Source organism: Diceros bicornis, chromosome 38 (assembly GCF_020826845.1).
Source record: "Diceros bicornis minor isolate mBicDic1 chromosome 38, mDicBic1.mat.cur, whole genome shotgun sequence".
Taxonomy (NCBI): Eukaryota; Metazoa; Chordata; class Mammalia; order Perissodactyla; family Rhinocerotidae; genus Diceros; species Diceros bicornis.
The window spans coordinates 13,903,780-14,047,958 of record NC_080777.1 but is presented as its reverse complement, the minus strand read 5'-3'; positions in this window follow the sequence as shown (position 1 = coordinate 14,047,958).

The following is a 144,179-nucleotide window of genomic DNA, read 5'->3' as shown; positions in this document are numbered from 1 at the left end:
ATTGTTCATCAGAGCCATAGTTGATATAACTCAAGAAATTGGCATGGAGGCCTCGTGGGTGAATCTGGTGGTTGGCCTCTATGTTGTCACTTTTCAACATGTTCTACACATAAGTAAGAGGCATCAAGAGTCCTGCCACCCTGTAAAATTGTGTAGGTTGTGCCCTGCATAAGAGAGCCTGGCCTGGAAGCTGAAATATGGCCTGTACTCAAGGAACCCACCTGGCATCCACCTGGCAGAAGGGTACTTTTTTTTTTACTATTATTATACCACAGGTGCTAGATGAGCTAGCTGGGGGCTTGGCCATCAGTAAACTCACCTTTGAATACAACAAATTCAGAGAAACATAAAACAGGTCAAGAAACTTATTGCCAAAAATCTTCCTTTGGGAAAAGAGTAATAAGTGACTTTGAAAGAGTCATAGAGACTTTATCTAATGATTGAATACAGAGTTGATGAGCGTTACCATTTTCTATCATAGGTGGCATTAAATTACCATCACCTGCTGTGCAAGAATAGTAGCTTTTACTATGTGATAGCAGCAAAAATTATTACTGAATCAGTATCTGTAGATTTCCTCCTCCTCAACTTCTCCTTCCCTTCACTTCCTTAGGGTTTCCATCTCGTTTCTTACATCACCCTTCTGTTCTTGCATGCTGTCTACTTTATCCATTAGAGCCCTTAGCGTATTAATCATAGCTGTTTCAAATGCCTCATCTGATAATTCCAGCATCCCTGCCATGCCTGACTCTGATGCTTGTTCTCCCTCCTCAAATTGTGTTTTTTGCCTTTTGGTATGCCTGGTAATTTTTTCCTCATAGCCAGACATAACGTACTAGGTAAAAGGAACTGCTGTACATAGGCATTAGTAATGAGGTGGTGAGGTGTGGAGGAAGCAATCTGTAGACCTATGACTAGGTCTCAGTCTTTTAGTGAGCCTGTTCCTCTGGACTGTGAACTTCACAGGAGTTTCTCAGTTTTTTTCTCCCCTCTTAGTTGGGGCAGGACGGCTACAGTGGGCTGGAGTTGGGTATTTCCCTTCCCCCAGGTCAGCTAGGTTCTGATAGTACCCCAGCAGATTAGACTCTGGTTAACTAGTTTCCCCTGAGGACAGACCTTATTAAGAAGGACAGAGTGCTCTGGAGTATTTCAGAATGGTTCCTTTTCCCCTCTCCCCTACAGGACGTACTAAGAGATTTTTCTCTGGTATTTACTATGGAGCTCCTGCAGGTAAATCTCACAGTATCATGGTGAACAATACCCTATGACTGGATCCTCCTGGAGTTTTTAACTCTTAGAGTTGTTCTCACTGAGCCTCCAGCAATTCATCAATTCCCATTCAGGTTTTTGGTTCCCGCGGTGGTTTCTGCTTGTGAGTCTCTGCTCTGGGAAGCCAAGACTCCCCATATTTGCCCGTCCGCCTCTCCAACCTTCAGGGCAATGGTGTGCCCTGTGTCCTCTTCTCTCTTATGGATTCAAGAAGAGTTGTTGATTTTTCAGTATGTTCAGCTTTTTACTTCTTCTCAGGATGCAGCGGCAACTTTCAAGCTTCTTACATGTGGAACCAGAAACTGGAACTCTCCATCCACTTTCTTAAAGGGAAGGATTCTAGATCGCAATGGTATCTTTTGAGCTCTTGGTCACACTGAAATCTGGTTAACAGACTGATTTTTCAGATAGTCAGTTAGAGGCAGAACAGAAATTTTATTCTCCGGCACCCAGACTCAGAGGAGCAGAAACAGTGAGTAGAGAGGATTATTTGAATAAGAAAAACTCTGGTAGATGTTTTTAGCTGCCACTATGAGTATGGAACTTTGAAGAAAGGGAAATATATCCAGAGACTATTTCTAGGAAGCTTTCCTCACATCATTCAGAGTAAAACCCCTGCCTCATACCGTTTGAGAAAAACTATAGGAAAAAATCAACATTATTCCTCAAGGTTTCTTTGAAATGACTCCATGCAAGAAGAAAGTTATGTGAGGACCCAGTAATTTATTATAGTTGTTCCTCTTTAGACTTTGGAGCCAATAAAAAGACATTCCAGTATTGAGTACTTGTCATCATGACATTTGCGGATAGCAAGCTTGGAAATATGAAAACTCAACTGCACAGATTAAATCATTTGAGGCAAAAAAATTAAAGTTCTTGAAACAATGTTTTGGTGAATATAGTGAGTTGGGTTAATTTTAAAATCAAGCCACCAAAAGAAAAAAAAAAAAAGAACTGACATGTAGTAGAGACGGGCTTTCCAACCATAAAACAAAAACCATAAAGGAAAACAATGTATTTGAGAAAAAAAGTTAAAACTCTCTTTATATTAAAAACACAATAAGTACCATAATGAGGATGCAATATTCGTGAAATACATGGTAGACAAAGGGTTACTATCCTTATTTCATTAAAAAAAAGTTCTTTTACATCAACAGGAAAGAGAGGAGTACATAATTGAAGAAATAGTCAAGGGACACAAAGAAGCAAGTTACAAAAGAAAAATAAACATCTGAGTTTATGTTCAAGTTTACCAGCATCACACAATGAGTTCCATTTTTGGCTATCAAATTGGCAAAGGTTGAAAACCAGAATGAACTCTCTGTAATGGTAAGATTATGGGAAAGCAGGCGCTCTTGTACACAGCCAGTTGAACAGTATTTCTATGTAGCAGATACCACAGTGAATAAGAAAGACAGACTCATTCTCCACGGAACTCTAGGTCTATGGGGAAAACATTACAGAAATAGGCATTAAGTAGTCAAAGCACTTGAAGGCTTTAAGTGTTGCTGCAGAGTAGGACACACACATTATTCCACTCCTCACCTAACCCTGTGGTGTGGACATGGGCTAGCATGGCTGGAATCCAAACTTTTTGGGGTGCATGTGATGTATAAAGTACAGTTCAGTGTGAAGATGCAATGTTTACATAGTAGGACTTCTCTTTAGAATGTCCTCAGCGGTGGGGTCCAGGCCAGGGCCAGGGAAGGAAGCCCTTTTTCTCTTAGTCAACATTAAAAATAAACAAAGAAACAAATAAGGATAAGACTATTTCCGCTTCTTATAAGAAAAGGAAACTGTAAATATTTATAATTTAATGTAAAGGTTGAACTGACACATTGAATGTTTTAATTCTGGCATCCCCAGCCAGTACTTTTCTTTAAAAATGGCTTTCCTGCCACCCTCTGTTATTAGCAATTCCCTCATCTCATGCATAAGGGAATTTTCCTCCCTGCGAGGGTCTCCAAGCATTTCCAGAAATGCTTGAATGGCACTTAAATGGTTTCCAGGCCTTAGGGGTCTTTATTTCTAAGTTAGTTCAAGAGCATATCCTGGGATGTTTATTGTACTCTGGAAAATGACTCTGTCAAATGCAGAGGGATAGAAGGTCCCTGCCCTGCGTTCTGTTTTCTTCAGAAATTGTGTCGTGAAAGAGTTGTCGGCCGTGGTAACTGTCAAACTCGATTTCTGCCATCTGCAAAACTGAAGTGGGAAGATTTTCCTTTGTGGTATTTCAATCATTCTTTCTGATCAGTGATTAAACTCTGTAAGAACTTACAATTATTATAGCCCTTCTATCTCCTCTTCAGGTCTGAAATTGAAGTAAAGAGCTGTCTAGAAATTAATGTAGAACCTTCAGGATTTCTTCCTTTAAGGTACTTAGGTACTTTCCCACGGCTTGGGAAAAATTTGATGAACTCAACAAGGGTGGGTGTATTAGCAAATATAGTCTTCCAGGATGAAAACAAAAGGGATAATATTTGTAAATAACTTTAAACTGTCTGTCTACCTATTGACCCTGTAACTCTAACTCTGAAATTCATCCTAAGAAAATGATTAAAGAGATACTCAAGATGTACAAACATGACCCTCTCAGCATTGTTTGTAATAGTAAAATTTTAAACTAAAATACCATACAACAGCCTGAAAATTATTTAATAAAAGATGACTAGGAAATAACATTTTTGTTTTCTAAGACTTTTCTGAAAGAGAGAAATGTTCTGGGCATATTTTAAATGAAACTTAGTTTATAAAACAATACATTTACTATATCCAAATATTTTAAAAATGTATGTAAGGATGAAAATGACCAAAAGTGCATACATTAAAATGTTAATGGTAACTTTCCCTGAGTGGTAAAATTATAGATATTTTGGCTTATATTTTGTAATTTTCTATACGTTATAAATTTTTTATAGGAATAATTGGGAAAAATGGATAATTGTTTTAAGCATTCTTTTTTTCAGATTTACATGTATGATTTTATTTCTCAAAACAATGAAGTATATAAATTATAAAGATTTTTCTTTTTATGACCATGAGTTATCAGGAAATAATTGTTAAAATTTCACTCTTTCCAAAAAAATACCTTTATTTTCTTGGTAGAAAATTGCAGCCTGACTCTAGTAGTTCCCGTTATTTTCATTTAGGGAAGATAAAAGAGTAGAATTACATTCCAGAACTATAAGAAAAAATCCGCATTTTAGTGTTTAAGTAAGTTAGTCCCAGGTATGGTTTTGTGATGCCCTGTCTTGTTATTTGCAGTGAATATTTCTGGCATTATTTCATATATTTCAAAGAATTATCAAAATCTGTGTGCCATCTTTTGCCTCACCCACTCTTTAATCTTTCATATGTAATCTGACGAAAGTTCTCCCTGGTGCCACTTTCCAAAATGATATGGTTATTTTAAATAATTTTTTTAGAATATTTAAACTACATTTTAAAATTTAAGTTATTTTTAATTGCAAAAGCAGTTCCGGATCAGTGTGGGAAAGTTAGAAAATACAGGTAAACCCAAAGAGGCAAAGATCAAATCTAATAATCCCATAACCCTAAAGATCACTCTAAATCTCGTGGTATATGTTTTCTCAGGCCTTTTCACATGCACAGATTTTCACATACATGTCACACATGCAAACACTTATTTTTATAAAAACAGGATTAAATTATACATACATTTTTGTTGTTCAGTCTTTTCACTCAACAATATATGGTGAACATTTTTCCAAGTCAATAAAAATATATTTACAATATGATTTTGAAGTATAAAACATATTCAATTGTATAATGTTTCTCGTTCATTTAATTAATCCTATAATGGTAAAGTTTAAATTGTTTCTAATAGTTACCATCATAAAGAGCACTGCAAGGAACACCCTTGTAGTTAAATTAGAATGTCATCTTGATTAAGCTACATTAATTTTATAAATGTTTAGAAATACAGTCCTGATGCTAACAAAGTTACCAAAGAATATTAACATTTGTCTCCTCTCCATGTGATGTACATTTCAAATCAATGTTTCTGTACTATATGATCCAGCTATCCCACTACCAGGTATTTACCTGAAGAACACAAAATCAACAATACAAAGAGATCTATGCACCCCTGTGTACATTGCAGTATTATCCACAATAGCCAAGATGTGGAAGTAACCCAAATGCCCATCAACGGATGAATGGATAAAGAAGATGTGGTGTGTGTGTGTGTGTGGGTATATATATATGTAATGGAATACTACTCAACCATAAAAAAGACAAAATTGTGCCATTGCAACAAGATGGATGAAGCTTGAGACTATTATGCTAAGCGAAATAAGCCAGATAGAGAAAAACAAACACCATATGATTTCACTCATGTGGAAGATAAAGAAACACATGGATAAGGAGAACAGATTAGTGGTTTCCAGGAGGAAGAGGGTGGGGGGAGGGCAAAACGGGTAAAGGGGCACATATGTATGATGATGGATAAAAACTAGATAGCCTATACTGAAGCTGATACATAATAAAGTACACCTGAAATGTACATAATGTTATAAGCCAATATGACCTCAATAAAATAATTTTTTAAAAATCAGTATCTTAAATGCGAGAAATGTGTGAATCTCTTTTAAAGGAAAACAGTTCTGCAGAACCGAATTTGAATTTAAATTATTTTTATCAAGTGCTTCCTTAATACATACAAACATGAAGTAGGTATAAATTACTGGTGCTAAAGTGCCACACAGCTATAAATCAAAACAAACTTATATAAGTAAAACTTCAGGACTAATACAATCCAAATGAACAGTTATTTAATATATCAAACAGTGTTGCTTTGCTGAAATTAAATTCCATGGCACAGGTTACCTTCTTACCTGAAAGACTGTGAGTGTCCTGGGATGGCTCTGTTCTCCCCACACTTGCTCAGCTTGAAGTACTGAAAACATCCAATACTACAGGTTACTTTAACATTGCTTAGCCTTCATTTGCTAGTGACCCATCATCTGAGAGCTGGTAGCCACTCATTCCCCCACCTCCATTAGCTCAACAATAAAGTAGCCCAGCTTGGCTTGAATGCCATCATAATCCTAAAGATAAATGCAAGTGTAGGCACTCAATTCATGAGAAGGTCAGATAATCCAGGATACAGTAATTTTTTTTTTTTTAGGATATCACTCAAACAAAATGTAAAATTTTCAAGTTTTTACAGGGAACTACCCAAAACCCAAGAATACTCTGGTGATAAAAGCAAAGAAATTGGGTATCATTGATTCCCAGTAGATTTCCTCCACCTTCTTGTGTGGAGGAGAAACTTTTGATTTTCCTCAAAGAGGAGGGAATGTTGCAGACTACTGGAGACCAGGAGAAGTGTGTGTCATCCTGAATATGTGAGGCATAGTATACATTTGGGCACGTTAAAGGGCTTGACAAAATTCTGGAGGAAGAGTTTCCCAGTGGTTACCTGCACAACAGGATTTGGGGACAACTAGATTGAGCATATTATCCGGATTCTGAGTCGTACTATTTTGTACTTTGGGATACGTTACTTAAACTCTTCCTAGCCTAGCTCTCTTCGTTTGAAACTACAAATATACTAACACCTTTTGGGGTTGTTGAGACAATCAAATGAAATTTTATGTGTAAAGGAATTGTCATATAGTATAAGATCCAAATGCCTTGCTATGGCCTGTGAGTCGCTGTCTCTCTGATACCCTCTCCACCCATTGCTTTTATAATTTATGCTGAAACTCATTCAACTCTTTGAACGTTCTGAGCTCCCTTCTGCCTCAAGAACTTCACATGGGCTGCTCTCTTTTCCCCCAGCCATTCTTCCACCAGAATTCACAGGACATACTCCTTTCTATCTCTCCAGTCTCTGCTCAGACATCACTGCTGCCCCAAATAGTCCCTTTCTCTCACCCAAAGAGTCCTCCTCCCTTTAACTCTGCTTTATTTTGTCCCATAGAAGTCACTACTTCCTGAAGTTACATTATGCGTTTATTTTCTTATTTGTCCCTTGCCTGTCTCCCCATTGGTTGCATGTAAGTGTCCTGACAGTAGAAACTTTGTTTCCTACCATATCTCCAGCCAGTGGAAAACAGTGTTTTCCCAAAGAGAGCACTCGATGTTTGTTATTACCTATGAAGTAAGGCCTAGCATCTTTCAGAAGATTGGGATCTACTATTTCACCACCTAGATCCAGAAAATATAAATCTTCCATATGGGCTATTATAAGATAAATTAATGTCAACTACTAAACTCCTCTCATATGTTTAGCCCTGTGATAAGAGCCCTGAAGAATGGAAAAAATATATCTCAAGTAGCTCTAGCATGGAACACTTAAGATATTATAAGCCAATATAACTTATTACCATACGCAAAACTCAAGAATTTTTCATTTAAATTATACAAATAAAAAGAATATAAATAACAAGTGGAAAGAAAAACTTGTAAAAAATTAAAATACAGCCATAATGACTGTTTGATGTCTTGCGTCTATTTGTTTTTGTAGGTATTCATACTTGTAAGGATAAGATAGCTTTTAAAAATGATCCCCAATTTCAGTGACTTACCTCAATAATAGTTTAATAGGGAGCCCTGTTTCATACAGTCATTCAGGGACAAAGTTTCCTTACATCTTGAGGCTCTGCCCTCTTCTATACTCTAGGATTCCTCTCCATTCAGCCAGTAAGTGAGCAAAGAAAGCAAGGACTGCATGTTTTATATGGATGAGACTTGAAACTGCTGTGTTTCACTTCTGCTCATATTCTTTTGCTGGAACCCATCATGTGTCCATACCTAATGCCAGGGAGCCTGGAAACTAGAGTCTAGCTGCATGACTGAAAAAGAGAATAACATAGATTCAGTGGGCAATACAATCTCTGCCACAGCATTAAAAATAGTTATAATATTCTTTAATAATATTATTTAATTGAAACTACTAATCTGGAGATACATTCTGCCTGAAGGAGGTTCCTGTCACACCAGAGATAAATGTGTCAAATCACCAGATTATTTCCATAATAAGATAAAGAACATGCAATGAAGTTGCTTTAGTTTAATCTCTATCCGGGTACAACAATGAAAGGCGTTACCATGCTGTATGCTGTCTCAACAGATTCATTTTTGTGGTTGTTCAGTTATTTGTGATGTTGAGTTACAAATTGTTATTATAACTCCTGTGACGACAGTATGTTATGGCTGGTGACAGTCTTATAGGTTGATCTATCTGTCCTTTTAAATATTACTCCCCCTGTTTTAAGCATTCATTTTCACTCATAGCATAGTTAAGATGGACTACACCTTTAGGACAATTTTCAAAATGTCCAGGAGCAATCTATTTTCTGAATCCTTGTATATCTGATGATATTTTTCTATTGCTTTCACATAGGAAAGACTAATCGGCAGTGAATAAAATGCTTGTATCACAAAATTTCCCCCTCGAAAATTGTAAATATGGCAGAAAAGTTGAAAGCCAGACTGATTTTTTTGTTTCTTCATGCTGTCTTATATTTTTACCCAAATAACATGCAAATTATTTTTATTAATTTTGCCAAAAATGTGTTGAGGCTTTTGAATTCCATAAATAAACTTTTTTTAGCTTCACAAAATCTTCTTTAATTATGTTATTTCTTCAGTTTCGGTTATTTTCATTTCTTGTCCTGGAAAACCCATAACCCTTCTATTAGACACCTGTTCTCTCTTCATCATATCTCTCATATTCTCTTTCACCTCTTGTTCCTTTTCCTTTGTATTCTTGGAAAGCTTCTCAGGTTGATTTGATCCCTGATTTCATGGAACTGTGGAAAATAAAGACATGAAAGGAGTATTAAAAATACAATGGAGTATGAATTATGATAGAATTCTATATAATATTTTGTGCAACCAGAACTGCAGGAGTATTTAATTCTTCCTGAAGTGTAAGTCTGGGAAGAATTCAGAAAGGAGGCACATGTGGCAGAGATCTGGAAGGATGAGGAGATTTTCATCATGTGCACAAAGAAAGAACATATTTAAGGGCATGATCTGTCATTGCATAATGTGATGTTTTCAAGGCCAGAGAGAGGTTCAGTGGGATTGAAGCATAAACTATGTAGAGAGGGGCAGTGGGGAAGGAAGCTGGAGTGTGTCTTGAGGCCAGAGCATGATCCAGATTGTGATCGTTAGGTGTGGTGGGGTTGGAGCAAGGCAGTGGGTGAAAAGAATAGAGGAGAGAAGAGTCTAGCATTCCAGCTTAGAAAACTGGTTAGATGTTTTCTACATTAATTAAGAGATATAAAGATAGAGGAGCATACTTGCTGGAAGATAATTGATTTAGTTTTAAAATATTAGGTTTAAATGTCTGTAAGACATTTGGGTCACAATGTCATTATGCGTCTAGAACTATGACCTTGACTAAGAGAAATGGGGACAGGGGATAGAGATTTCAGACGATATGTGGTAGTTACATCTCAGTATTTGAGATTACCCAGAGTAAGCCTTTAGAGCAAGAGAAGAACCAGTGTTGGACCACTGGTCCAGTTAATCAAGAATAACTATTTAATTCATGGAAGTCAAAAAAGAGAATTTTAGGAAGGAGAAAGTAATCAGTGGCGCAGAGTGATCAAGTACGATGAAGATAAAAAAATGTCATTTTCCAACTTGACAATTAGAGATTATTGAGGCCAGGATGAGAGCAGCTACAGCATCAACAGCTTCTGATGTTGGCAGAAGCCAGAGTGCTTTGGGCAAAGCAGTGAAGGGAGGCGAGGAAGAGAAGGCAATGAAGCTCTTCCTTAGCAATAACAAGGCCCATCACCTCTTCCTGATGTACCAGGTCACAACTCCAAACATTTAGCATTTTTACTTCCAGCAAAGTGTTTGCATAGGGCCACTTTCATTTTCTGTTGATGAACCATGATGCTGCCTAAGAGAGAACGAAGCTGTCAATTTCCCCAGGTCCATTCATACATACAAACTCCTGCCTGGATATCATGTTATACATAGAGCTAGAATTAGAGCACAGAAGCACAATGATGTGTTTCAAATAGAGTACCTAACATTTTAGAAAAACACCAATAGAGACTATTTTGCAAACTACTGTATGTAAGTACGAACTAATACTATAGCAAGTCGTGGAGTCCCCTTAGGGTCATGACACCCACAGACCATTCTGCTGCCCTCATTCTGTCCCCATATTTGCACTCTTCACCCTCATCTCTTTGTCCTGTCTCAGTGCTCTGTCCAAACTCTACTAGGTTTATTCTAGCACTCAGCAAAGGACTCAGAGTTCTTAAGAGCTACTGACCCACCAGAGATGCAGAGGTACCAACCTAAATCAAGCTACAAAACTTTTCTTCCAAGCTCTTCTCCCCATCAGCTCTCCATCCTCCAATATAATCCATAGAGATTTTTCACACCCTGTTGTTTTCAAGACCTTTCCCTATTACTTGTAGTTGTAGAGATATCAGTCTCAAGTATAAAAATGCTCTACTCCTTCCTGTGAGCCCTCTCGCCATGAATTATAATCCACAGCTCAGGTAACTGCTCTAAAAGAAAGATATTGGCTTCCACTTATTCTATTTTTTTATTTCTTTTTACATCCTTTAATTCTTACTACAATGTAATAATGCTCACTGAGAAAACTGGAAAATACAAGAAAGCATAATGAGGAAAAAATTCTATAGTAATTCTACAAAGCAGAAAACTATAAATTAATATTTTTATTTTGGTGTGGGGATTTCAAATTTGGCCTTTAGTCTTCAAATATTACACACAGAGAAAAATACACATATAATTTTAGTTAGCTTTTTAAAATAAAAAGCATATGCATGCATGAAGTACCAACTATACAAAAGGTTATACATTGAAAGTAAACCTTTCCCCAATCCTGTTTCCCAGAGGCAACCACTGTTAGCAGTTTTTTCTGAATCCTTCCAAAATGTCCCTTGGCATATAGAAGTATGCAAGTTGTACAAATATATTCACTTTTTTAAAAAAATTTTTTGTTTATTGCAGTAACATTGGTTTATAACATTGTATAAATTTCAGGTGTACATCATTATACTTCTATTTCTGCGTAGATTACATCATGTTCACCACCCAAATACTAATTACAACCCATCACCACACACTTGTGCTGAATTATCCCTTTCGCCCTCCTCCCTCCCCCCTTCCCCACTGGTAACCACCAATCCAATCTCTGTCTCTATGTGTTTGTTTGTTGTTGTTATTATCTACTACTTAATGAGGGAAATCATACAGTATTTGACCTTCTCCCTCTGACTTATTTCACTTTGCATAATACCTCAATGTCCATCCATGTTGTCACAAATGGCTGGATTTCATCGTTTCTTATGGCTGAGTAGTATTCCATTGTGTAAGTGTAAAGATACATGCACCCCTGTGTTCACTGCAGCATTATTCACAACAGCCAAGACTTGGAAGCAACCTATGTGCCCATCAAGGTACGAATGGGTAAAGAAGATGTGGTATATATTCACTTTTAAATAAGCTTAGTATCATAATGTTCATACAGATTTATCCTGACTTTTCACTTAGCTTTTTAATTTCTCTTAAATCTGTTCAGAGAAAATGACATTGATTGCATATTATTGATTCATTCATCCAGCAAATATTTATTGACCATCTACTATGTAACAGGCATTGTTCTCAGCACTTGGGGTATTACAGTGAACAAGACAGAAAAAATTCCTATCTCAGTAACAGGAATCTCCGATTGTACTTTTAGGCTGTTTCCAACACTCCACATTATAACTATGAATCTTTGTGTGTCCATAATTATTTCCTTAGGACATACTTCTAGAAATGCTTTTATTGCATAAACAGTGTAAACATTGGTAAGGCTTTTTGACAAAAAGGACAAATTACCTTCCAAAGGTTTATATAATTTATATCACACACTACGAATAAATAGGCATGACTGTTTCAACACTCCCTGACAATCAGTGTCTTCCTCTCTTCCCATTAAGACAAAATTCACCCTGGACCAAGCTAGCAAAATAAAAGTACACAAGTTTATTTCAGATATGTAACCAAAAAACAAAAAAAGTCTTCGTTTTCAGCCTCAGTACATTTGTATTCAATGTGGGAAATTCAACTAACTCAATAATCATTTCTAAAGAGTATCCCTAAAAACTTCAGATAGTCCTTAAATACAAAAATTTCATTAAAAAATACTACAAATAAAATAAGAAGAAGAAGGAAACAAAATATCTTGGCCAAAATTAAGTCATTCTTATATTTTGGGAAAACTAGAAACCTGCCTGCCTCATACAGGCAGTGATTCATTAATACTAATTGGTGCTTTTTTTCCATGCAAAGGAGAAAAGTGTTTCAGATCCTAATCATTCCTCATTACAGTAACAGCAGGCCGGATTCAATCTGCTACTCAACTTTTCAGTTACGGAATCAGTTGACCCATAATTAAAAGACATTTAGGTCTTAGAGGGAAGGAAAAACAATTCCTAATGACAAACAGATAGCAGCGGTTTAAATCCTGCCCGCCTCGCCTCCGTCCGCCCACCTCTGCGATCTTGCTATCAACTTGACTCAATTCTGTTCAGGGCGATGGAAAGACTGTTCCTTCTCCACTCTAAATTTAAAGTATAAAAATGAATATTTGGCATTCAGAATTACAGAAATATCCAAATATGTTATTCTGGAATTACACTTCTCTCTTTATATTTAATATTAATTTTTTCTTGAATATAAAGTTAAAGCATATTTATATTCGAGTTTTTGAAAAATATAACGATGTAGAAAGAAGTTAAAAATCTTGCCATAAAAGATAACCACTATTAGCAGTCCTGTGTGTTTCCTTTCACTCTTTTCTCTATATTTACTTTTATTTTTAGTAACATACACATCATTCTGTTGATGGGTAGAAAATCGAGCAGAGACAGGGCTGAGACTTGATAAGCAGGCAGGCTCTGCAGTCAGACTGCGTAGGATAGGATCCAGATTCTGTCTCTTTCTACATGTGTGCGTTGGGGTAAGTTACTTAACCTCTCTGAACTTCACTTTCTTCATTTGCAAAATGGTGATAAAAATAGCACATATCTCATGAGGTAATCTTGGAGACTAAATTAGATAAATAAGTATCTGGCATGTAATAAGTATTTAATAAATGTCAGCTATAGTAAATCTTTTTAATCTGACTTTTCCCATTTAAGCTTATATCATTATCATTGTCTCTGTAGTTAAAAAGTGTCAAAAATCTCCCTTGAAATAGCTCTATGATATTCTGTTACATGGGTCGTGGGTGTACTATGTTGCAGAATTACTTTAATATAGTTTCCATCTTTCACCATTATAAACAGTACTGTGGTGACCTCCATTTGTTATTATCTCTGGTTATTTCTAAGGAGACATATGTAGATTTTGAAATACTGAGTCAAAAGGATTAAATTTTCAAAGATCCTTGACACATAGTCCTCCAGTGCCTCTCGAAAGTGTGTCAGATTTCCCTCCCTCTGGCAGGGCGGGGCAGTCTCTGGTTAACCATATGCTTACCAACACTGGTTACTACCATATTTTAAAAATCTGTATTGATCAGATATGTGAAAAAATGAACCTGACTCTTCATACACTTGGAAATTATTTTATTAAAGAAGCTGAACATCTTAAATCACTTTCAAGTCTATTTCTACTGCTTATTTTGTGAATCACCAATTCATGTTTTTTGCCCATTTTGGAGGGGAGTATTAAGTTTTATATTATTGATTGGTAAGGGAAATTTATTTAGCAAGCATATTTCTATTCCTGAATTAAACATTATAAATATTTCAGTGCTTTTTGTCTTTACACTTTGATTTTGGTCTTTTTGAGATCCTGAGTTTTAAATTTTCAGGTAGCTAAAACTTGCCGTTTTTTCCTTCATGATTTCTTCGCATTTTTCATGGTTTGTGTGTAGACCGTCTTTTTCATCAAACTTTTTTAACCACTTGTCAAAAACAATCAACACAAATCAGTGCGTGCTGATTTGTAGCTCAGGTAACAAGTATAACAATAAAGAAATTCTCATTTTAATACAAAGAAGAAAGTACACATTTTTGCTAGTAAGTGGATACTCACCAAGACTGATCCAGGATTTCTTTGGTCATGTTATATCTTCATGATATATACTAGTCACGGCAGCCAATTTGAGCAAACTACACCAATTACCAAAGATGAATTTCTTTGCAGACATTCTCTTTTGAGAACTTTTAGAACAAAGAGAGCTAGTGACCCATATTTATTTTTCTAATAATGCTGGGGATGAAGTTGATAAATATGTGACCTAGAATAGATCATGAGTGAAAGAATGGCCTAGACTGAAAACAAAAGTCTGTGTGAGGACCCACAGATTTGTTGTAACTTCATGGAATGAGGCGTTCATTGTAAAGTACTTTGAGGCCTCACAAGAACTCAGTGGGGAGAAGGACTCTGGCTGACGGACTTGTGAAGTCTGTCCCAGGGGTGTGAGGTAAGGGAGTGATGTGTGTGTAAAATCTACGTCTTCTCATTGGTTCCTCTGAGTGTCCGTTTTATTTCCATGGCTTTATAAAGAAAGTTGTTTTGCTTTGTTTTATTTTTAATGAACTCATGTTTTAAAATATCCTGGCCCCAAACAAACAAACGAACAAAAGTTTCTCCCTGAGCTACCATCCTCTCCTACCAGCATCAGAGTACTCAAGATATGCCGTGTAGAGAGGAACGCGTTTCACGAAGCATCCTTCTGGATTCTTTTCAGGTCTCATTAAAACTCCTTTACTTGGAGAGTTAAACTCGGTCAAACTGGCAAATGCAGTTTCTCAATTGACTTTAGTAGCTGTTTAAGAGGTTGTTAGATTATAGATCGTATGTCAAAATGATGCTATATGAGTCTAGGTCGCATTTTCTTAAAACATAGTTATGGACACATCCCTGGGGGTGAAGGAGAGTCAGAAAGAAATAGCTTGGTGTTGGAAGGAGCCTTGAAATCACCAAGTCCGGGTACCCGGGTGATGCTGAGGCCATCTTTACAATACTTCCACCAGGTAATGGCCCCAATGAGGCTTGAATCCCACCATTCTGTGGGAGCTCTCATGCTGTCAGAGAGCATGCATTTAATGAGCACCTGTCAATTTTCAGGTATTATGCTAGCCTGTTTACACAGCAACCCTGCAAGGGTGATTTTTTTCCCTATTTACAGATAGGAAAATCTGCACGGAGGGGTTAACATGATGAGCCAGGATTTGAAATCAGATGTATATGACTTTTTTCTGTGATGTCCTAACTCCTGGCCTTAGCACAAACCCAAACTTCAATATTTATGAAATAAAGAAGAGACTTCACTATTTGTTTAAGTATGTTGTTTAATAAATCAAAAGCAATTTCATTAATTTGGAGAAACTGAAGGGTAAATCCATAGTGCTTCATAAAAAATATCAATTTTCCCCCCAAAGCTCAGAATGTGTCTCTATTTTACTCCCAATCCACTCATTCGATCTGTTAACATTGCTGCCAAATTGGTCTTAATTAGCTTACGTTAATGACTAGCCTCGATTAATCTGAATTGCTATATTGACTGCCTATATAAAAGCTGCTAAAAGATTTGAAAAGCATTTTAACTTTTAAATAAGTGAAACATCTCTCACTCACCTCAGTCCTAGTCCTTGAATTACTTAAGATGGAAAACTCTATAAAGACACAAAAAAATTCAGTTTCTTAATGTTTCTTTGCAAACTAGAATTTAAATCCTATTCTTCCCAGGTTAGCTGATAAACCCATTCTACAACATGCCCACATGGTTTGTCCCTTTATTTTATATTTTCTAAAATACTGTACTGTGGCCCACAGCTAGATACTAGATATTAGCACAAGCAAATTGGGTAGCTAGACTTATAAATACCAGTTCACACCTGAGACCGATCATTAGTAGTTAGCAAATGAAGATTTCCTACCATTGATGTAGGGCAGGATTTGCCAAGTTTAGAACCCACTCACACTTTGTTGGTTTCAAGTTCTGAACCAAACTACAGTCGTCGGGTTTATATGAGTGTTTTCTACAATTGGCAAAATAGAACTTTCTGTTTCTAAGAAAATCAGCAATAAAAATCTTCTTGGACATTTAAATTGCTTTACAAAACATTTTGATGAGTTAAGTATAAATGAAAAAGAAACATAAGGCTTACATTTCCCTTAAACACACAGGGGATTGTAAATAAAGAGAAAACATTCATGGAAATATGTTTGGGAATGTGCTCAAACTTTGAAAAATAGTTAGGGACATCTGATGAGCCCAAGTGCAGCTGGGTCTTGCTCATCCATGACTCTTTTTTAAAGGTAATGAATTATAAATAAAAACATATATTAATAATTCACATAAGGGATGATAGCAATGGAAGAGAAAATCCCTCTGCATTAGTCATCCAGCTGGAAAAATTCTAAGACAGGCTTGAAAAAATAAAACATGAGAAAACTGAAAAGTTTCATCTCTCACATAACACAGTTGCTTTCCCTACAAAGCACAACAGAATTACAAAACCCAGATGATTAAAGTATTGAGGATTAACTGAGTATCAGGTATGACTGTCAAATTGAATTGGTTCCTATTCTCAAGTGGTCCCATCTGAACACTAGAACTTTTCCCATTGGAATATATGAGTGATTACACACATACACACATTTGTATCTAGACTTTAAAACCTTTAGGGAATATACCGTTAAAAACTCTCAAAATATACCTGCATCACTAAAAATAGCAATAAAGAAAACGATGTTTGGACCTTATCCTGGATGTTCTCCTACTTGAGTCAATGCAGGATTCATGCTTTCATATAACTGTAGGCTTGATAAGTTACAATGAAATCTTTGATCAAAAGATCACATCAGGGACTCTTAAATCAGGATTTCAGGTCCGTAGATTGCAGGCCTTTGAAGTAACCTGCACTTTTGCGAGATCTCGAAGGGAATTCAGTGAATTAGCATTACCAAATATCATGTACAAAGGCTAGTTCAGGTTTCCTTCCTAAAATAAACCACAGCCTTGCTAATTGGCACTAATACAGCTCATTCTCTCTTGTGTTCACTAATTTGATGTATAATTATCGTACGCTTACTATGACTGCTCAGCACAATACAAGCTAGGCACTAAAGAAATACAGAGTATGCTCCCGGGGGTATAATAAAAACAAGCATTTGGTCTTTGTCCCCAGTTTTTGGCACAGAGCTTCTAAAACCCTTGGAATATCCTGAGAGAGAGGATTGTCTTTTGTCATTCATAATGAGCTTCTTTCTACCCCACCTAAGTTTATGCTGACAAGGTGTCTCTTGGTGGGCTCTTAGTTTCCAGGGAGGGGCTGGCCACTCTGGAAATGATACCAAGTGTCCCAATAGAAGGTTGGAACTTTCAGCCTCACTCCCTGACCTCCAGAGAGGGAAAGAGGGCTGGAGATGTAGCTTAATCACGTGGACAATGATTTAATCAACCATGCCTATGTAATGAACCCCCAGATAAAAACTGAAACAATGAGGTTCCAGGAGCTTCCAGGGTGGTAGGCATATCAATGTGCTGGGAGGGTGGCATGCCCAGAGGGGCAGGGAAGCTCTGTAGCCAGCTTACCCAGCTCCATCTTCCATTGGCTATATCTTTTATAATAAAACTGTAATTATAAGTATAGTGCTTTCAGTGAGTTCCGGGAGTGATTCTAGAGAATTAACAAACCAGAAAAGGAGTCATGGGATCCCCCGAACTTGTAGTCAAGACAGTTGGTCAGAATTACAAGTAGGCTGAGGACCCAGGACTTCTAGCTGGCATCTCGGATGGGGACAGTCTTGTGGGACTGAGCTCCCTAAGCTGTGGGGTCTATGCTAACTCCAGGTTGTTATATATAATGTAGTAGTATTGTTAGAATTGAACTGATTTGTTGGACATGAAATTGCTGTTGGAATATACCCCAGAGAGTTTCCAGCTTAGTGGAGGAGACTGCTAGATGAAATGAATTTTTTGTTTTGAAAATCACAACTTGCCAAAATAGTCGCCAGCTGAGACAAAAAGTGTAAACAATCTTAAACAATTATGAGAGATGCACAAGAAGGAGTAAAGAAGCACAGGCCCCAGAAGGTTTCACAGGGAAATTCTATCTAACCTTTAAAGAACAGAAAATCTCAATTCTATTTAAACCATTCCAGAGGATAGAAAAAGAGACAAAACTTCTAAATTCATAAAATAAATAGAACATTGATTCCAAAAATATGACAAAGTTTGCACTAAAAAAAAAAACTATAAACCAATCTCATGTGTGAATATCAATGCGAAAATCTTAAATAAAATATCAGCTAACAGCAACAAGTAACACATCAAAAATAACACACCATTGGGGGCTGACCCGCTGGCATAGTGCTTATGTTTGCACTCCGCTTCCGCGGCCTGGGGTTTGCAGGTTGCGATTTCATGTGTGGACGTATGCACTGCTTATCAAGCCACGCTGTGGCAGCATCCCATATACAAAATAGACTAAGATGGGCACAGATGTTAGTTCAGAGCTAATCTTCCTCAGCAAAAACAAAAGGATTGGCAATGGATGTTAGCTCAGAGCCAGTCTTCCTCACAAAAAAAAATAATAATAATAAAATAACACATCATATGCAAGAAGGGTTCACTCCGGAAATACTAGGATGATTTGAAATAAGAAAATCCATTAATGTAATCTATTATATTAATAGAGAGAGAGATCACATCCTCAAATGGAGAAAAGGCATTTGACAAAAATACAATACTCATTTATGTTAAAAAAACATTTAATTATTTATATATGTATATATATCAATGCAAGATACATAATGAGTTTAACATGAACACTCATGTTAAAAACATTCAATTATAGGGCTGGCCCCGTGGCTTAGCCGTTAAGTGCTCGTGCTCCGCTACTGGCGGCCTGGGTTCGGATTCCGGGCATGCACCAACGCACCACTTCTCCAGCCATGCTGAGGCCGCGTCCCACACACAGCAACTAGAAGTATGTGCAACTATGACATACAACTATCTACTGGGGCTTTGGGGGGAAAAAAAAAGGAGGAGGATTGGAAATAGATGTTAGCTCAGAGCCGGTCATCCTCAGCAAAAAGAGGAGGATTAGCATGGATGTTAGCTCAGGGCTGACCTTCCTCACAAAAAAAAAAAACAAAAAACATTCAATTATATATAAATGTAATATATAACATATATATACACACACACACAGAAGATATATGAGTTTAACATGAATGAGTTAATTCGTGTGTCTGTGTGTATTTCAGCCCAAAAGACAGCATCTTATTTAATATTGAAAAAGTAGAGCCTTTCCCAAGAAAGTCAGGAAAAGATAGGGGTGTCTATTATATTTATTTCTATTTAATATTATGTAGATGTAATAGCCAAAGCAAATAGGCAAAACAAAGCAGTTAGAAGCATAAGGATTGGAAAAGAAGAGATAAAATTATCCTAGTTCCAGGTGACATGATTGTATATCTGGAAAACCTGAGAGAATCAATTGAAAACTAACACAAACAAAATAATCTAGTAAATCAGAGTCAGAAAATTACAAAAATCAATAGCCTTCATATATTAAAATATAACCATGAAAGAAGATATAATGGAAGGGAAGCCCCATGTCTAATAGTAAAAATTTTAAAAAATAAGATATGTAGGCATAAGCTTAACAAGAAACATTGAAACTTTATGTAAGTAATACCTTATAAAACATTCTGAGTAACATGAAGTAGACTTGAAGAAATGGAAGGGTTAAATATGTTCTCATATGATAATACTTAACATCATAAAGATAAAGTTCTTCCTAAATTAATTTATAAATTTAACATAGTCTTAATAAACAGACCATCAGTTTTTCTTTCTTGGAGCTAGACAAATAAAATATAAAGTTCATTAGAAAGAATTTAAAAAAAGCAAGAATAGCTAAGAAATCCCTGAAAAAGAAAAGCAAGAAATGAAGATCAGCCCAACCAAATATTAAAGCATACCATAAAGCCTCTATAGTTAAAATAGTGTGGTAGGCTGGCCCAGTGGCATAACGGTTCAATTGGCATGCTCTGCTTTGGCAGCCCAGGGCTCACAGGTTCAGATCCCGCCAGTGGATGTACACACCACTTATCAAGCCATGCTGTGGCAGGCGTCCCACATATAAAATAGAGGAAGACGGGCACAAATGTTAGCCCAGGGCCAATATTCCTCAGCAAAAAGAGGAGGATTGGCAACAGATGTTAGCTCAGGGCTAATCTTCCTCACCAAAAAAAAAAAAAAAAAAGTGTGGTATTGGCACATGAATACACAGATAGACCAAGGTAACAGAAAGAACAGTACATTGATACAATTGCACATACAAGATTATTATACAATAAAGGCAGCATTACAAATCACTGATGGTGATTAGGGTGGGCCCTAATGTACCTGGTGTCTTTACAGGAAGAGAAGAAACACACATAGAGATACACATAGAGATACATGTTGCCGTGTGACAACAGAGGCAGAGACTGAAGTGATACGTATACTAGCCAAGGAAAACCACGGATTGCTGGAATACCAGGGGCTGAGAGAAGGGCATAAAATGGAAACAGTATGGCCTGGCCCTTTTGATGCCTTAATTTCAGACTTCTAGCCTGCAGAACTGTGAGAGAAAAATTTCTCTTGTTTCTAAACCACTCAGTTTGTGGTAATATTTGTTACAGTACCCCTAGGAAACTAATACAGGTTTTATTTAAATTGCTATTTTTTCTTCCTTAAATATGTGAAATAAGACATCAGCAAAGTAATCTGGGCCTGAAATTTTCTCTGTAGGAAAGTTTTAAACTATAAATTCAATTTTTAGAAGAGATATACAGATATTCTTCTGTTTATTCACCAGTGAGCTTTGGTACTTTGTCCGTCTTTCCAAGTCATTGAATTTATTGACCTAAAATTGTTCACGCTATTTCCTTATTATTCTTTTAATGTCTGTAGGCTCCATAATGTTGTCTTATCCTTCATTACTCATATTAGTAATTTATGTTTTCTCTTTTCGTTTTCTTGATCAAACTTCCTAAAGGTTTACCAAATTTATTTACTTTTGCAAAGAACAAACTTTTGGCTTATTGTCTATCTCTATTATTTGTTTTCTAGTTCATTGATATCTTCTCTTTCTATTTCCTTCCTTCTACTTACTCTGAGTTTAATTTGCTCCTCATTTTCTAGCTTCATAATTTGGAAGCTTATATTATTGATTTTAAACCTTTCTTTTTTGCAAACATACACACTTACACCTATCAATTTCCTTGTAAGCAATGTTTTGCAAATATTCCTATATTTTTATCATTCAGTTCAAAAAAAATTTTTAACTTCCTTAACTGTTTCTTCTTTGGTCTGTAGAATGTTTAGAAATATGTTGCTTAATTTGAAAATATTTGGAGATTTTCTTTATATCTTTTTGTTATTAATTTCCCATTCAATTCTATTGTGATCAGAGAACTCACTCTCTATGATTTAAATCCTTTGAAGTTTATTGAGACATTTTACACTTGCATGTGGTCTCTCTTGGTGAATGTTGCATGTGCAGTAGTGTTTGGAATTGTCAATTGGTTGATAATATTGCTCAAATTTCCTATATCCCTATCGTGTTTTTTTTTTTTCCTTCCCATTCTATTAGAGAGAGTAAGGTACTGTTCTCAGTAGAGAGAGGGATGCTAAAACTTTTTATTGATATAATTGATTTGTCAAATTCTCCCTTTAGATATGTCAATTTTTGCTTCATATATTTTCAGTTTTGATTTTTTTATGTTCCCAGTTAGGATTGGAATAATTTTTTGATGAGTTGACACTTTCAATATTATGAAATGACTCTCTTTATCTTTGATAATACTTGTGTCTTAAAATCTCTGTTTTTGGGTTTTTTACTATGTTTTTACTTTCAAACTATATGTGTCTTTATAAATAAATATATGTCTTTATGTCTCTCGTAGATAGCAGATAGTGGGATATAGCTTCTATATCCAGTCTGAAAATCTCTACTTTTTAATTGTAGTACTTACTCATTTACATTTAATATAGTTATTGATACGATTGTGGTTAAGTTTACATATTGCCATTGGTTTTCCATTTCTCTCTTCTTTATTCCTTTTTTTCTTTTCTCTTTTTAGGTTAATCAAGCATCTTTTAGAATCCCATTTTTCTGCTCTATTGACTTTTTAGATATATCTCTGTGTTTTATATTTTCATTTGTTTTTCTAGGGAAAGAAACATGCAGACACAACTTATCACAGTCTGCCTAGTATTAATATTGTACTATTTTGCACATACTTAAAAAACATTAGAACAATAAAACTCCATTTAAAACCCTCTTTGCTCTCTTTATGTTGTTGTCATATATTTTACTAGTATACTTAAATATAGGGACAGAAATGTATAAATATATGAACATACATATAAATATATATATTTATCTATCTGTTTATATATGCATTAGCAATACATTGTTATCATTTCTGCATTAAACAGCCAATTGACTTTTAAGGAATTTAATAAAAGAAAAAATAGTTTTTTCAAAGAAAGTACTCATATTTTCGTTTTCCAGTATTCATTTTTTCTTGTAGATTCATCTGATATAATTTCCGTTTATCCTAAAACTTCCTTTTAGTACTTTTTCTAGTACAGGCCTGCAACAATTCTCCAACCTTGTTGTTATCGTTTTTTTAATCCAAAGATGGCTTTAACTTACCTTCAGTTTAGAAAGGTATTTTTTGATTGATGTAGAATTCCACATTGATGGGTTTTTTTTCTTTTGATAGCTTAAAAATTTTGTTCCATTTTCTTCTGACTTGCATTGTTTCTTATGAGAGATCAGCCATTCTCGTTATCGTTGTTCCCCTGTATGTAGTAGGTAACTAACACAATCTCTGTCTACTTTCAAGAATTTAAAAAAATTCTTATTTTTTTTTTTAATGTTTGCTTTTTAGCAGTTTGACTATGATTTGCCTAGGTAGGATATTTTTATATTTCTCCTGCTTGGTGGTTGCTTTTCTTCCTGGTTTTGTGGTTTGCTGATTTTCGTCAAATCTGGAAAATTTTCTCCTAATATTTCTCCCTACATTCTTTCTGCCCTATTTTCTACCTCCTCTACTTCTAGGACTCCAATCATGTGTTTTTTAGATCACTTGATGCTGTTGTACAGGTCATGAAGTGCTATTCATTTGCAGATTTTGTTTCTTTATACTTCAGTTGGATGATTTATATTTAAATGTCTTTAAGTTGACTGATGCTTTCTTCTACAAGTTCATACATATTTTTAGTTCTATGATTTCCATAGAATTTCTATATCTCTACTGAAATTACCCATCTCTTTACTCATTTTATTCATTTTTCCCTTAGATTCTTTAACAAAGCTACAATAGTTATTTTAAACACCTTGTCATCTAATTTCAACATCTATTGATCATTTTCCTCTTTATTATTCATTACATTTTCTGCTTCTTCACATGTCTATTAATTTTGTGTGTGTGTGTGAGGAAGATCAGCCCTGAGCTAACGTCCAATGCCAATCCTCCTCTTTTTCCTGAGAAAGATCAGCCCTGGGCTAACATCCGTGCCCATCTTCCTCTACTTTTTATGGGACACCGTCACAGCATGGCTTGACAAGCAGTACGTTGGTGCACGCCCAGGATCCGAACCTGGGAACCTCGGGCCAGCGAAGCAGAATGCACGCATTTAACTGCTGCACCACAGGGCTGGCCCCTCTATTAATTTTTTATTGTATAGTAAGTGTACCTTACTTTTTACAGACTCTGGATGCTTTAAGCATTCTATGACGAATGTTAAGTTTTATTTTCCTGCTTAAATTACTGGTGTGTCATCTTAATTCTGAAGAAGCTTGTTTTACTTTCTGAAAGGGAGTGTCTATTTCAATATTTCTCTTACTCTTAGGACGAATCCTAAAAGTGAACATCATTCTTATCCCTAATGCATAACTCTTTGTGAAAGCGTGAGGTGCCTTCCAAGTTTCTCTCACTTGGAGGGACTTGAATGCAAAACCCTTTCCACTGTTGTAGGCAACCACTGGAGGCTCTGCCCACCCCTTCCAATCTTCCCGGTGTTGTTTCTGCTCTCAGCTTCTTGGAGTCTTACACTGTGCACTCACTGTTCAGGGGTCAAGACAAAACTTTGAGGAAATTCACTTGTAGATTTTTGAGTCTCTCACCTTTATGGATCCCCCTTTGTAAGGATTTCCTTCCTCAGTTCCCAGATATTCTGGAAGCCCCTAATTCTAATCTCTGACTAGTCAGCCAATAAGAATGCCACTTTCTTGTCAAGCTCTATCCCTCATACACAGCACAGACTGGGAGTGTCCTCAACGTGAACCTCACCCAGCATGACTCCCTTCCTTCGAGTTCCTGCTTTCTTGAGTCATTTTCCCATGCCTACGAAGAATTACTTTTCTTTTATTTCATTTTGTTTTGTGCAGATAATTGTTGTCATCAAGATTAGTTTGATATAAGCTCCTCGACCATTACCAGAAGCTTGAAATCCTCTTTTGATCCTTATCTTTATAGTGCCTACTATGATGCTTGGTACATACTAGATGTTAGTAAATGAACAAATGAATGAAGAGAGGAATATACACAAATGTTCGGAGGAATACCTACATGGAATATGACATACACTTTCTACTTTTAGCCATTTATTTTTCTGTTCAAGTAAGAAAATATAGAATGTTAAAATATAGAATGAGAGGAAGATGGGCATGGACGTTAGCCCAGGGCCAGTCTTCCTCAGCAAAAATAAATAAATAAATAAAGAGGAGGATTGGCAGATGGAATTAATTTGTATTTGAAAGTGTAGTGTTTTATGATTAATTTACAACTTTATGTAAACTGACAAATGTCAGTCTGCTTCATTAGCCTATGATAATCACACATAGAATATATTCATATAAATTTTAAAAGTAATTTTTTGGCTAAAACTCATGTCACCTAAAAGAAGGGTTAATGTTCTACTATGTTTAAATGATTCCAGTGAGACTTAGCTTTTTGAACAAATTGCAAACTATACAGCCAAACCCAAAACAACATTAAACTTTTCCTGTGATTACAATTGTGACCCATATAAAATATATCAGTCTTTGCTGATAAGTAAGCGGAATGTGAATTACTCATATGTTTAAGCTAGGACTTACTGTTGCTTCTTTTATGCAGTAAGTATGACAGATTTGCTGCCATGGAGTGTTGTTAATAATTGTATATACAGATTAAGTGCTTGCTGTGTTTTATTTGAAACATAATGTATTTTACTCTTGAGAGTACTGTATTGACTTACTACAACAGATACATTAAATGGATAAAATAAATATTAATATAATTTACAAGTTACTATATCCATTTGACAGCTATTTTTGGATTTGACCATTTTTGAGGATGTGTAAATGCCCATTGAACCATACCATATTGAGAACTTGGGGAGAGAAAGTGACGAACCTGTTTATAAAAACTCTGTTACAGTTTTTGAATTAAAATGTTTCCCAAAATGTAATGATCTGTGGTGAAAGATATAATTTCTCTCAGAAAGGATTTTGTCAACTGGTAAAATTGTGGGATGCCAGGGGCAACCTCAACTTCTAAATGATGTGCCATTTAAGTTACGTTTCAGATAACACTTACAATCTATAAATAACTGTTGAACGAGGGAATGCTTATTTCTTTAAATACAGTGGAAAATTAGTTCCTTTTCCTGAGGCTATAAAGAATATCTATTAGTGTGGAAATCAATTGTTGTGATGTATATTTTCTTCTTATTTCTGTTCAGTGATGTACTGCTAATTTAGTCAACATAAGAAAAACTGCATTTGTCTTTTCCTTTTTGGAAGTTTCTTCCTTTTATTTGGTAAGAGGAAGAGGGAGAGTCACTAGGAAGATAGAGAACTGAGTGCCTGAAAAAAACTGGTAAATACAGTGTCTTGCTAGGGGATCTGTGTAGAACACTAAAAGCTTTCTAACACATATGTCATGTATATTATATAATCAAATTTATAAGATCTGAAATCTTAGATTTGTGTAAGAGAGACTGGAATGGATGTTTCTAATGTCTGGATGGAAAAAAAACAAAAAGTTATGATTGACAAATTGATGATACTAAAATAAATATGAAATAACTGAAGGCTGCTCAAAATGCTCAGAAATCATGTTGTTATATACAGTTGCAACTCTTCTATTTTGACTGCTCATTAGATTTCTATTTTTTCCCGTTTCTTAAATTTTTGTTTTTTTGGGCTTTTCATTCTGTTTTGCTTTTTAGCTCCTATCATCCAAGAAAATAATCTGTCAACACATTTGTTTAACATGAGATAAAGGAAAATAGACTTCAGTGACCACATGACAAGAAATACAGATTTTGCAAAAATAGTTTGGAAGCGTACCTGAACGAATGGACTACAGCCTTCAACAATCAAAAGAGCAAATCCTGGGAAGGGGAGAATCTGATTACAGAGTTACCACATCATAATATTTAAATACCCAGTTTCCAACAAAAAAATCACAAAACATACAAATAAACAAAAAGTATAGTCCATTCAAAGGAACAAAATAATGGCCAGAAACCATCCCTAAGGAAGCCCAGATTTATCAAACTATCTAGACAGACACTTTAACTGTTATCAATATGCTCAGAGAACTGAAGGAAATAATGAGCAAAGAAGGAAGGGAAATCTGAAAAATGATGTATGAGCAAAGTGTGGATATTAAGAAAAGATAGAAAGTATATTAAGGAACCAGACAAATTCTGGAGCTGAGAAGTACAGTAATTGAAATGAAAAGTCCACTAGAGGAATTCAACAAAAGAGTTGAGCAGACAGAAGGAAAAATCAGCAAACTTGAAGATAAGACAATTAAAATTACAGTCATGTGTCACTTAGTGACAGGGATACATTCTGAGAAATGCGTCATCAGGAGATTTTGTGTCATGGGAGCATCATAGAATGTACTTACACAAACCTAGATGGTATAGCCTACTATACACCTAGGATATATGGCATAGCCTATTGCTCCTATGCTAAAAACCTGTACAACATGTTACTGTACTGAATAGTGTAGGCAACAGTAACACAATGGTAAGTATTTGTGTATCTAAAAATAGAAAAGGTATAGTAAAAATACAGTTTAAAGAAATGGTACACCTGTAGAGGGCACTTACCATGAATGGAGCTTGCAGGACTGGAAGTTACTCTGGGTGAGTCAGCGAGTGAGTGGTGAGTGAATGTGAGGGCCTAGGACATTACTGTACACTACTGTAGACTTTATAAGCACTGTACACTTAGGCTACACTAAATTTATAAAAAATATTTTTCTTCCTTTAATGATGTTAACCTTAGCTTACTGTAACTTAACCTTATAAAATTTCTATTTTTTTTAACTTTTTGATTCTTTTTTAATACACTAAGCTTAAAACACGAATGTACAGCTGTACAAAAATATTTTCTTTCTTTATATCCTTATTCTATAAGGTTTTTTCTAAATTTCTTTATTATTTTTTACTTTTCATATTTTTTTTGTTATAAACTAAGACACAAATGCACACATCAACCTAGTCCTACACAGGGTCAGGATCATCAATATCACTGTCTTCCACCCTCGTATCTTCTGCCACTGGAAGGTTTTCAGGGGCAGTAACACGCATGGAGTTGTCATTTCTGCCTACGAGTTTCTGCTCCAGTCAACTGTGATTCTCTGTATTCTCTTGTCTGTCTCTCCAAGTTTGGGGGCAGCAATTTGCCCTGTGACCTCACTTCTCTAAGATATCCAAGCAGAATGGATGATTTTTAAGTTTGTTTAGCTTTTTATTTGTTAGGATAGAAAGGCGACTTCCAAGATCCTCACATGTTAGACTGGAAACTCGAGTAATAATCCTTCATATAAAACTCTTCTCAGCATTGAGCTAGTTTTCATTTTGTGCAAATTTTCTAGATCAAGTCTTTTCCTACACTCATTGCCTGGTTTTCACAAAAAAATGTAATTACTAACATTTACTGTTATCTGAATTTCTGCTCTCTTCCAAATTATTTTTTTTATGGAATTTTAGCCCTGTCCCCACCTTAACCCTCCGGATGGGATATGCTTGAATTAGTGTCTTCCCGATTGTTCTCTGACAGGTGAGTCCTGAGGCCGAGGAGGTAAGGAGGAGGTACTCTGGTTGGCTGAAAACTGGTGCCTCAAAAGAGAAATTGTTGCCCAGTTTTCTGTGTAGTATAAACCTTAGGCCCTTTGTGGAAACATTATACAAAATGAATATCATCCTAAAGCCTTATAAGAATATACATGAACATTATTTATCAGAAAGGAGAAGAAACATTTTTTTTTAATACTCACCATTATCAATGGGATTTAAGAAGACATGATATCATGAAAGAGGAAAAGAAATTCCATCAGGAGAAAATAAGATGCCAGCAAGAAGATGTTGGAGGGGGAACACTGTCCCCTTCTGAAGGACCTTTCACGCCTGGCAATTAAAACTGTTCCTTGCAAAATAGCATGAAAGGAGTCTTCTGGCAAACAGACATTTCTCTCAGATCCTAGAAATAAATTGATGGCCAGTCCAAGTGTTTGGTATTGAGGAATTTTCATTTTTTAACTGTCTGCATAAGTATTTTAGTGGGAATTTGGGGGAGGCTGAGTTAGGGCCTGCTGGCCAGTTGACTTTGTATCCATAAACTTTCTCTTTCAGTTCTGAACAGTATCTTCAGGCAAAAGTCAACGTTTTTTTCTAGTGCGGAACATGGATCAGAGTCCAAAAGTTTCAGAGTCAATGGTACTTGACCTCTAGCCTCCTCCTTGACACCATTATTGTCTACTAAAGCCAGATCAGGACCTGACTCCGCAAATTCTAACAACTTGGATAATTAAGAATTGATATCTTTTTCTATTTGGGTTAATGGGAAAAGCCCTGAGGAGGAGGAACTTTTGGCCAGCTACATTGGATCTTGTATTATTGTATCTATGAAATTGGAATAGTAGAACCCTTGCCATACTTATTGTCAAGGGTGTTGTGAGCACAAACTAAGATACTAATCAGTCTGGAAAAAAACAGTGAAACACAAAGTATTTTTCTCTGGAACCTAGAATTTGGTGTTAAAGTCAATTCTCAGAAGATGCTTAGCCTATGATCTGACAGTCCCAGATTAAGTGATTTGGTAAACAATCACACGTCAAAAATAAACAAGATGTCGGGCAACATTTTTCTTCTCGTAAATCTAAGTAATTGAAATATTAAAATTCTGATCACTGAATGAGAAAAATACATGCTGAATTAACTTTGTACTCTCACTAATGAGAAAAAAAAAATTAAGCCCAAATGAAATTGTTGGTTTTTTTCTTTAAAAAAAACAAAAACAACATTTTTCTCTAATATTGACGGTATTTTCCCACTACTTAAATAATAGGTGCTTATTTCTCGGATCTGGCTTTGCTTGTTTTGTGAATTTAATTATTGCAGGACACCCTGTGAGAAGAGGAGTGCAGCACGAGGATTATCAGACCAAAGCACTCAGTTTGAAAGCCCACTTCTTACATAACTGCCTTGGATGGGGAACAGCTGCCAATATCAGTGAAAATGACATCTGAAGTCTCTGAATAGGGTTTATTGTTCTCACACCTGTGATTTCATAACTTATTTGGTCGAATTGGGTAAGACTAGCTATTTTGACTTCTTTTCATCTTTAATTTCTTATAATTATGTCCACGCTTTGACTCCCAACAAATATTTTTAAGGTATGAGTAAATTCAACTATTCTTGTTGCCCTCAAAGAAACTAAGGTACTAAAAATTCACACACATTCTCAAAAAGCCTTCCTTTATTAATTTTTTTCTGACCTTTTCAGAAAACAGAATGAGTTTTCAGGAGTACTACCTATTATCAAAATGGAAACCTCAGTTTCAAGCATTTATTTTATTTCCACAATCACTTCTTTACCCATGATTTATTCAATAATCAAGTTAGATGTTCAAGAAAGAAGATAACAAATATTTCCAAATTAAGATTTTAATATAAGATGAAATTTTGTCAAGGTAATATAATAATTTACTGACAAACTATGACTGAGATTTTGAGTGTGAATCATTCTTTAGCCTCTTAATCATCTGCAACCACCACTTCTAAATTTAAGACAAGTTTAACTTTCAAACATATAACTATATTCCTCATCTTTCTTTTTTTCCTTCTGATTTTCTCCTTGAGAATCTGGTCATAACATGTAGACTACATCCCGTAGTTTTCTCTTGAATGGATTCTTCCATCTTTCTGTTTTCCTGGTTTGGTTTTTAAAGTAAGACTTAGAACATTTTTTAGGTGGCAAATTATGTTTTAGATCTTAACTGGTTTTTCCTATATACCAGGATTTTCTTTCAAAACCTACTTTTACGTTTTTTACTTTGTTTCTATTGGTTTTGTTTTGTTCCTATTTGTGTGTGTATGTGTAGTAGGGAAAGTGTCTGAATAGGGTTTGTTTCCCCCTAGTAGGGAAAAGAAAAAGAGACGTGAAGTTAAAATGCATGGTTACGGGCCGGCCCCATGGCTTAGTGGTTAAGTGCACGTGCTCTGCTGCTGGCGGCCCGGGTTCGGATCCCAGGCGCACACAGATGCACTGCTTCTCCGGCCATGCTGAGGCCGTGTCCCACATACAGCAACTAGAAGGATGTGCAACTGTGACATACAACTATCTACCAGGGCTTTGGGGGAAAAATAAATAAATAAAATTATTAAAAAAAAATGCATGGTTATGAAGGCTCAGTTTATAAGGATGTAGAGAGAGGGGGATTATTAATCAGGAGGGATGATATGCCCCCATTTTTTGTAAGGAGGACTGTAGACCCTCATATTTTTAAAACTAAAGAAGTCTAATGTTACCTAGCTAGGAAGTGGTGGGGACAGGATTTAAATCGCAGTTGTCAAAATAGTTGAGACCTTGCTGTGGTACCTCCAGTTTGGAGGAGCAAGGGTGAATAAATAATACTGATTTTTCTTTTAATGAAACGAGCCCAATGGTGTGTTTGCCTCTTTCTCTGGGCTCAGATGTGATAGCTTTTCAGAGTGTAAGCCAATTGCCTTCTTGGTTATGAGGTAAATATTTTCTTGACTCCCATCCAATCCTTCTCATTGGAAATGAACATCCCTAGACCTGGGCTGAGTGTGAAGGTAAAATCACTGGGGATGATGATGTGTACAAAATCACAACCCCAGAGTTGAGAACATCAGAGGCCTGTCCAGGGATGAAAATCGTCTGTCAACAATAAGGCTATTTGGAATCTAACTGTTTTCCCTGGATCTGTAAAATTATTACAATGACACCTATCTCAGTGAAAAGGAAAATAAAATGTTAAATACTGAGTGGAAAATCTGAAGAAATAAAATAAGCAAGTCTTCTGATCTGGTTTCTTTATATTGTATCAAGGCTACTAGAGAAAGAAAAATGACTACTGTTCCTCCAATAGAATGTGGAAGCTTGAGAGTTTGGGTGCAATGAAAGTGACAATGAACATTCTCTCCAAGACTGATGAATGCCGATTTGAGAAGGAAACATAAGCAACATTTTGAAAAATTCAAGAAAATAATACGAACGTATAAAGAATCTAGTGGTCCTCTTACATTTTTGAATATTTTAAAAAGTATTTATACATTATTTATTTGACAACAACACTTTACAAAGAGAATTGAATGAAGCTTCTATTCTCTGTACCTGAAACATAAATGACACAGATAAACTATGAGAGACCATGAACACAGGAATTATCTTGGAAAAATATGAACAAAATAATGTAGAATATTAAAAAGTCCAGTTATTATATTGCAACATCTCTTTGTGCAAAATCTATCCATTGGCTCCTCTTCATAGTGGAAAGGAGTTGAAACTTCATGTCTTCAAAGGAATCCCTCTCTTGGTTTGCAACTATTCCATTTTTCAATCCACAAATAGTTCTTTTAATGTTTGTGCCCAAATTAGAGTAACCCTTATTATTTTTTTCTATGATCTTATCATGCTAAGGATATGCAACATATCCTCTTGGTGAAAAGATACTACACCTAAACAAAACCAGAACTTATTAACAGCCTAGCAATTTAATTTCATTTCCTCCCCTATCCCAAAAGTTATAGTTATAAAATTGAAAAGTTCTCTCACTGAATAAGTTTTCCTTCTAGTCACTGTTTACTTTGCACATAACCAGGAAAAGATTGTTGGCTGCAATTCTTGTGGTGTTATTAAAATATTTCTTTAACGTCCCCAGCTAATATAGTGTATATGAATAGATGACTAAGACAGAAGCTGAATTTTCATATTGTGCTTTATCACGTGGTATACAGGGATTCAAAATTTGGCAAGATTTAGTAAACAATGCCCCCACTACAAGAGAGTGAGAGTTTTGGTTCTCTTTACCTCCCCATACACAATTTCTCCACTGTTCCACGTTTAATTAAATTTCCTCATTCAAGTTCATGTTTGTTCCAAGCCATAGAATTCCAGTTATAATTCATATATTTTGGTAGGAAAAGAGAAGAGAGCTCATGATCTACAAGAATATTTTCCATCAACTATATTTGTCAACAGGAAAAGACGCTATTGAATAATACTTAAATATTCATTAATCTGACTCTGAAAATCTAACTTGTTCCTACTGAAACTCTTAGAAACTAAAGTTCTAAGTCATTATTCATTTCTTTGTCTCAGTCTACACCTTTAAGAGATTCCAAAATATTTCTGAAGTATGACTTAGAAAATTCATGTGGGAATTAGTCACTGGAGGCTTTTAATCATGTCAAACTGTTATGCTTCAGTGAATAAGATAAGTCTTGAACAAGTATCTAAAATTTTGCTTCTGAGCTAAAAGTAAATCTTACAATAATTTTCCATCACTGGCTCTCAAATTTTACAGTCTTTGAGTTGAGAAAATAAAGGTGTTTCTGAAAACTTAAAGCAAACACAGAGAACTCCAGGGAATACCTTGGGATGTAAGAATTTGTTTCTTGTGATAATTCTAGATAAACTTTCAATAATTGTGCCTGACTTGTAACCTATAAATGTAGATCTTTACCTAATGCTACCTATGGACTTCACTGATTTAGAATTTAGTTCACCCATTGTATTCATGAGGAGAAAAAAGAGGGTATTTTAACAAGCTAGGCTCTTATAAATTTTGTGTATGTAAAGGGAATTCCTGTTTAGCAGTGGTATATCTTACTCATAAAAAGAAAAATTTTGTACATTCATTCAACAAATGCCAGACAGTAGCTGAACCGCACAATTTTCATAGAAATGCCCCGTACAGAGCTTACCTTCTGACAGGGGAATGGGGCCATACAACCAGCCAATAAACCAATAAATAACTTAATTATACAAGTTAAAAATTCTCTGAGGGAACCTACAGGATTCTGATGTAAAAAATAATGAGGAAGAGGAGGAGGACCCATTTATATTGAGTGATCAGTGATTGCCTCTCTGGTGAGGTGACCACAGGCTATGACTTGGAAGATGAAGTGTCAGCCATGTGAAAAGCTTGGACAGGAGTGTTTTAGGTAGAGAAAACTGTTTATTCAGACCTTGAGATAGGAAAGAGCTTGGCATGTTCAAGCAATCAAGAAACATTAAAAACATTTGGAGGAACATGATGAGCTACAGGTTAAGTGTTAAAAGAATTTGTTAATAGCTAGTCAAAGGCTCTCTTGTAAGGATGGTATGTTGAATTCATGTTTTGACTCACTTCCTTCACCCCAAATACAAAGCAATAGTCAATGAAATAGAAAAAAAATAGGAGAAAAAAAAAAACATAGTGTGGCTCAAAGAAAAGATAAATAGCTTCATGGACTAGAAATGTTGGTGAGATTGGATGAACCCACATAAATGGTGGACTCCAAGTGTGGAAGTTGGAAATGATGACTAAGAATTTGGTTCTGTGGAGTAAAGGAGACTCACTCAAAAGTCTATGTACAAGGCAGGACCCCAAAATAAGGCTTATTACTATATCAAGGAACTGAGTTATGTTCCTCATATCATGAGAAGAGGACTAAAACAAAAGGTGCTGACCACTGCCTGAGTCTACAGCTTTTAATAATTTGCATATCTAAGCGAGTAGAGGATACACAAAGCATCCTGCCCAGGAAATGAACAGTGCCCCACTGACCAGGTAACTGAATTTATAATATACTCAATGTCACAAGGGAGAAGTCCTGAACTGCCTTTATATTACTTAGTTTGGACTTGGAGCACAAGGAGTAGAGAGAAGGTAACCACAAGGTTGCCAACAGAACACTCAGAGAAAGAGAACACAAGACATTGCACATAAGAATAAATCTGCAAACTAAAAATCCAAAACTCTCAAAGAAATGAAAAAAATTTCAAGTAAAATGAGCATCTAAAATCAATAATTAATATTTCACTTCAGATGAAGCTGATTTTATAGAAATTGTGAAAGAATTAGAGATAAATTGATTAGCATGCTCAAAAACATGAAAGAAAGAATAATTTCTATATAGAAGGAGCAAATATTTAGCAAGCAGCAAAAGTAGAATAGAAGCAAAAACTAGGAAAAAATAAAAACAATCAATATGAGATTTTTTTTAACAGAATTTATTTTTTAGAGCAGTTTAGGTTCACAGCAAAAAAATCATCATCATCATTCAAAGTCCACAGTTTACATTAGGGTTCACGCTTGGAGTTTTGCATTCTATGGGTTTGACAAATTTATAATGACATGTATCTACTTTATAATATCGTGCGGAGTAGTTTCACTGCCGTAAAAATCTTCTGTGTTCCGCCTATGCGTCTCTTTCCCACTGCCAACCATTCACAACCACAGATCTTTTTATTTCTCCATAGTTTTGCCTTTTCCAGACTATCATATAGTTGGAATCATATAGCACATAGCCTTCTCAGAATGGCTTCATTCACTAAGTAATATGATTTTAAGGTTCCTCAATGTCTTTTCATGGCCTGATAGTTCATTTCTTTTTAGCGCTGAATAATATTCCATTGTCTAAATGCACCACAGTTTGTTTATCCATTCATCTACTGAAGGACATCTTGGCTGCTTCCAAGTTTGGCAATTGTGACTGAAACTGCTATAAACATCCATAGGCAGGTTTTTGTGCAGGCATGTTTTAAACTCTTTGGGTAAATGCCAATGAGCACAATTGCTGGTAGTACAGTAAAAGTATGTTTAGTTTCATAAGAAACCACCAAACTATCCTCCAAATGCTGTACCATTTTGCATTCCTACCAGCAATGAATGAGAGCTCCTGTTCTCACCACCATTTAGTGTTGTCAGTATTCTGGATTTTAGCCATTCTAATAGGTACGTAGTCATATCTCATTGCTGTTTTAACTTGCATTTACCTAATGACTAATGGTACGGAGCATTTTTTTCATGTGCTTATTTGCCTATCTGTCTATCATCTATGATAATGTGTCTGTTTAGGTCTTTGGCCCATTTTTTAATCATGTTTTTCGTTTTCTTATTGTTGACTTGTAAGAGTTCTTTGTATAATTTGGATAATAGTCATTTATCAGATATATCTTTTACAAATATATTTTTCCACCCTACAGCTTGCCTTCTTGTTCTCTTGACAGTATCTTTTGCAGAGCAAAAGTTTTAAGTTTTAATGAAGCATAGCTATTCAATTAGTTTTTTCCAGGATCATACATTTGGTGGTGTATCTAAAAAGTTATCACCATACTCTAGGTCATCTAGATTTTCTCCTATGTTATCATCTAGGAGTTTTATACTTTTGAATTTTACATTTAGGTCTATGATCCATTTTGAGTTAGTTTTTGTGAAGGGTGTAAGGTGAGTGCCTAGATCATTTTTTTGAATGTGTATGTCCAACTTCCGCAGCACCGTTTATTGAAAAGAGTGCCTATTATCCATTGTTGCCTTTATTTCTTTGTCAGATATCAGTTGACGATATTTCTGTGAGTCTATTTCTGTGCTCTCTATTCTGTTCCATTGACCTATTTGTCTATTCTCTCACCAATACCATACTGTCTTGATTGCTGTAGCTTTATAGTAAGTCTTGTCTTCCAACTATTCCGCTCTTTCGATATTGTGTTGGCTGTTCTGGGTCTTTTGCCTCTCCATATAAACTTAAGAATCAGTTTATTGATAAAAACAAAATAACTTGCTGAGGTTTTGAGTGGGATTGCATTAAATCTATAGATCAATTTGGAAGAACGGTCACCTTAAAGATACTGAGTCTTCCTATCCATGAACCTGGACACATATGATATTTTGAGTTATAATCATTAAAATTAAAAAGAGACACTTCTGGTTTCTGGTTCGGGATGTAAGAATTTTGGAAGTCACCGCTCCATCCTACCAACACGTAAAAAGCTAAACAAATTGAAAAATCAACAACTTATCTTAGATCCCTCAGAGAAATGAGGTCACAGGACAAACCACTGCCCCCAAAATTGGAGAGACAGATAGGTAAATACAGAAAATCACAACTGACCTAAGCAGAAACTAACAAGCAAAAAACTCTATGGGAACCAGTTCTGGGCTAGAAAAATCTGAATTATAATTGATTAATGTCTGAAAGTTCAGTGTGTACATGTCTGAAAGATAAAAACTCCAAGGTTACCTGGCCATAAGGGGACCCTCATACTTTTTGGAGTTTTACCTCTGAGAGCTCAACTAGGTTTTTACAACAAATATTGGAGAAAAATCCCCTTAGACTACAGGTATGAGGAGAGGAACAATAACCATTTTGAAATACGCCAGAGCATTCTGTTCTTCATAACAAGGTCTGTGCTCAAGTGAAATCATTTTATCAGAGCCTAACTTACTTGGGGTTTTCAGAGCCTAACCAACCTGGGGGAAGGGAAATAACTAACTCCAGCCTGCTCTACCCTTCCACGTGGGGGTAGGGAAGTACTCAACTCCAGGTTCCTCTAGTTTTCCAAGGGGAAGGGAAATACCTGAATCCTTCCCATTCTAGCCATTTTGTCCAACAAGCATGGTGGTACTGAAAAGCACTGGAAAAGTACACAGTCCAGAGACATAGGATCATCAAAACTGAAACTTAATCATAGGACTATAGAACTTCCCATTCCTCCACAACTTATTACCATATTACTAAAGGCATATTTACTGCAGTCCTTTTTACCCAACATATCATATCCAGCTATAAGAAAAAATTATAAGGCATACAAAAAGGCAAAATACACCATTTGAAAAGACAGATAAAACATCAGAAACAGGCTTAAGTGTGGAGGGATGTTGGAATTATCAGATCAAGAATTTAAAATTACTATGATTAATATGCTAAGGGCTACTGGCATATTGTCTGCTAAAGGAAAAAGTAGATGAGATACTGGAACAGATAGGTAATGTAAGAAGAAAGATGGAAATACTAAGAAAGAATCAAAAAGAAATGTTAGAGATCAAAAACACTATAACAGAAATGAAGAATGACTTTGATGGGTTCATTTGTAGAGAAGACATAGACATGGAAAGAATCTGTGAGGATATGTCAATAGAAACTTTCAAAGCTGCAAAGCAAAGAGAAAAAGATTGAAAAAAAATGGTACAATATCTAAGAACTATGGGACAACTAAAAAGATGCATCATATACATAAGAGGAATACCAGTAGGAGAATAAAGAGAAAAAGGAACAGAAAGAAATATTTGAAGCAAGAATGACTGAGAATTTCCCCCAAATTTATGTCAGACATCAAACCACAGATATGGGAAAATCAGAGAATCTCAAGCATAACAAATGCCCAATAAAAAAAACCCATACCTAGGCATTCATATTCAAAGTGGAGAAAATCAACGATAAAGGAAAAAATCTTAGAGGATGCCATTGGACAAAAACACTTGAATATAGAAGAGCAAAGATCTGAATTACATCTGACTTTTCCTCAGAAACCATGCAAGCAAGAGAGTGCAGTGAAATATTTAAGTGTTGGGAGAAAAAATCATGAATCTAGAATTCTGTGCTCTGAAAAATTATCCTTCAAAAGAGGAAGATAAATAAAGACTTTCTAAAAAAATTGAGGAAATATTGCCAGTAGACCTGCCTTAAAAGAAAAGTTAAAAGAACTTGTTCAGAGAGAAGGATAATGATATAGGTCATAAACTCATATCTACATAAAGAAAGGAAGAGCATTAAAGAAAGAATAAGTGTAGATAAAATAAAAACTTCATTTTTTAAGTTCTTAATTGATCTATAGATAACAGTTTCTTATTCTTAATTGATGTAGAAGATAACAATGTGTTCAAATAATAATAGCACAAATGTTTTCATTATGTATGCTTCTGTATTATAATCATGATTATGCTTTTGTGTTATATGCGTGATTGTAACTCATGTATAAGTGAAATGAATGAAAGCAATGACATAAGGAACAGATGGGAGGAATTAGGAATATTTTGTTATTATAAGATACTTATACTACTGGTGAAGTGATAAAGCGCTGTTTGAAAGTGGACTTGGATTAGTTATAAATATATATTGCAAACTCTAGGGAAATCACTAAAAAGAGTAACAGGGAAATATAACTGATATGTTAAGAAAGGAGAGAAAATAGAATAATGTAAAAGGCTCAATTAAAACTGCAAAAGGCAGACAAAGAGCAAAAGACAAAATAGAAAGAACAAAGTCAATTAATAGAAAACGATAACAAATATTGTAGATATTAATCCAAATATATCAATTATCACTTTAAATGTCATGGGATAAATACACCAATTAAAAGACAGATATTGTCAGAATGGATCAAAAAACAAGACCCACTTATATGTTGTCTACAAGAAACTCACTTTAAATATAAAGACACATATAGATTAATACTAAAGGAATGGTGACAGATATACCACACTAACACTAAACAAAAGAAATCTGAAATAGTTGTATTAATTTCAGATAGAGCAGTCTTCAGAACAAGGAAAATTAACAGGGAAAAAAAGGAGTATTACATAATGAAAAAGGGGAGAATCAACTAGATATAAGGACATCTATAGACTACTTCATCCAATGACAACAGAATAAACATTGTTTTCAAGCTCACATGGTATATTAATCAAGATAGACCACATTCTGGGATATAAAACACCTTAACAAATTTAAAAGAATAGAAGTCATACAAAGTCTGCTCTCAGACCACAATAGAATTAAACTAGAACTCAGTAATAGAAAGATAGCTAGAAAATCACAAACTACTTAGAGATTTAAAAACGTACATCTAAATAACACATGGGTCATGGAAGAAATCGCAAAAGAATTTTAAAAGTTTTGAATTAGATGAAAATAAAAATACAACTTATTGACATTTGTGGGATGCAGTAAAAGCAGTGTTTAGAGGAAAATTTGTAGCAATGTGCGCATATATTGGAAAAGAAGAAAGACTGAAAATCAATAACCTAAGCTTCTACCTTGGAAATGAGAAAGAGAAGAGCAAATTAAATCCAAAGTAAGCAGAAGAAAAGAAATAATAAAAATTAGAGCAGAAATCCATATATTTAAAAGAAGAAATCAATAGAAAATATCAACAAAACCAAAGGCTCATTCTTCAAATAGATCAATAAAACTGATAAGCCTCTAGCCCAGATAATTAAGAAAAAAAGAGAGAAGACGCAAATTACTATCAGAAATGTAAAAAAGGAATATCACTAAAGATCTCATGAACGTTAAAAGGTTAATAAAGGAAGACTGTGAACAATTCTATGCCTGCAAATTGATAACTTAGATCAAATGGACCAATTCCTTGAAAAAGACAATCTAACAAAACTCACAAAAGAAGAAATAGACAATCTGAATAGGCTTATATCTATTAAAGGAATGGAATAAAAAATTAATAACCTTCCAAAGCAGAAAGAACCCAGCCCCCATAGGTTAATTGGTGAATTCTATGAAACATTTAAGGAAGACATACCAATTCTCTACAATCTCTTCCAGAACGTAACAGCAGAGAGAACACTTCTTAATTTATTTTATGAGTCCAGCTTTACCCTAATAACAAAATCAACAAAGACATTACAAGAAAAGGAAACTGCAGATCAACATCTCATGAACATGATGCGAAAATCGTCAATAAAATATTAGCAAATTGGATCAACAGGCGAGATACTAAACAGGACACAATTAAAGAGAAATCTGTTAAATTAGAAGTGATGAATTCACCTAGAAACAAACACAGAAAACAAAGAAAATAACTAAATAAATAAATACTCCATGCATAAACCTTGAAGAGACGTGAATCAATACATTGTGGCACTCTAAAATTCACATAATAGAAACTACAGAGAAAGAAAATGTAAATAATGAAGGAGAAGCAATATTCAAAGTAGTAATAACAGATCCAGTCCCACAGACTCGGATTTTCAAATTAACTTGTAGTGAGTACCTCTTAAACATCCATCAAATAATCACCAGAAGATAAAAACTCTAAATACAAAAATATATATACATATAAAAATAAATACTTACATGTAAATATAAATATATAGACACACACACACACACACGTATATACACATACATAGGCATTGGGAAAGATAGCTTGGAATAAATGAACATTCTGAAGGAATAAAAGATTTCAAAAGGGGACATTAGTGAAAGTGGTCGAGTAAGGACCTCCCAAAGTTGGGCACTCCATAAAAGTAATGAAAAAACTGGGAAAATTGTCAAAATTAACTTTTTCGGATTTCTGAAAATTGACCAGGTACAAACCTGGCAGCGTTTAGTGAAGAAAATTGGCTAAATCTCAGTAAGAGCAGCAAGCTTTGTCGCTTTTTAACTAACTCCACTCCCATTCCTGCTCCTCAGCTCAGCTGTAACTTTGAACATAATAGCATGTATTCTCAGTAACTAAGGGAGCAGAAAGAGCTGGAGCCCTTTTAAAGCCTCCTTCCCAAAGAAGAGAATTATTTGGCCCATCTGGTGTTTCCCTGGATGACCCCAGTCGAAAGATTTGTCTTTATCTGACCTCCCTCAAAATCACGCAGGGCTTCTCCCTGAGAAGCATTTGCCAAATGTTTTACCATCACAATTGCTTGAGGCAATAGATAACAGTTGGAGAAGACTACAGACTAACCAAAAAGCTTAAAAGCTTAGCTATGATATGTCCATAGGGACTTTGAAAAGTTCTGACACATTCCTGGGAATCTAGCAGACCATATATGTGTGTAGGGATTCTCAGTAAAAACCTAAGACCCTACTCTCTTACCTCCAATTGACCTTAAGTCTCTGCATAAAGGAAGTGGTGGCTAAAGCAGAGTTGTAAACTGCCTAGCTGAGTGTAGAAGACATGCCCCAGCATGCACACAGAGCCCCTTAGCAAAGACTGCAAGATGTATTGGTTCCAGGCAATTAATAAAATCTCTGTGTAATCATTAGTTGATGATTAAGCTAACTCAGAAGATATTACAGTGTCCACACATAAAAAAAATACATACTTTATAGATTTACTTCAGAAAAGTCACAAAACAAAACAACAACAACTAAAGAAATAGCAACAACAGACTCTGAGCAATGCAGAGAATCTGATTTCCAGAGTTGACACATTATATAATTTGAAATATCCAGTTTTCAACAAAAAATTATGAGACATGCAAAATAAAACATTATGATCCAGAGACAGGTTAAAAAAAGAGGCAATCCTTAGAAACCACACCTGAGGAAGCCCAGATGCTTGACTTATTAAACAAAGACTTTGTCAGTAATTTTAATTATATTTAAAGAGCCAGTGGAAACAATTTCTAAAGATTACAGAAAATATGATAATGATATGTCATTAAATAGAGAATATCAGTAGAGAGATGGAAATTATAAAAAGAAATAAAATAGAAATTTTGGAGTTGAAAAGTATGATATACTAGAATTAAAATTTACTAGAAGGCCTCAACAGCAAATTTGATCATGCAGAAGGAAGAATTAGTGAACTTGAGAATAGGTCAATTTAAATTATCTAGTATGAGGAGGAAAAAAAAGAAAGAAACAGAGAAGAGAAAATGGAAAATGAGCAGAGCCTCAGAAACCTATGGAACACCATCAAGTGTACCAAAATATGCATAATATGAATCCCAGAAGAAGAGGAGAGAGAGAGAAAGTGGCAAGAAAATATTTGAGGAAATAATGGCCAAAAATTTCCCAAATTTGATAAAAACAAACATTATTCTACACAGTCAAGAAGCTCAACAAATTCCAAGCAGGATAAACGGAAAGAAATCCACTCCTAGACATATCATAATCAAATTGTTGAAAGAAAACACAGAATCCTGCAAGCAGCAAGTAATCCATTACATACAAAGAATCTCCAATAAAATGAACAACTGATTTTGCTTCCAAAACCATGGAGGGCAGAAGGCAGTGAGATGACATATTCAAAGTGCTGAAAGAAAAAATTGTCAACAATGAATTCTGTATCCAGCAAAACTATAATTCAAAAAGGGAGGAGAAATTAAGACTTCCCAGATAAACAAAATCTGAGAGAGTATGTCATTAGCAATCTTGCCCTACAAGAAATACTGAAGGAGGTCCATCAGACTTAAATGAAAGGACGCTAAATGGTAACTCAAAACCACATGAAGACCTAAAAGGCACAAGTAAATGTAACTACATAGATAAATGTAAAAAAGTATAAATATATTTTTGTTTGTAACTCTTTTTTTTTCTATTTGATTTAAAGACTGGATAATGCAATAATTAAATATCTAAGTTGATGGACACACAATCTATAAAGATGTGACTTGTAAAAATAACAGCATAAGGGGGAACAAAGTTATATAGAAGCAACAATTTTTATACTGTATTAGTTTGCTAGGACTGCTGTAACAAAATACCACAGACTGGGTGATTTAAACAACAGATATTTATTTTCTTACAGGTCTGGAGTCTAGAAGTCCAAGACCAAGGTGTCAGCAGGAATGATTTCTTCTGAGGCCTTTCTCCTTTGCTTGTAAATCACCATCTTCTCCCTGTGTCTTTATATGGCCCTCCCTCAATACATCTCTGTGTCTAAATTTCCTTTTCTTATAAGGAAATAATCATATTGGATTAGGGCCCACCCTAATAACCTCATTTTAACCTAGTTACCTCTTTAAAGACCTTATTTCCAAATATAGTCACATTCCAAGGTACTGGGGCTTAGGACATCAACACATGAATTTTGTGGGGACACAAATCAGCTCACAACATATACTGTTGAATTTATGTTGGTATTAATCCAAACTAGATCATTATAAATTAAGATGTTAATGTAATTCCTAGGGCAACTACTAAGAAAATAATTCACAAACATATATAAAAAATATGATAGGAGAATTAAATGACACACTAGAAAAATAACTATTTAACACAAAAGAAGTCAGTAATGGAGGAATCAAAAGGAAAAAAAAAAAGACATGGCATATAGAAAGCAAATAGCAAGATGGCAGATGTAAATCATACCTTAGGAGTAATTACATTAAATGTAAATTGATGAAACAGTCCACTTAAAAGTCAGAGATTGGTGGAATGACTAAAACAATGATACAACTACATACTGTTGACATTTCAGATTCAAAGACACAAGAGGTTAAAAATAAAAGGATGGAAAAAAACCATACTATGTAAAGAATAACCAAGAGAGAGTTGGAGTGGTTATACTATATCAGACAAAACAGACTTTAAGACAATATTGTTGCCAGAGACAAAGAAGGACATTTTATGTTGATAAAAGGGTTAATCCATCAAGAAGATATAACAATTATAAACCTAACAACAGAACTCCAAAATACGTGAAGCAAATACTGGCAGAATTGAAAAGAGAAAGAGACAATTCAATAACAGTAGTTGGTGACTTCAATAGCCCACTTTCAATAATGGAATTGATAAACAATTAGACAGAAGATCATAAGGATACAGAAGACTTAGAAAACACTATAAACCAACTGGACCTAACAGACATCTATAGACACTCTATCAACTACAGCAGAATATATATTCTTCCCAAGTGCACATGGAACATTCTTCAGGATAGGCCATACGTTAGACCATAAAACCAGTCTCAATAAATTCAAAGGATTGAAAACATGCAAATTATGTTCTCTGACCACAAGGGAATGAAGTTAGAAACAAATAACAGAAGGAAATTTGGGAAATTCACAAACATGTGGAAATTAAATAACACACTCCAAAATAACCAATGGGTCAAAAAAGAAATCACAAAGGAAATTAAAGAATAGTTTGTGATGAATGAAAACAAAATGTAACATAGCAAAACTTATGGGATGAAATGAGAGCAGTCTTCAGAGCGAAATTTATAGTTGTAAATACCTACATTAAAAAGAAGAAAGATATCAAATCAATAACACCTTAGAAAACTACAAAAAGAAGAGCAAACTAAACCCAAAGCAATCAGAAGAAAGGAAATAATAAATTTTAGAGTTTGAATAAGCAAAATAGAGAATAAGGTAATAAGAGAGAAAAATCGATGAAGCTAAATGTTGGTTCTTTGAAAAGATTTACAGGTAGGGGCCGGCTCGGTGGCGCAAGCGGTTAAGTGCGCGCGCTCCGCTGCGGCGGCCCGGGGTTCGCTGGTTCGGATCCCGGGCGCGCACCGACGCACTGCTTGGTAAGCCATGCTGTGGCGGCGCCCCATATAAAGTGGAGGAAGATGGGCACCGATGTTAGCCCAGGGCCGTCTTCCTCAGCAAAAAAAGAGGAGGATTGGCGGATGTTAGCTCAGGGCTGATCTCCTCACAAAAAAAAAAAAAAAAAAAAGATTTACAGGTAGACAAAACTTTAGCTAGACTAACTAAGAAAAAAAGAAGAGAAGATTCAAATTACTAACATCAGGAATGAAAGAAGGGACATTACCACTGACAAATCAGATAATTGAGATGAAATGAACAAATCCAACAGCATCTATAAAGGATTATATACCATGAGTAAGTGAGATTTATCCCAGGAATGCAAGTGTGGTTCCATACATGAAAATCAGTCAAGGTAATGCACCATATTAATAGAATGAAGGGGAGAAAACACATGATCATCTCAATAAACGCAGAAAAGCTTTTGGCAAAATTTAACACTCTTCCATGACAAACACACTCAAGAAACTAAGAAAAGAAGGTAAATTCCTCAATTTGGTAAAGAAAATCTTTAAAGAACCCACAGTTAACACCATATTTAATTATTAAAGATGAACATTTCCCCCCTAATAGAGACAAGACAAGGATGTTCACTCTTGCCACTCCCAATCAACATCATACTGGAGGTTAGACAAGAAAACAAACTGAAAGACATCTAGATTGGAAAGAAAGAAAATGATCTCTATTTGCTGGTGACATGAACTTAAGTATATAGAAAGTCCAAAATAATACATACATACAGTCACACACAAAAATTTAGAGTAATAAATTTCAGCAAGGTTGCAGTAAACAAGTTCGATATATAAAAATCAGTTGTATATCTGTCTAATAGCAATGAACAATCTGAAAATGAAATTAAGAAAACAGTTCCACATAAACATAAAGTGGCATCAAAAAGAGTAAAATACCTAGGAATATTTTTTAATATCAAAATTTATATTTGAAAATCATAAGATCTTGCAGAAAGAAATTAAATAAGACCTATAGAAACGGTAGGACATCTCATCTTCGCAGATTGGGAGATAAATGCTGTTAAGATGGTGATACCCCAAATTGATCTACAGATTCAATGCAACCCGTATCAAAATTCCAACTGTATTAGTTAAAGAAATGGACAAGCTAATCCTAATTCATACACAACTACAAGACTCCCAAAAGAGCCAAAACAATCCTGAAAAAAAGAACAATGTTGAAGGACTCATACTTCCTGATTTCAAAACCTACTACAAAGATACAATAATTACGACAGTGTGGTATTGGCTTAAGGATAGACATATAGTTCGATGGAATAGAATTCAAATTCCAGAAATAAACCCACACATCTATGGTCAGTTGATTTTCAGCAAGACGATTTAATGGAGAAAGAACAGTTTTTTCAACAAATAGTGCTGGGACAACAGAATATCCACCTGCAAAAAAATGAATTTGAACCCATACTTCACATCATACACAAAAATAGATCATAGTCTTAAATTTAATAGCTAAAACAATAAAACTCTTAGAAGAAAACAATTGGGAAAATCTTCATGACATCGAATTCAGCAATGATTTTATGGATATGAAACCAAAAACACAGCCAATAAAAGAAAAATAGATACATTGGACTACACATCCAAAACTTTTGTACTTCAAAGAATACTATAAAGAATGTAGAAAACCCACAAAATAAGAGAGAATATATGCAAATCACATATCTGACAAGGGATTAATATCTAGAGTATATTAAAAAACTCTACAAAACTCCACGAAAAAAAAGATAAACGAGTCAATTTTAAAATGTTCAAAGGACCTAAAGAAATGTTTCTCTAAAAAAAGATATGCAAATGGCAAATAAGCACATTAAAATATGCTCTACACAATTATTCCTTAGGGAAATGCAAATCAAAACCACAGTGAGATACCACTTTACAAAAACTAAGATGGCTATAATTTTTTTTTAATGACAAATAAAAATTGTTGGTAAGAATTTAAAGAAACTGGAACCCTCATGTATTGCTGCTAGGAACGTAATATGGTATAGCCTCTTTGGAGAACAGTTTGGTAGCTCCTGAAAAATTTAAATGTAGAGTTACCACAAAATCCAGCAATTCTACTCCTAGGTATATACCCAAGAGAATTGAAAACATATGTTACTACAAAACTTATGCACAAATGTTCATAGCAGCATTATTTATAAAAGCCAAAATGTAGAAACAACTCAATTGTCCATCAACTAAATAAACAGAAGTGATATATTCATATGACAGAATATTCTTCAGCCATAAAAAAGGAATGTAGTATTGATATATGCTACAACTTAGATGAATCTTGAAAATGCTATGCTAAGTGAAAATTGCCAAATACAAAAGGGCACATATTGTGTGATTCTATTGATATGAAATGTCCAGAACAGGCAAATCTGTAGAGACAGGAAGAAGATAAGTTGTCAGTAGCTGAGGGAAGAAGAGATGGAAAGTAACTGCTAACAGGAATGGAGTTTCTTTTGGGGACTATGAATCTCTTCTGGAACTAGTAATGTTGTTTGCCCAATCTTGTGAATATACTAAAAGCCCACTGAACTTCATACTTTTAAATAGTGACTTTTATTTTATGTGCATTTCAATTTAAAAAATAAAGAATCCAAAATATAAATATCATTACTATGCTCAGGAGGATAAAAAGAAATATATTGCATCCACAGAAAAATTTAAAAATTACTATAAAAAGAAACTTTCAGGGCCGGCCCCGTGGCTTAGTGGTTAAGTGTGCGCGCTCCGCTGCTGGTGGCCCAGGTTCGGATCCTGGGCGAGCGCCAACACACCGCTTCTCTGGCCATGCTGAGGCCGCATCCCACATACAGCAACTAGAAGGATGTACAGCTATGACATACAACTATCTACTGGGGCTTAGGGGGAAAAAAATAAATAAAATTATAAAAAAAAAAAAGAAACTTTCAGAGGACAAAAATTTAAAACCCTTTAGAAAGTAAAATTGGACAACAAATTAGAAAAAAACTCAATAAAACAGAGGGAAGATATAGGTGAAGATATTCACATAAAGTGGAGCAAAAATACAGAGATGGAAAATAAAAGAGAAAATAAAAAGACCAGACCAGAGTACACCAACCAGAACAAACAAATACAGAAAACTGCTCAGTAACCTCATTGACAATGATATGATTCCAGAAATTTTCCAGAACCGAGAGACAGGAATTTCAAATCATAAGGCCTACTCTTAGACACATTATCATTATTTTTCAGGACACTGAGAGCAAAGAGTAGATCCTATGAGATTCTGTGTTGGAGGCGGATGATATAGTAATTCTCAAAATATAAGGAAGCTGATTTTTTTTTCTTTTACTTTTAATGAACATTACTAAAAACTAGAGATGACTGAGTGAGGTTTTCAAAACTCTGAAGAAAAATAATTTCTAACCTGGATTCTAGAACTAGTTTAGCTAAAAATTAAGTGTAATGGTAAAATAAAGACATTTGAAAACAAGTAGGGTCTCAAAAGTATATTTCCATTGCACCTTTTCTCAGGAATTTACCAGAGAATATTATCTACTAAAATGAGAAAGTAAACCAAGAAGAAGGAACAGGTGGGTACAGGAAATAGGAGATCCAACACAGGAGAAAGAGTGAAAGAGAATCTCAGGGGAGGGTTGAAGATCACAGGTGACAGCTGTGTACCAGGATGGATAGAGGCAACTAGTCCGTATCGGACCAGATCAGAAACCTCAATAAAAGTTTCTTTAAGAAGACTACATTGGTAGAACAACTTATTTTTCTGAGTGCACTGCAAAGATAGGTAGACAATTGGTATAAGAATAATCTCATAATTTCAAAATATATAGAAAAATAAGCAAATGAAAAAAGAAGTTAATTATTAATTACAGAAAAAGCAAGTTGTACAGAAAAGAGTATAGTCAAAGTACACTAAATGGTGTAGCCATGAAACACATTTATGCAGTCACAAAAATGTTAACAATATTTATCTCACCAAAATTATGATGTAAGCAGAATGGTAATGGGAGGATGGGGCGATTGAAAGACTGTGTGGTGAGGTCAGTAGATTGTATTCATGCTCAACAAATATTCACTCTTCTGATCTTCTGGCTCCATTGATGTGGACTTGACCAATGTGGCTTTGGCCAATGGAACCTGTGCAGAAGCAATGTGACCAGAGGCTATGTGTGTTTCTGTGTGGCTTATCTTGGCCTCTCACACGTATTTCTTCCTAAGAAGAACATTCTCTGAGTTGTCACTGGTCCCAGAATGACCCATGGAGCAGACCTGAATCAAATCCCACATCCTGAGGCAGAGCTGCCCACGCCAACCTCTGGATTCATAATTGAGAAATAAACATTTGATTTCATAACGACTGGAATTTGGGGGTTCTTTGTTACGTGGCATTATTGTAGCAAAACCTGATAAAAAGCAGTCACCCAAATCTACCCCCTTGATTTTTACATTGTTTCATCATGGGAACACAGTGAATAGTGATTGAGCAATTTAAAAATCAAGAAAAAAATATATAACGGGCTGGCATCGTGGCGTAGTCGTTAAGTCCAGTGCACTTGACTTCAGTGGCCTTGGGTTCACGGGTTTGGATCCCAGAAGTGGACATACACCACTCATCAAGCCATGCTGTGGCAGCGACCCACATATAAAATAGAGGCAGATTGGCACAGGTGTTAGCTCAGGGCGAATCTTCCTCAGCAAAAAACAACAACAACAACAACAACAAATATATATATATATATATTTGTTATATATAGTGCTATATATATAGTGCTATATACATATATAGCACTAAATGACAAAAAGATTATCTAAAAGATGTGAAAGTGTTTATTTCTGGAAAGAGAAAAATGGGGCAAGAAGCGTAGGTTTGGGTGACTGCTTTTTTTTTTAACAAACCTGGTAAAACTATTTGATCCTTTATACTATGTGAATGTATAACTGACAAAAGTAACAACTTCAAAAACAAAGAAACAAAAGAGTAAAATATACACATATAATAGTAGTAATTACGACAACTAAAAGAGAAAACAAGATATCATCTGAGAATTTTTCAGAATTGAATTGGAAAACAACCTGAGTCCTCGTATTGGAAATCCAAATATCAAGCAGGTAGTTTTTGTTTTTTGAGCTGTTTCAACTGTTTTCTAAATTATTCTCTCTCCTTCAAGTGATCCCTATTTGTCTCCTTAAATTTGGTAGACCATCTAATTTTCTGTCACCTCTTATTGTCTTAACATCTTTTAGTTTCTCAAGACTTTGAAGGAAACCCTTCTCCACTATGTCGTATTGTCCTCTTCACTCGTCCTATTTAGTTTCTTTTGTCCTTCATAGTTTTCTGGAGGACTTTTCATAGTTGTATGTGGCAGATCACATTACAGAAAGAACAATTACATAAATAGATTAGAGTTATTTAAAGGAGGAGCTGGGGGTGGGGGCTGGCCCAGTGGTGTAGTGGTGAAGTCAGTGCACTCGGCTTCGGCACCCCAGGGTCCGTAGGTGGGAATTCCGGGCACGGACCTGCAAGCCACTCATCAAGCCATGCTGTGGCAGCATCCCACATACAAAATAGAGGAAGATTGGCACAGACGTCAGCTCAGCAACAATCTCCCTCAAGCAAAAAGAGGAAGATTGACAACAGATGTTAGTTCAGGGCCAAGCTTCCTCACCAGAAAAAACACAATAATAAAATAAATAAAGGAGGAGTTGCGAGCATATGATAGTTGTATGTAAATATTTCTCATAAATATTATTAATAACTACTAACCTTGGCTGTTGATTGTGACAGTGCTATCTAGTTATGAAACAGCTATCAGAGGATTTTAAATACTTGAGGAGGAATATGCAGCTCAGGCCTTCGGCTGACCCTAAAGTTCTTTTCTCCATTTACATTAGTGACATTCTCTTAATCCTTAATCCTCAGAGATGTACGCCCAGTAAAATCACAGCCCCATGTCTTGATTAAATACAGCTGAACCACTACCCAAAGCTCAAGTTTAACAGCAATCTTCTTGTCATCACTCAAAGATATTTTAAAACTTTAACACAAAAGGTTACAAATTAATTATTTGTAATGTCCTCAATCCCTTTATTGAATCTCTAAAGCTCCCACACTTTTTTAACCCTCACTTCCTACTAAGCACTTAAAAAAAGAATCCTGGAAGCACATCATTAATTAGAAGAATCCACAGCCTGTTCTCATAGCTAATTTACACAGCCTCCTCTGGGCAATCCTTTTCTTTTCCAGGCCTTCCCTTAACCTTTTCTAGGAGCCCTTTTCCCTAAGATCCTTTGAAATGGAATGTTCACTAGAGCAGGGAGGAAGTGGAGCTCTAGCCCTTTCCTCACCTCTCAGGGACAAACTAAACTATAGTAAAGGCTCTTTTCTTCCATTAGAACAGAATAATGCCATTGCCTATAATCCTAATTGTTTAATTTGTAATAAAATTTTCTGCGATGTCAGGCTTTTGAGAACCAAGATAAAAAATTTCCTAGAGACTTGTGCAGAAAAGAGAGTAACCCTGTTTTAAGGGACATTTCTTCTATGTTTGGGTTTCTGCCAGAGGTTCCTTCCTCTCATAACATAATTCAATTCAAGATAGAAGAGTGTTTCTTAGAGCCTAATGCCCTAGTAATCCATTTAGGTTTGAATATTTCATAAATTTAGAGCTTAAGGTTTCAGTTTGGGGTATTCCTTACAAAAGCTGCTTTTTAAGAAAATTGGACCTGCTGACCCTCTGGACGTTGCATAGATTTTATGAGGTATGATGGTGAGTTAGCCATAAAAACATACGGATTCACAGATTTTATTTCCTATTAAATGCACATCAGTTTAAAAGGAGGAGAGAATTGGGCTATACAATGTGGATTTCAAATTTTGCTGAATCTAGATATTTGAAAACTGTTTTAAGGTGTTAGCCAAACCAAAAATGCAGTTAAATTCACCCAATTCTGATTTATGCCACATATTTAAGCCCACTTCCCATTGGGTTGCTTCCTAGAGTATGCATTATCTATTGATTGCTTTAAAATATAGACCAAGTTCAGCAAAACATTATACAAACAGAAGGGAATTATTCTGTTCTCCTGCATCAAACTGAAATGGCAACCCAACATTTAATTTATACTCCATGTCGTCGACCTTGTTTTTTAGTGTAGGTCAAAAACAAATGTCTTTTAAGTACATGGAAATCAATTATGAGGCATTGTTTTGAATTATAATCAAAACAATCATTGATCTGTGCCTGGGAGAGATTTAAAGTTACTCTCAATTTTGTCTTAATGCCTTTGATCTTACTTTCAAATTTCACTGGAAGATGACTGTAAAACTAAGATGTACATAAACATGTTGGTTTATTAGACACTGGGCAAACACAGATTAACACGGTTTATTTAATTTCACCTCTGACAAATATAATGATAGAGGAAAAACCTATGTATCTTCTCCATTTCAACTTTATTATCTGGAGCAGATATGAGAAGTTAGTAACTAAACGTTTGGTGTGAATACCATTATGGCCAATGTTCTCAAACGAATTTTTAGTCTTTAGGTGATGAACTGTAGAACATTGGATTTGGTTTGGTTTAAATAACCACCGCCAAAGTTCAGATAAGTATCTGAACTTTATCCGAACTATCCAAACTTCCTTTAGTTTGTGATTCAAGTCTGAAAATCTCATGAGAACAGATGCTCTTGTAGCTTTCTCTTACTTCCTGCTTCATTGTAAGAACCAGGTTTCCACAGAAATTCTTACACGCATAAAAAGTTTGAATGCACAATGCCGGGGGACTTTTTTTCCCACTCAAATTAAGATTTGTTATTGCTTTTGTCCAGTTGAAATTTCAGTTCTTATCTTTCTTAGTATCGCCATGATGTTCTGATAGCTTTCACCACTATTTTCATCTTGAAACTCTTTCATCCTCAATCCTCCATGGCATTAGTTTCTCCTGATGCTCTATCCATCTTTCTGGTCACACTTTCTCAGTTTCTACTTTGCCCTTTGCTCAATCTGAATACCCCTTTATTGTTTGGTATTTCCCAGGCTCTTCATTAAGACAATAAACATACATTGAGCATTCTCTGTGTGCCTAACAGTGTTATATGTACTGGGTTTATAGCAATAAACAAAGCAGGAAAAAAAAAAATCCTGCTCTCATGGAACATAACTTCTAGTGGAAGTAAACAGATAAGCCAAAGAAAAAATAATGATGAAAACATATAATATGTTAGGTGACTCTAGGTATTATAGGGAAAAATAAAGCAGAGGGATGAGGAAAGTCCTGGGAGGGGTTGGAGTAGAAATAGGGTTGTCTTTGTAGATTTCACTGAGAAGATGACATTTGAACAAAGAGCTGAAGGAGATTAGGGTGTGATCATGGCTATCTGGAGAAAACCACTACAGGCAAAGAGAATAGCATCTGAAAAAGCTTGGAGACTGATGTGTCTAGTGTGCCTTTGGCTTATTTTTCTTCTCACGCTACACACTGTCTATCCCCGTGGACTGAGTTATTAACAAATACGCTCATCACTCGCAAATCTGTCTCTATTTTGAGTACTCTATCTCTAACTTCCTGCCAGACATCTCCACCTGAATGTCTTATGAGCATTTCAAACTCAACATATCCCCAAATCTAATGTGTTTCTTCCCTCTGAAACATATATTTTCTCTTCTCATGACACAAATACCCACTTAGTGATCAAAGCCAGCCACCCAGGAATCTTTTTAAGTTTCGCGTTTTCCCTGTCTCTCCACATCTAATTTACTTTTCCATTTAACACTAATTATTGAGAAACTGCTTTGTGCTAGCCTCTGTGCTACACAGTGGGGTGCAAAGATTGATCAGCACGTTAACTACCTACTGAATGTTTTTCTTTATATTTGTCACCATCTCCACTACTACAGCCCAAGCACGTCATCAGATTATAGTAACAGTCTCCCAACCAGTGTCCTGTCTCCCTGTGCCCACCTTTCCCTCCCTGGGGTCTTTGCTTTCAGACTTATCCTCCTAAAATATACAAATTACAAATAATCAAAGACAATAGAGAAAAGAAATTCTTGTATTTTGACATTTGGGAAACAATTCCATTTTAACTTTTTTTTTTTTTAATTTTTTTAAATTTATTTTTCCCCCAAAGCCCCAGTAGATAGTTGTATGTCATAGCTGCACATCCTTCTAGTTGCTGTATGTGGGACGCGGCCTCAGCATGGCAGGAGAAGCGGTGCATCGGTGCGCGGCCGGGATCCGAACCCAGGCCGCCAGCAGCGGAGCGCGCGCACTTAACCACTAAGCCACGGGGCCGGCCCCATTTTAACTTTTAAATAAAATGCAAATTTTTTTCTGAGAAAATCAGCAAAATACAATGGATGCTGCCATGGACAAGACAGAAGGAGACTCTAACAAAAGTGTGTGATCATGGACAAATAACCTCATCTGTCCCCACCTCAATCTTTTCCTCTTCAAAGTAAATAGATCAGACTAGATCAAAACTGTAGAGACTTCAATCCTTATTTTCAATAGAGGTCAATAGAAGAGAAAACTACTATAATATTGGTCTCAGAGGAAAAGATAGATTTTCTGCCTGGTAGTAGATAAAATTATACATTTCCTAATCCAGAGATAATAATAAATCTTGTCAGTTTTTACCTTTAGACAAAGAAGTATATGCTCTGAAGTTCAGTATAGCTTAGCCTGTAGAAAATGAATAACTTCTCAAAACAATTTTACAACATTGGAGAATGTTCCAGAATGTCTCAAAATACAAAATTCACAATAAGGTTAAAGAAACAATAAGGAGAGGATGGCCCTGTGGCCTAGTGGTTAATTTTGGCATGCTCCACTTTGGTAGTCCAGGTTTGGATCCCAGGCGTGGACCTGAACCACTCATGGGCAGCCACACTGTGGCAGCGACCCACACACAAAAGAGAGGAAGATTGGCAATGCATGTTAGCTCAGGGTGAATCTTCCTCACCAAAAAAAAAGAAATAATAAGGAAAAAATAACCAAAATTGAAAACAAGAGGATTTGAATGACTGATTAAATACCTATATCAACTAAGTCCTGTCAGATGATTCTACCTGAGAACTTAAACATGAGAGCAATAGATAAATGGATAGCAGCCCTAAAGCAAAGTATTCCCTACCCCAATATCAAAATGCAATTACCAAAAACTTGCTAAGAAAAAATAGAACTGCTGAAGGGTTAGGAAAGCCCCAGGAAAATCTGAACCACATTTCTCTTTCTAGTATTACTGTGGAATTTACTGAAGATGTATGGTAGTCATAAAAATATTTAGAAATCATTTCTCTGATTTCCCGTTGAAAATAAAGGAATCACAAATTCCCACATTTGTACATCTACCCATTACCTCTTCCCTAAACAAAGTTAACTTATTAAACATAACTCATTCCCCTTGCCACTCCCCCTGACCCCAGCTTGCTCCTTTCCCCATTTCCTCCATCTCAGTGAATGGCACCACTGTGTACCAAATTTCTCAGCAAATAAATAGGGGTCATCCTGGATCACTCTCCTTCCCCCACTCCCCATGTGCAGAGCCAGAGAAAACCCACTTAGCTCTACCTGTACTGTACTGTACTGAATGCAAATTGTTTTCACTCTCCCTTACCGTCATCATAGTCATATCCACTTTCATCATTTCCTTGACTACCTCCACAGCATCCTAATTTGCTTCTCTGCTTCTTCTTTTGTCTCCCGACAGTCTATCCTTCACATATCAGAGTAATCTTTTTTTTAAGGTAATGCCAATAATAAGACTTTTCTGCTTAATGTCTCCTTATCAGAATAAAATCAAAATCTTTTACCACGATCTACAATGTCCTATGTGATCTGGCCCCTTCCTAGTTCTCTGGCCTTGTGTTCACTCACTATTCTGTACTAGTTCTATTGTTAGACATGGTTAGGAATGCTTTTAGCTACAAATAATAGAATATTTGACAAATAATGGCTTAAACCACAAGGATATTTATAATTTACTTGCCAAAAAGCCCAGAAATAGGTGAACTCAGAATTGGTCCAAAAGTCAATGTGATCAAGGACCCAGGGTAATTTTAAGCTTCTATTCTACCATTCTTAGCATGTTGGATTTTAACCCTTATGCTTATTGCCTTATGGTTACAATGTGGCTGCTACCATGCCATTCTTCACATCTGCATTCTAGGCAGGAAGAAGGAGGAAGGGAGAGACACCACATCTGTCTTTTTATTAAGAAAGTAACAGCTTTCCCAATGTTTCCCCTTATGTCTCATTACCCAGAAACAGACTTCTCTGTAAGTCTCATTGCTTCAAAGCAGGTTAATGAATGACCAATAAAGGCAATAAGAGACCTTAAGAAAGCTATTAGCTAACTTTCAACCCCCTATATTGGGAAGAGGCAGAGGAGACAGGAATTTGTCTATTGGGTGAGCCAAATAATATTATCTACTGCCCTGGCCTTTTTTCTGTTCCATAAACACACCGAGATAATTCCTCCTTTAAGGCCTTTGCACAAGCTTTTCCCATTGCCAGGAATGCTTTTCCCCCATAAATTTTCATGACTTCTTCCTTTTTGTCATCCAGGTCTCAATTCAAATGTCATCCCCTCAAAGAGACTCTTTCTGATGACCCTGTCTGAAATTGTCCCCCCAAACCTAGAGTTACTCTCTATTCCATTACACTATTATATTTTTAAAGCACGTAGAAGGGGGAGGATGGCAGAATGGAAGACCAACTACATCCCCACCCTCCAGAGATGGAAAAGTAGAGAAAGAAAATTACACATTGGCCAAAAAAGAAAAATAGAACAAAGATGAAAAAAATTAAAAAGTTATCTTCCCTTTTATCCAATATCCACGCTGCCCATGTCTATTAGCTTCCCCACCCCCCACTTCATATTATCTGATTTCCCGCCAGAACTGGAAGTAACTGACCTTTCCGGGGGTGTTGAGCAGACGACATAGAGGTTACCTGTTAAGGTGGTGCCATGTGCTGACCCATCGCCAGGGAGTAACTGTTTTAAAAGGACAGCTTGCTTCTGACATTATGTGCTCAGATTGAGACTTTTGCCTTTTCAGCCTCCAAAGCCTAAATGTTTGGCATGAATAGTAGAAATCTGGCATTTTCAATGCTCATATGTCCAAGAGCTGGAAAGCTGGAAAATACTAGGAGTCCCATACTGGTGTCCACTTTGGAATATTTGGCCCAGGAAAATGTACATTCTCATGCTGCAGGAAGTTGGTTTGCAAAATGAAGGCTGAATTGGGGCCAAAAAGCAAGCACCATTTGCCAGAGTGTAGATGAAATATGATAGTTTGCTGCACAACATTTCTTTTTAAAAGTTATTCGCAGCTGCCATGACACATATTTAAAGTTGTAATATGCAGAACTGTTATTTAGGAATTCCAACAGAGGGAAACCAATCTCCATTGTTTACATTTAAACATGATGTAGTGAGATACTAAAGGATAAATGTAAACATTATGGATTGGACAAAGCGATGTCTGTGAAACCTGGCTCAAATCACAGCATAGCCTTACACGGGCCAGGGCAAAAGCAGAAAGTTTCATCTTCATAGAAAAGCTGTATTTACTATTATCCTACTTAAAAGACTTTCTATGGTGTGTTGAGAGAAAATATATTGTGTTGGAAAGTCTTTAAGTCAAAGCAATATGATGATGGAACTCCATTGCTTTTAAAAGAAAGTTTTAATTCTTGACAGATAATAGCAACCTTCATTACACTTTTTAATACCTTTGAAGAAAAAAAGTATAATTACAGAAACTCACTATGTGAAATTTACTGGTTAAACAAAAAGCATTAATTGTTTGATTTAAAAAGTTAGAGACTATGTGTAACCAAAACCGGACTATTAAAATAGATTAAATTTGGCAAGCAGATAGGAAACAGAGGGTGTTTGCAGAAATGAAGAGTTCGAAAAAAAAAACAAGAAATAAAGAAGAAGATAAGTTAATAAGGAGTGAAATGGTGAAATGCAGAAGACAAAGGGGAGAGGTTTTTACATTTATTTCTCAGTTTATTCTATTCAAGAATAACTTTGAGAGTGTAAGATGCAATTTCTAATACTGAATTTTCTATTCTCTTTAGCAATTTAAGGTGCAAAGCATAGAATTAATAGCAATTTAAGGTGCAATGCATAAAGCTAAAGTATCTAAGGAAATGGTTTATTCTAATAAAATATTTGTTTTTAAGTTCCTGGTTAAATTCATATCCTTATTTCGAGAGATGGTCATTAATGGTAGAAACATCTTTAATGTTCTTCACTCCTTATCTAGTCACCACCCACACAAACCTGTTCACTGATTTGTTGCTGTTCCTGTGAGATGCTGTTAATTGCAGAAATGCAAGCTTTCAGTGATAATAAAGCCACTGATGGACTGATTTGCTTTTTGGTGGTTCTATATTGCTCTTCATCTCAAAACATAAAAAGTGTAACACCTAGCGCTGGATCCAGACTTCCTGGGTTCAAAACAGGCTCTCCCATTAATTCACCGTGTGATCTTGGGCAAGTCATTTACCATGTCTTGCCACAGTTTCCCCCCCATACAATAGAGGTAATAATAATAATGCCTCCCATAAGGGCAAAAGATGAAGATTAAATGAGATATTATGGGTATAATGCTTAGAATGGTATCTGGAATTTAGTAAGTCTTTGGTAGGTTATTGCTATTATTATGATTACCTTACGCCATGTAACTGATGTGGGAACAAATATTAATAAATAAACCTTGGTTGAATCTGCTTCCCCTGTACTCATATAAACAAGGCATAAGATTGTCCTACTATCTAATTCCAGTCTGTGACTGTGGCAGAGCCATCTAGCCCTTACCAAATAGTCCCTACCATAGACCAAATGTAGTCCCTACATTAGCCAGCCTCCCTTGCAGTTAATTGGGACTATATAGCCATGATCCAGCCAATGCAGGGGAGAAAGTGATGGACATCTTTTCCAGGCCTACCCATAAAATCTCCTGCTCTCTCTTCCTCAGCCACAGCACCTCTGGGGGCCAGGCGCTCCAGATGGTGAAGTTTCCAGATGAAGGACAGCAGCCCAGCCCACGTCAGACTTTTCATGAATGAGAAATAAACCTTTGTGTATGAAGCCACTGAGAATTTATACTTCATTTGTTACTGTAACATTGCCAGCATAATCCTCATTGCCACAGTGATCAAAATGATGCATAGCTCCTTCATAAAGGGATTAAAAAACAAAACAAAACGTTATTCCAATCCCTTAATAACAGCAGAGAAGTCTGCTGTCTCAAATAAAGAAGATTCAAAGCCTCTTGCTCTTCTTAATTTCCCAGCCTGGCATAACAGTCAATTCTGATCCATAGTACTTTTTATTTTATATCCAAATTGGTGTTCTTTATTTCAAATCTAAGGGGCGTATTTACTATGGCCTTAACTCTCTGGACTGTTTTCTAAACATTTAAATATAAAATATTTAAAGATAAAAACTAGTGAATTTCTGCCAATTCCTTCGTTGGAGGATACAGAACACAAAACAACCATTTGAAATACTGGGTACAGTTCAGGTGGAAATGGTGATGCTACAGTGTGGCATTCGCTTCCCTCAGGGACCCCTCTTTTGCTCACTGGTTAACATTTATCTCAGTATTTCTTCCTGTTATAATCCTCAGGCAAGATATTATCCTGTCATTTCATACGTTTATTTGACTCACCACTGCATTTATATTTAGTGAAAATATGGATGCGCTGTGAGAAAGCTAACTTGTTAACCTCACTTGAAAAGTTCTTTAAGGATGCCTTGTTCTTCATAGTTCTAAAAAATAGTGATAAAATACAAATAGAAAATCATCTCAAAAAGACCAAAGATCTCCCTTGCCCTACCCAAAAGGCTGAGCACATATTTCAAAACAAAACAAAATAAAACAGAGGACTGGGAAATGAGAAGTCAAGGAGTACAGCTATAATGATGACATGCAGGTTGATTTGTATGTCCTGAGGTTCTTAAGAGCAGACATTGATAGATCAGAGATTTGCCTTAGGGACTGTAAAGGTCCTGTAATCTAAAGTGCAGGAACTCTTTTAGGGGAAGGAAAAATATAAAGGGAATTATCCTGAAAGCCTCATTGGATAAGGTATTTTTATGTTCAAGACCAAATTTTTGAAAATGAGTCTCTGTTGCTAGGTCTATTTTTATGACATTATTCAATTAAAAGTTTTATGAGCCATGTTTGCAAAGTTCTTTATATTTAGTGAAAAGCCCAAGACACAGTCATCCTTATTCATGTAAAATTGTGGATTTTATAAACATAAATTAAAAGAAAGAACAAACATATACCTTAAAATATACCTAAAAATGCATTTTGAACAATAAAAAAAAAAACTCCTCTATGCTATTCTCTTAAGTATTCATACTGCATAATAAAAATCGGAAAATATGTTACCAGAGAATTTTTACCATCCTTTTCTACCTGAATAACAATAATCTTTCTAAAATGTGTAAAAAGAATTGCTTGTTTGTGTATTTGTTTGTTTTTAGGTTAAATTTGCTAATAATATGAGAAATATATTAGCAAAATGAAGTGGAAGAATTGAGTGACTGTGCAGATAATCTGGTCTTTATAATAACTGTTTCCACCTCAAATATTAAATAATTCTGTCTAAAACATTTTTAAAATACCTTTGCAAAATGAATTGTAAAGTTAAGTTCAGCTGTTACTTAGGAGAAATCTGTGTGGTGAGCTACCACAAAACTTAGGATAAAGGAATTTTTGCTGCTAGTATAAATTATCTAGTTTTCCTGCTGACACAGGTTCTTTTCATTTTACCTCAGGATGCAAGTTACAGGAAATTATAGCTCTTTGGAGATATTCTAAGCACTGTGACTTTCTCATGAGGTACACTTCACTCATAAGTTCTCTCTGTTTAGGAATTCTTATTCTTGGTAATCCCCCCAAAGAATAGTCTATGCTAGAATATCCTTTGCAAAATCAGCAATTCACTTCACATTTGATTGGTCTTCTGTACGTGAATCTGGTGAAGAAAATTATCCTGAAGCTTGCTTGTGCACAATTGTATATGTCAAATTGGCTGAGCCATTGGGTGCCCAGATATTTGGTCAAACATTATTATGAATGTTTCTGTGAGGGTGATTCTGGACGAGGTCAACATTTAAATAGGTGAATTTTGATTAAAGCAAGTTGTCCTCCATAATATGGGCGGGCCCCATATAATCAGCTGAAGGCCTGAATAGGTCGACAAGACTGGCCTTCCCTGAATAAGAGAGAATTCTAGAGCAGACTGCTCTCAGACTGGAACTGCAGCATCGGCTCTCCTGGGTCTCCAGCCCTCCACCCCATCCTGCAGGTTTTGAACTTGCCAGTCTCCATAATCGGGTGAGCCAATTCTTTTAATAAATCTCTTTCTTTATACATACGTATCCTATTGGCTCTGTTTCTTTGAGGACCCCAACTAATACAGATATTAAGTACACACCTACAAAAAGTTTATCCTGATCTATCCCTTGAGGAGACTATATTAACAAGACAATTCAGGTCAGTATGAATCATGCCCAGCAGCCTCCCCGTGGCACTATTATATTTTTATAAGAAAAGCCAGACAGTCTAAATCATCTATGACTAAAAAATGTCATGGAGTCTTCTCACAAGGTGCCTTGTATTACGCTCTCTTCTAACTATGGGAAGCATTTTCTTGTTTTGCTTCTACCTCAACTATGGAGGAAAATAAAGAAAGAAGTTTCTATTCTAAATATATGATAAACTATTAGAGTATAAACTCCTAGAGGATAAGTCTAACCCTGTTTAGCTCTCTTAGAAACAAGCCCCATCTACAGTAACATGAGAGCAGATCCTTAGTAGGTGCTCTTGAAGATGTGGAGTCGAGAGCAAAAAAGAAATCAACTACGTGCCCATCTTCACAACACACATTTTTCCTTCTATGAATTCTTTCAATTAAAACAAAAATAAGAGGAGGTAGGAGACAAAGTTAAAAGATTAGGCTCTTTAGTGCTAGTTGAAGGAACAATGTAGAAATAGAGAAATCATGGAATCATGACAGGCACACGTTATCTTGAAAAACTTCAGAACGCCAACCCAGGGAATATTCCGAAGGTGGAACCCAAACCAATATAAATTTTTAGGAAATTACATAGAATGAATGGGGTGGCTGAAGATGCTACAAATGAAAGAAAAATCCTAGAGTTAAGAGATGTGTTTTTGTCATTCAACAGACATTTATTGAACAAGACTGTGTGTCAAGTGCTATGTTAAATGCTGAAGTACATCAGTTTTGAACTTGGATTGACAGGCCTGATGCCACGCAAACATAGATTACTTCTTCTCTTCATTTCCTACCAGCAAATTCTCCAGTCACCGCCAGCACTCCATTTCAACCTTTAAAAGCACCTACTTTATTTACAATCTCATAAGAATGAGTGAAATGTGTTTTAGAAGTGTTCCTCCCATCTGAATTTTTGTTTTTAAAAGAACAGTTACTTAAACCCAAAAATAAGATTGGAAAAGAACCATAAGTTTAGAGGAAGGAAAAAGGAGATAAAGAAAGAGGAGAAAGAGAAAGAATAAGATGGGATAGAGAAAGAAGATTATGGGAGAATATTCAGACCTTCTCATTCTCCTTAAACACACCCAGGATATACTTAGTTATTCTACCCAAATAGGCCAAAAGGCACAGGGATAGGCATTCCAAATTCACTATGACAGATTTACCTAGAAATTGTTTTTTGATTCTTGGGGTGTGTGTGAGTGTATGTGTGTGTCTATAGCAATTAGATTCTGACTTTATTTGCAAGTGCTAAGATTTAACTTTGCTTGAAGATATCTAAATAAATAACAAACATAAGGCAACAATGAAATTCAAATTGCTTTGAAATTTAAAAGTTTTTCCTAAAGAAATCTTACATCAAGGAGAAAATCAAAACACAACTGGAAATATTTAGAAAATTACAATAATACAAAGACTATTACGTAGACCAAAGTTTTACTAAAATGAAAATTGATTGCCTTAAACATGTTTATTTCCCAGCAAGAAAAAAAAAATAAAAGTAAATTAGTAATTTAAAGAAGAAGTTAGAAAAACTACAAAATGGGCATAAGGGAACAACATAAAAGACTTCATGAAGATAAAAGCAGAAATTAATTTTTAATTATAAACAGAAACACTAAAGATAAATCTAAGAAGTTGTGCTTTAAAAAGACAGAAAGGGGCCGGCCCGGTGGCGCAAGCGGTTAAGTGCGCACGCTCCGCTGCGGCGGCCCGGGGTTCGCTGGTTCGGATCCCGGGCGCGCACCGACGCCATGCTGTGGCGGCGTCCCATATAAAGTGGAGGAAGATGGGCACCGATGTTAGCCCAGGGCCGTCTTCCTCAGCAAAAAAAAGAGGAGGATTGGCAGATGTTAGCTCAGGGCTGATCTCCTCACAAAAAAAAAAAAAAAAAAAAAAGACAGAAAAATACCACATTTGCTAGCAAACAAATAAAAAGGTTATATACATATGCAAATTTAAGAATGAGGAAATAACCACCTATACAAAAAAATAAAAGAATTATCAATGCATAGGGCTGTACTAATATTCTAATACAACACCTGAATAAAATAGAAAATTTCCTAGAAGAATATAAATTACCAGAACTCACAAAATAAGACAGAAGATGGCAAAAAGCAATTCACCAAAAACAAACTCAAAGATGAATAATAAACTAGAAAAAGACAATAGATAAGACAAAGCATTAATTCCCCTAAAATATAGATATTTACAAATTCATATGAAAATGACAACCTGATTAAAAAATGATCAAAAAATATTCACGAGCATATGAAAAATATGTTTTAACTCACTGGTAATTAAAGAAGCACGTAATCTATGCAGAAATAGAAGTATAATGATGTACACCTGAAATTTTTACAATGTTATAAACCAATGTTACCGCAATAAACAAAAAATTAAAAAAATAAAAAATAATAATAAAAAAACAATATAATTTTTTTACCCTCAGAATTTTTAATAAATAATTTCCACTATTGACAAAAGTTTAGGAGAGTAATTAGGCAGCAGCTGTTAACATCTTCTATCTGCATATATTTTGAATCAGCAGTTTGACTTTCAAGGAATTTATTCTACAGAAAAACTTTATGCACATGTGCACAAAGATATATATGCAAGTATGCTCACCAAAATCTTTGTAATGGTGAAAAATTAGAAATAACCTAAATAATTATAAAAGGGTTGTGGATAAAATTAGAGTACATCCCTACAATAGAAAATGATGCAGTCTTTAAAAAGAAGGAGGTAGGCTTATATGATATAACGAAACATGGGATAATATCCAAGATACACTGTTAATTTTTTTAAAAAGTACATTGTAGGAATATTATCGACATAGTAATCTAATTTTTAAATAATAATTTCAGAATACACAAATAGTCATAGATATAAAGAAATAAAGCCTAAAAGGATATTTACCAAAAGTTAACAGGGTTATTTCCAGAGGGTGACATTACAAGAGCCTGGTGCTTTGTATTTCTTACATTTTTGATCATTAAATTTTTTACAACACTTCAAAAACTGCAAAAAGAAAAAAAGAGATCTAGCAATACACAACTAAATTTTAGTAATACTTCTTTGTATAAAAAAATGACCAGTATTTTAACTGCTTATAGTCAAATGAAGATACCTGGTTGGCCATACCTGGTTTGATCACTGAGAGGAGCTAATCTAGACTTTCTTGTTTTGATTATGTGTAAGTAGTGAGATACTTAAACTAGAATAGGTCCTGCATTCTGAAGGGGAGCTGCTTCCTGGACTGCAGATAGCCATTGGGTTGACTGCTTCATGTAACACTCCTTAGTAAACAGGGAAGTGATCTTATTGAGGGCACTATTAGACAAGTGAATGGAATCATCCACTGAATCGAAATCATACTATAAAAATTTAGTAAATATGTTATATTTACAAAAGGAAATGGTACATAGCTCTATTTACAGTGTAATTATAAAGTACCTATGACAGAGAAGGTTAGCTGCCCAATGTCCATTCTCCCCATCTTCCTTATCGAGAGAATTCAAGTTTTTTCTTAGACAGATACATTCCTTAGCTGAGCCGCCATTTTGCCAGCTTCTTTGCAGCTAGGAGTGGCCAATGAGATATAAGCAGAAGTCACGGAGTAGGATTTTTAGGAAAGTTCTTTAAAAGAACTACATTAGCTAGGAGGTGCATCCTTTAACCCTTGACCTCTTCCTCCTCTTCCTGCCTGGAGTGTGGTCTTGATGGTGGAATGTCCAGCAACCGTCTTATAAAACAAGGCAGCATTGAAGATGGACAACAATAAGGATATTGGAGCAGAATGACAGAAGCAGCCTTGGAAAATGACTGACTTCATAAACTTACCACATCAACCCTGGGTTACCTACTCCTGGACTTCTTTTGCAGGAAGTACTGTTACTTCATGACCAGTTACCCTGGTCATTTTAATGAAGTACTGTTACCTCACGCAAAAGCCACTGTAACTAGAAGACAAAAGGCTATAAGTACCAATGCTTCCTCATTAGTTGACACCAGTAATGTGCTTACAAATATTTAACAACCAACATTCAGAAAAGAAAAAAGGAAAATAAAAGTCACTATGGACAATTTCAAATTACCAACATGAAGTCACTGATCTGAACACGGAGTTGGGAAGAAATGCACAATATCACAGCGTTATTTCCACCACTCACATACAATGGGCATATATGACCTTGAGAATTTAGATAATAGTAAAATAATTAGGAAGTGATAAATGTTTAGTTTTAATACCTTTGTTTTCAGTATAATTTAAGTTTATAAAAGTTGATTTCCAATAATGGCTGGGTTTAATAACCAGCCATCAAACTAAAAATTGGCTCTCAGAAGCTGGTATCAGCTGACTCCAGCACACCACTGTTTGAAACTCTTATCTCAGAATTGCTAAGAGTCCAATCTGAATTATGTTCTGAGTTGGTCTGGTTCTGTTTACATCATCCTTTAATCTGTTTCCGCATCCCACACCCGACTACATCTCATGAGGACCAACACTGTTCTGTATCGTTCCGTTTTAGACAGGTTACTTCCTCAGAATAGATATGTGGATTGAAAACAGTTCTTGGGCTCCGTTAATGCAATGGTTAAAGGATTATTATATTATTATATTATATTACATTATATTATATTATACATTAATAAGTTAATTATATATTTCAGTAATTCATAACATGATGTGGATAACAAACCACTTTGAGAACCAAGAAATCTATGAACTTCTTCCTATAAATATGTACACACACACACACACACACACACACAAATATACACAAACAGACACACACACACAGAATATTGCATGAACTTCCTGAAGTCCGTTCATAGACCTATGGTTAAGAGATCCTACTTCAGCTATCTTGGTTTCTATATACACATATTGCTTCAAAATTTAGGGGTGATGACTATCCCCAATACACGAGGAATTGCTTAAATTTTTGCTATGTAAACTATAAACTATAATGAGATGTCACCTACTATCTATCAGGATGGCCATAATAAAAAAATAAAAAATAAAAAAACCCAGAAAATTACAGGTGTTGGCAAGGATGTGGAGAATTGGAATCCTTGTACACTATTTGTGGGATTGTAAAATGGTACAGCTCCTATGTAAAATAGTACACAGGTTCCTCAAAAAAGTAAAAAATAGAACTTCCATCTGATCCAGCAATCCCATTTCTGGGTATTTACCTGAAAGAACAGAAAATCAGATCTCAAAGAGATGTTTCTGCTCCCTTGTTCTCCGCAGCATTATTCACTGCAGTCAAGATATGGACACAACCAAAGCATCCATCAACAGATGAACGGATAAAGAAAATGCGGTAACGTGGTGTATATGGACAATGGAATGCTATTCAGCCATAAAAACAAAGGGAATCTTGCTCTTTGTGACAACATGGATGAACCTGGGGGACATTATGCTAAGAGCAATAAGCCAGTCACAGAAGGACACATACTGCATGATTCCATTTATGTAAGATATTTAAAGTAGTCAGACTTATGGAACAGAGAGTGGAATGGTGGTTACCAGGGCCTGGGGAGGACAGTGGATATGAGAATTGCTGTACGATTGTATAGAGTTTCAGTTGCACAAGATGAAAAAGTTCTAGAGATCTGCTCTACAAAAATGTGCACATAGTTAACAATACTGTACTACACACTTAAAAATTTGTTAATAAAGTATATTTCATGTTATATGTTTTTACCACAATAAAAAATGATTGAAATCATATAAAATATGACCTTTGACCACAACAAAATTAAACTAGAATTCAATAACATGAAGTTATTCCAAAAATCCAAAAATATATGAAAATAAAACAATATACTTTTAAATACCCTATTGGTCAAAGAAGAAATTACAAGGTAAATTAGAAAATATTTTGAACTGAAAGAAAATAAAAACACAAGTGTATTAGTCAGGTTCCAATGGGTAGCTAGAAATCACAGCAGCACATTGAACAGACTAAATTGAATGTAAAGAATTATTAACCAGTAAAAGATGAGTAACTGTAGACTATAGAAAGAGCAAATGCAGAAACCGTCTGCTATCTCTATAGCTGGGGAAGAATACATAAGGAGGGAGTTTAGAATTTGGAAGAAATCCTCCCTCCCCCAACTAGCCTAAGTTTAAGACCTTATTGGAGAGAATATTTCTGCTGCAGGAATTTGCAACCTGCCTGGGGCAAACAAACTTGCCTGAGGTCGATGCCAGAGCCAGTCAGTAAGAGGAACTCACTGAGCGTCACAGAAACTTAGTAGAGGGTGCACGCAGGCTGGAGCTGTCTCAAAGGAACTAGCTGCAGGATGACTACAAAGTAAGCTCAATAGTACTGGCTGGCCAAAGCTGGTCCAAAGAAACAGCCCATATGATGGCCAACAAATTCATTGTGGAGTGCCAGTGGGCCAGAGCTGATTCACTGTCAGCAGACCAAGAGAAGTTCACTGGGGTGGAGTGTCACCACTTCTCTGCCGAAAGCAGCCCCCACTGGGTGCTGACAGTCTGGAGATGTTCTACCAGAAACAGCCCAGTAGAGTGCTGGAGAAATTCACTGATGTTGAGCATTGTCAGGCCTCCCTCACATCACCGGTTTCTATGGGAGAAAAACAGAAATCACACCAGAAAAAAAGGTTCTTTCTTTGTTGTTTTGTGGTGTTCTTCCAGTATCCACTATGGACTAAAGCTAACATTGTGTCAGCTGGCCGAAGGGACTTTTTACAGGATTTATCTTCAGTTTCCCAAAGCAGAACCAAGAAGGGTGGATATGAGAGGAGAAACAATAAGTTAATAACCAGCATGATAGCAAAACATATTTGTAGAGGAAAAAACAAGGTTTAAAGAGTAATTTATAGCAAAAAAAAAAAAAAAGCATATATTAGAAAAGAGAACAAAGTCTCAAATCAGTGATATAATCTTCCACCTTAAAAATAGCAAATTAAACCAAAGTAAGCACAAAAGAGGAAAAACAGACATGGAAATCAACAAAATAGAAAACAGAAAAACAATGGGAAAATTGATGAAACCAAAAGATAGTTCTTTGAAATGATCAATAAAACTATTAAACAACTAGTCAGACTGAATAATAAAAGAAAGAATATCAGGAATAAAAGGGGGAACGTAAGTATAGATGCTACAGAAATTAAAAGGATAATAAGGAAATATTATAAATATAGTTCTATATCTATAAAGAAATTAAATTCATGGTTAAAAATTTTCCCACGAAAAAAAAGTCTAGGCCTAGATGTTTTCATTGGTGAATTTTAAAAAAGACTTAAGCAGAAAATTGATACCAAGAATCTGCACAAACTTTCAGAAAACAGAAGAGGGAATATTTCCGAACTCATTCTATGAAGTAAGAAGTACCTCACTATCAAAAAGTGACAAAGACGTTTACAAAAAAGAAAACCATACCCCAGTATCCCTCATGAACAGACACAACAATTGTCAATTTAAGAAAATTAAATTAAGAAATACATAAAGATCAACTGGCTTTATCCCAGGAACACAAGGTTGGTTTTACATTTGAAAATCAATCCATGTAACTCACGCTTATAAGAATAAAGAAGAAAAGACATATAAGCATATCAACACACACAGAGAAAGCATTTGACAAATTTCAACACCAATTCATGACAAAAACTCTCAGCAAACTAAAACAAGGGAACTTCTTCAAGTTAAAATAAACAAAAACATTTGTATAGTTTTTTACTATAACATATAATACTTATTGGTGAAAAACTGACAGCTTTCTCTTGAAGATCAATACTCATTCGTGATAAAAACTCTCAGCAAACTAAAAATCAAAAGAAATTTTCTCATTCTGAAAAAGACTTCTACAAAAATCCTACTGCTGACGTTATACTTAATGATAAAACACTGAATGATCAAGAACAAGGCAAGAATGACCGTTCTCACCAATCCTTTTCAACATTGTACGTAGTTGTAGCCAGAACAAAAGGCAAGAAAAAGAAATATAAGGCATACAGATTGGAAAGGGGAAGGTATAAATCTCTTTATTAATAGATGCTGTGATTGGTTATGCTGAAAATCGTAAATAACCTACCAAAAACCCACCAGAAATTATATGTGAATTAGCAAGATCACAGGATATAAGAACAATAGTAAAAAAATCCATTGTATCTTAAAAATAAAAATATTAACAACAGCATAAAATATGAATTAGGGATAAATTTAACCAAATGTATGCAACTTTTCTGCACTGAAAATTACAAATAAATGCTGACAAATTAAAGAGGACAATAAATGGAGATATATGCCATGTTTATTGATTAGAAGACATGCTATTACTAAGATATCTCCCCAAACTGATCTCCCCAAATTGATCAACAGTCTTGTTTGTTGAAATTTGTAATCCCAATCAAAATTCTAACAGGCTTATTTGTTGAAATTGACAAGTTGATTCTAAATTTATATAGAAATGCAAAGGACCTAGAATGGTTAAACAATTTTGAAAAAAAAAAAAAAAGAACAGGAACCCGCCATGTGGCGTATCAGTTAAGTGCTACGCGCTCCACCACGGTGGCCCGGGGTTCACAGGTTCAGATCCCAGGCGCGCACCAACGCACCGCTTGTCAAGCCATGCTGTGGCGGCGTCCCATATAAAGTAGAGGAAGATGGGCACGGAGGTTAGCCCAGGGTCAATCTTCCTTGGCAAAAAGAGGAGAATTGGCATCGGATGTTAGCTGAGGGCTGATCATCTTCACCAAAGAAAAAAAAAGAACAAGTTTGGAGGACTCACACTACCTGATTTCAAGATTTACTCTACTTTATAAAGATAGATATACAGCTCCATGGACCAGAATAGCGAGAAAACATATGGACACACACAAATATGGTCCACTGATTTTCAACAAAGAAGTCAAAGTAATTCAAAGCGGAAAGGATAGTCTTTTCAAAAAATGTTGCAGAACAATTGGATATTCACATGCAAAAAAAATAAATAAACCTCTCTTACCTCACACAATGTAGAAAAATTAATTTCAAATTCATACTACATCTAAATATAAGAACTAAAATTTTAAAACTTCTAGAATGAAACAGAAAATTCTTGAGAGCTTGGGTTAGAAAAGATTTCTCAGATAGAAATGAAAAGCACAAATCATAAACAATGACATATTGGACTTCATCAAAATTTTTAAAATTGCTCTTCAGAAAACGTTACTAAAAAAATAAAAGAGCAGGTTATATACTGAGAGAAAGGACTTGCAAAATACATATCTGATAAAGGTCTTGTATGTGAAATATATAAAGAATACTTACAACTCTACAATAAAAAAATAAATTACAGCTAAAAAATGGAGAAAGATTTGGAAAAATTTACCAAAGAAGATGTGCAAACAGCAAATAAGCACACAAAAATGTACTTAAAATCAATAAATATTAGGGAAATGGAAATTAAAAGTGCAATGACATACCTCTACACACCCACTAAAATGGCTAAAATTAAAAAGGCTTATAATTCCAAGTGCTGAAGATGATATGAAGCAACTGGAAATTGTGTATATTGCTAGTGGAAATTGAAAATGTTATATCTACTTTAAAAGACAATATGGAAGTTTCTTAGAAAGTTAAATGTCCCAGTAATTCCACTCCCCAGCAATTCTACTCCTAGGTATTACTTAAGAGAAATGAAAATATATCCACGAAAAAACTTGTACTTGAATGTTCATAGAGCTGTTTTATTACTACAGCCCAAAACTGGAAACAACCAAAATGGCCATCCTATGGTGAATGAATGAATACATTTTGTTATACCCATATAATAGATTGTTATTCAATACTAAAAAAGGTTGAACTACTGATACATGAATCTCAAAAGCGTTATGCTCAGTGAAAGAAACCCAACACTGAAGACTTCATAGCGACATACTGCATAATCTGTATGATTCCATTTATATGAAATTTAAAAAACAACAAAATTGGAGTAACAGAAGGACATGAGTGTCTGGTAGGGACTGGGGATTTGGAGATTGACTCAAAGGACGTGAAGGAAAATTTGGAGATGATGGAAATGTTTTATATCCTGATGGTGTTGGTGGTTACACAACTGAATTTGTCAAAACTCATCAAATCATACTCTTCAAGTTGGTACATTTTTTGTATGTATACTATACTTTAATAAAAGCAAGTTAAATGAAAAAAAATATGAGTAAGCCTATAGCCTTACCATCTCCTATTTATTTTTAAACCCCAAAGGTAACCAAGTGAGAGGAGTCCTCTTGATTCCCTCTTCTTGAGTTATAAAGTTTTATGTGTGTGTTCTGAAGTCCAAGTTAAATCTTGAGGTCTCTCTGACACCTTTAGATTGCACATTCTATCTTCAAACTCCTGCAGCATTAGAGAAACAAGAGAAACTGTTAGCGTACAGAGAAACACTCAATAGTTAATATCATTTTAATGTCTAGGGTAATGTTAAAAGATAAATGTTACAATTCTGTAGATGGAAAATATATTATCGTAAATAATGTTTAAAAAATAATATCAATTTTTTTTTGTTCATCTATTTGTTGGTCACCAGTTTCCTTGAAAAAGCATCTGATTTTCAAGTTATTTTCACTACTTTTCACTTGGTATACTTGAAAATTTATTCTGTTGATTAACTGAGAAATCTAATCTCCACATCTATCTACTAATGCCTGGAATTTTTCATGCTAGAAAATCCTACACATTACAGATACTTTTGCCCGTCATGCATATTAAGCATTATATATAATCTGTTTTGTGCTTGTATAAAATTTCAAATCACATACCATACTGGCGTTTAGATTTTCTGTGATTTAAAAATGATTTGTAATTAAATCACATTTCGAGTTAAAAAAATGATCAGGAAGACATTTAAGATAAGTTGTACAGGATTCAGTTTCTTAAACATTGTGTTAAAATAAAATTCAAACGTGGAATTCATCAAAACATTTTAGAGTAAATTTCATCAGAATTTCTATTTCTTTCCTTTTACTTTTCTGCTACAAGAAGAGGAGTAATTCCAAAACTGACTGAAAACACATACTGAATGAAAACACTTACCTATCAAATTAGGTAAGTATTTCCAATTAAAATTGCTACTTGGATAATATGTTTTCCATATTCCCACATGTTACAATATTGTATATATTTTTTATGCCCAAGTTTGCATCTTATGAAGAAAAATAATGTATTATGAGGAGGAATAAAACAGATCTTATTACTCCCTGGTTTGGTGTTTTAATGATCTACCTATATTTTCCTCTTAAATGTCTGACTGCATTTTAGTATAGAAAGTTCTGTGTCAAAGTAATATCTGAGGCTAAAACTGTACACAGATGTCCACAATATAATGTCAGTTTTGTTCCCATACTCAGGGCCTTGTCCTCACTTTCCTACTTGAAAACTGACTTGCTCAAGTCCTGCCACTTGGGAAGGATTGTCCATATTCAATACATTTATAGAACCCTGACTGAGAAATGCTTTGTCATGGTGCCCAGCCCTGTTGCACAAATGCCAGACCTGTCTCGTACCTTGGCCTGGCTTGGTGTGTGGGATGCCTGAGGTCCACTCATTGTTTGAATGGACCACATCAGACCACAGAGGAAAGGAGCCCAGTGAACAACCAGAACTGGCCCATCAGAGGAGGAGCAGAGATACGGAGCTGTCCAAGAGAGAGCGGGAGAACTATTTTTTGGTGGAAACAAAGCAAAATGGACCAATGAGGTTCAGAAGCCTACAGAAAAGGGTGTAACTGAAATACAAGTAAGTGATTCCCAAGACTGAAGATGTGGAATTGGACTGAGATGTGGAATTGGGCCGAAGCTGCCGGAAACAACAGTGATGTTTTCTTTATTTCTCTTGATGAGGCAACGGGGTCAAGACTTACACATTGTGTAAGAACCATTTTGCCCTTTTAAACAAATCAACACTCACAAATCATATCCCTCCCTGTCCCGTGGTTCCTCCACCCTGTGTAATCCCCAGTTACAAAAAAACTTCAGAACAAAAAATGCAGGCCAGTTGTAAAGCCTCCTTTCACCAAGGCCCAGCCTCAGGGCTAAATGGGAGAGTTCTGCCAGCCATCAAACTTAACAGCCTTTAAACATGTGCAACATTTCTCTAAGCAAATTGGTTCCTTAATATGGTAAAATGCGCGGCACCCAAGGGGAAATGCTGGTGATCTCATAGCCCAAAGCTGATGCAGTCACAGCACCGTATTCCTGAAAAACCCTCATACTTTCCACTTTGATAAAACCAGAAGCAAATACGAGAGTCTGTGGGTTTTGACATCCATTGTTCATTCTCGCTGAACTTTTCCTCCTATACAGCAGAGCACAGTGGTTTAATTCATAGCTGATGGGATTTTTTTTAATATAAACCATTCAAATTTTTTCTATATTAATCAGTGGTTTCTAGAGATCCACAGGGATAAATAAACCCTGCAAGCTGGCAGGGGTTTTTCGTGGCACAACGGCTGGTAGTTATAAACAGTAAACAAAACATAGTAACCATTTGAAGCACAAGAGATTGCTGTATCACAGGGGGCATAAATCATTAGCTTAATAATTTCAGCAGCAGCGTTTCCAAAGCAAAATTAAGCCAACAGTTCCCCCTGTGGCAATAATGAAGTACTGTCTTGCTAAAAGAGAAAAACAACCCAGAGAAGGCATTATTGTGCTTTGGAAATGATTGAAAATCCAAGTTCAGTGAATGACTGTAGAACTCTTGTCTCTGTGCTGTTCTTTTAAGGGATGGTAAAGGGTTGCCTCCCTCTGAACCCCGTATCTCTTCTTGTAGACGGTTTGACAAGCACAATGCACTTCCATTCAAGCCCCCCACAGCCAGCATGTGCTATAGGTAGGGCATGGCAGCGATGACATATCACAGTTGAGAAGATGACAAATTTGTCTCAGCTGTATAGGCAGACATTATTCACGGATTAGCCAAAAGAATGCTAGGCCCAGGAAAGGACAGAGAAATGATAAAACCTCCCTCTCAGGGGCTCTCAAGCTAGATGGCCAACAATCTGAGAGAAAACACTTTTCAATTTTAAGCAGGGCCACTGGACCCAGCCACAAGAGGAAAGCTGTCCTGTCCCTATGAATTTCACCAGGGGCCAAAGTTCATCTTTTAAAAAAACTAACTAATAATTTGTTCATTTTGGATAAGTGTACTTGGCTATGGGATGTTATCAAACAAAAGGAGTTCAGGGAGACCTTCTCGATTCTTCTGTTGTGTTGAGTCAATATTATAGAACCCTCATTTTTCACCCTGATTTCTTCATCCATTTTATGAAATCAGTATAGTCTTATCATTATCCCTAAAAAGGAAAGTTCTGATTGGAGACAGTTCTTTTTCCCCCCTCAATAATACCATTTATTTAAAGTAGCCTTTTGCCTACTGAAAACATTCCCTGTTTTATGAGCACCTATTATGGACACAATTATCTCCTAAGAATGTATTTGGTTTAAAAATTACATGATTCAGTCAAGCAGAAGCTGTATTATTTGCACAAAGCTAACTACCAGCTTGACTATCTGACTCAGTGGATTGAGGTTTGATTTGTTTGATAATATTAGGATAAGGATTAAACTGGAGTATATAGGGTCAGAGTCACTTTTATAGGACAGACACACCCTAACCACTTTAGAATGATTAACAAATGTCATTTTTTTCCATTTTTATTGTTTTGTTTTCAACTGTGATACTTTAAACAAAGTTATCTTATAGAACTCAATGCCTATGCTTAATAGGTTTAATTATAGATATAATAGCTTTCTTTAGATACATACACTCTCCCTTATTAATCTGAAATGAGAAAATTAAATGGAGAGATGACTCTGCACCTATTGGAAAAAGCATTTCTCCACAAGCTAAATAAATTATTACATCTTTTAGCTGTCTCTAAAAAAAGGCACCTCTAGCATAATCACTATACCATGTATTGTAAGTGTGGCATGGAAGTAATCTTGTGTACAGAGTGGTGCATAGCACATCTCATTTATGATCAAAGAAAGGTCAAAGATGGATCCTAAGTAAAATTGTGAGGGAAGTGTGTTTGTCTCTAGTGCCGCTCCTTTCTCCTTTCTCCTTGCCTTCCCCTCTCTTTAGCTCCTCTGGGCTCCACCTTACCTCTTCAGCCACTCTATTGATTAATGCCACCATTCTTATTTAAATTTGGTAGCTCCCAAAGGTTCTTCATACTTGTGACAAGGACAAGGCCAATGATAATATGACATACACAATTAGGATTTCACAAACCTCAAAATCAGGTGGCCAGTGATACAAATACATAGAAGATATACCCATCTGGTACAAAGTGGAAGAACAGGCTAAGAATGAAGCTACCCAAAGTCAATTACTAGTCAGAATAGATGGCCAATGCTCTACTCTAAGAGGTCACAAGGACCTCCCAACCGGAATACTCATCAAAATTTACTAGCTGCACCCACAGAATGGGAGAATATATTTCAAATCATATAACTGTTAAGAGTCTAGTGTTCAAATACATAAAGAAATCTTACAACTCAACAATAAAAAGAGAACCTAATTCAAAAATGGACAAAGGATTTAATAGATATTTCTCCAAATAAGATATACAAATGACAAATAAGTACTTGAAAAGATGCTCAATATCATTAGTCATTCAGAAAGAAAATGCAAATCAAAACCGCAATGAGATGGCACTTCACACCCACCAAGAAGGCTATACTCAACAGACATGCAATAGCAAGTACTGAGGAGGATGTGGAGAAATTTCAACTCTTATCCTTGCTGGTGGGAATGTAACTGTTGCAGCTGCTTTGGAAAACCTTTTGGCAGTTCCTCAAAAAGTTAAACTTTGAGTTACCATATGTCCCAGCAATTCCACTCCTAGGTATATGCCCAAGAGAATTGAAAACATATGTCCAATAAAAACTTGTAGACAAATTTTCATAGGATTATTCATAATAGCCAAAAAGTGAAAACAACCCAAATGTCCATCAACTGATGAATGGATGAACAAAATTTGGTACATCCATACAATGAAACAAAATCCATAAAAAGAAATGAAGGATTGATGCATGCTACAACATGAATGAGCTTTAAAACATACTAAGTAAAAGAAACTATATACAGGAGGCCACGTAATATATGTTCCATTTATATGAAAAGTCTAGAACAGGCAAATCCTAGGGACAGAAAGTAGATGAGTAATTACCAGGGGCCGAGGGGAGGAGATAATGGGGTTTGACTCCTAATGGGTACACAGTTTCTTTGGTGGATAATGAAATGCTCTGGGATTCGATAGTGGTGATGGTTGAACAACCTTGTGAATATGCTAAAAACCACTGAAATGTACACTTTTAAAGGATGAATTTTCTGGTATGCGAATTGTATCTCAATTTTTTAAGTATGAAAGAAAAAGTACTAGTTGCTATTCTTATGTTTCAACTTACTTAAACCAAAGCTAGTAATTCCCGTTTCCTCCAGCTCTGATTCAATGCAAAATAGAGTTTTAATTAGGTGATATCTTTCTCTCCTGCTGCGTCTAGAAATGTCTCATATACCTGAAACGTCAAATTGGCTACAGCTTCCCAGAAAGAGGTTCCAAAAAACTCTCTGAATGGCACACATCAATGTACTCAACCACGTTTTCCTAATTCAATGGTCACTTTTCTGGGAATATATCCCATCACTTTCCCTTTATTTATTCTCCTTGATTTTTCTTCATAGGATTGATACAAATGAGACAAATCTTGTATCTATTCATTTTCTGTTTGTTGTTTATTGCCTCTCTCTCCCTCTAAAATGTAAGACCCATGAACCAGGAAGTTGGTTTTGATCACTGTTGTACACCCACCACCTGGAACAATGCCTAGCACAGAGCAAAGTAGGCACTGAAGGAACATTTGTTGAGTGAGAAAAACTGGAGTAAGTTTTTTTCCTCCATTGGATGATGGGGAAGAATAAAAATAGTGGAATTATCCAATACTTGAAGTCAAGAATGTCAAGTCCTTCTGTAAGCCCTCCCCTTTCTGATAGTGACTTGCCAGATCCCTGTGGACCTCCACACTGAGCTCTTATGCATCCCTGGTCCTCCCTGCTTCAAATGTCAGTGTCCCTGCCTCCATCTTCTGCTTTCTGTATCTGTTTCCCTCCAAGATCCCTTCAAGTGTTTCTGAACCTAGTCTAAAAACCTAACCCTTATTCCTAATTGAATTGTTTGCTTGCTAGTTTGGCTTGGGAATTTAAGGTTCTGACCTGGAAATACATTCTGATTAATATTGTTTTCATGGCCAAACTAAAAGGCCAAAGGTCTTTCCCCTTTCTACTACTGTGCATTCAAAACCATATTTTGGCCAAACAAAACATCTATTATGCATATAAGGGGTATGTAAGTCACAGCCTGCAGCCTTGGGAAGAAGTTAAACTTGTCACAGAGATCCTCTCTAAAAAAAGACTCTGTGGCCTCATTTCTGATGGTTACACTTGTTTTGCCCTAAGTTTGACCTTAGAATGTATTTTTAAATATCACATTGTATGGGCTTATGTTGAATTATTCCAGATCATTCAATTCATTTATAGCAGCCTTCCTATATTTCTGCTGCCATTATGTATTAGGTAGAACTCATTTAGTTGTCTTTCAGACAGTAGGATTTAAAGAATTAAAAGATATTTATTTTTAAAATTAATTATTCAATCATTTCTAATATACAATATCTGATACTATCACTAGAATCTAACAAGTTGAAACCCCTAAAACTGCTCTCAGGGCCCTAAGGCAAAGAGTAGTAACCGCTCCCCACCTTTACGCAAGCTCCTTATAGGCTGAAAGTGCAGAGCTCTGTTATGACTTATTTCTATTTAAACCTCCATTTCGGTATGATTTCAACTGAATAAAAATATCAGAGGGAGTATGGGAAGACTGACATTTGCCTTAACCCCACAGACCCTCTAGTGATGGCCCTGATGACAACACACATCTGGATGTTTCAAATCATCCCGATGATTGATTTGATTCTTCCACTCTTCACCTAGATTTTTGGCATCGCCTAGACAGAGCTGTATCACTTTGCGCTTCAGTCTGTAACTTGCTTCCAGCTGCAAGCTTCGCACTACACTCTGCTTCACTTTTCTTCTTAGCCACACTCCTCGCTGCCTCCGTATGTTTTCTCCATGTATGGCGTCTCAGCCTAACTGAGCGCCAAGCCGCACTCTGCTCCCTGTCCGAGACACACTTGTTCCTTGAATCCTGCTCAGTCACAAGCCACTGTGTGTTTAATTACTCCTTTATAGCTTTACAGGAGACAGCAATGGGTAAGTCTGGTGTGGTTAGAAATAACCACCCCTAATCCAGCAATCAACAAGCATTTATTAAGTGCTTCCTTTAAGTTTAGCATGCAACCAGGTCCTGAGCTCCTAAATTATGAATTTCCACTCTCTAATCTTACCTCCTCCCAGTGTGAGCTTTATGGAACAATTCAATTTCATTTAGCCAATGCTGACTTGAATGTCTATTTCTTTTTTTTTTTTTAAAGGCCCTGTGATTGGGTCCCTGCTTACCCTTTCACTTCATCTCTCTCTTCTTTTTCTTTTTTGAGGAAGATTAGCCCTGTGCTAACATCTGTTGTCAATCTTCCTCTTTTTCTTTTTTCTCCCCAAAGCCCCAGTACGTAGTTGTATATCCTAGTTGTACGTTCTTCTAGTTCTTCTATGTGGGACGCCACCTCAGCATGGCTTGATGAGCGGTGAGTAGGTCCACGCCCAGGATCCGAACCAGCGAACCCCGGGCTGCTGCCGCAGAAAGCACGAACTTAGCCACTATGCCACCGGGCCGGCCCCCCGAATGTCTATTTCTTGAAAGGCATACAGCTAAGATGCCTCAGGGGTTACAAAGATAAATATCATACATCCCCTGCCCTCAGACCAGTTTCACAATCCAAAGAAATGGGACTCTAAATTATGAAAAACTTGAAACTGTGAAATTAAAGAAATGCTTGTGCCAAATTTGAACTGACGAAAAATCCAATTTGTTTAATTCTTGCAGAATTGCATAATTTGAAAACTGAGTGAATTGCAAATTGTGTTGATGTCACTGGCAGCACCTACAACACGAGAGAAAAGAAACACAGCCCTCCTTTGTCAGTGTTATGAGAATCAGTCCTGACGACTTGCATCAGAATTTCTGAAGGGGACTTTTTGTTTTCCAGTCTAAGCAAGCACTGTTATTATCATTTCAAATCTCATTTTTGACATCCTTTCACAACGTTCCCCAAGTTCATTAAATGGTGCTGCTAAAGCTGATGCTGAAAAACAAACCCAAAATCAATAACTTGGGAATAGAAGTAAGATGGGATGAAACAGAACAAACCACCACCAACGTTAATTTAGGAAAGAGCCCTCGGCAAAATTATAAAGAAAATGTAAAAAGTAACTTCAAAGCAAATACACACTAAAATAACTATAAATTTCTAAGTTCCAAAAATGCATTCCCCCTTCGGGAAAATTCGTTTTGAATTATTTGAGTTTTAAGTTATACGAAGTCTCCAGGAATAACATTTCTCTCATATGAAAAGCAAGTGCCCCGTACTTAAATTTTATTTCCCACCGCTTTACCTTACAATCCCTACAGTTTCGTTAGAAAAGTCTCTTTACTATTCCACACATCCTCTGCCAAGGAAACCAGTATTATTCCTTTCACTATGTCTTTTATGATCCTCCTCTTCCTGTTTTAAATATCTTCTCTCTTCCTAACCACTAATCCAAATACACAGCCCAGATTCAAAGGCCCATTCAAACTCCACCTCATCTGCAAAGTTGTACCTGACTTAGCAGGGTCATAGGATTTTATACTTGGAATGGATCTTACAGATTATCTAGTTCAAATATTTTCCAACTGTGCAACACAGAGACACTCAGGAGCCTTTCAAAGGAGAGTCAGAAAAGGGAAGGGAAGTATAAGTGGACAGCAGAGTCCTGGGGCTCTCTCCCTCTTTATTCCAGCACTGCTTTCATCATTTTCATTATTTTGCCTTTCCAAGAAAGAAATTGTATGAATAATAGATTCCAGAGCTTTGGGGGTGGGAAATCCCACTGTTCAACACAATAAACGAAGAAACTAAGCCTGTTGAAATTGGATATCTTATTAAGGTTTACAAACAGAGTAGCAGCAAAACTAGGTTAAAATACTAGGATCTTTGGACTCCCAGTCCAGCTACACTGATCTGTCTATTTTCTTTCTCATTAAATACTTACAATTTCCTGTTGGTGATTCTATGGTGTCTTTTGTTACTTACACGTTTGTGTCTTGTCTGTCCAATACACCGATTGAGGCTGTAGCTGCCCCATGCCAATATGTAATTTATAGTCTTCTTCTCCTAGCAGGACTCTACCTTCAGAGAGTACACTTACTTTGTCTTTCCTTCCCAGAAAAATCGACGTTCCTGATTCATATATACAATTAAAAAAAACAGCGTCAAGAAAATCAACATTAGGGTATTGATTGAAATACCATAAACTCCATCCTTTGTAGAAACTCTTCTATTTCCAAACTTTATTCATTAAAGTTGGGGTAAATGGTAGTCAACACAGCCTTGTTTTCATAAAAAACAATATTTCTGGCCTCATTTATATTTTTACCCTCATTGTGTTTACAAATCTAGGCTTAATCAGTTCAACTCCTTGTTCTAAACAGTATTCTGTTTTTAGCCCTTGAATCTCGTTTTGATCTTTTACAATTACAAGACACTTTAACAAGAAAAAGAGACCTTTAGTCTTACAAAAAAATTTTTTTTAATTTATTAAATAATTAAAAACTTTCTCAATTCTTCATCCTTTGTAAGCTTCCTCCAGCTGATCCTTTTCTGATAAACTTCTTGAAAAAGTACACTGCACACATACCTTTGTTTCCTTCCCTCTCAGCTCCCACATCAGGTTCTGTACTGTTTACCTCTTAAATGTAGACGTAATTCCTCCATCTCCATCTCTCTTCTTCCTCTATGCACTATTTCATTCACCTGTTTGAATGTGTTGGACTCCCAAACCTACTTTTCTAGAACTGTCTTCTCATCACTCATTTTAGATCAGGAGCCTTCTTCTAGACTCCAGGCTTTAGATGCCAGCTCTGCTTCCACAGAGTGAGAAGTCTGCAGGCCCAATAGGATGTGCTCACCTGGAGCCTACACCCTTCCACCTAAACCACTCTCTGGGTACCTGGGACCTCAGAATTCCTTATCTGAATCTTGCCGAGTGTGCTTCCAGGGCCTGAGTGTCTTCTTGAATTCAGGACTACATTCCTGATGTGTACAATGTATCTTAAGGTCCTAGAGGTGGCCAAGGAGTGGTTGTTTGTGAGAAGGGGGGACTGCATGCAGTGGGCATGTGGACTAGCTCAAGCCTGCAGTCTGGGGCTTCCCAGAAGTGCACCTGGGCCCATGCCATGCATGGATGGGACTAGGGTGGGAAGAAATGGGGGACGGGGGCTCTCCCTAAGCTACTGCCACCACATTTTAGCACAGAATTCTAATTCAAACCTGGCCCTCAAGGTTGATATGAAGGAATATTTATCATAATAGGAGATTAGACAGTATTTTATTTACTAGTTTGCAGCTTGAATTATAACTTTTAAATATTTAACATAGGGCATATGGTCCTCCATTTTTACTCTTACTTGAGGAGGTACAAACCTTAGGAAAAGACTGGGGTGTTTTCTATCTAAGTCAAGATTAATTTCTGACTTCGGATTCATCTTTTTAAAGGTGCACATCCAATTTAAAACATCAAAAGCTAAGTTAATATCTTCCTTCTCATCTTATACCTGCTTGTCCGTATTTGTGTTTTTTCTTAGTTAATAGCATCATTATCTGCTCGGTTAGCAGCAAAAGGTCTTAGAGTCATCTTCATCTTTCCTCTTCCTCAACTCTCAGGATTTAATCAGAGATAAGATATATCCTATGTCTGAAATATCTGACTCCACCTTCTTTCCAGCCTATCTTCCAGTTGATCCATTATAATAGCCATTCCGCTACCCTCTCTGTTTCTGTCCCTTCCTCCTTAATCCATTGACCACATTTCCACCAGAATTATCACATTCACATTCACTCCCTACCCCCATCCCTGTTAGACAACAAATTTCTTTACATAGTTTCAAGGTCTTCACAATCTGACCCAGCCAACCCTTCCAACCTTACTTCCCACAATCCTTCTTGTCTCTTACTCTTCACATTCATCCCCGCAGCCATACACTATGCTCTATAATCTAGTCAATCCAGACTACTTCATAATCCCAGACAATTTGCTAATTTATAAATTTGTCATAAACTTTCACATACATGTACATTTACTTAAGCTACTCGTTCTGTCTTTACTGCTCTCTTCCTCTTTATATTTCTATAAGAATCCAATTAACTATTCTATTGCCATTTACTCTATGAGGGCTTCCACAATTACTCCATCAAAATCACTCTGTCTTCTATGCTTGCTTCACATTTATCTATACTGCTGTTACAATACTTACATTTTTTACAAGGTATGAATGGATGCTTCCTATCCCTTAAATACAAATTCCTTTTATGTAGGGACTAGCCTATACTCATTTAGGATTATTCCTCATGCCTTGCATATTGTCCCACACACAGTAAGTGCTTTGTAAATGTTTGTTTAATTTCTGAGCCAAATTGAAGCAGATTAATTTTAATAAAAATCAAAAACAAACCATACCCCATTTCACTATAAGAGGACTATCAGGATTTCTTTGTTCTATTCCAGTCCACTGTACAACCTTCAAACATTTACTTTATCACAAGACTCTAAGATTTTTCTCTCCAAAATGAGTTTAACATCTCCTCTAAAAGCTGCAACGGTATGTCTGCAAAGCTTGTCAAGAAACCCCGATGAAAGGCAGTGCAGAGCTGCAGGCATTATTACAAAGACAGGTGTAGTGTTCAATACAGAAACAGCCACCTGCGCGTCCTTGGTTTTCAGAGAGGACTTGCACGTGTCGGCCACAGGTTTCTCTAGGTCACTTATCACCCTGTGCACAATGCTTCTTAGATGGAGACCATCTGGGATTGCAGAGTTTTCCATCCTACACCCCTCTAAGTTTTCAATCACCTGGTCTGACATAAGCCTGGTTTTGTTTCGTGTTTATAGTATGTCTCCTGGGCAGTTTATGGATCTGTTTCTGGCATTTTCCCTCGAATTATCTTGGGAATCCCAGAATGAATTGGGGGGCAAAAATCCAAGTTACGCTGTTTAATTTTCTGTCATGGGATTTCCACATCCTTTTGTTTTTTAAAACTGGTGACATTAAAATGCTATGTCTTTACTCAGTAAATATGCAGGTGAAAACCAATTAAGTTTATCAAATATCTAGATAATAATGACAGTATTACAAACTACTTGACAGTTCAGAAGTGACTTTCATCTGCATTATCTAATTTAATTCTCATTACAATCCTGTGAGGTATGTGTCCTGTTTTACAGATCAGAAACAATGGTTCAGTGGAGGAAGTCAAGATGGTGGCGTAGGCAGACTCTGAACTCACCTCCCGTGGACACAGCCAATTTACTACAACTACTTGTGGGAAAATTACCTCTGAGACAGAACTGAGAACTGGATAAGAGGAACTCCTGCAACAACGGACAATCCTAACTGAGGTGGAAGAGGCAGAAACTCCCTTTTGGAGAGGAAAAACACCACCTTCATGAGCCTCAGTGCCTCACGGCCGCCAGGAGCAGCCCACAGGTATGCAGCCTCCCTGGAGGAGCAGGGCCCTGAGCCGGGAGCGCCCCCGCTGTGGGCATTTTGTGGACCCAGCACTATCAAGGCAAGTGGCAGAATATCTGACTTTGCCTGCTACTAAAGCATTGGGGAGCACCCCCAGAAAAGCTGGTTCACAAAGACATTAAAACCAGCTCTTAAAGGGCCCACACGCAAACTCACCCATTTCAGAAAGCATCCTAAAATCACCAGAAAGAAAGGTGCACAGTGCTGTGGTGAAAAGAGACTCACCTAATAGGCCCTGAGTGCATCTGGGTGAGAGGTGAGACCTCTCCAGGGACTGGGACATTGGCGGCGGCCATTGTTGTGGCCTGGTGTGGGCGTGCTGACACAGAAGCCATTGGAGTTCTCTCTGGGGCCTGCTAGCCCAGGGTCTGCCCCACCCGCTAGAGCACTGATTTAATCCAGCTCAGCCAGGGCAGGCAGCCCACCCTAGAGACCGGCCCCACCCAACAACAAGCCCTCAGGCAACTTGTGGGCCTGCATAGATTGGTGACTGGATTCTCTGCAGCCTGGCAACTGAGCCGACTTCAGTGGGGCAGGGTGTGCACAAGGAGCCGGTGGAGAGTGTGGGACAGTGGTGGAGTGTGTGGGGCACCCACCGTGGAGAGACTGGATCCGCTTCAGAATGTCGGGGCACACACACGGGGCAGGACTGTGTTGACTGTGTGTGTGGACCTGTGGGCGGCAGGGCTTGTCAGCTGCAGAAGACTGGTGCTTCTCAAAGACCCACATAGAGGGTTTGCCCCACCTTCTAAAGCCTGAAACAATTGGGTGCTCCCCTGCCTGAGGCCAGCCCCACCCAGCTGCAATCCTCAGAGAGCTGACAAGAGACCTAAAGGCTGGAGGCTTATAGCAATTGTAAGGCCCTGAGCCTAACAACCTGCCACGCTGGGGGCCTACACACTTAAAAGAAATACTGCAACACAAATGTGGTATTAGAACTTGCAGCCAACTGTACTGGGGCTCCCCACACCTGATAAAGAGACTGAAGGGCCCACAACAACTACAAGCAGCTGAGCATTACAACAGCTGGCCAGGAGCATAATTCCGCCTCCCTGGATGCCTACAGGGAGAGCAAACAGGCCACAACAGAAGGACACACGTAGCCCACATAGGGGTCACCCCTGGAACATTGAGAACTGAGGGAAGCACACTACAGGCCTCCTAAGCCATCACTTACATAAGGTCACCTATCCAAGAGTAGGAGACATAGCGGACCTACCTAATACGTGGACACAAGTACAGGGAAAGAGGCAAAATGAGGAGGCAAAGGAATACATTCCAAGTAAGCGAACAGGACAAAACCCCAGAAAAGGAACTAAGTGAAACAAAAATGAGCAACCTACCCAACAGAGAGTTTAAACATAGAGTGTTAAGGATGCTCACTGATGTGGGGAGAAGAATAGATGAACTCAGTGAGAATGTCAACAAAGAAATGGAAGATATAAAAAAGAATCAATCAGAAATGAAGAATACAATACTGGAAATGAAAAATTCACTAGAGGGACTCAAAACCAGAGTAGAGGATACAGAAGAATGGATCTGCGAGCTGGACAAAAGACTAGAAGAAATTACCAAAGCTGAACAGGTAAAAGAGAAAAGAATTAAAAAGAGTGAGGACAGTCTAAGGGACCTCTGGGACAACATCAAGCACACTAATGTCCGTGTTATAGGTGTCCCGGAAGGAGAAGAGTGAGACAAAGGGGCAGAGAATCTATTTCAAGAAATAATAGATGAAAACTTCCCTAACCTAAGGAAGGAAACAGACATCCAGGTACAGGAAGCACAGAGAGCCCCAAACAAGATAAACCCAAAGAGGCCCACACCAAGACACATCATAATCCAAATGTCCAGAATTAAAGATAAAGAGAGAGTCCTAAAAGCTGCAAGAGAAAGTCAAGTTACATACAAAGGAAACTCCATAAGGCTATCAGCTGACTTCTCAGCAGAAACCTTACAGGCTAGAAGAGAATGGCATGATATATTTAAAGTGCTAAAAGGAAAAAAACTTATGGCCAAGAATACTCTACCCAGCAAGGTTATCATTCAAAATGGAAGGAGAGATCAAAAATTTCCCAGACAAGCAAAAGTTAAAGGAGTTTGTCACCAAGAAACCAGTGCTACAAGAAATGTTAAAGGGACTGATTTAAGGGGAAAAGAGAAGCCCACAAATAGGAAAAATTATCTATTTCCATGATAAGGGGGTAATGGATACAAATGCACAAAAAAGAGGTTAGATATGATATCAAAAACATAAAAGGAGGGAGGAGGAGAGTTAAAGAGTAGAGCTTTCAGACAGAGGTCAAACTAAAGAGACCATCAATTCTGTATAGAAGAAGAGAGGAACAGAGAAGGACTACTAAAACACTGAGAAAAAAAAAGTTAAAAAAAGGCAGTAAGTACATACTTATCAATAGCTACTTTAAAAGTCAATGGACTAAATTCTCCAATTAAAAGGCATAGGGTGGCTGATTGGATAAAAAAACAAGACCCATATATATGCTGCATACAAGAGACACACTTCAGACCTAAAGACACTCACAAATTGAAAGTGAAGGGATGGAAAAAGATACTCCACTCAAACAGCAATGAAAAGAAAGCTGGGGTAGCAGTACTCATATCAGACAAAATAGACTTTAAAACAAAAACTGTAAAAAGAGACAAAGAAGGGCATTACATAATGATCAAGGGAACAATCCAAGAAGAGGATATATAACACTTGTAAATATCTACGCACCCATTGTAGGTGCACATAAATATATAAAGCAATTATTAACAGACATAAAACCATAAATAGACAGTAACACAATAATAGTAGGGGACTTTAACATTCCACTTACACCAACGGATAGATCTTCCAAACAGAAGATCAATAAGGAAACATTGGCCTTAAATGACACACTAGAATAGATAGACCTAGTAGATGTATTCAGAGCATCTTATCCAAAAACCGAAGAATACACCTTCTTTTCAAATGCACATGGAACATTCTCCAGGATTGATCCCATATTAGGCCACAAAACAAGTCACCATAAATTTAAGAAGATTGAAATAATGCCAAGCATCTTTTCTGACCACAACAGTATGAAACTAGAAATCAACTATAGGAAGAAAATCAGAAAAGACACAAATACGTGGAGATTAAACAAAATGCTACTGAACAACGACTGGGTCCATGAAGAAATCAAAGAAGAAATAAAAAAATACCTGGGGACAAATTAAAATGAAAATACGACATGCCAGAATTTATGGGTTACAGCAAAAGCGGTTCTAAGAGGGAAATTTATAGCAATACAGGCCTATCTCAACAAACAAGAAAAATCTCAAATAAACAATCTAACAATGCACCTAAAGGAACTGGAAAAAGAAGAACAAACCAAGCCCAAAATCAGTAGAAGAAGGGAAATAATAAAAATCAGAGCAGAAATAAATGAAATAGAGACCAAAAAAACAATAGAAAAAATTAATAAAACCAAGAGCTGGTTCTTTGAACAGATCAACAAAATTGACAAACCTTTAGCTAGACTCACCAAGAAAAAAAGAGAGATGGCACAAATAAGTAAAATCAGAAATGAAAGAGGAGAAATTACAACAGACACCTCAGAAATACAAAAGATTATAAGAGACTACTATGAAAAGCTATATGCCAACCAATTTGACAATCTGGAAGAAATGGATAAATTCTTAGAATCATACAACCTTCCAAAACTGGATCAAGAAGAAGTAGAGAATTTGAATAGACCAATCACCAGTAAGGAGATCGAAACAGTAATCAAAAACCTTCCCAAAAATAAAAGTCAAGGACAAGACGGCTTCCCTGGTGAATTCTACCAAACATTCAAAGAAGACTTAATATCTATCTTTCTCAAACTCTTCCAAAAAATTGAGGAGGGGGGGAAGCTCCCTAACTCATTCTACGATGCCGACATTACCCTGATACCAAAACCAGACAAAGAAAACACAAAAAAAGAAAACTACAGGCCAATATCACTGATGAACATCGATGCAAAAATCCTCAACAAAATACTAGCAAATCGCATACAACAATACATTAAAAAGATTATACACCATGATCAAGTGGGATTTAGTCCAGGTATGCAGGGATGGTTTAACATTCGCAAGTCAATCAACGTAATACACCACATTACTAAAATGAAGAATAAAAATCACATGATCATCTCAATAGATGCAGAGAAAGCATTTGACAAGATACAGCATCCATTTATGATAAAAACTCTGAATAAAATGGGTATAGAAGGAAAGTACCTCAACATAATAAAGACCATATATGAGAAACCCACAGCTAATATCATCCTCAATGGTGAAAAACTGAAAGCTATCCCTCTAAGAACAGGAACCAGACAAGGATGCCCCCTGTCACCACACCTTCCTGGCTAGGAAGTCCTAGCCAGAGCAATCAGGCAAGAGAAAGAAATAAAAGGGATCCAAATTGGAAAGGAAGAAGTGAAACTGTCACTATTTACAGATGACATGATTTTATATATAGAAAACCCTAAAGAATCCACCAGAAAACTTTTAGAAGTAGTAAATGAATATGGTAAAGTTGCAGGATACAAAATCAACATACAAAAATCAGTTGCATTTCTATACACTAACAACGAAGTAGCAGAAAGAGAAATTAAGAATACCATCCCATTTACAATTGCAACAAAAAGAATAAAATACCTAGGAATAAACTTAACCAAAGAGGTGAAAGAGCTGTGCACGAAAAACTATAAAACATTGCTGAAAGAAATTGAAGAAGACACAAAGAAATGGAACGATGTTCAGTGCTCTTGGATTGGAAGAATTAACATAGTTAAGATGTCCATACTTCCTAAAGCAATCTATAGATTCAATGCAATCCCTATCAAAGTTCCAACAACAGTTTTCACAGAAATAGAACAAAGAATCCTAAAATTTATATGGAACAACAAAAGACCCCGAATAGCTAAAGGAATCCTGAGAAAAAAGAACAAAGCTGGAGGTATCACACTCCCTGATTTCAAAATATACTACAAAGCTATAGTAACCAAAACATCATGGTACTGGCACAAAAACAGAAACACAGATCCATGGAATAGAATGGAAAGCCCAGAAATAAACCCACACGTCTATGGACAGCTAATCTTTGACAAAGGAGCCAAGAACATACAATGGGGAAAAGAAAGTCTCTTCAACAAATGGTGTTGGGAAAACTGGATAGCCACATGCAAAAAAATGAAAGTAGACCCTTACCTTATACCATACACAAAAATTAACTCCAAATGGATTAAAGACTTGAAGGTAAGACCCGAAACTATGAAACTTCTAGAAGAAAACATAGGCAGTACGCTCTTCGACGTCGGTCTTAGCAACATATTTTCAAGCACCATGTCTGACCGGGCAAGAGAAACAATAGAAAAAATAAACAAATGGGACTACATCAAACTAAAAAGCTTCTGCATAGCAAAGGAAACCATCAACAAAACGAAAAGACAACCTAACAATTGGGAGAAGATATTTGCAAACCATTCATATGATAATGGCTTAATCTCCAAAATATATAAAGAACTCATGCATCTCAACAACAAAATCTAACAACCCAATTAAAAAATGGGCAAAAGACCTGAACAGACATTTCTCCAAAGAAGATATACAGATGGCCAACAGACACATGAAAAGATGTTCAAAATCACTAACTATCAGGGAAATGCAAATCAAAACTACAATGAGATATCACCTCATGCCCGTCAGAATGGCTATAATTAACAAGACAGGAAACAGCATGTGTTGGAGAGGATGTGGAGAGAAGGGAACTCTCATACACTGCTGGTGGGAGTGCAAACTGGTCCAGCCACTATGGAAAACAATATGGAGATTCCTCAAAAAATCAAGGATAGAACTACCATATGATCCAGCTATGCCACTGCTGGGTATTTATCCAAAGAACTTGAAAACACCAATGCATAAAGATACATGCACCCCTGTGTTCATTGTAGCGTTATTCACAATAGCCAAGACTTGGAAGCAACCTAAGTGCCCATCAAGGGATGAACAGATAAAGAAGATGTGGTATATATACACAATGGAATACTACTCAGCCATAAGAAATGATGAAATCCAGCCATTTGTGACAACATGGATGGACATCGAGGGTATTATGCAAAGTGAAAGAAGTCAGAGGGAGAAGGTCAAATACCGTATGATTTCCTTCATTAAGTAGTAGATAATAACAACAATAAACAAACACATAGAGACAGAGATTGGACTGGTGGTTACCAGAGGGGAAGGAGGTGGAGGGAAAGAGGGGGGAGGGAGGAGGACGAAAGGGATAATTCGGCACATGTGTGTGGTGATAGGTTGTAATTAGTATTTGGTTGGTGAACATGATGTTATCTGTGCAGAAATAGCAGTATAATGATGTACACCTGAAATTTATACAATGTTACAAACCAATGTTACTGCAATAAACAAAAAATTACAAAAAAAAAAGAAACAATGGTTCACAGATTTTTTTTTTTCTTTCTTGGGATCACAGAGGTAGTAAGTGATTGAGCAAGGATGTAAATCTTCTGAACCCAAATCCCGTGATCTTTAGTACAGTATAATATATAAGAAATAGCCAAATAATTAAAAAATATGTTGGCTATCTTCCAGATAAATGACATAATGTTTTTATTATTTGCAGAACTAAGAGTTATACATAGTACGGTAAATTATCATTCATATATTACAGAGTGTGTTTATGAAAAAATACAGTTCAATTAGAAAACAAAGTCCAAATTACAGTATTTTAAGGTAGTTAAATTACTCATAAGCATGGTTTGTATGATAAAAAGTAAATGGATAATAAGTAAAATAAGGTAAGTAAAAGAGAAAGAATAATTTGCATCAGGGCTTTATAACTGCCTTAGAATTACAAAAGTTTTAATAATTATTCCAACTATTTATATATCCTATGTAAAAATCGTCATAGGTATTATAATACTAAACAAAGCTCATTACAGGCTGTGTTGTGTTCTGCCTCCCATAATATGATGTTTGGTTTTTCTCAGTGAACTTACTATTTATACATTTCAAATATTATTCATTATGATGCGTTAAAGAATATGATCTTTAAATATCAATTTATTAACATTAACCAAATTCTTAAAGATTGAAGTAATTTCAATGGTACTGATAGCAGTAATATCATCAACTTCTGATATTACTTTGTTGGCCTTGGGTAATAATTTGCTCTTGTTCTATCTCTTTTATTTTTCCACATGTAATATCAGTGATAAAGTATGACTTTTTTTCTGTGGGTGATAAAGAAAACTGAGGAGAGGTGAAGAATACCCAAGGTCTGCTTATATGTCCTGGGCTATGATCATTTCCTAAATTATCTGAGGGGCTACTGATGTCAATAATCTAATCAAACGAAGTTATTTCATCTTCCTTCTACTTTATAAGAATTTACTCTGTTTTAGTTTTTGTTGTTGAAACTTGAAATTAATGCTTAGCTTCTTTTCAATACATTTTCTTTGCTAACATACATACCTAAGGTTATAAATGGCCATCAATACACTGCTCTAGCAGTATCTCATGAGTTTGAGTACGTAGTGTTTTCATTGACATTAATATTAAATATTGTGTGATCACCATTATGATTTATTCTTTTACCCATAAATTATTTAGACTTGTATCTTCTGGTGTTTAAACATGGGAGGGGAGTGAGGCTATCTGTTCTTATTGCTTTCCATTTTTATTTCATTGTGATCAGTGAACATCATCTACCTAGATACTGATTGGTATTCATGGAGATTTCCTTTGTGTTCTAATATATGTTTAGGGTTTCTTTTTTTTTATTTTAATTTTTGAGGCATGCTAGTAAAGACTGTGTATTGTATACATGGTGTATTGTATACATTAAACTTGTTAACTATGCTGTTAAAATCTCTTCTTTTTTTTTTCTTGAGGAAGATCAGCCCTGAGCTAATATCCATGCCAACCCTCCTCTTTTTGCTGAGGAAGACTGGCCCTGAGCTAATACCTATTGCCAATCCTCCTCCTTTTTTTTTTTTTCTTTTTCCCCAAAGACCCAGTAGATAGTTGTATGTCATAGTTGCACATCCTTCTAGTTGCTGTATGTGGGACGCCGCCTCAGCATGGCCAGAGAAGCAGTGCGTCGGTGCACACCCAGGATCCGAACCCGGGCCGCCAGTAGCGGAGCACTCGTACTTAACCGCTAAGCCACGTGGCCGGCCCCAAATCTCTTCTAACTTGACTAATTTTCATTTGCTTGATCTATCAATTTCTGAGAGAGTTGAGTTAAAATTTCCTACTATTGGTATATGTCAAATATTCTGTTTCTATTTTTTAGTTGTTGCTCTCAAAATTTTAGCATTAAGCATACATTAGCAGTCTAAAATTAATCAATATTAATTCTCCTGAATAATATGAGGAATACAAAATTCTTTTTATAAAATCTTTTTCCTCAGATATTCCATGTTTTTGTCTGGTATTTAATTACTAACTTTTTTTCAGATTTATTGAGAAATTCACATGCCATACAATTCACCAATTTAAGGTGTACAATTCAATGGCTTTTAATATATACACAGAGCTCTGCAACCATCACCACAACAAATGTTAGAACATTTTCACCACCCCCCAAAAGATATCCCACATCTCTTAGACATAAATCCACCATTGTCCCAACCCTCAGCCCGAGGAAACCACAAATCTAATTTCTGTCTCTATAGATTCGCCTACTCTGCACATTTCACATAAATGAAATCACACAATATGTGGTCCTTTGTGTCTTTCACTTAGCATAATGTTTTCAAGGTTTATTCATGTTGTAGCATGTATTAGGACCTCATTTCTCTTTTTTTGCTAAATAATCTTCCATTGTATGGATATACCACATTTTATTTACCATTCATCAATTGATGGACATTGAGGTCATTTCCACTTTTTTAGCTGTTATGAAGAATGCTGCTATGAACATTTGTGTACAAGTGTTTGTGTTGACATTTGTTTTCATTTCCCTTAGGTGTACACCTAGGTAGAAGTGGAATTGCTAGGACACATTGTAACGCTATGCTTAGCCTTTTGAGAAACTGACAGACTAGTCTCAAATACAGTCAAACCATTTTACATTTCCTGCCAGCAGTTTATATTCCCACCACATCCTCATCAACATTTGATATTATCTGTCTTTTTTTATTACAGCCTTCCCAGTAGGTGTGATATAGTAGCATCTCATTTTGGTTTTGATTTGCATTTCCCAAATAACTAATATTTTTGAGCATCTTTTCATGCGCTTATTAGTCATTTGTATATCTTCTTTGAAGAAATCTCTATTCAGATCCTTTGCCCATTTTTAATTGGGTTGTTTTTCGATTACTGAGGTGTAAGAGTTCTTTATATATTCTAGATAGCAGTCTTTTATTAGATATATGATTTGCAAATATTTTCTCTCATACTGTGGGTTGTTTTTTCACTTTCTTGGTAGTGTCCTTTGAAACACAAAAGTTTTTAATTTTTATGAAATCCAATTCATCTATTTTTTAATTTGTTGCTTGTGCTTTTGATGTCATATCTACAAATTCACAGACAAATATGAGGAGAATATATTTTATTCTACAATTTTTATAGTTTTAGCTCCTACATGTAGGTCTTTGATCCATTTTGAATTAAATTTCATATACGGTGTGAGGTAGGGGTCCAGATTCATTCTTTTGCATGTGCTGAACATGGGATGTTTTACCATTTATTTAGGTGTTCCTTAACTTCTTTTAATATTTTGTAGCTTTCTAAGTATAAGTCTTACTCTACTTTTGTTAATTTTATTCCTAACTATTTTACACTTTTTGATTCTATTATTAACGGAATGTTTTTCTTAATTTCATTTTTGGATTGTTCATATAGAAATACAATTGATTTTTGTATATTGATCTTATACCCTGCAGCCTTGCCGAACTTGTTTATTACCTCTAATAGTACTTTCTGGGTTATGCGGGGTTTTCTATATACAAGATAGTGTCAACCTCAAGTAGAGATAGTTTTACTTCTTCTTTTCCCATATGGATGCCTTATATTTCTTTTTCTTTCCTAATAATCATGGCTAGAACTTCCAATACAATGCTGAATAGAAGTGGTAAGAGTGAACATCTTTGTCTTGTTCCCGATCTCTGGGGGAAAGCTTTCAGTTTCACCACTAAGCATGATGTTAGCTGTGGGTTTTCCATTGACACCCTTTATCAGGTTGAGGAAGCTCATCTCTGTTCCTAGTTTGTTGAATGTTTTTGTCATGAAAGGGTGTTGAATTTTGTCAATTGCTTTCCAACTTGTTTTTATAACCTTCTCAAATTAATCACTATAATTGTAAATGTTTTGCAGTCAAGCATATTTATATTCACCTACTTGTTTACTAACTTTTAAACTCACCACTGCTTCTCATATTGCATTCTTGTTCTTTGGGTTTAATCTTGCTGATGTTCCTAAAGGAGAAGATCTTTCAAAAAAGCTCTGTGATTTGCAAGCTTGCTCATTCTTTGATAATTTTTTTGTCTTTTATTCCCTTTCACTCAAATAATTGTTTAATCGGATGTAGAGCTCTAGGTTAACATTTTGTTTTCCTCAGAATTTTGAAGACATCATTCCACTGTCCTCTTGTTCCTCTTATTGCTTAGAGAAGTAAGTTGTCATCATTCTGATAACTTTATTTCCCTTTTTTTGCTGTTAAGATTTTCTCTTTGAAGTTGATATTCTTTTTTCCTAGTTTTACTGAAAAATAATTGGCATACATCACCCTATAAGTTTAGTACAGCATGATGGTTTGGTTTACATATAGTGTGAAATGATTACCACAATAGGTTCAGCTAACAACTATCTTCTCATATAGATGCAATAAAAAGAAAAGAAAGAGTAAAAGAAAAAAAATTCTTTTCCTTGTGATGAAACAAGGAAAAAGAACTCTTAGGATTTACTCTCTTAACAACTTTCCTATATATTGTACAGCAGTGTTTGTTAGCTATAGTCATCCTGTTGTACATTACATCCCTAGTACTTATTTATCTTATAACTGGAAGTTTGTATCTTTTGACCACTTTCCTCCATTTCCCCCTCTCCCACCCTCTGCCTCTGGTAACCACAAGTCTAACCGAAGTTGGTATTCTGCACCAAATTCAACCATGCTGTGTCTCTATGTAGATTTGTTTGGTTTGTCCTGCTTAGAAAATAGTATGCTTCTGCAATCTGAGAATTCAAGTGTTTCTTCAATTCTAAATAACTCTGTGTCTGTTCCTTGAATATTGTCATTCATCAAATCCTCTTTATCTCTGCTCCCTGGAAGTCTTTTCTAATAAAAGTATCTTGAAATTTATCATGCTATTTCCCAGGACTGTTGACTTCTTCATAATTTAAATTTATTTCTATCTATTCTGCATTCCAAGTGATTTCCACAGAACTATAGTTATGAATTATTTCTTCAGTTATGTTCAATTTTACACATCCATGGAGGGTTTTGTTTTTGCAATGATTATATTTTTATTTCTAGTAGTTTTATTGCGTTCTTTTTCAAATATTCTTGTTGTCTTTAGTATTTATGGCCTGTCATTACATTAGGTTATTATTTCTTTTTCAACTATTTTAATAATTTTGTTTAGTTAAAGAACTATAAACATTAATATATTTCAAATTATTCTATTATCACTATTTCTTAGTGTTATATTCATGCTTGCCTCTGCTAACTCTCCTTCAAAGTTATCTCTTTATACAAAAAATTATACATATATAAATATATTTTAGATATCATCTTCAGTGGGAGATTGCTTGCCTCTGTTAACTCACTGCAAAGATTGTGTCTTTGTAATGAAAAACTTTATAGAGAGAGAGAGAGAGAGACAGATCATCTTCAGTGGGTAATTTATTTTTTCCCTTGTGTGTCCCACGCATCCAGGGGTGTAGAATTGTCCTTACAGAGTGATGAGTGTTTTTTTGCTGTTAAGCCTCAGTCCAGAGGATTCTTCTAGTCTTAAGACTAGTTTTTTATTAATTTCAAACCTTGTTATTCCTGCTTTATGTAGTTACTATAAATTTTGACCACACACTTGCTTTTCGTGCACACTTGGGTCCTTGATTTTTCTCTCATGAGATGATTTATATTTATTTATAATTCTGTGCAGGGCCTGGCAAGTCAGCAACATTTCTTTGCACTTGCCTGAGTCTACCTTCAGGGATTTCTCTTCTAATGCTCTGTCCTGAAGAGACTCAGGCTGTATCTGATAGTCCTTGGAATGCCAGGGCACCCCTTCCACGTTTCTTTCGGATTTGAGTTATCTATTAATTTCTGGCGTCTAGACTTAGAGATTTCCTTTTCTATGTGCTAAGCTATGTGTTTTCTTAATTAATTTATTGCCATTATATCAGGTATTTTTCTGTGTTTACAGTTGAAGAGTGATCGTAGAAAAGGATTCATGTGAAAATAATTCTGCTTCTGCTTAGCAGTGATTTAGACTAGAGTATTAAATAGGAGAAATGGCTTGCACAACTATTTCACTTTCTGATTTTACAGTTTCAGATGCATTTTCTAGAGTGCCTAGCTCCCTCTCGTAGTAAAATCTGCAGAGATATGTACACTTTAGTTATTCGATCCTGATTAAACCCATATTCACACGTCATTTCTGAACCAATATGGAGTCATTTTCACTACCTATAGCAAGAAATCAGCAAGACGAGGCCACACGAGAACAAAGAATCTTCACTTCAATACCATGCGCAAAACTTTGCTCTTGCTTTCGTGCACACACAAAAGAGGTGTATACCAGAAAGAGTGTGTTTATGGACCATAGTCTCTCAAACTGAATCAACAATGATTCCACTACTTTTCTTCCCACTGCAGCCAGCCAGCATAATTGTCTTAAATTTTAAGTCAGATCATGTTACTCTCATTGGTTTCCCATCTCATTAAGTACAAAACCCAGTTCTTCCTATGAGCCTAAAGGGGCCTGCGAATCCGGCCCCTTAATACTTCTTTATCCTCATCTCCTACTACAGTCCCCTTAGCTCACTTCACTCCAGCCGTACTAGTCTGCTTATTGTTCCTGGATATGTTAAGCGAGATCTTTCCTCAGAGACTACACCCCTTCTAGTCCCTCTATTTAGAATGTATTGAACGAACCATTCATCCCTAGCTTTCTTCAGTACTCTGTTTAGAAGCTACCATCCATGGCAACCCAACATAAAATAGAAATAAACACACAGTCCTATTCTCCTTACCCTACTTTCATTTTTTTCCCCTTTCACAGCACTTCTTAGCATCTGACACAGTATCCATGTACTTGGTTATTTGTTTATTGTCTGCCCTCTTCCCATAGAACATGTTCCAGGATGAAAGATTTGGTTTTTAGGGTATTTTTTTGCTGCTGCTGTACCCCCAGTGCCTAGAAAATTGCTCAGCACATAAAAAGGTTTAATCTGAGAGACTAAAGGCATGCTATAATATAATTACACTTTTGGAAAAAAAAAACAGATGCATGTAAATAAAATTTGTTTATTGAGACTAAAGGATACACACACACATACCTACATTAAAAAATATATATAAATATACAAATATATTTAATATATGTAAATATATTTAAATTATATTACTATAATTATTAATGTATCAATTAATAATAATTAATATAATATAAAATTTTGATTTATATATAATAATATAACATACATATATTAAGATCTATCAGTTCGTTATCTGATCCAAAAGTATGGGTTTACAAATTCAACTGATAAGAAGTCCAAAATTAAATAGTAACAGAGGAAAAGTACTCTTTCTTTCCAGTAATTTCTCCAAAGAACCTTCCACCTTCATCCAATCCAGAGAAGAAACATAAACAGCCCCAAGAGAGTCTTGATATCTGAGCCACTGCTGGTTCCCTCTTAGAATACCAAAGATGGTGGTCCAGGGCAATGATCTCAGTGTAATACCAGGAAGAGAGTCTAGAGGAACAAAATGTTACTGCAGTGAAAACTCTGACAAACTAGTCCATGCTATCTGTGACTCAGAATAAGAATTAAAGTGAAGATCAGGTGTAACATATCCTAAAATTTCATGTAAAGTGTTGATAGTTGAGGAAAATAGACACTATCGTACCTTAATACACCTTTCAGCTATAATTTATGATTAAGTATTAGGGAAAAATGCTGTTGAAATACCAGCTGTACTGCCAAAGCATTAAAACTTAAATAATAATAACTTGCAGCAGATGAAGGGAGAAAAATATAGAGATAGAGTTATTTTTAAATCCCTGATTAGCTAAGAGCACATTACTTCTATTTAGCATTAATTGGGAAACAGTAATTTTAAATAAATGGTAGGTTTTTGAGTGACAAAAAAAAAAACAAAACAGAGAAGAGGCACATTTTGATAATCAATTCACGCAATTCAGTCAGGTAGATTATCAGCAGCGTATGATGGAAAGAACATGGTACTTGGAGGTATAGGTCCACCATTAGCTAATTTAGGGACTTTAGTTATGAATATATCACATAATATATTAGGTCAATATATTCAGCTTGAACCAAGAAACAAATCAGGTGGAGATCTTCATCTTTCTTTTTTTTTTCTTCAGTTAGTTTCATATAAATGTATCAGCAATCTTTGTTACTCCTCCCTCAGCTTGATTAATTTGACTGCTGACATTAGCCAAAGAACAGCCAATCTATTATTTCATTTGCCTGCCATAAACAGAGTTTAAGCCAGAGTGAAATAGTGCATAAGCATTATTCCCTTCAAAGGCCATTTTTAAGGGAAAAAAAAAATTACAAGAAGCTTCTTGTAGCTCCTTCTTTTGCCTATCCAACCCCCACCCTTCCTATTTCACTTCCTACAGAGAAGCTAGACTACAGACAAGTCCAACAAACTATCTCTTTAGTCTCTGAGGGAATAACTACAGAAACCATCAGAATGAGGAATTCTTGGTTTTCATCCCAAACTGGATTTCCCTAGGTCACTCCTGTGACACTTCTCCCTCTATTTCTACAGATTTGTATTTTGTGTGCCTAATTTTCACGGCTCCTTAAGTCACCTGGAGAACACTAGTATATTTACCAGAATAATTCAACTGGTACGTGACAGTTGAAATTAACACTTCTCCCTTCTCCCTTACCTCTACCGTCTCATTCTATTCCTCTCAAAAAACAAATGTCTGTTGATGGAGAAAAGTTTCATTTGATTTGTGCACTTGGCTACCATTTGTGGGACCTTGTTTCTCTTTTCTGTCAGAGTTTGAATTGCTGTGGCACAGTTAACATCTCTATCCATAAGAAGAGAGAATAATGCCAACAATTAGTACTTACCTAAAATACTTCTTGCCAAAATGCCCTCACAGCTCTATTTCACTTATGTTTGAATGTACCACTTAAGGCACTGAAGTATTCTGCTAGTGAGAAAAGCCAAGAAATAACTAAAAATGCCAGTAATGTGATTTGACACCAAACATATTTAAGATGAGGTTAAGAGTTATATACTTATATTGTGCATTATTGGTAGAGTAAACTTTCTACACCAACAAAAGGTAGTTTTTCCACTGCAAATTAATAGATTATAAAATCAGTAGGCTTTTCAGGAAAGCAATTAAGAAAAATAGGGGCAGAAACAACTTCAATCTTTTAAGAGTATTTTGCCTTTAAAACAACTTTCTGTAAAATCACCTAAAATGAAATATGTTAACTCTGATTCTATGAGTTCAGTGGAGTCAAATTTAACTTGAAAACATCTTTCATTTCTATAGCTACTTTATTATATTTATACAAGACTACAAAAAATTAATTGGGTGATTTAAGTGAGTCAACTGTCACATATATTATGAGCTCTGCATGTGTGTGTTATGAAGCAATGCTGACCATGAGTTCAGCCTTTTACCAATTTATTTAGCCAAGGTTGCTAGATGTTACTTAATAAGCGTGAACACACAAACTGTCAATAAACCTACAGGAGGAAAAGTGGCCCATGACCTAAAAGGACCCTTCTGTTAGGCCAAGGAGATGATGAAGTATGTTAAGTCACTGGTGCCTCTGTGTGATCCTTGTTTATGCTGCCAAGGCACGTGGGGCAAATTCGCAGAGTTGAGGGGGTGGGGTAGGTGAGTTGGAGAAGGTCAGTTTCTAAAAATTCACCTCACAGCGTGTATTAAATAAAAAGCCTGGGAGAAGCACTTTTTCCCAAATAACATTTAAGAATGTATGAAGATGTGTAGCATCTAGTCTTTGACCTTTCAGTCCCTAAGCTACTCCTTGATTACACTTGGCAATCTGTATTGATTCTTTCAGTTTATAGAATATTAGAGTCAGAAAAAAAAACTTTAAATTTACCTATTGACTATACAGAAGGGTTAAGAGCAGCAGTTCAAGAATCAGGCAGAGCTAAATGGCATCCTGGCTCCACCTTCAACAAGCGGTGTGGCTTTGGGCAAACTATTTAAACTCTTGAAGCCTCGGTTTCTTTATCTGTAAAATGAAGAAAAATAACGCTGACTGGAGGAGACGGTTGTAAGATTAAGTGAAATAAAACAAAAATTAATATACTGTAATTCCCTCAGAAATATTCCTTTTTACACTTGTCAAGGTTCTCAGTTTTAAGCCATAGAAACTGACTTTGGCTAAATTAAACAGAAAAGGAATGTATTGGCAAGATATCAATTACTTAGAGAATAAACTGAAAGAGTGGAGAATGAGGGTCTGGCAGAAAACCGAGAGAGGCAGCTTATGAGTGCATGGTCTGCTTAGGACACAGAAACTGATACTGCTGCTACTGAACTGTTGCTGCTACACCACTGGCCTTCAACTCCTCCAGATTGGCTGGGAAAAACCTTGAACTGACCCCACTCCCTCATTATTCAAAGCACAGGCAAGAGGATCTTACTAGCTAAGCTTAAGACATGTACCAATATTCTACAGTCCAGAGAGTAAATATGGACCCCCTGTGTTTCTACAGTGGGAGATAGGGCCTGTCTCCTCATCTTACGATTCCTCCAAATAGAAGTAGAATGGAATATGGGGCACACCACTAGGCTGTAAAGCAAGACTCAATAAATTTCAAAGAACCAAAATCAAACAGAATGCATTCTCTCACCACAATTCCAATTCCATCAAATTAGAACTCAGTAAATAAAAGATAAATTTTAAAAACCCATTATATCTATAAATGTTTAAAAAGTACATTTGAAAATAATTCAGTCAAAAAAGAAATTATAATGGAAATTATGAAATACTTAGAAGTGGATGTGAAAAATACTTAGAAGTGGATGAGAATAAAAATATCAAAACATGGGATGCAGCAAAACTGGTATTTTGAGGGAAATTTACAGCCTTAAAATGCTCATTGTAAGAGGGGCCAGTCCAGTGGCATATTGATTAAGTTTGCGTGCTCTGCTTTGGTGGCCGGCCTGAGGTTCGCAGGTTCAGATCCCTGGCACGGACCTATACAGTGCTCATCAAGCCATGCTGTGGCAGGCGTCCCACATATAAAGTAGAGGAAGACAGGCATGGATGTTAGCTCAGGGCCAATCTTCCTCAGCAAAAAGAGGAGTATTGGCAAGAGGTGTTCGCTCAGGGCTAATCTTCCTCACCAAAAAAAAAAAAAAAAAGAAATGCTTACTGTAGAAACAAAGTCTGAAAATTAGAGAGCTAATTGTCCAGTTAAGAAGTTAAGAAAAGAATGACAGAATAAACATAATAATGGCAATCAATGAAGAGAAAACAGATATAATAGGGAGTAACAATAAACCAAAAATTTGTTACTTGAGATAATTAATAAAATAGACAAATCTCTGATAACATTGACCAATAAAGAGAAATAAAACTCTCAAATAAACAATTTTAGGTATAAAAAGATGGATATATCACAAAACAATAGAGATTTAAAAAATAAGAAAATAAAAGTAATAATATGAATTAATATTGTGAAGCCAATAAATTTGAAAATTCGATAAAAGGAATAAATTCCTAAAAATTAATATCTTATCAAATGGATTCAGAAAGAAGTCGAGAGCCTAAAGACTCCTTGCATATTTAAAAAAACATTGAATCAGGTGTTGAAAGTCTTCCTACAAAGAAAATATCACACTCAGACAATTTAACTGACTTTCAAGGAGCAGGTCGCTCTATTGTATTACAACTTTTCTAGAATATAGGAAAAGAGACACTATTCTCCAACTCATTTTATGAGCCTAGCATCTCCTTGGTACTCAAACTGTACAAACACAATAGGAAAGATAATTATGGGTTATTCTCATTCACAAAGAGATTCAAACTGCTGTAAAAAGCTACCAAACTGAATTCAGCAATGTACAAAAAGGCAATCACCCATAACCAAGTTGGGCTTTATTACAAACTTGCAAGAGAGTTTAAATCAGAAAATCAATAAATGCCATTCACCAAATAAACAGAAAAAAATTGAAATATATTATATACTAGATGAAGAAAATAATCTATAAAATTTAACTCACATTCATGATAACACCTCTTACCAAACAGGAAGGGAAAAGTGTGTCCAACAAAAACAAGACATCATTTAGTGTGGCAAAGCATTGGAAAAATTCCCTTTAGAATCAAGACAAGTGTATCCAACACTACAACTTTTATTCAAAAGTCTCCTGGAGGTCCTAGCCAGTACATAGTGCAAGAAAATTCATATAAATGCATTCAGATAACAAAGGAAAAAAACAAAATTATCATGGTTTTCAAATGATCTTATTGTGTGCTTTCAAAATCTCTAAGAATCTGTAGATAAATATTAGAAATCATAAGAAAGCTTAGAAAGAGAGATAGCTATAAAATCAATATGTGAAAATCAATTGTATTTCTACACATATCAAGAGTTAGAAAGTGTAATTTGAAAAGGTGACAGCTTTCATAACAGCAATGAAAACCATATGAAACTGAGAATAATCTAATAAAAGATATGCAAGACCTTCATGTAGAATATTATAAAGGCATAGTAAAGAAAATATTAAGAAAAACATTGGAGAGAGACTCAGTTTTGAAACAAGAACACTTAAAACTGTAAAAATAATAATTCTCACCAAAGTTAGAGTGGAGTCAATTAGAACTTGACAAGCTAATTCTAGAGTTTAGGTGAAGGAGTAAAACATCAAGAATAGCCAAGACATACTGAGACAAAAGAAGATGAAAGTAAGCAAATCCCTCTACCAGATGTTTAGACATGTTACTATGAACTATAAAGTAGGACACTGGGGCACAGAAAGATAAACTCACCAAAAAAAATAGAATAGGGAGACCAGACAGACACAATATTTATGAAATATTGATATATGAGAGATATATATTGCAGGTTATCAGAGAAAGGTGGGACTCTTTAATAAATGGTACTACGACAACCCATTATCCATAAAGGGAAAAAATGAAAAATAATTCTAGGTAGGTCAAGAAATTCAATGTGAAAAGGAAAGTATTTAGTTGAAATATCGGAGAATACTTTTCTGACCTTTGGTTAAGGAAAGCTTTTTACATAAAAGACAAAATCACTAATCTTAAAAGAAAAAAATATGATAAAAATTAACTACATTAAAATAAAGAACATGTTCATCAAAAGACATTACAAAGTAGGAAAGAAACATAAAAACTAGCCATAAACTGAGAGAAGAATATTTGCAACACATACTCTTTTCTCGACAAAGAATTGGAGTCCAGAATCCATAAAGAACTCCTACAAATTATAATAAAAACAAATAACTAACAAGTCAGTAGAAAACTGATACAAACATATATTTCACAGATAAAGAATGGCCAGATATACAAAAAGATGCTTAACCTCATTAGCAATCAGGGAAATGAATATTAACACTAGAATGAGAAATTTTATATCCAATAGATTGGAAAGTCTAATCATATTAAGTGTTGGAGAGAGTATTTGCACACATTGCTTTTGGGAGTGTAAATTGGTACAACCACTTTGGTAAATTGCTTAGCATTATATTCTAAAGTTAAGCATTGCACACTCTACAACCCAGAGATTCCACCTCTAGATATATATCTTAGAGAAACTCTTCCTCATGAACACCAGGTGACTGTGCAAGACATGCAAAAATATTTATAGCGGTACTCTTTAAAGTATCAGAAAACAGAAGTCACTAGGTGTCCAACAGGAAATAGATAACAAATTGTGATAAAGTCATATTTGAATACTATATAACAGCAAAAATGAAAGAATTGCAACGGAATGCAATAACATAGATGAATCAGAAGCATAACGTTGAATAAAAAAGCAAGACCTGGCTTTGGTGGCTTGTCCTAGAACTAGGTAAGAGCAGAAGAAGCTGTCAGCCAGGGGGCTATTGCAATGTCCCAGACAAGAGAGGATGGCAGTCTGGAAGAGGATGGAGGGATGGCCTTAGAGAAAAAGAAATAGATTCAAAAAGTATTTTGTAGTTGCCTTCATCTTTGTCATCATTGTCAGAGCAAGAGCAGTATTAACAAGAGTATTCTCACCATAGTAATCATCTAATCCAACTGTCAGCCTCCAGGTGCTGACAGAGCCTAGATCGGGTGAATAGAGACTGACGTCACCCCAGCCCAGGATGCTTAAGTCATTTGGTTTTTGGGTCCTGTGCTCAATCTCCACAAGGGTGCTGTGATCTCAAACTTTCTTATCCCTCTTTTCTTCAGTTGCCTATGTCAGGGAAGAGGGAGAATTCCCCTCCGCACTTTCCCTCAAGGTTCTTATGGCTGGCCAAATAATTAAAAAGACAGGTTAGCAGGAGAAAATAATACCAAGTTTAATAACATGTATACATGGGAGAAACCAGGGAAACTGAGTTTCTCAACACAATAGTGGCGATTCTCATCTTAAATACCATCTTCAGCTAAAGACAAAGCAGGATGTTGGGGGTGGGGAGGGAGACAGAAGGGAGACAGAGATTACAGTAATCAAGGCTATCAAGGGTATGCAGATTTAAGTCCTCTCCTTCTGTACTGATAAGAGGTTCTACAGATAAGATTATCTTACCCCCTCTTCCCAAGACAGAGAGGGAGATAAATTTACAAATGGAGATTTCCCTTACAAATGCAAATGTTTGCCTGGCAACTCTTTACAGGGCCACCTAGAGAATGTGGCCTGGGAGAGACAGAATTTTTGATAAGATGGGCTTGTTGGTGCCTTTCCTATTGTAACATCTATTTCACATTATATTACAGCCATCATATGATAGTAACTCCTTCCTGGAACAGGCCTTCTATGTTAAATTCTTTAGGCAGTTAGTGAGGGAGGTCAAAGGTCCATCAGAGAAAATAATCAAGATAAAGAGACATATTTCAGGGTGGCCAAATTTTGATCTCCCACACCTACCTCCCAAAAACCCCAATATTTAACTGACTTTCCTGACCCTGACCTTGCTCTCAAGGTCCCCACTTAGCTCTGAAACTCTTGGAACTGCTGTTTCACAGTCAGCCAACTCCCTTAATCCCCTACCTTTGTTCAGAATACTCCCTTTAACTCCTTGCCTTAATGCAATCATTCTCAATCCTGGTTGCATATGTGAACTATCTGAGAAAATTTAAAATACTACTGCATGTGTCCTAGCCCTAGAGATTATGATATAATTTATCTGGGGTGGAGCCCAGGCCCTGGAATTTGATTAAAGCACCCTCTGAATTTCTAATGGGCAGCCATAGGTGAGAACTATTGTCTTAACTGAAACCTGGATCTCCCTTGCAAGTTTCTAGATGATGACTAGTGATCTTTTCATGCCTGGGGGTGGTATTCTTGACCTCCTTGCTTTCTCTTGCCTCTCTGAAACCAATACTCCCTGATCCTAAACATCTCTGCTCCCAAGAGGCTCAATCCATAGGAGATTTCTTAGATATGACATCAAAAGTATGATCCATAAAAGAAAAAAATGAGAATTTGGATGTCATCAAAATTTAAAATTTCTGCTCTTCAAAGGCACTAAGTACATAAAAAGACACGCCATAGAATAGGAGAAAATATTTGCAAACCAAATATCTGAAAAAGAACTTATATCCAGAATATATAAAGATCTCTCAAAATTAAATGACAATAAAACAAACCCAATTTTTAAAATCAACAAAGACTTTTAACAAATATTTCACCAAATAAGATATACACTTCTTAAATAAAAACATAAAAGTATACTCAACATTATTAGTCATTAGGAAAATGTAAATCAAAACCTCCATGAGATACCAGTACATACCTATTAAAATGGCTGGAATGATAAAGACAGACCATAGCAAGTGTGGGTGAGGATGTGGAGAAACTTGTGGGAACAGAAACTGGAAAATCACTTTGAAAACAGTTGGATAGCTTCTTAAGAAGTTACAACCTACACTTACATATGACTTTGCCATTTCACTCTTAGGTACTTGCCCAAGAGAAAAGAGGGCATATATACATGCAGAAACTGGTACAAGAATATTTATAGCAGTTTTATTTATAATAACCAAAAACTAGAAAAAACTATATATTCATCAACAGATGAATAAATAAATTATGGAATATCCATACAATGAAATACTATTCAGCAATAAAAAAAAATGGCTATCGATACATGGAACAACATGGATGAATCTCTGAATAACTAAGCTGAGTGAAAAAAACTAGAAAGAAAAAAGAACAGATACTGAATGACTTTATATGTGTATGTGTATGTGTATGTTTGTGTGTGTGTGTATATATACACATACAACTACATATAGTTATATATGTTTATATATATACACATATAACATATGTATATGTATATACATTATATATGTATAACATACATACAAATATATATGTATATAAATATATATATATAACTATAGAAAATGCAAATTAATCCATAGTGACAGACAGCAGAGCAGTGGTTGCTTGGGAGGGTGGGACACAGATTACAAAGGGGCAGAAGGTGACATTCGGGGATAATAGACATGTTGTATGCACTATCTTATTTGTGATGATGGTTTCACAGGTGTACATAGATGTTAAACTTTATAAAATTGCACCCTTTCAACTTCTTCAGTTTATTGTATTTTTATTATACATCAGTGATGCTGTTAAAAATAGTAATTATATTATAAGAAAGAGAAAAGTAGCTCCATTCCAGATATTGGTCAAATATGACCCCAAACTCAAAGCTACCCAATATCCATTAAAACTCAGCTAAGGATATGATGCCTGCCTTTTTCATTCATTATGCATTCATTCAGTCAAGAAATATTTATCAAGCACCCAATATAGCATGGGTATATAGTGGTAAATAAAACAAGTCTGCCTATAAGAGCTCATATTCTAGTGGGGTGAGTTTGGTAGCAAATAAAGAAAGAAATATATGCTATGTCTTGGTGATAAGTGTTAAAGAGAAAAATAAAGCAGAAATGTCTTTCTTGACACCATCAAATTTTCCTCTGAATTCAACAATTTGCGTTGTTTTCACCCCTAGTTGAGTTGTTTTTATTCAATTGCACTTTGAGAGCGACGTGATCAACAGATACTGAAGGATCCATAAGAAATAATTTCACCGAAGTCATACATAGAAGAAAAATAGGAGGCAAGCTCACTTCTAGCTGAGTTTCCATTATAAAAAAATTATTTAACAAATACTTACATAGCACTTCATATGCACCAGCCACTGTATGCTTTATAAAAATTTACTCCTCTAATTTTCATAATGACCTTATGATAAAGATACTATCATTATCTCCATTTTCAGATGGGTAAGCTGAAGTGCAGAAAGATTGAGTAACTTGTCCAAATGCCCCATACCTAGTACATACTGGAGGTAGACAGCTGGCTCCAGAGTCCATGCTCTAAACCATTACTTCATGGTGCCTTCCTTGAAACAAGAAAGCTTTGATAGGCATGACAGCATTTTTGATAGATTTCAGCAGTGATATGCAGAGGCCTATTCCAGGAGCAGTGATAAAGAGGAATAACGAAGGTTAAGAAGAAAGAGTGTTGCACAGAGGAAGAACAGTTTGAGCAAAGAGAACAAATAGGAACTTCCAAAAACCTTTAATTTTTCAACCAATATTGAGTAAAAGCCTACAAAAGAGGATATACTGATGGACCAGAGGCAAGTCTAGCCCGTAGACAGGGGCAGCTTCTCGTATTTATGTTACCTGCCCGGCCCATGAAAGCATTTTCTTCTCAGTTCCTGACCAGGAAGATCATTAAATACTGGGAATGGAGAGAAATAAGACCTCAAATAGCTCATCCATCTTCGTTGGTTTGTTCTTTCACTCATTCATTCACTCATTCTTCTATCTATCAGACTTGTTTCAAGGGTCTATTATGTTCAGGATCAGACCAAGCACAGGACTACAAGGTAAACTAGACAGTCTCTGCCTTCCCGAGGATTATACTTAACTCTCTAGTAGGAGAAGCAAACCTAAGGTATTAATTTAATAATTAATTATTAAATTATATTTGTCATAAAGCGCCATAAAGGATAAGTTCAACTGCTGAGGACATATAAACACAAACATCATTTAGAGAGTTAAACACTAAGACTGTTAAACATAGGAAATTAAGAGAGCATAGAAGAGAGTCACCAAACCCAATCTTTGTACGACTGGGGAGATGGGGTGAATGAGGGAAGGCCAGGTGGGAGTCAAGGAACAAATTTTCAGAGAAGCAATCCATCTTTAACAAATTATTGAGATAGAAAGGAAGAAGGAGACTGTAGCTTCCATTTTCCTCTCTCCATATAGGCTGCGGGGAGAATTATAGAAAACAATTATTTTCTACCCGAAATTATTTTATTTTCCTGACACATAGGTTTGTCCCAATTTTAATATTCCATTCATCTCTATATGACTCTGGAAGGGCGTGTAGCTAAATGTGCACAAATGGCACCACCCTTGCACCATCTGTTTCTAATTAGGTAATTCAGGCTCTCCCGGGGTGAATGACTTAGCATGACTCTGCAGCCTAATTTGTTTTTCAAAGGAGCCTGATAACTTTATGACACAAACACAAGTGAATACTAAACAAAGCTAACCCATACCCTATTGAATCAAAAATATATTTCTTACCCATGAACAAAAAAGTTAAATGACTTGTGCAAAGTGCATGCACCGGCAGCTGGATTTTAGATTTTTTATCTGTCTTTAAGCTAGGAGCTTGCTCTTTGATAAGTCAAGCCTGAGTTTGCATTTTCTGAGGGATCTTCCTGTAGAATAATTTCTTTCAGCAGCCTCCTTTGTTCATTTTTATGAGTTAAATCCAACTTGCAAATAAATGGATCTGTCATCATTTCTCAGAATGTGTTGTTTTCAACATGACCTGCTGATTTTCCCAAGTGCTCACTGTTATTGCGGAGTCATGGTAGCGCAGCCCATCAACTCCTTTCGCTTGCTTTTTGGCCACTGAATCCCTTGCCTTTCCTTTGACCTCCACCCAAAGATATAGCCTTGCATCATCCTTTTCTCCAGATGTCTCTACTGTTTGTTTTTTTTTTTTTTTTGATTCAAGTCCAGAGTATTTTAACTTGAATTTCTTGACTTATCCCAAGAATAAGAACAGCTGCTGGAAAGAAGCCCAATCCTGCACAGTGAAATCTAGGTAGCAGAACTATGTCACGTGCATAGCAACTTCACTGTCATGTTTCTGCAAATAGCCCCTCCAATTTTCCTTTACTCCCCACAGTGTTGTTAAGAGAGTCAAACGAGATCAAATATGTGAAGCTGCTTTGTATACTGTAAAAATATTAGGGGGACAACCTTCTTATGGCTTTATTCTTTATTTGAATTACCAGTTTTGTTAATCTGGTAAACAATAAATTGACCGAATGGCTTGTTAGATTGTGATGTAGATCGACTGATTGATTGTGACACCTGCTTTATCTACTTCAAGGCCTGTCTCAAGATATCACCTCCTCCAGGAGCCTACTGGAACCTTGATTCTCAATTTAGCTGCACGTTAGAATCAGCTGGGGAGCTTTTTAAAACCCTGATGCCCAGGCCACACATCTCAGAGCAATACATTAGAAATTCTGGAAGTAGGAGCCAGGCATACTACCATGTAAAATACCTACCATCCTACCATAAAAAATACCATAGGAGCCAGGTATGTTTTAAAGCATCCCAATGACTCCAGTACATGGCAAGCATGAGAATCATTGGTCTATGCTCCTCAACAACATGTGCAGACCCCTGTCACAGCCCTTAGCACATTATATCAAATCTGTCTGTCTATGTGTCCATCTCCCCTCCTGGACTATAGACCCCTCCTTTATTTTATTTATGTGTTTCATTTCATTTCACGTCTAGGGCCTAGCACAAGGACCAGTACACACTAAGTATTCAATAAATGTTAAATTAAATGGAAGAAAATTGTAAATTGCTTCAGATTCCTCTAGATGATTTTTCCTGTCATACTGACCAGGAAAAGGCTCAAAAAGTGGTTAGGGAAAAATGTCTAGGTAAGAGTTGAATTTTTGTTTGTTTTGAATATTTAAAGTATTAGCTATGAATTTTAAAAGATAGTTGGAAAAACTATTAAAATTTCATCTCTGAGAAAAGAACAACATCATTTTGATAGCAGTATTTAACTTTTAGAATGAAAATTATTGAACTGAAAACTAGGTGGTAAATTTATTAACAAATTTTAAGAGAAATTTATTAGAGTTCTCTGAAAATAATTTGCTCTCAGTATTCCAAAACACTGGTCCTAGTACTTTAGTATGCTTAAAATGAACTTGCAATTTTGTTAAAAATGTAGGGTCCTGGGTGTTTGTCCCAGAATTTCAGCTTCAGCAGGTCCAAGGTGGAACAAAGGCATTTGTGTAGGTAGTTTTGTTTTTTTCTATGTCCAAATAATGTTTCATTCTCTACACAAATTTATAGTATCTCAGGTTCTAGGCAATATGTTAGAAAAGCAATGTCAGAGATTACCATTTTAAAAAATGTTACCACCATCAAAATACTAGATTAATGTCAGAATATCTCTATGGTAAAATATTTTCAAGATCTGCATTCTAAATCACATCGTGGGCTTTATTTTATATGAAATAAACAGAAGACATCATCATTCAGATGCTCAAATAACATTGGTGGCCATACAAGATTAAATTAATACAGCCAAAACTGGTTAGATCTGACTCTCTCTTTTAAAAGCATTTCCCTTCATGCCTATGCTCTTGTTATTATTTGATTTGGTTTGTTCCCAGTTGTAACTGGCTGCCAGTGTTGTCAATCCTACAAGAGCAATTATCAGATATACTAATATGCATAGTTGCGATAACAGAATCTACTCTACTTACTTTAAGAAGAAAGGGTTTTATTAGATTTGGGTGGCTCACAAATCATCAAGAGGCCAAGGAAACAGACTTTAGGCTAAGTTCCAGGAACGACTCCCAGAATCACACTCCCAACTGGCCCACCCAGGAAGCTGATGCCTCAGCCAAAATAAGGAAGCTAGAGATTCAGGAAGCTGCTATTAACAGCTCTGCCACAGTCCACACTGAGAAGTGGAGACATTACATCCATTAGTTTTCTTTGCATAACTCAGTTCCAAACCAAAGTCTTCCCTAGGTGCATCTAACTTCTAGAAATCAAATTAAATATTTGTTCCCCGCAGGAACGGATTCTACCTTGGAAAGTGGGATTTACACTACAGGAAACTATAAGAGTATAGAAATGGTATTCCAAAGTTTTTGGGTATCTGATGCCCCTGTACTAGGTAAGTCACTATAATGACTAACTTTTTGCATCCCGAAAGACTCTAAAATGCTTTTTGCTTTTTGTTGAGTATCTGAAATAAAACATAAAAATTCCTAATTGTTCTTCTAAGCATCAAGGCTGCTTCAAAATCGATGATTGCAAATTTTTAATTTCACTTGGACTACTCATTTTACCCTTGGAGATGTGTTTATTTTCTGGTTTTGTACGGGTCATAAAGTAGATTTTGATAGAAATGTTTGATTCAGAGACTCCATGTAGATACAGTTTAGGCTGATACTTCACCTTTGAAAGTAAATAGAATTTTTTTCTCATTTTGTGAATTGAGAGTATATTAAAATGTTTAATTCTTGGGAGGAAGTAGGGGACAAAAATCTTGTCTACAGGGTGGGCTGGAAATATGCCAGTGTCCTTTAATTTAATAATGTATACCTATAGCAAAAAGGGCAAAAAGATGTCAAATGTGACACACAGACCAACACTACCGTATATTCACCAGCATATAAGTATGATCCATAATAATAAAAAAAGAAAGAAAATAAAGAAAAGACCATTTGCCTTAGTTTAGATAAAGCTACCTGACTTTGGGGATGGATGTCAATTAAAGAAATAGACAAAATTCGGCCAAATTTGACAATTACATAAAGCAGCATGGGTTTCCTTTAAATAAAAAGGGAGGTGGCTTGAAATTAATACTGAGTTAGCTCATTGCCTGTCTCTTGTGTGAATTATCTAGTACAAATACCATGCATGTGAAGAGCTTCTAGGACTCCATTATCACTTGCTATTGGAATCTCTGTATGTGCGCTTGATGAAAACTTTCCAAATCATTTCATGAAACTCAATTTGTTCAGACTTCATTTTTGATGAAGTGTTTTTCTTTCCTCATTGTACCACCTGGTCAAGACTTTGAAGTAGCCAAGAACCTTTATTCTCAGTAACCTTAGTCTTCCTATCTGGGAGCATAACTAGCCCCTTCACTCTCACCTAGGGGACCAGGATCTTTACACAACTACCTTATCACTCATCCCAAATGTATTACCTGATTTCATTCATGCTGAGAAAAAAAAAAAATGACTGATAGCTTCAGGTTCACTATATCAGGAGCTAACAGAGCCAAGTCTTATACTTAAAAAAAAAAAAACACTAATGGTAGTCCAGGGTATCACCCAATAAATAGTAGGATTTTAGTATGGGTTTAGGAGAAAGATGGATACACATATAAAGAATACATCTCTCTATTTACATGTGAAGCTGAAAGTGTCTGTAAAGGAACACATGTAATGCAATTGCCGTTTCAAAAAGTGTTAAGCCATATCTTTTTAAAAACAAATAATTCATAAAGGAATAAATTGGTATTCCCCTATTTCCACCCCCCATTGTCAGTGACTCAATACAAACCATTACTACATTGCTTATAGTAAGGCAAAAGCCTCCTGATGGGACTCCAAGTTTCCAGGCCCTCCATATCACCTCCAGAGTCATCTTCCAAAAATAAATATTATGTTTGGTCACTTCTCAAAATGTTTCAAAGATTCCCAGTTACCTAAAGGATAAAGCCCAGATTTCTTATGATGACACAGCAAACTCTGATTAATACAACCACAGCCTATTCAGCCCCTATTCAGCCATAGGTCCTAAAGATTTTTCACTCTGAAGACTCAGCCCTGCCCAGGTTTGGAATTGATCCTGTATGAGCCAGTTATGCCTTTTGGGAGGATCAGACCCTTAGGGTCTGCAACTAGTCTTACTGCCCTAAGATTGGCAACTAGTATATCTTGGTTTAACTTTTTGCATGCACAAGACCACCAAGATTCAGCCTTCTCACTGAACTCCCAATATCTGTCTTCTCATTATTCTGTGTTTAGGCTTTATTTTCCTAGTTTCCCCTCCCCTTCTACCACCAAGATTCCAGCCTTGTCCTGAAGGTCAGCCTACTTGGATAGGTCTCTGGGACCCTATAAACCCAGGGCAAAAGCCACATGACTGGACCTTCACTGCTGGCTGGAGATACGATCTACCTTAGATAGTCAACTACATGAAACTTTGTCATCACCACCATCTTGAGACTCCTGCTGCTGTGTTCTGTCCAATAGGTCAGATACTTTAGCATGTCCATGCCAACCCAGATAGCACCAAATGAGACTTCTGAAGCCAACAATATGGTTAATTTCATGAATCCCAGCCCTTACCTGTTCCAGGATTACTCCATCTTTACTAATTTGTACCTAAGAGATCCCAACATGCTTTTGGCATACTCCACATAAGTTACAGCTCTACAGTCTAGCCACTGATTCTTGAATGCACCATGAGGCTCCTTTTACATCAACCCTGGCCTGTGTTATTTGCTCTTCTTAGGTTTTCCTTACCTTTGTCCAGTCCTCCAACTCCCATCAATCTTTCAAATGCCACTCCTATGAAGTCTTCATTAAAACCCTAAAGCCTGCTCCCACTTGGCACATGCCTTGATTATAGAACTTCTCATATTTCATTGTAATTTTTTTGTTCTCACATATGTTTACCCCAAAAAGACTGAAACCTCCTTAAGGACTAGCTCAGCCCTTAACAGCTCCTTCTTCACTCACAGCTGAGACCATATGTGCCCTATAAAAATGTCCCTGGGGCTACTCCAACATTTCATGGAGTTTGTCCAGGATCCACTCCCACTCTTTTGTCCAAATCTCTTGTTCTAGTCTAGCACTCACTTGCCTCACATCTAAATGGCTTATTCCTGGATAAACTGGTGGGTTCTACCCCTCTGCCTCGCCTCTTAAGGTTGAGGTCTTAAACCATCTTCCTAGTTTTTGATTTTGGTTCCATCCGTAGATCTACTTGAGTAACCTGCTTTCATACACACTAGCCAGGAACACCCCAGCTTGTGTCCAGCCCAGCCTGTGGGGACTCTAACTTAGGTCTTATTTGTCCAGGCAGAGAGTTTGGACAAAACAAATAAACATATTTGAGGTTTGTGAAGCTTTTCCTAATGAAAGAGAACAAAGGCTTTCTCTTCATAAGAAGCAGTTACTGATTTATGTCTTGAATAGTAAGATGGTAAAATATCTGCTCTGCAATCCCTAATTTCAAGCCAAGCCGGGGCTCTAGAGGTTCCACAGATGAAACGCAAAGTGACATAAGGTAAAAATGAAGACCATTTCAGATATTAATTTATTCAGTGAAAAAGATGACCACAATACGAACAGTCACGGAAGTACTTTAATCATCACTTCATCCCTCGTACTTCCCACTCCTTCATGCTGACCTAAGTTTCTCAAACATGTCATGGTGTTTTCATGTTGTGGAGCCTACTATAAACTCTACCTCAAATAGTCTTGCCTCTACTTTGTTTTTTTCCCCTGATTATATCATTTTCATCTTTCAGGCTTCAGGTAGACACCATCTCCTCTTGGAATCCTTTTTTCACTTCCTTATCGCACACAGTGCTCCTCTCACCAAAGACAATTCTTGTTAATTTGTTTGCAACTCCAACTAGACTTTAAACTCAGTTGGGACGGGGATTGTGAGTCTAGATACCAGAGAACCTAGTACCAGGTGTGGTATTTAGTTCATGTTCAGTATGTATTTGTTGAGTGAATGAATGGACCACAGTCATTGCTGTCTCTTTTATATGATGTGGCTGGGCACAGGAGGAATGACAGCATGTGTACAGATAGAGCTAAAGCAGACTGGAGGTGTTCATTCTGGGGGAGAAAAAATGGAAGGTGAGGGAGAACAGACAAAGGCCATTGATCTGTTGAAGACACTGAGCAGAGACTATGGTGAGTGGCAGAAGACGTCATGGCCAGAAGAAATTGCTGGTATCAAAAGATATAGCTGAGATAACAGAAGATATTGGTAGATGGGAACACAGTGATAAGGAAGCTTGGATCAGGCAATGTTCACTAATATAGTCAAGTAGTTAACTTTAGAGATATCTTTGGGAAAGCAACAAGTCTGTAGTAACAAAAGTGGAAAGTGAGGAAAACCGCAATTATCCCATGGGAAACCCAAAGGTGCAATACAGAAGGACTGGGAAATGGTACAGATCAGCAGCGTCTCTGTACAGTCACGGGAGGGGGAAAAGCAAATACTCAGTTATAAGAATTATGTCACAAGATAGTGATTTCATGTCAAGAGTGAGTTAGAAGTCCAGTTATTAGTGTTGTATAGAGACAACGGCATGGAAACTCATCTTCCTGCCTTTCCTCTTTCCTTGGTCAATAAATACTGGACACAGAAGCCTGAGTTATTCCTTCAAAATGTAAATCAGATCCCATTACTTTCCTGCCTAAACACTTTAATGGCTTCCCATCACACCTAAAACAAAGTCTAAAAACTTATCATGGCCTATAAGACCCTAGATGATCTGGCTCCTGCCAACTTCTCCAACTTTAGCTTGTAAGATACTTCCTCTTACAATCTCAGCTCTGGTTATCCTTGCATTCTTCCTCTCCTCAGACACATCAAGTTTTTTTCTGCCTCAGGGCCTTTACATATGCTGTTTTCTCTATCTGGAATTCTTTTCCCTCAAATACTTACATGACTTGCTTCCTAACTTCCTTCAAGTCTTTAGGCAAATGTCATCTCCTCAGAGAGAGCCTCACTAAACTAAATATCATGCCACTACCTACTTTACTCTTTATCCCTACCATGCTTAATTTTTATAGTCCTTAGCATTTCTTAACTTCACATTATGTATTTATTTTGTATCTATTCTTCCAGTAGAACATAAGCTAGTGAGGACACAGACCTTGGCTGTCTGGATGATTACTCTATCTTCAATGCCTGGCACATTGTAGGTACTCATAAATATTTATTAAGCAACTATATAAGATAAGTTTCCCTACTTCTTCCATTGTCAATTTGGTTGTTTTCATTTTCTTCCAACATTGCATCTGGAATGGGTTAATCACAACAATTTTTTTAAAAACTCATTTCTCACTTGAAAGAGATTCTAAGAGATAACAGCAGCATTCTAAATCTGAATCTTTGCACAAACCGTCCTCAAAATCTATAAGATCAAAAGAAGGAGCACAAATAAAACCACAAATGAACCATGCTTTCAACCATAAAATGAGACAACAAAGACCATGAATTTGAAATCCCTGTAAATAGACAAATAAACACAAAATTCCATCAGAACTTCCACTGGAGCTCCCACCACTGCTGCCAGCCTGTGGCTGCAAACATTGGCAGCAGGGAGTTTTAAGAGACTCTGGAGAAAAGAAGAGAGGAAGTAGTTGAGAACAAAGGTAAAGCACAGAAAAAAAAAAAATCATTGCTTTAAAAAGAAAAGCTACCACTATATACTAAACTACAGGTCTAGATTTGGCAATTTTTAGCAGCAGCTGTAGGGAGGCATCTTGAAAGTAAACAAGACCCAGAGGAGGCAGCCCTGGAGATGAAGTGCTTATAGGGGATAAAGAGGCAAAGACGGAGGGTTGGTACCTTTGTACAAGTGGCACTAAGAGGAAAAAATGGAAGGAAGAGGAAAATTAAGGATCCTATAGAAATAAAAGAGAATCACAAAACACGCCAACCTCCACCCATTCCTCCCACTGACAGTGTGCGTTAAATTAATTAATCCATTAAAGAAGTTACGCTTCACTATTCTGACAGAAAGATTGCTACTGAATTAGAACTTCTACCTACAAAATTACTACAAGCAGAAAAAAGCAGTCAAACTCCATTTAAAGCTATTGTTAGAAAAAACAGAGAATGAGAATCAAATTATTTTACTGGATAAAAATTTTTAAAACAAAAAAACATGAAGTATTGTAATGCAACACTCAAAACCGGATTAAACAAACTCAAACATTTAGAGACTTAAGAAATCAGAAATTTTAAAAGTAATGGCAAAATGGACAAAAAACATCAGGAAAAATGGAATGTCAGTTAATGGACATCATAAAAGATATTAAGGTAAATGAAAAAAACATTTCAGAAATTTAGAATACACTGCATGGTACCGAAGGAAGATTTGAATGAAATTTGAATGGAAATATTATAAGTGGCACTGAAGAAAAACAAAACAAAATAAGAGAATGAAAATGAAATAAAGTAAAAAGTAAAAATGTTCCAGCAAAAAAGTGGTTGAAATGGAAGACAGCAATAGAGATTGAACACATATGTAACAAAACCATGGAACATAACTAACATTTAATGCAATAATACAAGAAAACTTTCCAGAAATAAGAGAAAATCTAAATCTACATATTAAAAGAGCCAGCCATGAGAATATCAGGAAAATTGATCCAGAATGGTTGACTTCAAGACAGGTTCTAGTAAAACTATAAAACTTTATAAAGAAAAAAATTTTTTCAGGACCTTCGGGCAAAAGAAAGAAATTACTTACAAGGGCAATAAAGTTAGACAAGCATAAGGCTTCTCTAAAGTAACACGCAAAGCTTAACAATAGTGGTACAATATTTTTAAGAAATTCAAGAAAAGAAAATGTGAACCAAGTATGTTTTTATGTACAGCAGAATTCCTTTTCTATTATCACCGAGATAGAAAAACAGTTTTAAATACATAAGAGCTAAGGTAATAGTGTAGCCACAAACTCTGAGAAATCTGCAAGAGAAAGGGCTTCATCTAACTACAAGATGACTGAAGAAACTGGAAAAAGGGCTGAAAGTGAGTATTTAATATGTATAACTACAGATCTAGAATGAAACAAGGATGACTCTATGAGTGCAAAAATAATATGAAACTGTTATACTCTAATAAAGTAGAAAGTAGAATATGATCATTTATTGTTGTATAAGTAGGCAGAAGTCAAAAAATATAATTTAAAATTTATAAACCAGACTTTATACAGTATTAAGAGCACTATAAAAGGTATGGATACAAAACTAACCATTAAGACAACAAAACAAAAATCCTTCTTAAAAAACAAAAGAGATTTTTTGAAAAAGTGATAAAAAAAGACAGTCCTCATAGAGAAAGAAACATAGTATAATATATGCTGAATTTAAAACAAAATTATAATATAGAACAGAGATTGAGACCAAACATTATCAGTCAAATCAATAAATGTGAGGAGGATTAACTCACCCACTAAAAGGAAAATGTTTTCAATTTGATTCATTAAGTAAAACTGAACTCTATGATATAAAAGTAACACTTAAAACAAAGTGACTCCAAAAGACTAAGGGGTGAGCAAAGTACAAAAGATGCAAGGAGAAATAGAAACACACAAATCATAGTGGACCTTAATATATCACTCCCAGGACATGACGGGTCAAGTGAACACAAAATAAAAAATTTAAATAACATAATCAATAAGGTAGATCTTATTGATATATAAAGAATACAAATATCCCTTCTCAATGGCACAGAGAATATTCACAAAAGTTGACCATGTGATCACAAAGAAATCAGCTGTAAATTTGTAAAAATGAAATAAAAAATTAGAAATAAATTCAAAATCAAAAGGACCTTCACCTGGAAATTTTATAATCTACTAGGAAAGACTTTTGAGTAGAAGGAGAAATACAAATATAAATTACAGAGTTTATGAAAAATAATGAGAATAAAAATTACAACATATCAGAATCTATGGGATACAATTTAAAAAATGATGAGAGCAAAATGTATCACCTTAAACATCTATAACAATAAAATGAAAGAATGAAAATAAATGAAATAAACTCTTAACTCCAAAAGCTAGGGAGAACAAAACAAAGTGACCAGAGAAAGTTGAAGAAGGGAAATAATAATGACAAAGCAGAAATTAATGAGATAAAGAAGAGGAAAAAATAGATTAAATTAACAAATCAAAATCTTGGTCCTTTGGGGAAAAAAATCAACAAAATAAATATATCACTAGCTAATTGAATTGAGGGAAAAGAGGACAAAGCACAAATATATAAAGTAAGAAATTATATTTGGGAAAAAAATGATAGGAAAGTTAAAAAGTCATGGCAGGGTCGGCCCCGTGGCTTAGTGGTTAAGTGCGCACGCTCCGCTACTGTCGGCCCCGGTTTGGATCCCGGGCATGCACCAACGCACTGTTTCTCCGGCCATGCTGAGGCCGTGTCCCACATACAGCAACTAGAAGGATGTGCAACTATGATGCACAACTATCTGCTGGGGCTTTGGGGAAAAAAAGGAGGAGGATTGGCAGTGGATGTTAGCTCAGAGCCGGTCTTCCTCAACAAAAAGAGGAGGATTAGCATGGATGTTAGCTCAGGGCTGATCTTTCTCACAAAAAAAAAAAAAATAGTCATGGCAGACTATTTTTCACATGCCTGCACAAATAAATTTGGAAACCTAGATGAAATGGATAATTTCTTAGGAAAATACAGTTTATGAAAATTATCTCCAGGACAGAAGAAAAGCTTAATAAGGTCAATTTGCATAGAAGAAGTAGAGAAAGTTATCAAAGAATGACTCCACAAAAATGTAACAGGCCCAGATGGTTTCCTAGGAAAATTCTACCAAACATTTAGAGAATTTAGTATTGGAAGAAGCAATCTGCCACAGGCCCTGAGCTTCCCTGCACATTCTTGCCGGGTATGCCAAGGATGCAAGGCTCTGACCACTCTTTACTTGAGCCATTTCTCAGGACTGTGTTTGCAATGACCAACCTTGACGGATCAAGTAACTTCTTCTCCCAGATGAAGAACAGGTTTGTTTCTGCTCACTATAAAAGCAGTGGATCTCCCAAGCTCAGTGTTCCTTTCCTGTAATGCAACTCACTGTGATTGCAGGTAACCATCTAGGCCCACCAGCATTGCCCCTGTGGGACTTATAGGGGACTGATGGGAAAATGAAGCTCTGGCTGCTGCTTTTGCCAATAAAGTCCTTTGTCTCTGACCCAAGAATCTCATGTCTTCTACTAGCATCCATGAAACAGTAATAGGCTAACTTGTACCCTAGCTTATAAATAGGGTACAATCTCAGACCTGTACAATTGTTGCCAACCAGATAGTCCCAATATTACATAAATTATTTCAGAGCATGGAAAATGAAAGAAAACTTCTAATTATTTTTATGAAGCAAATGTAATGCCAATAGCAAAACCTAATAAACATAGCACAAAAATGAAAATTACAGACCAATGCACCAAATAATAATAATGCAAAAATAATAAATGAAATTTTTACCAAGACTCAAACATAACATTAGGAAAATAATCCACCATGACCAATTTATGGGCTTTATACCAGGAGGATAAGAATTGTTCAATATTAGGAAATCTAATAATTTAATCTACCACATTAATAGATCTAAGGAGAAAATCATATAACTATCTCCATAGATACTGAAAAAACTTGTAATTACATTCAATATCCATTCCTAATAAAACCTCAATAAAATAGGAATGCTTGGCTTCTTCCTTAACACGAAAGAATGTATATGCCTCTTTCCTAAATGCAGCATATTGTCTAAAAGGATGAGGGAGGGACAAGAGGCATTACAATTAAGGAGAAGAATAAGGCAAGGATACCTACTGTTACCACTACTATTTAACAATGGTACTAGAGGTATTAGCCAATGCAATGAGACAAGAGAAAATAACTAGAGATGCAAAATTTGTGTAAAAACTATTTGCAGATAACATAAGAGTATAGCTAGAAAATAGTTAATAAAACTAAGTAAAATAATAGAAGAATTTCAGTCACATAGCAGAATATAAAATAAATGCACACAGTAAAAGCCTTCTTGTACACAAATAATAACCAGATAGAAGATATAATGGGAGAGAAAATTCTACTTACAACATTTTCATTAAAATAAATAAAATAGTCAAGAATGATTTTATAAGAAATGTGCAAAACTGACATGAAGAGAACTTTAAACACTTCTGGAGAACCAAAAGTCGACACGAAGAAATGTAAGGATCTCCCATGTTCTTAAATAGTACATCCCAGCATCATCAATTGTATCAGTTCTCCCAAAGTTAATTTATAAATTAACTAATCCTAATAAAATATCAATAAGCTTTTTCCACGAGCCAAGAAATAGGTGATTTAGGTGATACTGAAATTCATATGAAAAAATAAACGCACAAGAATAGCCAGGAAAACGTTAAAAAGAGAGATGAGGGAGAACGATGTATACTAGAGCTTAGAACAAACTACAAAGACTCTTGAACAGCACTGTCCAATATAGTAACCACTAGCCACATGTGGCTAAATGAACATTTAAAATGCAGCCAGTGCAACTAAAGAACTGGAATTTTTAATTTTATTTAATTATAGTGAATTTAAATTTAAATAACTACATGTGGCTAATGACTACTGTATTAAATAAGGATAGCTTTATAATTAAATAAGTATGGTACTGCTGCATGAATAAACAAACCAATTAAGTGGAATATCATGTCTAGAAATAGATTCTCTCTCTCATATGATATAATATATAGTTATATATACATATATAATATCTAATCTAATATATACCTGTATATCTATACATATATGAAAATTTGCTATGTGAAAAGTGTTATCTCAAATCAATGGAGCAAAGAACAACTTTTTAAAAATGGTGCTGGAACAACTGGATAGTCATTTAGTAAAAGATAAAACTAGATTTATTCCTCACACCATAATTAAGAATAAACTCCAAATGTATCAGTGATCTAAATGTAATAAATGAAATCATACAAGTACTAGAAAGAAACGAGGGTGAATTCGTTTTTCTTAACCTTGGTATAGAGGAAAACTTCCTAACTATGATTCAAAATCTAGATGCAATAAAAGACAAACTTGATAAATTTGACCACTTAAAAATTAAAAAAACACTTTAAAACGGCAAACCAAAAAGTCATCATAAGCAAATTAAAGACGAGCCATAGCAAAAGAATTGCAACAAATATCACAGGAAAATACTAATATCCCTCATAAATAAATAAAAAGCTTTGAGAAATTGAGAGAAAAAAGAATTTATAAATGCTATGGGAAATGAGCAAAACAATAAAGATATAATTAACCAAAAAGTGGCCCTCAAATGTATGAAAAGATGTTCCATTTTACTCATAGGAAGAGAAATGCACATTAAAACTCACCAAGATAACTATTCTCATCCATCGTATTGGCAAAAACCTCAAAAGCTTTCAATACATTGTTGGCAAGACCTGCTCATCCACTGCTGATGGGAAGGCAAAATGTCACAACTCTTATGGGGAAATTTTGGCAATATTTAACAAAACTGGATAGGTATTTACGTTTTAAAGCACCAATCCCATTTCCGAGAATTTACTCTGAACAACATGAAAATACATGCAAGAGGTTATTCATTGCCTCATTATTTGTAATTGCAAAATATTGGAAACTACTTAAATGTTCAAACATAGGAGATTGGTTGAATATACTATGCTACGCACATACAATGCAGCCCCTTGTTATCATGTACCTGCAAAAAGAGAATGAGGAAGACCTCAGTGAAGCAATAGAGAGTTTACTTTCAGAATTATGTTAAGTGAAAAGGACAAAGTGTAAGACCATATACTATATCCATTGCACATTTCTTAAATTTGATCACGTTAGTGTGGCTATATGAGAAATATCTGTGTTCTTAGGTAATACACAGAGTATTAAAGAATAAAAGGGAATGATGTACGCAACCTGCTCACAGGCGATTCAGAAAAAGTAGCCAGAAAAAGAGAGAAAGAAAGAAGGAGAGCAAATGTTAAGACAATGTTAAAATGGGTGAATTTGGGTAAAGAGTATAAAGAACTCCCAGGGGAATCCATGACATCTCTTGAGCACTCCTAGAGCATCCTTTGCTAGTTTCCATCATTGTTTATTACTGATTGTCAGTTGCTTAATACTTATTCACCTTTGTATCCCCATTACTTCCAACAGGATCTGGTACATGGGAAGCTCTCAATTATAGTGAGAAGGAATTAATGAATGAATAAAAAGGAATTAGAAGAGAGAGATTATGTGGATTGGTGTCTCCAAGGAAGGTATCTCAGAGGAGGTGAATCTTAAAATGTATCTTAAACATTGTTAAAACTGGGGGAAAAACAGGGTGAATATGGGCAAGGAGAACAACTTAGACAAGGTGCAGAAGCAGGAGCAAGTGGATAGGGCTGCAGGCAGGGCCATTATGACAGGAGCAGAGGCTTTGCAATGGAATTAGCGGGAAATAAGTTTGAAGAGCTGATGAAGAGAATCAGACTGTAGAGACACTACAAATGGAGGCAGGAAGTTTGAGGGTACTAGAAACTCCCATTGGGCTCCTGGCACCAACAACGCAATACCCATAATACACAGCTCCTCCTGTTGGTCTTTCCACACTGGGGGAAAAAAATAGGCCAATGGTAAGGACTTTTGCTGTTTCCCTCTCCAACGCTGGTCACTGATCAAGCAGGCTTCCCAATTGCTTAGATCTTCCTTTTGAATGTGAAGACAGGAATCTAGACAGATGGCAGCTTGGTTTGACTTTGCCATTACATAGCCCCAGTAAAATGTTGCAGATTTGTTTTTTATCCGCTGCCCTAACCACATTGTTCCATGCTTTAAGAGTTTTGCTTTGATGAAACAATATGAAAAAAGAAAAGATAATCTTAATAGATTTTAACTTTAAAGGGCAGAAAATACAAATTTCAGCTCCCCTGATTAACTAGGCACAGCTTATACTCTATGAGGTGCCAAAGCTTAACTTGAAAGATGTTAAATGCTTCAAGCTGTACAAGCAATGGGTTTCCTCAAGTGGGCAGAAGTGATTACCATGAACACAGGCAAAACTTTGAGGTATGTACACAGTTGCCTCGGTTACACAGTGGTTACCAGGTCTACAATTTACTTATTCAGTAATTTTATTTTTTCCTAAAAAGATCAATATTAATCCATGGTAGGCATATGTTTATAAGAGATTCAAGGTATAAGACCATAACTGCAAAATACAGACAGTGATCAGACTGACCTCAGCACTACATGATGTAGAGTGCAATGGGTAATCATTTAGAACTAAGAGAATAAACTGATAGCCTTTCCTCTGGCAGGCCCAGGCAGGGGAGAAAAGATGAGTGAAGTTCAGAAAAAGAAATGGCTCTTGATTCTTTCATTTGACGCACATTTATTAGCATAAGAAGGTGCTTATTTTTAAACATGTCTAGAAAAATATATCCTCAAAATATTACTAAGCAGCTGTTTCAAAATTCCCATAGATTCAGTTGTCTGCATGCCAGTGCATTTGTAAATAACTTTAATTATATAACTGCTCATTCCACAAATATAAATACCTAGGAAGTGCCAAATACTTCTCTGTGCACTGGGGATATAAGTAGGGGGAAAAAAGGCAAAGACAATATGCTTGCCCTTGAAAGCTTACATTCTAATAGGAGACAGAGACACTGAAGAACATAATAAGTATAAAATATGGTATGCTGGTGGTGGTAAAGAGTGTGGAGAAATATGAAGCATGGGAGGAGAGGAAGTGTTGAGGGGGTTGCAATTTTAATTAAGGTTTTTGGGAAAATCTCACTAAGAAGATATTTGAGAAAAGACTTGAAGAATGTGAGGTAGTGAGCCTTGTGGACAGCTGAGGAAAAGCATCCTGAAAGGGATGCAGGGAGTATCCAGGACCCGCCTGGTGTGTCCTCGGCGAGCAAGGAGACAGTGTCCCTGCAGCAGAGCTGGCAAAGAGGAAGGGTAGTTGGGGAAGTCAGTGAGCAGCCTGAGCCTGAGCCTTCACCATTTTACCTAAAAACGTGGGCTTTTTATTCTGAATAAACTGAGGAGCCAAGAAGCATTTTGAGTAGAAGAATGACAAATGATTTATGTTTTAAAAAATCACTCTGATGACTGCATAGACAATAGATCACAGGGAGCCCAAATCTGGAGCAGGCAGACTGGTGAGGAGGTTATTGAAATAAGCCATGAAGGAGACGATGCTGTCTGGGTAAAGGGGCATGCAGTGAAGTGGATGTATTTTGAAAGCAGACAGATTTTTTTTTTTCCAATCAGTTTGCTTTCCTCTTAGATGAAATATTTACATTGAGGGAAGAGGTGTTTTTATGAAGTAACTGAAAGGAAGCAATGTTCTAAGTAGAGTACTTCAGGAAAAGGGTGGGTGTGGATGAGGCAAAGTTAGGAAGAAATGCGGACACAGGGCAAAAGAAAGACCCAGGCTCCCTACAGGATACAAACTGGAGCATCTAGAAGGGAAAGAATGAGACAGAGAGGTAGGAGGACTTCGAAGATAAATTGGCCACTTCATAGTTTTTCTAGGAGCTGTGTGGGAGCAGACCTGTTAGGCCACTGGATTTCCCACTGTCTTTGGATGTCAGCACCCCATCTTAACCCCATCTTAATACCTCTGGAGGAGCAAAACTACATCCACTGGAGCTCTTAATAAATCAGAGAAGGGGTAAAAAGAGAAAAAGAACTGAAGAGAGAAACAAAGAAGAAACCCAGAGAAAGGAACTGATAAAGGAGAAAGAAAGGAAGGAAAAGGTTGAAGAAGAACACAAAGATGAGCATGGAAAATCTTTTAATAATGTCACAAGCAATTGCCCCAGCTGCTGTTCTCATGGTACCAGCAGCAAACATCTGATCAGGAACATGCAAGAATACGGTTGAGCAAGAAGAGATTTCTGACTACATTGATTTGACCAGGCTTGTGTGTATAGGGGACAGACTCTCTGGGTATATTTCAAGTATTATCACTGACATCTGACATTTCTTGGTAATAACTGAATAAAGATAAAAGTGCTTTATATTATCACTAAATTATCTCAGATTGTTATAATTCCCTTTGATTGTACTGTTATTTTCAGCTGGAGATGTAGGAATAATTGAACATAAAAATCAGAGATGGATGAAATTCAAACAAGAACTTCATTGGAATTTGATTAATCTGATCAAGTTAGACAGCTAAACTAGATAATTCAAGCCTCCAAGTGGATTTTTTGGATCAAGCAATCGTACAAAAATGAGTAATCCAGTTTGGCTGTCTGAATTGATCAAGCAAACCAAGCAACTCCAAAATTTCTCCCTTACTTGTGCTATGTAGATACAGATCAATTGTAGAAAGCCAGCTCTGAAAAATTCTAACAGGATTATATGGCCTATGGAGTTTTCCATGTTTTAACTCTCAGCATCTTCTCCTAACGACTTGTTTGAACAGAAATGTGGTTTGCGATCCAGGGTTGAGGACAAATGGTGCCGGATGGTTTATTATTAATTTGTGGGCTCTTTCAGCTTTTTATCACAGTTCATGTCCCTGTCATGATCCTAACGTCAGCTTGCTGGGTCGTTACTTTTCTTCCTGACACACATCTGGAAAATCACCAGCCCTTTTTCCCATCCAACCGCTGAGTAGGCCTATTTAGAAAGTTAGCGGCAAGCAGCAATTCTGAGTAACTGCCCTTCTCCCCAGTCTTCAGTTTCTCCCCTTTTGCTCCCCCAGCACATGCTGTGCACTCCTCCACCTGGCACTGCTTTGGGATTAACACAAGAGCGAGCCAACAAGGCAATGCAGAGCAGCCTCAGGAACAACGGGGCCTCACACATCCAAGGACATTATGCTCTTCCCCTCCACCACCAATTTTCTATCTCATGTGGGTCTTACACCCTAAATCCCATTCATTTCCTCCTCCTCATTATACAAATAGTTGCCTTATGGTAACAATAATAATAGCCAGCACGTCAGTGCTTAATAATGTCAGGTGCTCTTTTAGTCACTATACATATATATGTACAGTATAGTGTATACATATATACACATATATAATACATATTAACTCATTAATAATAATATAATTAATAATAACTATATACTATATATAGGTATATATGATATTAGTTAACACAAATATATAATATATATAAACTCATTAATTATAACTAATAATTAACAATAATAATTAATAATACAATTAATAATACTATATTATATATACTTATAGATCATATTACTTATTATATAGTTAGTTGTATAGAATACTAGTTATTATACATAGTTATAGCTATATATTATATATGTATAATATATACATTAACTTATTTGATTTAAGCACTATGCAATAGACACTATTATTGGTCATCTTTTATAGATGAGGGAACAGATGTACAAATAAGTAACTTGCCCAAGGTCATAACGCTCATGGGTAGGAACTCACAGCCAGGCAGTCTAGCTGCAGAGCATGCTCATAACTACTCTGCCCCCACTACCTCTCAGCAGAGCTTACTACAGTTATGTGCACGTCTCCTGGCCTGGCAAACAACTGAGCAGTTTTCTCTGCTGGTTTTCCTTTGGTAGTAGAATAGCACTCACCCACTGCATGGAGAGAATGTGGAGATTTCCTCTCTTTCCAGGGTCTGGGGGTCAAGAATGTGCCCCATGGAGCTCTGATGGAGAATTAGGACCAGTGTTGATATTACTGGAGCCCCATCTCCCCTAAGGTCCCCTCTCCCTGCATTCTCAAAGGCTGTGGAAGCGTTGGAGGAACTAATTCCCACTCTAGTGACCAAAAAAGTCACTGGTTGATGTGTGGATGTAGATTCAGAGGTCTAGCTAAAAGGAAGGTTACAGAGCACACGGATTCATTCAACGGCATGTACTAATGTGCCAGTATCTAGACCAGCTGTTGGTGTTCTCGGTACCCCTGTCTGTTTCATTCCATGACAATCATTAGTTCTTCTTTCTTTCATTCACTCATGAATTCATTTAACTTTTATTAAGTACCTCTTTGGTAGCATCTGATAATGTGCTAAATTGGAGGATACAAAGTTGAAATATGATCTCTGGGCTGTAATTCCTCATATCAATATGGTGCCTCTCGCCATACTTAATATCCTTCTTTAGTGTAATGCATGTGCCTTTGTTCATACAGGATCAAAGAACATAACTCCCAGAGTACCAAACCTTTGACCATTAAGAAGCTCTGTTAATACTAAACTACTGCCAATACTTGTATGGCTTATCATTTGGGGCTTTCATCTCTCTTTTTGCAGTATTCTCCACTTAAAATTTTTGTTGTTGTTGAAGGAGAGAGAAAATAGAGAGTATATGTGGATATAAATGTCTTAGTATTTGTCCCAAACCAGTTTCTAGCTGAATCAGTTTGAGAAATTAACCTTTGAAGCCTCAATTTCCTCATTTGAAAAATGAGATAATAATGTCTAATGTGAACACTATAGTGATGATTAAATGAAATAATGTGCATAATGTGCCTATATATAATAGATACTAAAACGACAGTGGAGTAAGAGGAAGGGGGAGATAGAATTTATGCCATATGATTTTTGTAGGAGTAGAAATACTGTAATAATAGAATAACTTCCATGACCAATGCAGTACCAGGATGATGACTTTCTTAAAGAAATGAAGGGTTTTTTTTGTCATTCTGTTTTTTGACTTTGGAGATCTTTTCAGTGAAATACAAGAATATTTTCTATATTTTTAAGTCCTTTAATTAGACTCTTTCTTGGCTTTTTGTTTTCTCTTGGCCTAAATCTGACCCCCCAGATTATCTGGGAAATTTTCTGTAGTCATTGTCCTCCCAATTCCCTCACAGGAATACAGTGCTTTATTTTAGCATGTGAAGTTATTTTGTTGTTTTTTTTTTTTTCCCACTTTAAAGTATCTCTGGGATAAAAGATGAGCCCACATATTTCTGTTTAATAAAAAAGCATTTCAGAAAGCCATGGTGACAACTAGATTGAGAAAATGCAAGATTCTTGGTTTCAGAGGGCCAATTTTATATTATGTAAAAAGTATTTGAGGCCAAGAAACCACAAGGAAAAAGAGAAAGAAACACAAATATATTTTATCCAACTTTTAGGAAAATATACATAAGATGACTAAATATGAGTTCAATAGCCAGCTCAGAATATGATAGGAATAATTAGAGAGCTGACTTTGAAAGAAAGACAAAAGCACTCTGATCGGCTTTTCTGAGGGTTCCTGGGAAACTTACGACAAGAAGATGAAATGTATTTAAGAAACTGCTAAGGATCCAGCAATTGAAAATGTTTCAAGTTAAAACTAACCAGAGTAAGAATAATACAGTGAAGTGGGGAAAGGGCTATAAAACTTTTACATGCAGAAAGCCTTCAAAAAATATATAGAAATCGAGTGCAAGGGGCTTGGAGGTGCCATATGTAAAAATAAGTAGAAGCGAGGCAAGAGATTTTAGCTATAGCAATGAGTGAAAGGATTATATGCCAAACCACAGGAAAATATTTCAGCAGAAAATAATGGGCTCTTGAAATATCTTTTCAGAATAAAGGAGCAAAGGTAAAAGCTGTTCTCCTGACAAAATACTAACGAGAAATTAAAGACAGGGGAGGAGAAATGCCATGAAGTTTAACCCTTACTTCCTGGAAAAGGAATATCCAGAGAAGCGGGGCTGGCAACCCATTTCCTGGAATAACTGGGAAAAGGTTTTAAAGTGAGATGGTAGAAATTACAACAGCAATGAGAAGGCTAGAAACTGACAGGGCAAAATATATACCAGGTCTTAATAATATATCATTATTATTACTAGATTGATAGCACACTGTTCCACTGTATCAAAACCTTTTGTAGTAAAGGGATCATATAAAAAGATCAATAAAACAACTCTTTAAAACAATAAAGCAAACATATTCCATATGTTTTAGAGGAAACGAAGAAAAAATTCATTAAGATTTAAGCTTGTTTAGGTCTCTTTTGCCAGGTTAGATTAGTACAAATTCAAAACAGAAATAAACATTATTTTTCTAAAGGTTGGGAATTTAAAATCAAAGAGGGAGCCCAGGCAGTATGTACTGAAGATCTGGCAATTTTCTGGTTAATTTGTTTAACATGGATAGCCTCCAAGTCTTTTTTTTTTTAAACTTGTACCATTAAAATTATCCTTCTATAATACTAACTTGTACTGCCAAGTTTCCTCTTTGTACCTTATGAATATAGCATAAGAAACACGGGTGTATAATTTAAGATTTTTCATCAATATTTGTACCAAATAAATTATGAAATAAATATATGTACAAATATTATGTATTAAATTCTGTGGATACAATGAATAAAAGAAAATACAAATCTAAGTCTTTTACATATATATTAATCTATTTATTCCTTACAAAAAGCCTGTAAGATAAATTCTATTATCATCCCCTTCTTATAAGTGAGAACACAAAGGAGTCAAGATTAGGGAAAATTGCCCAAAATCACAGAGCCAGTAGCTTTGATTTGAATCTAGGCTGTCCGGTGACCCTGGTCTCTTGACCACTATGTTATGCAGCCATCAGATAAACAGGGGGGTATACATACTTATGAAATCACTCTATTAAAAGTATGAAAACATGGTATGAGAGCAAAGGAAAGAATATCTAACTGCAAGGTGGGAGGAAGGGAAGGTTAGGAAAGTCTTCCTTGAAAGATAAGTAGCAACTCACCCAGGTAGAAAATTGGAGAATGACATTCCTTACAGAGATATAAATACAATGGTGTGTGAGAGTATGCGTTTGGGGAAGGGGGCGATTACAAATATGTAATTACAAGTCTGATTGACATTACAAGTCACTAGTACACAATGTCACTACTACACAAAACAGAAGCATGCATATTCATCAACTGATTTTTACAAACACGATATGGTATGATACTCATAATGCTGGGCAATGGCGGTGGCTGCAGCTCCCAGTCAGCCACGCGATCATGAGGGTGAACAACTGATACACTTACAACCATTCTGTGCCCATCTAACCATTCTGTTCTTCATTTTCAATACAGTATTCAATTACATGAGATATTCAACACTTGATTATAAAATAGGCTTTGTGTTAGATGATTATGCCCAACTGTAGGCTAATGTAAGTGTTCTGAGCACGTTTAAGGTAGGCTAGGCTCAGCTATGATGTTCGGGAGGTTAGGTGTATTCAATGCATTTTCGACTTCCGATATTTTCAACTTCCGATAGGTTTATTCAGACATAACCCCACCGTAAGTCAAGGAAGATCTGTAATGAAGTAACTCCATGTTATTAGGACAGACTAGGCTGTTAATTTTTAAAGCTTTCTATTAGTCTCTCCCATACTTAAAAATCCTTGGGGTCTTTTTTCCTTTACTTTTAAATATTGAATCATATTCTCAATGAAATAGCTTTCTTGAAATGCTTTAGAATTTCCTCTAAGAGTTAATGTTTAATGTTCCAGTGTATAACTGGTATCCCAAATAAACAGAATTAGACAATTAATTTTGAGATTGACCACATTTCACTTCCACTTCTCACTACTATCCCAATTCTCTACTCCTATTCTATTCTTATTTGAATTCCTTGCCATTTTCTGGACCAGAATTTTTAAACCATCATTGGGCCTCATTTCCTACTACTATCTTCACCACTCCCCCTCTCCACACCACCACCACAACAGTCCTTTGCTTGCAATGATTCATACAGGTCTCCCTAACTGATAACACCCAATGTACCCTTGTCAAGAACCAAAGCTCTTTGAAGTTTCAGCTGCTGTACTTAATCATACCCACTGATGAGATCTCAGGTCCTGATGCCAGACAAGACAGAATCAGGGTTAGTCATGCTCTTTAGAAAGCCCACAGTTTCTGTTACACAGTTAATTCCTCCCAACTGCCTCTAAACATTAGTTCCAGAAGGCCCTTAAATGACACACTTTGTAGCTGAACATATAACTGATAATGGAAAAAACCCAACACCCTGCCTGATTCCTTCCACAGACTGGGAGCTCCAGGATTCCACTCCTCTACTCTTCAGAGCTGCCCACAGGACTGCAGTGTTTCCCTACATTTCTAGTACACCTATGCTTCAAGCTAGCAGCCACGACCATGAGGTTTCCATGACATGCCCATCTCTCCAACAGGATTGGACTCAATCAGAAGATATACTTCAGGGACTCTAACTGCCTAGACACCGACTAATGGCAGGGGCCCTAAATTACTGCAGCTCCAAAAGAGACTCAGATGTAGAGAGTTAACTCTATCAAGGGCCACTGGCTCATGGATATTGTCAGACTAGGATGTTGCCTTTTCCAAGAAAAATGAAGTAAGAAGGAAAATGGTCTCTCCAAGACATCTGGAAAGTCTGAAAATGATAAACACCACCATGACAACTGTATTTTTATACACAGTCAAGTGCCTAAATGCATACACCTTCATAAGTTTAAATCAGAAATATAGCTTAGTGAGATGCTTTTTTAGCGTTATCTTGTATTCATTTCTGATGAATGAATCCTTTAGGTTAGGAAACTTAAAGTCCTGGTTTCCTCTTCTGTCTTTTCATTATTTTCATAAACTATGGTTCTTAGTGGTTTTTACATTGATATCAAAAAATAAGTAAGAAGTTAAGTTATCCTCTCTTCATTATGCATTCACTTTTGCATAATATTCTCTAGTGAAATTAGACACATTCACCAGAGGACCCTAAAATGCCAATGACAAAAACAAAATCTAATTAATCCAATCTTCTCTTTCACTCAGAGGACTATTAATAAAAAAAAGTCAGACTATCTTTAAGAATTTCATATAGAGGATGATTTCTACTTATTTTTAGAGTGAGAAAAGATTATCCTCTGGCATGTGCTAAATTACATGAGTATTAACTGTATTAACTTATGTCACTTCTGCACTTGGTTTCTTTGGGTAACAGACCCTTACCCACTTTAGAAGAGTCACTTTACAAAGAAATCCTATAAAATTGCTTTAAGCTGTGGAGTAAGGAATACCATACCTCTGAGTTTATGATAATTTAGCATAGGCTAAGTTAAGGTTTGTATATTCCTTGAGAGCATGATCCATGTCTGTTTTACTTATTTTTTAAAATTTGTCTGGCCCCAAACCTAGGGACAGTGCCTTAAACAATACTAAATATTGATGAATGAATTAAAATAATTCAAGTACTTGAAAGGATTTAAATTCAATATCTTGTATAACTTCGCCTTCACCATTTCACAATTTAGCTTCTTTGTAATTGGTCCAAATTCCCTAGAGTTTTTAATATATTTGAATTATGTCTAACTATGGCATCATTAACTGAGATAAATTTCATTACGTGGGATTAATATAAGGAACTAGATGGGTAAATTCATTGTAATGTATTTATTTATGGGTCTATCACATCACATAAAACTGTAAGTTTAAAACACACTATTAAAGAAGAATAAACTGGAACAGACTCACCAGAAAATGTTAAAGTATTTTGGTGGATTTTGGTTTTGTTAAACTCTTAAATATGTTTGGCCTAACACATTTCCCTTTAATTCCCTTAATATACCCTGTGGATTTCCACAGAAATGTGAACCGTATGTTTCTGATTCATTTATACTTAACTCATCAACATGTTTGGTAAAAATCATTTGAAGCACAAACCCTCGTGAACAGTTCTTGTGGGCTCGTTTATTTTAGTTAGTAAACAACTGGAACCTGAACCCAGAAATCTTGGGGCTTCATTTAATACTCAAATTCCATAAAGAATGAGAGAGTTCTTAACTGGATCAGGCACACTCTGCCTTTGACGGTGCCTCGCTCCAAATCTTGCAGCTGGGAGGAATTATTTTGAGAGTTCACTCTATTCCTTGTCACTTTTATTTTAGAGAATATGGGCCTTTGATGGTGCAAACCTTGTTTGAGTCAGGACTAGATGACACCCCATGAGCTCTATTTGTTTACCCAGGCCTAGGTAAACGCTGTAACTGCCCTGGGAGCCTGCTCACCAGGGGAGTCTGCGAGGAAGGCGTTTCTCTTCCAGTAGTAAATTAAGAGGATCAAGAAGTGTTATTCCATAATCTCTCACGACCCACCCACTACAAGTTGTTTATTTATGTAAAGAGAAAGAGATAGAAATGTTGAATCTGACTCTCTCTAGGATGTGAATGAACAAGTATAAAATTATCTATTTAATGACTATTTTCATCAAGCTAATTATTCCTCAGTTTTCTAGTTTAACTCTGGCATCTTTGATAAAGCATAGGGACATATCCATTTCCTTCCTCTACCAATTTGGGAGAACATACACTAAAGGTCTATGTCTGATTATTTAATGGAAGATGGTTAGTCCCAACATCCTGGCTAGTTCCTCTCTGCCATTAGTCTATCGTCCTGTGGGGTTTTATTTTTCTCATTAAAACGGGTGACCATCTTGTTTTTTAGAAATTAGCAACCACACCTCCTATTCCTCCTCCTTCTTCACGGGCATTCCTCCAACAGCTGTCAGATCCCGGTTTCCCTGTGGTTTGTATTTATAAAGACCTTTAACACTCTGTAAAACATTAGAGATAATCTGCTTATACTGATGTCTACTGTTCCCTCCTCCCACGCCCATTACCTCCTTCATTACCAAACCTCCGTTACTTCTAAGGACTTCTTGGGAAACAAGATATGAGGTCTAGAGACATTCCTTTCCTTCTGCTACTCATTGAAAATTAGAAATAAAAATCCTCTGGCTACGACATATATGTAATTTCTGTAGAAGAAACTTAAAAACAGAGGATTAGCATACTGAAATAAGAATAATCTGAAGGAAATTCCTAAGCAGAAAAACAGCTCCCTTTCATCCACTCTCTCTGGAATTAAAGAGAGATGAAACAGATATGTGTGGTATTTGTAGGGAAAAAAAAGTGTGTTTTTCAATGCAGAGCATAAAAACTACCTTCTGAGTTTCATAAACAAAGGTCCAGATCTTTTATCAAGCTAGAGTGGTATAACTTATCAGGGAAAAAATACAGTGAAAGAAAACCCTGCGGAAATGGGTCCTGAGCCACTCGTTTAATAAACATTCCTGGACCATGGTGTTGTGGAAAATAAGGCACTGGGGATGGAAGTGTGTTACCCCTCATTTATAACCAGTAAGGACTTTTTATTTCCCTGTTGACATAAATCATTCAGCCCTATTAAGATAAAAGTCTGAGTGGTCTCACTCCAAAGTGGGAACAGGAAGAAATTCCTAGGACTTCTATATATTATTTATTTTTAACCTCATCTTTTAAAATTTTCTTTTTAAAATATATTGCATAATGTGAACAACACACTAGTTGTGCAGTACATGTATACATTTCACAGATAAACACACAGATATTGGAAAAACAGGCTCAAAATGCCCTTTGCTTTATTTTGTTTTGTTCTACTAATAGGCATGCATAGTCAAAAATATGTTTGGAACCCACTGACCTATCCAAGCGAATCCTGGACTGGTAATTCTGGATCTGAGGCACAGTTTCTGACCTGTTACCACTCAGCTGTTTCCCTTGGACAACTCACTTAGGTCTCTGAATCTCCATTTCAAGTTCCAAGATTAAATCAAATACTGCCTGAGGTCCCTACTGGCAAAATGTGAGTCGTCCGTTGTACGCATCCTTGTTAAAACCAGTAACTTGAAATTTCCAGTGACTTGCAACTGAACAGGCTGTAAGGGTGAATAAGACTGTCATCAAAGAGCTGGGAGTCTAACAGGAGAAGAAAATTAAAAAGCTTATTCTATTCTAATCTTTATAATAGGTCACCAGGAATTCTACTGTACTAGATGGTTACATATTGGATACAACACTGTCTCTTCTTAGGGTTTTCCTAGTGGCAAGTTTAGGGGCATAGTTTCTGTACATAGAGGAGGGAAAGTTCTTATGGTTATAAATTGGGAGCAAATAAACTGTTAAAGATGAAGAAAGAAAACAGTCAACATAATTTAGAGCCAGCTTTGATAAGTATTCTTCTAAACTTTCTTTAGTTACACCCTCACATTTTCACTATAGAGAACTTTCTGGATTTTTATGGTTTCCCATTTTCTTAAAATCTTATGATTCATTTTCTTAAATTAAGATTCTTGGATGTATCCCTTTTGAATTCAGAGAGTCAGTTCTTATGTTCACCCAACTGATCAAGTTCTACCCTCTTTTTACACTGCTCAGCTCTAAATAATATGGAGTATATTTCATTCATCTCCTTTCAAAATGAAAAGATCTTTATGTGACACATCTCCCTTACTGTATTTTTGATTTCTTGGAAAACAGAAGTGTTTAATTCATTTTGGATCCCCCAAAGCACCAAGCATGATTTTCTGCATAGAGCAGGTGCTCAAAATATGTATTGAACGAATGTACAACAGAAGAGCAGTACCTTGCCAAAATCTAGAAGAGCTTTCCCAAGATGTAATCTGTGGACCATTTGCATCATTTACTCTTTTGAGACCTTGTTTAAATGCATTTTATTGGGCCCTACTTCAAACCTACTGAATCTCTCCTGTACTAATAAGCTCACCAAGAGATTCAGGGCATGCAAAGTTTAGGAACCACTGACCAAGAGAAATGTAAATGTCTCACTCCTTTTAGTTTTTGGTGAATATTAGGGACATGAAGCGTGGCTTCTATTCCGAAATTTGTTGAGACCTAAACTTTCCCTTTGCTCCTGAGTTTGTTTTGTTGAGAATTCCATCTGAATCCCCAAGGCTGCATGTTTGCGGTGATTTGACAGTAGGGATCTTCTTGTACTGGTGGAGGGTTAGGGGTCAAGTGAAAGAAGTGACTAATAATGGCTACAATGTTTTGAATACTTACAACATGCCAGGTATTGTTTTAAGCATGTTTTATATAGATTTATTTAATCTTCACATTAACCCCTATTTATTAGGTACTGGTATTAGGTCCATTTTACAGATAAGAAAGCTGAGGCACAAAAAATAGTAACTTGCCCACAATTAGTAAATGGTATAGCCTGGGTACGAACCCAGGCAATGTGATTCTAAAGGCCACACACTGAATCACTAAGCTAAACTGCCTGATAAGAGAAAGTGGTAAAGAACAAAGTTCTAAGGAGTCAAGAGAGAAAGAGATCCTTGTGCTGCCATAAAAAGAAGCCTTCTGAGAAAAAATTAATGATGTGCACCTCTGACTGTGAGTTATTAAAAGCCACTGTGAAGATATGATCTGATAGCCTTTTCCTAAACGACTGTTGCTTAGCTGCTCTCACACCCACTACACCTCAGACACAAATATCATTCTTGGAGTGGGTGGCTCTGGCTGATCTTACTATGAGCTGTCACCCAGGGGACTTGGGTTCTTAGTGTGAGGGAAGTCTAAGAGTTATAGGGAAGCTTAGACAAAGGAACAGATATCTAAGTGGAATTGAAGATTCCATGTAGAGCATAAATAAAAATGTAATTTTAGGGAAACATAAATTAATACATTCTTCACTGTGGACACACTAGAAAGTGCAAGCAAGGAATTTCTTATATGCCTTGATGCTGGCCCAGGTTATATGATATTTATCAAAATGAAAGGAATATGGAAACATAGACTCCAGACCAAGTCATTCTCACCAGCCTGAAGTAACAGTGGTGGAGAATGCAGTTTCCAGGGGGCTGTGAAAAGTCGCTCCCTTAGGTTTAGGATAATTGTACAGCTGGCATACGTGCTGACAAGCACCTTACACTTCAGTCCTCTGAATAGAAAGGGCTGAGATCCATTCACTTTTTTCCTAGATTAAGGTAGGACAACTCTAGTTGTGACATCCAATTGTCATCAGGAAGAGGGATATAATGTCAAATATGTCCTTCTGAGGCAGCTTCCTGATGCTCTGCTTGCTCTCAACAAGACATGAGGAACTTTGATCTCAGTAGTCAGAGGGAATGGGTCAGTTTAGAAGGGGACTAAGACCCAGAATTACCTGTGTTATTGAGACTGACACACACTCCAAGTCATCAAACATTTTTGAATGCCTGCTATATGCCAGGCATACAGCTAGTCTCCAGTGGGAGAATTTCCTGCAAGTCATATGGAAGAGTATCTAGGGCAAGAAGTAATGGGAATAAGACAGATTCTGATTACTAGATCTGGTGAACAAACACAGGAAAGGATATAAAGCAGATTATTCTGAGGGATGACCTTGACCCTGATTAAAACCTCATGGCAAGGTTTAAAAAATAAAAGGAAAAAAGGGTCCTCTTTCCCTCAACAAAGTAGGATGATTTTCTTTTAAAGCAAATCTTAAACACGAAATTGACAAAGGGAAAGGTCTTTGAAAAAATATGCACCAAAAGTAGCTTTCAGCATGAATATTTAAGTATAACTCAGCATGCATTTAAAGTGAAATGTGAATTATTCACTATCAAGGAAGTTCAAAGCCCTTGAACGGAATTCGCTTGACCTGTTTGGCAGCAAAATAAATATGATGGGTGGTCTGGTTGAGGCACCTGTCCAAGTACGATCACATTACATTTTCATAGTATCAGCATTTAAAAGCCCCATCCCTGTTGCATCAACAACGGTGCATGGGAACATCTCCCGAATACATGGCAACCAACACGTTACATAAACAAGTTTGCTCCATGAGCCAGACTCTGTAGTTTTCCAGAAAATACAAACTCAGCAAATGAAGAAAGGATTTGCATGTTACAACTCAGAGCTCTACCACTAGAAATGCATCACTTGGACTCGAGGAGGATTCATCTTGCTGATACACTTTGTAAAAGCGTGGACATCATTTTCCAGCTCCAATGGCAGAGAAGGAGATAAAATGCAAGTTTTCTGACTTTTAAATCAGTATATTTTCCACTCCACAGGATGCTTCTCAGTTCAATCTTCCATATCACTAAAGCCTGGGATAGAGTTACTGAATATCCACCGACATTTTTTCCCTCTCTTTAATACATAACATGTGGCTTATAGATCAGATAACCTAGATTTGAGTGTACAACTCTGCATACCTAAACAAGCCACCTAACTTCTCTCAAGTCCATTTTTCATGCCTAGAACAATATGGACTAAATTGAAGAAATTTTTTTTTTTTTAATTTTTTTTTTTATTGATATTTTAATGGTTTCTAACATTGTGAAATTTTGGGTTGTACATTTTTGTTTGTCCATCACCCCATATATGACTCCCTTCACCCCTTGTGCCCACCCCCCACCCCCACTTCCCGGGTAACCACAGTCCAGTTTTCTCTGTCCATGTGTTGGTTTATATTCCTCATATGAGTGAGATCATACAGTGTTTGTTTTTCTCTTTCTGGCTTATTTCACTTAACATAATACGCTCCAGGCCCATCCATGTTGTTGCAAATGGGACGATTTTGTCTTTTTTTATGGCTGAGTAGTATTCCATTGTATATATATACCACATTTTCTTAATCCAATCGTCAGTCGAGGGACACTTAGGTTGCTTCCACTTCTTGGCTATGGTGAATAATGCTGCAATGAACATAGGGGTGCATAAGCCTCTTTGGATTGTTGATTTCAGGTGCGTTGGATAGATTCCCAGTAGTGGGATGGCTGGATCATAGGGCATCTCTATTTTTAATTCTTTGAGGAATCTCCATACCGTTTTCCATAGAGGCTGCACCAATTTGCATTCCCACCAGCTGTGTATGAGGGTTCCTGTTTCTCCACATCCTCTCCAACATTTGTTGTTTTTTGTCTTGGTGATTATAGCCATTCTAACGGGCGTGAGGTGGTATCTTAGCGTTGTTTTGATTTGCATTTCCCTGATGATTAGTGATGTTGAGCATCTTTTCATGTGCCTATTGGCCATCTGTATATTTTCCTTGGAGAAGTGTCTGTTCATTTCCTCTGCCCATTTTTTGATCGGGTTGTTTGTTTTTTTGTTGTTCAATTGTGTGAGTTCTTTATATATTATGGAGATCAACCCCTTGTCAGATGTATGTTTTGCAAATATTCTCTCCCAGCTGGTTGGTTGTTTGTTCATCTTGATTCTGGTTTCATTTGTCTTATAAAAGCTCTTTAGTCTGATAAAGTCCCACTTGTTTATTTTTTCTTTAGTTTCCCTAGTCTGGGTAGGCATGTCATTCGAAAAGATTCCTTTAAACCCAACGTCAAATAGTGTGTTGCCTATATTTTCTTCTATGAGTTTTATAGTTTCAGGTCTCACCTTAAATTGAAGAGATTTTGAAAAGATTATATGAAGATTCTTGTACATTATAAGCACCATGAAAGTATGTTAGTATTAATAATAATAACCTTGATAGGGATTGCATTGAATCTATAGATTGCTTTAGGAAGTATGGACATCTTAACTATGTTAATTCTTCCAACCCAAGAGCACGGAATATCTTTCCATTTCTTTGTGTCTTCTTCAATTTCTTTCAGAAATGTTTTATAGTTTTCGGTGTACAGATCTTTCACCTCTTTGGTTAAGTGTATTCCTAGGTATTTTATTCTTTTTGTTGCAATTGTAAATGAGATGGTATTCTTAATTTCTCTTTCTGCTACTTCGTTGTTAGTGTACAGAAATGCAACTGATTTTTGTATGTTGATTTTGTATCCTGCAACTTTACCATATTCGTTTATTACTTCTAAAAGTTTTCTGGTGGATTCTTTAGGGTTTTCTATATATAAAATCAGGTCATCTGCAAATAGTGACAGTTTCACTTCTTCCTTTCCAATTTGGATCCCTTTTATTTCTTTCTCTTGCCTGATTGCTCTGGCTAGGACTTCCAATACTATGTTAAATAGGAGTGGTGACAGTGGGCATCCTTGTCTGGTTCCTGTTCCTAGAGGGATAGCTTTCAGTCTTTCACCATTGAGGATGATATTAGCTGTGGGTTTCTCATATATGGTCTTTATTATGTTGAAGTACTTTCCTTCTATACCCATTTTATTCAGAGTTTTTATCATAAATGGATGCTGTATCTTGTCAAATGCTTTCTCTCTTTCAAATGAAAGATCTCTTTCATCTATTGAGATGATCATGTGATTTTTGTTCTTCATTTTATTAATGTGGTGTATTACGTTGATTGATTTGCGAATGTTAAACCATCCCTGCATACCTGGAATAAATCTATAGATTCAATGCAATCCCTATCAAAGTTCCAACAACATTTTTCACAGAAATAGAACAAAGAATCCTAAAATTTATATGGAACAACAAAAGACCCCGAATAGCTAAAGGAATCCTGAGAAAAAAGAACAAAGCTGGAGGTATCACACTCCCTGATTTCAAAATATACTACAAAGCTATAGTAACCAAAACAGCATGGTACTGGCACAAAAACAGACACACAGATCAATGGAATAGAATCGAAAGCCCAGAAATAAACCCACACGTCTATGGACAGCTAATCTTTGACAAAAAAGCCAAGAACATACAATGGGGAAAAGAAAGTCTCTTCAACAAATGGTATTGGGAAAACTGGATAGCCACATGCAAAAAAATGAAAGTAGACCCTTACCTTACACCATACACAAAAATTAACTCCAAATGGATTAAAGACTTGAATGTAAGACCTGAAACTATGAAACTTCTAGAAGAAAACATAGGCAGTACGCTCTTCGACATCGATCTTAGCAACATCTTTTCAAACACCATGTCTGACCGGGCAAGAGAAACAATAGAAAAAATAAACAAATGGGACTACATCAAACTAAAAAGCTTATGCATAGCAAAGGAAACCATCAACAAAACGAAAAGACAACCTAACAATTGGGAGAAGATATTTGCAAACCATACATCTGATAAGGGCTTAATCTCCAAAATATATAAAGAACTCATGCATCTCAACAACAAAAAAAAACTAACAACCCAATTAAAAAATGGGCAAAAGACCTGAACAGACATTTCTCCAAAGAAGATATACAGATGGTCAACAGATACATGAAAAGATGTTCAAAATCACTAACTTTCAGGGAAATGCAAATCAAAACTACAATGAGATATCACCTCACGCCCATCAGAATGGCTATAATTAACAAGACAGGAAACAACATGTGTTGGAGAGGATGTGGAGAGAAGGGAACTCTCATACACTGCTGGTGGGAGTGCAAACTGGTCCAGCCACTATGGAAACCAGTATGGAGATTCCTCAAAAAATCAAGGATAGAACTACCATATGATCCAGCTATTCCACTGTTGGGTATTTATCCAAAGAACTTGAAAACACCAATTTGCAAAGGTACATGCACCCCTGTGTTCATTGCAGCGTTATTCACAATAGCCAAGACTTGGAAGCAACCTAAGCGCCCATCAAGGGATGAACAGATAAAGAAGATGTGGTATATATACACAATGGAATACTACTCAGCCATAAGAAACGATGAAATCCAGCCATTTGTGACAACACGGATGGACATTGAGGGTATTATGCAAAGTGAAATAAGTCAGAGGGAGAAGGTCAAATACCATATGATTTCCTTCATTAAGTAGTAGATAATAACAACAATAAACAAACACATAGGGACAGAGATTGGATTGGTGGTTACCAGAGGGGAAGGGGGGAGGGAGGAGGGTGAAAGGGATAATTCGGTACATGTGTGTGGTGATGGGTTGCAATTAGTATTTTGGTGGTGAACATGATGTAATCTATGCACAAATAGAAGTACAATGATGTACACCTGAAACTTTTACAATGTTATAAACCAATGTTACTGCAATAAACAAAAAATTAAAAAAAAAACAGATTTAAAAAAACAGAAAAAAAAATAATAATAACCATCTCCTTGAGGTTCAGAATTATATACACACTTGTTTAAAGTACCTTGTGTATGGTAGTAATAACAACTGAACATTATTAAACACTTGCTATGTGTCAGGTGCTGCTCTAAATAGTTTACTTGTATAAACGATTTAATCTTTACCACAAGCCTATGAAGGAGCTACTATTATTATTCCCATTATACATATGAAATATCTGAGGCTCAGAGAGGTAGATGGAGGAACTGAGATTCCAGCCCCAGAAGCCCCACTTCATGACTACTACTGCATAAGGCATGTGATATAATTAATAGCACTGGACCAGTGGTCAGCCAACCTTCACTGTGTTTCTGGTTTAAGGTCCTCCTAGCCAGAGCCTAGAACTAAACACAGGCCCTCAAAACACTGAACTCACTGATGAGCAACATGTTCTTTCACAAGTCTCTGGATCCCACTTCACCTGCCTACCTGTCCTATATGTGTCAGGCTCAATGAGAAAAACACATTTTATATAGGTGTAAGAAGCTATTAGCAATATTTGTTAAGAAACAAATAATAGCCTTGAATACATAGCTGGATTGGTTTGCTCTACTCTTATTTTATCCCTTCTTTGGTCTAGTCTAGCATGTGGTGAATTAGGTTTAGATTCAGAGCAGAACTTGCTGATTATGTTCCCATATATAGAAGAGTCAGGAGACCTGGGAAGATTTATGCAAGGCCAAGGATCTCGCTACGGGTCCATCCAATAATTCTACCATGGAACATGAAAGGCCCAAGGGATGCTCCACTGCCAGATCACTTCCTGTGCTATATCCAGAGGCCTCCACATTTTTGGCCACTCATCCCAGCAGGCCTTTCTCTCCACAGCTGGTCTGGCTGACGACTTTTAAGACATGAAGTAATGCAAGCCTGAAACATTATTATTACCACTTGTAGTGGGTAATAATACAGCGTATTGTGGTGTATTGTCCCCCCAAAATTCATGTCTATCCAGAGCTTCAGAATGTTACTTTATTTGG